At 45.0% G+C, this 144,179-nt stretch overlaps 1 protein-coding gene across 1 annotated transcript; it reads right to left on the reverse strand.

The window, feature by feature from the left end:
• Positions 1-52,450: 52,450 nt before the first annotated feature.
• LOC139831633 (uncharacterized) lies at positions 52,451-53,692 on the reverse strand. Its single transcript, XM_071820944.1, has one exon. The coding sequence runs from the start codon at positions 53,690-53,692 to the stop codon at positions 52,451-52,453; it is 1,242 nt and encodes a 413-aa protein (XP_071677045.1).
• Positions 53,693-144,179: the final 90,487 nt, after the last annotated feature.

The raw sequence follows: 144,179 nt of genomic DNA on the forward strand, positions 1-144,179 counted from the left end.
TTGCATAAGTTTGAGAAAAACTGACATAACATCAACACAAATTCTATCATATATATAGGACATTCGATCTATGTGCAAAACTGATTAAAAAATCTATCATATATGACATGCAATATTAAACGTTTATTGGGGAATATCGTAATTTACGTGCCGTGAACTGAATCTCCAAGGGAACCCAATCGCACTATCTGCGCAGATCTAATACGGAAAACAATGGGGGCATAAGATCATCACCTGCTGTGTGTTTCTGATTGCTCTTTCTACTCCTTGTATTTGTTGGGTGTAGAATGCTGGCGTTTTGCCCGCCTTGCCGCTGCGAAGAGTATCGATCATGGCGTCCGCCAGGGAGACCACAGAGCAAATGGTGGCTACTGATGGTACATACCGCTGGCGACGAGATCTGTCGCAATAAAGATGGATGAGGGCGCGAATGGTTTTACGGAGAGTAGTTGTGGAACGTAATTCATGGTGTAGTTCACTACGTTTATAATGACAGGGTACAAAATAATTTAAGGTGCGGGTTGCGGGGGAAATTTGGATGGAACGAAAATAGTAGAAGAGTGTGGATTTGTTGCCACCGGGTGGTACTGCCCCCCCATTGACTGCCGTCGGATGGGTTGTTGGAGATTCGTGCTGCAGTTCCGGACGTACAGCGCGATGCAGTTAAGGCTCCACCACTCATGCTGCAAACTGGTTAATATCCTAATTAAACGCTAAAAGTGTCAGTGATATGCAGAACCATGCAGCGGATTACCCGCTTCTATGACCGGCCGTGTAGGTGCTGCTTCGGATACATGCATGCATGCATCATGCAGCATCTAGCACAGAAACCTCTTTATGACCAGCCAAACCTCTAATAAATTCATACCGATTCTACTCTCTCTATTGTGCTGCAGTGCTTTTTTGGAGAAGCCTATGATCGTCACATACAATGCATGCCCCGCGTCTGCTCCGACTCGTCCGTGGATATTTTTAGATAAACAAATAAACCTGATTGAAGTAGATGAGATGTAATTTAAAAAGCATAGTCGTCTGAGCTGTGTATAAAAGCTCAAACTTGGCTGCTGGGATTCGAAGAATAAAGGATGAGCTCTCATTCACTGTTCTCTCTACATAGCTACAGTCCGTTTTGGTTAGGTGGTGTGTCCAGCGGCTCGACCCAAAGTGCTCTCTCCGCTCGATGTCAACGATGACGCTCTTCCTCTAATAGCGATGGTATAATAATCATCGTTGCTGGCTTCGTTAGGACGACGCCATCGGGACGACCACCACAGGGAGAACCGTCGCCGGACCGTCGCCAGACAACGCCGCCAGGAAGAAGCCATATGGGCTGCACGAACGGCCTTGGACGGGGACGACGTCGGCGATGGGGAAGAGTAGACATGTACGGCCAGCGTAGTAGCGGCCGTTTATTTTTAGTTTATGCGAGCCTTTTTGTAACTAGCTATCGGATCCCAATGAACAATTAGCTAGCATTATGTGACACTTACAAACCAATCCCAACGAAACCGATGGCAGACCACGAGCGTTGTCCGTGCAGGTCCGCGCCGATGCATCGAGTCCCCAAATTTAGTGAACAGATAGGTCACATATCGATCCGTTTGCGTCGTCCCGCTGAAACGTGTGGCGGCTCGTCTGTACGCGCGAACCATTTCAGATGAGCTCGAACCAGATGAATCACCCTGTTGGAGATACCCTTAGCGATCAGACAATAGATGAAAAACGCACATGCATTATATTACCACTCAGACGTGTGCAGTTCCTACAGGAAACAATAAATACTAATATCAGTGTGTGCTAGTGTGACGTTGATAGCTATTCTTCAGAGGTTGTATAGTGTGACTCTCGTCGTATCCCTCATCAGCTTCGCAATTTGTTTTCTTGGACTTTACTAGACGTTGTGCTTTGCATGCCCGATCATATTTGACTTGTTTGACCACTATCTGGACACCCCCTGCCGCTAGGTGTTACTTTTCAGAACCTGACGCAACTCAACACTGCACTATGCTGCAGCTGGTCAGAAGATTTGAAGTGTTCCTTCTAATTAGAGTATGCCTTTGATTCAATCTCTTGCATGCAACACGAATCACTACGCTAGATCGGACGACAGCGGCAGGGGAGGCAGTGCCACCGGGTGGCAACACCATATTTTGCAATAGTAGAAATTTGTAGAGGGGCGTCATACTCCCATGGGAAAAACAAGGCACACACTAAAAAGGAGGTATGCATGATAATTGTTTGAATTTAGGAAGGGAACTCATTTTCCCGTGAAAAATGATGTAACAAGGTATATTTAAGAAAATTTAGGTGTAATTATAATTAATTTTTCATGGATAATAGGTACGTTGCAACGAAGCAATGTGAAGGTTTTCAAAAAAAAATAGATTTTTTAATTTTCTTAAGCATTTTGCACACTTTGGTGAAATTGCATTTGATCTAGTATTTCATAACCATGAAGACATGCCTTATATCCAAGCATTCTGAAAGATCAACTGCAAGAATGCACTTGCAAAGCCATTATGCACCAAATTGCCAAATATGGTACCATTTGGACAATGGATGGCCATCACGGTGGCCATGACCGTAGCTCATATGGTTATAAACCCATGCAACTTCTTCTATGTGGTAGATTATAATCGAGCGGGGTATCCTCATGAGAGAGTGCAATATTCCAAATTTAGCATTTTTCATGTCAAATAGGTCACATTGAACGAAGCACTGTAAATATTTTCACAGTTTTTGAGTGTTTTTAAATTACTTATGAATTTTGCAAGCTTTGCTCCTTGAGTTGACCAGAGGATGGTGAGAGACCATGAGATTTTCTGATGAAACCAGACGGTTGTCTGCGGTTAGCATGTGGTGTACTATCTCATAACCACGTGGTTGACACGTTTTGAAATGGGTTACTCGTATATGCTTCCCCAAAAAAGCACTAACCATGACCACAACCATGAAAACATGCCTTATATCAAAGCATTCTGAAAGACCCAATACAAGAATGCACTTGCAAAGCCATTAATGCACCAAATTGCCAAATATGTACCATTTGGACAGTTGATGGCCATCACGGTGGCCATGAACCTAGCTCATATGTCCGAAGTACTCACTGCAGTAGAAAATTTCTTTTACGAGTCAGCGCTTTTGGTTACTGCAAGTGACCATATATCAGGGAAAATAGCTCCTTGAATCTAAAATGTTTAACATTTTTTAATTTATAGACACTATGGAAAAGCTTCATAGTTTTCATTAACAGACACATTTTAAAAAAAGTCAAACCAAGTGAAGTTTGACCAAAATTTTATAAAATCTATCAACAATTATAATATTTTGTTGATACTATACGAAAATATATTTCATTATCTATCTAATGGTATTGATTTTGTGTTTTGCATGTTAATGATTGTTGGTAAAACTTAGTTAAACTTGACAAAGTTTAGATTTCTAAAAATAATATAAAGCTTAATCTTTGGGATGGAGGTAGTATGGTATTTGTATTAGAAATCTTGGTTGTTTGTTCCACACAATCTGTTATTATATATTGGGAACAGTGTATGTAAAGATCTATTTATAATTTTTGTTACTTTTGGATATTTTTATACTATTGTTGATGATTATTAATAGATCATAATTTTCGAAAAAAAACCAGGTAGGTATTTCTAACACAAATGTAAAGATAATTATATGTGTTTTGAGTTTTGACCTAACAAATCAGGCGATAGTTTATTCCATGATATATAGACTAGCCGGTGTGTCCATCAGAAACGTACAAGATCAATCGTTTTCCATAAAAAAATAGCACGCGGTTGCTGGATCAACAGTTCCTCTTTGTGTCAATGCTGCAATTGGTGCTCCCGGTCCTTTTCTCTGCATCCGGTGCGAGTGCTCAAGAACGAAGAAACGACTGGCGGAATAAAAGTCAGCGATATATAGGGCGTACTCAAAATGAGCATGATGGATGAACTCATTGGAGGGATCTCTAATTTTGAGCTCTTTCCAACCACTGACCGAATCATAGCCTGGGTTCGTACTCCCTACTCCCTAGATCTACCTGCTAGGTGCACTGGATAGTGGATACTAATAGTTCCAAAATTGCGACAATACAGCCCAATGAGAACCTAGGATTCTTCCGCGGAAAGTCAAAAACAATTACTCCCTCCGTCCCAAATTAGTTGTCCCAAATATTTTAACAAACTTGAGACAACTAATTTGGGACGGAGGATAGTACTAGATTCTTCAACTAGGCTTTTTCTCACATGTTTATGGTTATATCATTGGTTTGGGGGTGCTGACCACGTTTGTCACACGGTGCAAGATGAACACCTTTCATAATATGAAGGCTGCTACGGCCGGCAACAGGCTATAAGCGTCCCTCAAAAAACGCCCGTCACGATGATTTAGGGCTTTTAGAGATATCGCGATATCGCTGGACAAAAAGATACCAAAAATCTATACAAAAATGAAACCATTTTCAGCCGCGTCTCTCAAACAACGTCCGGACGCATGCATTTTAATAGAGGGGACCAGCCCATGTGAAAAAAGTATGTGAGAGAAAGTGTGGAAAAATAGAATGGCATGTGGAAACTAGGGGGCTCCATGCATGCATCATGCGCTTATTTTGTGTCCGCCGTCCCCGACCCATCCCTGTGTATAGAGTTTGGGACACCGGACACAAAATGCGACGCTTTTAATTTTGGAGAACACAACTGGAGAGCTTTTTTTTTGTCCGCATTCCCCCAAATGTCATTTTGTTTTTAGGCCGCGCTAGACATTTTTTTGGCCCCAGTCGCGCGCCCAAAGGCCCCTTCCGCCTGGTGCGGCCAAATACGCCGTCCGGCGCCCCGAGCCCGTCCCCGTCCCCGCTTCACAGGGGACGCTTTGGGTGCGCCAGACAGAGCGAGAAACTAGGCGGGGAGTGTCGGGCCAGACGCGTCATTAATTAACACACGAACGATGTCCAACCGTCGCCTACCTCACGACAGAATTATTTTTGGCGCGCAGCGACAGTGCAGTTGCCGGGAAGGGGAACCGCCAGAGTGGCAACCACGTCGATCGGCGCGCGAACCATCGGAATGGAGCACGAACTCCACGGAAGAGCAAACGTAACCCTTTTCGACATATGCGCCGCCATTAATCCCCGCTCAATAAGACTACTAAGTCTGCGCATTCGGATATCCAACCGGCCGGCGCCCTTCATCTCTACGACTGAGCAACCTCTTCTCTCTGACCATGAGCAACCTCTCTTTGCCATCGGACTCCAGTAGCGAGGGGAAGCCGTTGAGATGGCGCCATTGGTTGGAAAGAACTGCCACGCCTAGCAGCTCTGGCTCCCCGCCGATGACGGCCATGAGGAGGAGGAGGAAGAGGAAGAGGATGAAGTGGAGGCAGAGGAGGCGGCGGTGGCAAAGAAGGAGGAAAGGTCCCGGGCGAAGGCGAAGGCGCAGCCGGCGTGCACCGACGATGACAAAGGTACCAAAGACTACTCGTCGGAGGAGGACACAAGCTCATCGAATGGGTCGAACGCCACTACCTCTTAGAAAGAGGTGACATGCAGGAAGCGCCTCCGTGAGGATGACAAGGCGGGGCCATCAAAAAAGAAGTAGTTTAAAAATTAATTTAAACATTTTTTTTCGCAGTTTTTTATGTTTAATTTGTTTTCAGCATGTTGCACTAGTTTCAAAATCGTGATTCTACCTACAATTTTTTTCTCTATATTGACATGAAAATGTAGAGAAACGTTATTTCAATATTTAGAGGGCGCGTTTGGGGCCACGGCTGGGCCGCGACGCTCCCCAAACACGTCAACGAGCGGAGGCGGCCCCCAAACGCTTGATTCGACATGTTTTGAAGGATACTTTGGGGAGGGTGACTGAAGATGCTTTAAGGCGGGTCGATAGAGGGTTGTGGACTGTGGGAAGGTGTGTCCTCTAGCGATCAAATGATAGCAGGTGGGTGCAGAAAAAATAAAAAGATATTCGAATATTTGGAGGTGGCTCTCACTGCTGGTGGGCCACTTGGCATTTTTGAGCTGGAGTTTGTAGCCGCTCCTAAAGGCATCTCCAACACGGCGACCCATCTCGCGCCCGCGTGTCCGGATGGGTCTAATCGGACAAATTTGCGGCCCAACACGGCCACGCATCGCAAATGTGGATGGCCGCGGGTGTTCGAGATGACCTAAACTCGGCACAAATCTGGGCCAGGTTTGCGTGGCCGCGGATGGCACGCGTCGTCCTCACGTGTCCGCCTGGTCCGCGTGGCTGGCCCACCTGTCGGTTGCCCCAGTCCTATTAAATGTGGACTAGGGAGGCGGACTGTCCCTATCCAGTCCCCACTCTCCACTCCAGCCGCACGCACGAGCTCGGCCTTCCGCGCCGCCATGGCCCCAAAGCGGGAGTTCGAGCCGTCCTCCAACGACCACGAGGCCGATAATAGCCGGCGAACCGCGCCAGCGGCGTTCGAGATGGGGCCGCCGGCTCCCATCCGCGACCGAATCTACATCACCGTAGCGGTGGCGCAGATGTTCTGGGATGCTGGCGTCCCAATGCCGTGGGGCGACGTGCACCTCCCCCACGGCTGGAACCTGTGGCCAGATCGGGTTCCGGTGCCGCCGATCTCAGGCTCCGGCCGCGCCCGCATCGAGGAGATCCAGAGACGCCGCGCGCAACTGCCAGCGAACCTCCGGGAGCACCCCGCCTACGGCGAGGTGGAGCACGAAGCGCGCCGGCGCACGTGCTTCACCTCGGCAACGGCGAGGCCTCGCGCGCAGCCGCGCACGCCTGCTAGGCGGGCTGGCCGCCGCCCGGGCGGCCTATACATCAACGAGCCCGCGGCGGTGCCAGCGCAAGTGCCACAGGCCCAGCCCCAGCCCCAGGAGGTGGAGGAGGACGACCCCAAGCTGCAGGCCGCGCTGGCGGCGTCCCGCGAGCTCAACGACCTCGAGGAGCTGGCCAAATGGCCGCACATCGCCGAGACGCTGCGCACCTCCGCGCTGGAGGAGATGGCCAGGAAGGCCTGATGACCCACAAGTATAGGGGGTGTATCGTAGTATTTTCGATAAGTAAGAATGTCGATCCCAACGAGGAGCAGAAGGTGTTGACAAGCAGTTTCGATGAAGGATTCCCTGTAAATGCTCACAGACAAGTATTCAGGTGGTTTTGATGTAACAGTTGTATAAAGTACGAGTAAGTAAAGTGCGAGAGTAACAATTGCAGCGAGTGGCCCAATCCTTTTTAGCACAAAGGACAAGCCGGTTTGTTTACTTATAATGACCAAACGTTCTCGAGGACACACGGGATTTTAGTCTAGTGCTTTCGCTACATACGGCTAAATAATCTTCATTGTTATGATAAGTGTTGTGTGGGTGAACCTATGCTAATGTACCGCCCTTCCTAGGACTAATACATACTTGTGATTATACCCCTTGCAAGCATCCGCAACTACAAGAAAGTAATTAAGAATAAATCTAACCACAGCCTTAAACTCTGAGATCCTGCTATCCCTCCTGCATCGATATACCAACGGGGGTTTAGGTTTCTGTCACTCCGGCAACCCCGCAATCGGCAAACGAGTACAAGATGCATTCCCCTAGGCCCATAAAGGTGAAGTGTCATGTAGTCGACGTTCACATGACACCACTAGAAGAATAACACCACAACTTAAATATCATACCATTGAATATTACTCAACCATAGTTCACTACTAACATTTAGACTTCACCCATGTCCTCAAGAACTAAACGAACTACTCACGAGACATCATATGGAACATGATCAGAGGTGATATGATGATGAATAACAATCTGAACATAAACCTTGGTTCAATGGTTTCACTCAATAGCATCAACAACAAGTAGAAATAGATACTGGGAGAGTTTCCCCTATCAAACAATCAAGATCAAACCCAAATTGCTACAGCGGTGACGAGGTGCTGCGGTGGAGATGGCGGTGATGATGATGAAGATGATGGTGATGGCGGTGGAGATGATGTCCAGCTCGATGATGGTGACGATGGCGTCGATTTCCCCCTCCGGGAGGGAATTTCCCCGGCGGATTCCTGCCCGCCGGAGAGCTCTTTTCTCTCTGGTGTTCTCCGCCCCGCAGAGGCGGCTGTAACTCTTCGTGAGGTACCCTCTGTGGCTTAGGTTTTCGGGACGAAGGGTTTCGCGAAGAAAAGGAGGCGAAAGGGGCTGTGGGGCCCCCACACCACATGGTGGCGCGGCCAGGCCATGGGCCGCGCCGGCCTGTGGTCTGGCCCCACCTTGGGCCCTCTCAGCTCCTCCTTCTGGCTTCCTTCGTCATCTTGAAAAATAGGATTTTTGGTATAATTTCCTTCCACAGTTGATCTTCCGAAATATTGCGTTCTGACGGTGCTTTTTCCAGCAGAATCCTGGCTCCGGTGCTTGATCCTCCAATAATGATGAAACATGCAAAATAGATGAAATAACATAAGTATTGTGCCCAAATATGAAATATATCAATGAATAACAGCAAATTATGATATAAAATAGTGATGCAAATTGGACGTATCAACTCCCCCCAAGCTTAGACTTCGCTTGTCCCCAAGCGAAACTGAACTCGGTAAACAGGACCACATGTTTATGGAGTGAAGAGTCGATAAATAAAATACGGACAAGAAGCATCATATTCATTCACACAAGACATTCTAGTAAACAACTTCCTCATATAACCCAACTTGAAACAAGTATAAAGTAATCACAAATAAAGGTGCATAAGAAATCATAGTTGGTGATGGCAAACTTCGTTCTTGGTCAGAGAACAATTAACAGATTATACTTATCTCATTGAGCAGCGCTCTCATGTTAAAGTTTATATTGCACAACTTGCATACTCAATCATAATGGTCTCCTCATGATCATTGATAACTTGCAAAGCTATATTCATTAAGATAAAACTTGTACTAAACAAGGAAGAATAAAAACATGATGAAGTAAATCACAATATAATGGTTTGATCACAACTACTCAAATGCTTGCTCAAGATGGAGGGAAATAGGTTTACTGACTCAACATAAAGTAAAAGACAGGCCCTTCGCAGAGGGAAGCAGTGATTAAATCATGTGCTAGAGCTTTTTCAGTTTTGAAATCATATAGAGATAATAAAAGTAACATTTTGAGAGGTGTTTGTTGTTGTCAACGACTGGTAGCGGGTACTCTAACCCCCTTGCCAGACAACCTTCAAAGAGCGGCTCCCATTTTATTTTTATTTTGTGTGGCACTCCTTCCAACCTTTCTTTCACAAACCATGGCTAACCGAATCCTCGGGTGCCTGCCAACAATCTCATCCCATGAAGGAGTGCCTTTTTATTTTAGTTTTATTATGATGACACTCCCCCCAACCTTTGCTTACACAAGCCATGGCTAACCGAATCCTTAGGGTGCCGTCCATCAATCACATAACATGGAGGAGTGTCTAATTAGTTTAATTAGTTTGGGACTGGGAATCCCATTGCCAGCTCTTTTTTGCAAAATTATTGGATAAGCGGATGAAGCCACTAGTCCATTGGTGAAAGTTACCCAACAAGATTGAAAGATAAAACACCACATACTTTCTCATGAGCTATAAAACATTGACACAAATAAGAGATACTAAGTTTTGAATTGTTTAAAGGTAGCACATGAAGTATTTACTTGGAATGGCAGAAAATACCATGTAGTAGGTAGGTATGGTGGACACAAATGATATAGGTTTGGGCTAAGGTTTGGACGCACGAGAAGTATTCCCTCTCAGTACAAGTTTTTGGCTAGCAAGGCTAATTAGCAAGCATAAGAGTTGAAGGAAACAAACAAATATACATGTGATAGAAACAATCATGCATCTTCCTTGTAAGCACAAACAATTTTAACTTCAGAATAATAAGCTATGAGCTAACAAGAAAGAAAGACAATGAAATAACTACATGTATTTCTCTTTTCTACTTAAACCTCAAAGTGTTGTTGCTATTGACCAATGCTAAGTTTGCCAAAACCAAATAGATTTATTCAATGCTCCCAAAGTGATACTAATACTAACAACAAGGTAAATCATATAATAGAGATTGCAAACTAAAATAAGATGTGCAATATGTAAATGATAAGACTTCTCATTAATATTCCATAACGATAACTCACACCAAAGGGATACATAGATAACCAACTAAAGGAGAGATACTTCCAAACTGCAACCCATCTTATATGATAACTTCCCTACTCATGATATGACACTACTTGACAATAAAAAGTAAAAGATAGTGATGATGTGATACCGCGGCACTCCCCCAAGCTTGGAACAAACCAAGGGGATGCCAATACCGATGATGAATTACTCCTTTGGCGATGATGGTGATGAATTCCTGACAAGCTTCTCAATAAGTTCCTGAAGCTCATCAATCTTGTATGTGAGATTGCGAATCATCTCCGAATTGTGCTCGACGCGGTTAAGAAGTCTGTCCGACGGCGAGTCCCAACTCTTGGAGTTATTTCCCCACTCTTCACCCTCAGGCTTCCTCCTTCCTGCAGTGTTAGAGCGATCTATATCCCAATTGCTAGGCAATGCTGCCTTGGGAGTCCCTTCAATTTGATTATTGAAAATTAGATTGTGGAAGGGGTGGTGAGTGCCTGATAAGGATGTCTTCGGAGCTAGGTAATGACGTGGAACTGCTCCTCCAGTGCGAATTCTTGCGCTCTTGTTTGCACTAAAAGGGTTCTCCACCACCTTGATGCTTGCGATGGTAGCACGCGGGTGTGCGCGCGAATCTTCCTCCATCTCTTCTTCATCCCCTTCCTTGACGTCCTTGTCCTCCTCTTTCCACTCAAGATCTTGATTATCTTCATCCGGAAGCTCCTTACCCTTGTTCTTGGAGACCATGGTGCTTCTAAACTGAAAACAGATCCTGGCAGAAACAGCTCGAAACAAAACACGTCGAGAAAACGTTATACGGACCTCCAGGGGTCCGGGAGATTATATAGCAAAAAAATTCGCGACATAAGGAAAGTACCAGATCGAACCAGAGTCGGAAAGGGGCGACGAGGCGGTCAAACCATAGGGCGGCGCGGGCCCAGGCCAGGCCGCGCCGGCCTATGGTGGCACGCCCTCGTGCGTCCTTTCCACTCCGTTTCGAACTCGTAATTTTTCATATTTTCCAAAAACAGCAAAAATATAGGTCGGAAAGTAAATTGCGAACTTTTCATTACCAGTACTGTTACCTATTCAAAGTCGAGTTCTGGCGGACTGTCAATTTGTCCTTTAATGAAAGCCTCCGGTGTTTTCACTTGAATAATATCAACATCAACATTATAAGAATCACCTGAGATATAATGCTTGAGTCTTTGTCCATTCACCACTTGCGTGGCATTGCCTTGGAGAGAGCTAATTTTGATTGCTCCTGAACGATACACCTCCTCAACAACATATGGTCCTTCCCATTTCGAGAGTAATTTCCCTGCAAAGAGTCTGAGACGAGACCGATACAATAGGACTTTATCCCCGACATTAAACTCTCTTTTGATGATCCTTCTATCATACCATTTTTTAACTTTCTCTTTAAAGAGTTTAGCATTTTCATAAGCTTCACTTCTCCATTCATCTAGAGAACTCAATTGCAACAACCTCTTATTACCGGCAAGTTTAGGATCTTTATTTAATTCTCTAACAGCCCAATAAGCTTTGTGCTCTTGTTCTAAAGGTAAATGACAAGCTTTTCCGTAAACCATTTTATAAGGTGACATTCCCATGGGATTTTTATAAGCAGTTCTATAAGCCCATAGTGCATCCTTCAATTTACTAGCCCAATTCTTTCTAGTTTTATTAACGGTCTTTCCCAAAATAGATTTAATCTCTCTATTTGATAATTCTACTTGACCACTAGTTTGAGGATGATAAGCGGAAGCAATTCTATGATTAATACCATACCTAGCAAGAGTTTTTCTCAAACCTCCATGAATAAAATGAGAACCTCCATCAGTCATAATATATCTAGGCACTCCAAATCTAGGAAAAATAATGTCTAAAAGCATTCTTAAAGAGGTCTCACCATCAGCACTTTTTGTAGGTATGGCTTCCACCCATTTAGTAACATAATCAACAGCAACAAGTATATGAGTGTTACCTTCTGAAGACGGAAAAGGTCCCATGAAGTCAAATCCCCAACAATCAAATGGTTCAATAACAAGAGTATAATTCATAGGCATTTCATTACGTCTGGAGATATTACCAACCCTTTGGCATTCATCACAAGATAAAATAAACTTTCTCGCATCCTTGAAGAGAGTTGGCCAATAAAAACCTGATTGTAGAACCTTTTGCACGGTTCTTTCTCCGGCGTGATGTCCTCCATAAACACTACCATGACATTTACTCAATATCTCTTGTTGTTCATATTCGGGAACACACCTTTGCAGAATACCATCCACTCCTTCTTTATATAAGTGTGGGTCATCCCAGAAATAATGCCTCAAGTCATAAAAGAATTTCCTCCTTTGCTGAGCTGAAAAGGTTGGAGGCAAGTACTTGGAAACAATAAAGTTAGCATAATCAGCATACCAAGGACCTGTCTCGCGAGCTCACCTTTATTACAGCCAATTGTTCATTTGGAAAACTATCATTAACAGAACAGGATCATAAGCAATATTTTCCAATCTAGACAAATTATCAGCAACAGGATTATCAGCACCTTTCCTATCTACAATATGTAAATCAAATTCTTGCAAAAGAAGTACCCATCTAATAAGCCTCGGCTTAGCATCTTTCTTTGTCATAAGGTATCTAATTGCAGCATGATCAGTATGAATCGTAACTTTTGAATCAACAATATAAGATCTAAATTTATCACAAGCAAAGACTACAGCTAATAATTCTTTTTCAGTTGTAGCATAATTTCTTTGAGCAGCATCAAAAGTTTTACTAGCATAATGAATAACATTCAGTTTTTTATCTACTCGTTGTCCAAGAACAGCGCCTACAGCAAAATCACTAGCATCACACATAATTTCAAAAGGCAAATTCCAATCAGGAGGTTCAACTACAGGAGCAGTTGTTAAGGCTTTCTTTAGGGTTTCAAAAGCTTCCTTACAATCATCATCAAAAACAAAAGGTACGTCTTTTTGAAGAAGATTAGTAAGAGGCTTTGAAATCTTGGAGAAATCTTTAATAAATCTCCTATAAAACCCAGCATGACCAAGAACACTACGAATACCTTTAACATCCCTCGGATAGGGCATCTTCTCAATTGCTTCAACTTTAGCTCTATCAACTTCAATACCTCTCTCAGAAATTTTATGTCCCAATACAATTCCTTCATTAACCATAAAGTGGCATTTCTCCCAATTAAGAACAAGGTTAGTTTCTTCATATCTCTGCAAAACTTTATCAAGGTTTCGCAAGCAACTATCAAAAGAATTCCCATAGACGGAAAAATCATCCATGAATACTTCCACAATACTCTCACAAAAGCCATGAAAAATAGCAGACATGCATCTTTGAAAAGTAGCAGGAGCATTACATAAACCAAAAGGCATATGCCTATAAGCATAAATTCCATAGGGACAAGTAAAAGTGGTTTTCTCTTGATCTTTAGTTTTAACAGCAATTTGTGAAAACCCAGAATAACCATGAAGAAAGCAAAAATGAGTATTTTTAGACAATCTTTCTAGCATTTGATCAATAAATGGTAAAGGGTAATGATCTTTCTTAGTAACTTTATTAACTTTTCGAAAATCAATGCACATTCTATACCCTACAACTACTCTTTGAGGGATGAGCTCATCATTATCATTAGGCACAACAGTCATTCCTCCTTTCTTGGGAACGCAATGCACTGGACTAACCCATCTACTATCAGCAATAGGATATATAATACCAGCTTCAAGAAGTTTTAATACCTCATTCCTTACCACCTCCTTCATCTTCGGAATTAGACGACGCTGATGTTCAACAACAGGCTTTGCATCATCTTCCATATTAATAGCATGTTGGCAAATAGAAGGAGAAATCCCCTTCAAATCATCAAGAGTGTAGCCAATAGCTCCTCGGTGTTTCTTCAATATTTCCAATAACCTTTCTTCCTCAATCTCTGAAAGCTTAGAACTAATAATAACAGGATATATTTTCTTATCATCAATATGAGCATATTTAAGATTATCAGGCAAAGGCTTTAAATCAAAAACAGGATCTTCCTTTGGTGGCGGTGTTGTACCCAAATCTTCCACCGGTAAATCATGCTTGAGAATAGGTTGGCGAAGAAAAATTTCCTCAAGCTCATCTCTTTCTTTCCTAAAAACTTCACTCTCGCTATTCTCCAAATGTTGCTGCAAAGGATTATTAGGAACAAGAACAATAGATGCACACTGCTCCATTTTAAAATCATCACTAGGCAAATCAGCTTTATAAGGAGTTTTGGTAAATTTAGAGAAGTTAAACTCATAAGATTCACCAGCAAATTTAGTCAAAATTTTCTCTTTCTTGCAATCTATAATAGCTCCACAAGTATTTAGAAAAGGTCTACCAAAAATGATAGGACAATAATCACTAGCAGCAGAACCAAGTACCAAAAAGTCAGCAGGATATTTAATCTTACCGCATAAAACTTCCACATCTCTAACAATACCAATTGGAGAAATAGTTTCTCTATTAGCCAGCTGAATAACCACATCAATATCTTCAAGTTCACAAGAATCAATTTCGTGCATAATCTCCGTGTAAAGCTCATAAGGAATAGCACTAACACTTGCACCAATATCACATAAACCATAATAGCAATGATCACCAATTCTAACAGATAGCATAGGAACACTAACTTGTTTGGGTTTATTAGGATGTGAAACAATATTAGATGCATCTTCACAGAAAATAATATGACCATCCTCCACATTTTCAGTCACAAGATCTTTAACTATTGCAACAGCAGGTTCAACTTTTATTTGTTCTTCAGGTTCTACAGGTTTCTTTTCACTTTTATGAACCGCACTATTTATAACAGAGTACTCCTTCATTTTAGCAGGGAAAGGAGTTTTTTCAATATAAGCTTCAGGAATAACATGATCAGCAGTTTCAACTACAACGCATTTATTAATAGATGAATCAATTTTATCTTTATACGGTTCATGATACTTATCAAAATTCTTCTTAGGCAATTCATAAGGAGAGGCAAAAACTTTATAAAGATTTGCAGCAACTTGAGAATCAAGATCATATGTAGCACTCATATTACGAAATTTATCAGTATCCATAAAAGCTTCAATGCATTTATAATCATAAATTATACCTGATTCTCTATCCTTGTCGTTCTGTAAATGATCCAGAACAAGAAGTATCCAGCAAGGTCTTGTCTTGAAAAGAAAGTCTTGCATAGAAATTATCAATAATAACATTACCAGGAAGCTCATGAATGGGGCATTTGAGCATTAAAGACTTCAATCTCCCCCAAGCTTGGGCAATACTCTCTCCATCATGAGGCCAAAAATTATATATGCGATTCCGATCCTTGTGAATTTCACTTGGAGGATAGAACTTAGAATAAAACCGGGGCACAATATCATTCCATTCAAGAGAATCCCCATTATCCAGTAATTTATACCAATGCGCCGCTTTACCAGACAGCGATATAGAGAATAGTTTCTTCCTCACTTCATCCATAGCAATACCTGCACACTTGAATAAACCGCATAATTCATGCAAGAACAATAAATGATCTCCAGGGTGGACAGTTCCATCCCCTTCATAGCGGTTATCCATAACACGTTCAATAATTTTCATAGGTATTTTATATGGTATCACTTCCTCACATGGCGCCTCATCCACTACCGTTGCAGTAGTAGTAGATTTCCCAAATAGAAATTGAAGAGAAGATCTCTCCATAATGACTTATAGCAGCAGGCAGAAATAAAATCAGCACAAACAGTAAAGGTTTTCCTTACCAATTCCACTTACCAATAGCGCTTCACTCCCCGGCAACGGCGCCAGAAAATAGTCTTGATGACCCACAAGTATAGGGGGTGTATCGTAGTATTTTCGATAAGTAAGAATGTCGATCCCAACGAGGAGCAGAAGGTGTTGACAAGCAGTTTCGATGAAGGATTCCCTGTAAATGCTCACAGACAAGTATTCAGGTGGTTTTGATGTAACAGTTGAATAAAGTACGAGTAAGTAAAGTGCGAGAGTAACAATTGCAGCGAGTGGCCCAATCCTTTTTAGCACAAAGGACAAGCCGGTTTGTTTACTTATAATGACCAAACGTTCTCGAGGACACACGGGATTTTAGTCTAGTGCTTTCGCTACATACGGCTAAATAATCTTCATTGTTATGATAAGTGTTGTGTGGGTGAACCTATGCTAATGTACCGCCCTTCCTAGGACTAATACATACTTGTGATTATACCCCTTGCAAGCATCCGCAACTACAAGAAAGTAATTAAGAATAAATCTAACCACAGCCTTAAACTCTGAGATCCTGCTATCCCTCCTGCATCGATATACCAACGGGGGTTTAGGTTTCTGTCACTCCGGCAACCCCGCAATCGGCAAACGAGTACAAGATGCATTCCCCTAGGCCCATAAAGGTGAAGTGTCATGTAGTCGACGTTCACATGACACCACTAGAAGAATAACACCACAACTTAAATATCATACCATTGAATATTACTCAACCATAGTTCACTACTAACATTTAGACTTCACCCATGTCCTCAAGAACTAAACGAACTACTCACGAGACATCATATGGAACATGATCAGAGGTGATATGATGATGAATAACAATCTGAACATAAACCTTGGTTCAATGGTTTCACTCAATAGCATCAACAACAAGTAGAAATAGATACCGGGAGAGTTTCCCCTATCAAACAATCAAGATCAAACCCAAATTGCTATAGCGGTGACGAGGTGCTGCGGTGGAGATGGCGGTGATGATGATGAAGATGATGGTGATGGCGGTGAAGATGATGTCCAGCTCGATGACGGTGACGATGGCGTCGATTTCCCCCTCCGGGAGGGAATTTCCCCGGCGGATTCCTGCCCGCCGGAGAGCTCTTTTCTCTCTGGTGTTCTCCGCCCCGCAGAGGCGGCTGTAACTCTTCGTGAGGTACCCTCTGTGGCTTAGGTTTTTGGGACGAAGGGTTTCGCGAAGAAAAGGAGGCGAAAGGGGCTGTGGGGCCCCCACACCACATGGTGGCGCGGCCAGGCCATGGGCCGCGCCGGCCTGTGGTCTGGCCCCACCTTGGGCCCTCTCAGCTCCTCCTTCTGGCTTCCTTCGTCATCTTGAAAAATAGGATTTTTGGTATAATTTCCTTCCACAGTTGATCTTCCGAAATATTGCGTTCTGACGGTGCTTTTTCCAGCAGAATCCTGGCTCCGGTGCTTGATCCTCCAATAATGATGAAACATGCAAAATAGATGAAATAACATAAGTATTGTGTCCAAATATGAAATATATCAATGAATAACAGCAAATTATGATATAAAATAGTGATGCAAATTGGACGTATCAAGGCCCAGGAGGACGCCCAGGCGGAGGCGTGGGCCTCCCTCGACATGGCGCACCGGCAGGACGAAGCCACGCGCTAGGCCGCGCTCCGGGAGGAGGAGGAGCGCTAGGCTGCAGACCGCGAGCTGCAGGACGCGGCGGCGGAGCAGCTCCGGAAGGAGGCCACGCGGCTGGCACGCCTGCGCAGGCCGGCGAGCCCTCTGGACCCGCACTTCGCCTGGGAAAGGGCGCAGTGGTCGCTCTGGCCGGAGTCCCCGGCGCCCTCCGTCGTGTCCAGCCGGAACAGCGCGTCGCTGCCGGGGGGCGTCGTCCTCATCGACGGGGACGACGACGAGTACTACTGGGAGTAGGGTGGCGCACCGGCGGCCACCGCGTCCCAAACCCTGGCCTAGGGTTTCCTCTTCTTTTTTTGTTTAAAGCCTATAAAGGACTTTCTTTTGTGTAAAATTGGCCAAAATAGGGCTAAGTTTAATGAACTCTAGTTTAAATTTACTTTATTGTTGTTTTCCTTTTTTATATTTAATTTTTTTTTTGACATTTGCGCTGTGTCCGCGCGTTGGACAGCGTGCTACCCAAACGGACACGCGGACGCGGACCGCTGTCCGGGTGTCCACGCGGCCACCCAAACGAACGGACGGTCCAGCGAGTCCGTTTGGGTCGCTGCGTTGGAAATGCCCTAATTAGCCCACTATGTACTGTGCACGGATTCAAAATGTCAGCTAGGTATATTAAGGTCTAAAATATGCCAGTATTTTTTGGAGGAAGCAAGTGGAAGCTTATTTTATGTCTGGAACCTAAATATACCTACGTGATCGCTATTGGAGACGTCAGCGGAGATGCTCTAGCTAAGCTTCAAGCTCACTTATGTCTTACAAGTTGCATCGCAGTAGGGCATGCTGTTATGTTTCCGACAAAGTTTGCATAAAATTGCATGTGTGACAAAGTGAAAACGTGACAGCTTTAGTGCTTGAATTGAACATTATTACTCCAAAAACTACTCATTTGTTATCTACCATGCGCCTTCTTCCTTTGTTCTTCGTGTGTGGTCTAACTCGTTGACCGTGTTGTTAATTTCAAGGGTTGGTAGGCGGAGGATGCATATATCATACGGTGGGTTACCGGAAGTGAACACAATACTTCAACAAAGATTCCAAGTCTTGCTAGAAAGCAAATTAATAAGGAAAAGATTAATAAACAGTGTAACACACGGCATGCATTCTCACCGAAATTGCACAGTCCACTGACTAAGAGCATGTACAACGTGGACGCTTATTTAGGGGCGCTAGGATTTTTTCCCTGCCCGATCGGTAGTTGCTAGCTACAATCCTGGGTGTTGGGCGCTTATCTATGGATGGCGACGCAAAACATTGCGCCAGGCGCTTACTTTTATTTTTCTTGCGCCACAAAGAAACGGATCACGTTAGTTTACATAGATAAGCGCCTGATAACAAGGCAAGCGTTGGAGCCCTGGGCTCTTGCGTGAACGCCGAGATTAATTGACTGGTCGCTTTTTGCTCAAGCATCTATGCAAGCGTCTCGCATTGAACGTGCCCTAAGTTGGTTGTTTTAAGTAGGTGCCGCTAAGCTAGGTCTTAACTACGACCCTTTGATCATCATTTCCTAGATATAATTATGCGCTACATATAATGTATCGTTAAAATTCGAAAAGCATGACTTGGAACAAATTTTAGTTTTGACAAAAGAGCCCTGAATGTGGTCAATCACTAGTAGAGAAACCCCCCTTCTGTACCGGTTTGAAAGGGCCTTTAGTACCGGTTTTGGAACCGGTACTAAAGATCCGGCACTAAAGGCCTCCATCCTTTAGTACCGGTTCCTTACGAACCGGTACTAAAGGTGCCCGCGGGGCTGGAGATCTTTTTTTTATTTTTTTTTCACAAAAAGGCTATTTCGTTTAATTTTTTTTATCCATTTTTTTCTAATTATTTTTCACTCCCTTTTTTTCATAATTTCTAATATTTCCGTTAGTCTCTAACTACACTTAATCTCTAGTCAATTACTTACCCTTGGTCAAACTTCCCGGTCGGTCACCCATCCTCACACTACTCCAACACTAGCACGCTTAACTTCCGGGTTCCTTTCCGTCCCACTTCCAAGTGCTTCGCGCGCATGTTGTTGATAGTAGTATCATATCAATCCTATTAACATGTTGGTCAATGTGACACTTCTTTATTATTTGTATTGCAAATAATTTCTTTAATAAACAAAAGTAATGATGTAATAATAATGTTGAATAAATAAATAAAATTAACTTTTTAATTTGTATTATTTTTATATATTTTTTAAACTTTTAATATTTTTTTGCCAAACTTTAAACCTGAAAATTTGAAAATCTTATAATTTGATAAAAGTAATAGTTATTCTGGGAATCAAAAAATCTTATAATTATTAATTTTAATTTTTAAAAAATAAAAAATATATAAAATTCTAAAGTTTTGGAAAAAACCTAAAATCTTCCTGCTTTCATATTTTGATTTGGAATTTTGAGAATCTAAAATTTGGCTAACCGGGTAAACTTTTTCCCACGATGATTTTGATATATTATACGTTTTTTTTCGACGTCGTACGCAAAAGTTCTTGCGGTTTTACCATTTTCCAAAACTTTTTTGCAAAAAAAGTGAAAATTCAAATTTGTTCACGGGGGGGGGGGGGGGGGGGGTGGAGGTGCGTGGGGAGCAGAAAAATCTTTAGTACCGGTTCGTGACACGAACCGGTACTAAAGGTACCGGTACTAATGCACCCTTTAGTACCGGTTCGTAAGGAAACCGGTACTAAAGGGTTGGACGAAAGACCCCTTTTTCTACTAGTGAATGCGAACTTATATATGATTTTTTTGTGTGTAGCTTAGCATACAAACTATTTCAAGTTGATATTTTGCACACTTACAGTATATACATCGTTAGCACATCCAAACTTTTTTCAGCATTTGTTGAAACTTTCAAATACTATTTTCGCGACTTCTGTACAACACGTTCTGATAAGTTTGAAATGATTTATCATATTCACAATTATTTTATCCGTATTTATCGTTCTGTAATCAGGCTTATCCTTAAGTACTCTATAATAGGATCTTAATTTCACTTGTTGTCTCCTAATTAATTTACTCTCTAATTTCTCAGTGTGAACATTAAACTATTGTTCTTTTTTTTCTGCCTACCTATTTTATTTTTCTCTGTGAAATTAATTTAGCAAATCCTGTGTTTTGCGTTCTTAAAAAGTATGCTAGACTGCATCTTTTTGCACCCGAAGGAAAATTGTGTTTCAAATTTGGATGTTGCATTCTGCGAATGTTAGTTTATTCCCCACACAATATATACTGCATGTGTACCATGCGTTGGACTGGCCATCTGTATACATAGCCTCGTTGGCAAAGTGTGCGACTTTTTCCTACGACTTGGCCTGTTGTAGTCGTAGAATATTGGTTCCGAAAAACCCTCGCATTCCGAATTTCCCGGAAGATGGCGTCGCCAAACAGGTAAGGGCTTTTGTTGCTTGACTTGTTCTATGAATCACCTCCACCGGTCCACCAACAACTCCTTGACCGAAGGAGCAATGTGTCAACGGCAAGGGATGATGTCATGTAAGCCGAGGCAAGTCCTCATATTTGACCACGCTATTCTCGTGAATCTACACTGTAATAAATCCACTAGAGGATCGTATCCAACCGAGCAAGCCTTGAAAGGTGTTAGGGCAATATGCTTATTGTATTACCAGGGGGCCAAAGGCCACAATATATAGTACATGTACATGTGCACATATGCAGAAAGCCCCCTAACATATGGAGAAACTACAAAATACAGATATATACATCTAACACCCCCCCTCAAATTCATGGTGGATCCACAACAGTGAGTTTGGAGAGTAAGAAATCATGCTGCGCTAGAGTCTGTGTCTTCGTAAAGAAATCCGCCAACTGCAAATCTGAAGGCACATAATGAACCGCAACAACATCATCATGTACCTGAGCACGTGTATAAAAAGCATCAACACCAATATGCTTGGTCAGCTCATGCTTGACCGGATCACGTGCAATACTGATAGCACATGTACTGTCAGACAAAAGTGAAGTGGGTGTCGTAACAGAGACCCCAAAATCTGCAAGCAACCACCGTAACCAAGTCACCTCAGCAATCAACAAAGCCATAGCCCGCAACTCAGCCTCAACACTCGAACGGGAAACTGCGACCTGTTTTTTCGTCTTCCAAGCAACAAACGAACCACCAAGAAACACACAGTAAGCAGAAAGTGAACGGCGATCCGTAGGATCACTCGCCCACGTAGCATCCGAATAGCACTGGAGCTGGAGAGAGCTGGAACGGGGAAAGAAAAGGCGACGAGTGATCGTGCCACGAAGGTAACGAAGAACACGGAGGAGATGACTATAGTGAACAGTGGTAGGAGCTGAGACAAACTGACTTAGAATATGAACAGGATAATAAATATCAGGACGAGTGACAGCAAGATAAACAAGACTCCTAACAAGATGGCGATAACGGGTGGGATCAGGAAGAGGATCACCATCAGTAGGACGAAACTTAACATTAAGCTCCATAGGAGTATCCACCATGCGCTCATCCCCAAGAACAACACGAGCAAGAAAATCCTGAATGTACTTTTCCTGAGAGATAGAAAAGCCATCTGAAGTGGATGAAACCTCAATGCCAAGAAAATAGCGAAGAGGACCAAGATCAGTCATAAGAAACTGATCGCGAAGACGAGCCTTGATGAAGGCAATATACTCAAGATCATCACCAGTAATAATCATATCATCAACATAGAGAAGAAGAAGAGTACGTCCACGAGGAGAAGTGTGAACGAAAAGTGCTGGATCATGAAGACTAGGAGAGAAACCAGCAGCAGTCACCACAGAGGCGAAGCGCTCAAACCAGGCACGAGGGGCCTGTTTGAGACCATAGAGAGAACGTCGAAGACGACAAACCATCCCATCGGGAACAGAATACCCAGGAGGAGGCTGCATGTAAACCTCCTCACTCAACTCGCCATTAAGAAAAGCATTCTGAACATCAAGCTGGGAGACAGACCAGCGGCGAACAGAAGCAACAACAAGAAGGGTACGCACAGTAGTCATATGAGCCACAGGGGCAAAAGCCTCATCATAGTCACGGCCGTGCTCCTGCTGAAAGCCACGAGCCACAAGACGCGCTTTATAGCGCTCAAGAGATCCATCAGAGCGAGTCTTAATTTTATAGACCCACGGGCGGCGCGGATCGGGGAGCGGGCGGCGCGGATCAGGAGCCGGCGGCGCAGATCGGAAGCAGAGCGGGGCAGAGAGCAGAGCAGCCCGGGCATCGGGCGTCGGGCGGGCGGAAGAAGAGCGGTCGGGGCAGAGGGCAGAGCAGCCCGGGCGGAGGGTGTCAGGCGGAGGAGAGCAGCCCGGGCGGAGTAGAGCAGAGCAGCCCTGGCGCTGCGTGGAGATCGGAAGCAGAGCGGTGGGCGGGGCAGAGAGTAAAGCGGGCGGGGCGGGCGTATCGCGCGGAGGAGCAGAGCGGAGGGCATCGGGCGGAGGGCGTCGGGCGGAGATCGAGCGAAGCAACTTGGCGGCTTTGGCGAGCCGACCAGATCGAGGACGGGGGACGGACGGGCGACGGACGGAGACGAACAAGCAACGTCGGCCGGGGAACTAGAGGATCAATTTTTGCTCTGATACCATGTTAGGGCAATATGCTTGTTGTATTACCAGGGGGCCAAAGGCCACAATATATAGTACATGTACAGGTGCACATATGCAGAAAGCCCCATAACATATGGGGAAACTACAAAATACAGATATATACATCTAACAAAGTGGTCTTTAATTTTGGACTGGCATGGCATGCATGCATGTGCAAACCCTGCTTAATTTACCAGCTGCTGCTATCTTCAGGTGTTCCTCAGCGGGGGACATGCGACGGCGGTGGCCGTCTTGCCTTCGCTTCTTATGGCCGGTTGGCGGCCCTCCTCAGCCACAATCTGGTGGCTGCTCAACCTCCAGGCCACGGGCCATTTCGGAGGATGATCAACTCCAGCCGAAGATTCACAGAGGTGTTGTCCCAAGTGGTCCGTCCCCGGTGACGGCATCGCTGCTCCGGCTGTTGAGTTCTCCATGGCGTTGCGGTGGAGAAGGATCCTAGGGACCCGATTGCTTTTTCCATTTTCTTTGCAGGGTCAAAAAAAAATTACCAGCTGCTGCTGCACATCGTGTGTCTCAAGCAATTTCTAGGACGAATGGTGGCTGCGCCGAGCAAAACGATGATTGGATGAGTTCTTGGCGACTGGGGTAGTTTGCTTTCAATGAGTGAGTGGAGAGGAAGTATTCCGTTTCATCACAAAGAAAGGGTTATCTACAGCCGCGGACACGGTCGGAGGGTAGATGAACCGCAGCCGCGGACGGACGGAGTGCGGCTGCAACCAGACAAGCTATCTACAGTGGGCGCGTGCGCGTACCTGAATGGGAGACGAGTGGTGGCTGTGCGTGTGGACGCATTCTTAAGCAGAAAGGGCAATCAGGTCCACAAGGGCGGGAGTAGTAGAAGTATCCTCTGGAAACGAGACCAATACTTTAACAATATTTGATTTTTTAGAGAAGAGACCTTAAAACGAGACCAATACTTTAACAATAGTTGAAAATCAACTTGGTTCATCAGACATGTGTGCAGTACCGGCAAACAATAGGTAAACAATTTTTTTTATTCTGCAAGCATACATGAAGTTTCGGTAAGTTTCATAGACGACCATCATGTTTCTAATTTCAACTTTTTAAAACAGTTAGAACAGATTAAAAAAAAATTCTTGTTTCAAAGTCCTCGACAACTGAAAGAAAATTTGCAATTAGAACATAAATCAGATATTTGGTTTAAACGATAAATTATGATCAAACTATGAAATTTGATGAGAAAGCATGTGTGGGTGAGATGAGGGGATTATTGTTATCGAAAAACATGACAGAAGGTAAAACTAATATGATATAAAGAAATAGAGTAAAAATAATGGAAGAGAATAGGTTGGCCATATACACGAATCATAAATCAATGTGTGGTGAATCAATGCACATTAGCTAGCACCCATGCGAGATTTGTACTACCTTCGTCCCATCTCGTAGGGCTTGCGTGTATTCTTAGGTTTTTAATTTGGCCAACATAATATCAATTGTACAACACAGAAATTATATTATTAAAAGTAAAACATCTAAAAAAATTAATGATATTTGTTTTGTCATATATACATTTCTTATCATGATTAAATTTACAATCTAAGAATACGTGCAGGCCCTATGAACCAGGACGGAGGAAGTACTTCTCACGACAATGGATTGTAGTACTTCCTCCGAATCCCGTATAGTATGTAGAGATGCAAGCGGATCCAGCCAAAATCTTACTTATAGTTTTCTTGTTTATGATTTATTGCTAACAAAATTGACCATATGCCATAAATTAGATAGGATAACATGAAATTGAACGGGGACTTTAGGATGGCCCTAATTAACATCGTATGGCTTCATATCCTGGCGACTTTGTTTTACCGTGTGGGATGACCAGGCCCTCGACACACACGCTGATGCATTTAAACAAATGATATCACAATGTATTTTGCCGAGGGTATTTACCAAAGGCCACTTTAAGCGCTAAAGAAACGATTATACCACTACTAGGAAAATCGTTGGCCCACAAGCTGGCGCGCTGGCAAATTCCCAGCAACGGGTGCTGGTGCGCCGGGATAAGAAATAGGTGCCCCGGTGGTAGGGCTTTTTCTAGTAGTGTATGCTCAACATACTATACCGTTGACAGTTTACATATGTGTACGTTATCGCCTTTACCTCTATATCGAAGGTTCGAGGCCTCGTCATAACACATGCTCATGTACCGAAGGGACCAAGGACCCAAACTCCATTGTATGCGGTCCGTGAGGTGAGGGGTCACCTTTCAAAACAAAAAAAAAGGCAAGGTATCACACGGTACTGCATAGTCTTGCTCCATTGACTTAAAAAAAATAGTACCTCCAATCCATATTATTATCTCTAATATAGATCTATATATTCATACTAGCGATAACTAATATAATCGGAGGGAGTACTATACTATTTCTAAGTACTCGTTGGACTCGGCTCCTCTACAGTTCTTTTATTACTGTACGCGTGCTGTAGCAGTTAAAATTTGCCATCCATTCTATCGTACTGTCTATAGTAGAAATTTGCTTTTACCAGCAAGCCATTTTGGTTATTAAATGCAGGTGACCATATAGTGGGGGAAATAGTTCCTTGTATTTAAACATTGTTTGACATTTTTTTAATTGAAAGACTATGGAAAAACTTCATAGCTCTATTGGAAAACTTGATTGTTTGTTTCCGCACAAATTGCATTGGAAAACAGTGTTTGTACAACAAAAACTGGTAGGTGTTTCTAAAGGAAAATGTAAAAATAAATTATTTCTGTTTTGACCCAACAAATCAAGCGATAGTTTATTACTACATGCTATATAGAATACCTCGTGTCCATCGGAAACGTACAACAACAATATCGTTTTCCATAGACGCGGTTGCTGGATCCCTCCTTGTGTCAATGCTGTAGTTGGTGCTCCCAGTCCTTTTCTATTCATCCGGTGCAACTGCTCGAGGATGAAGACACGGCTGGAATAAAAGTAAGCGACATATAGGGCATATGATGGGCGTGAAGTCATCGGAGGGATCTCTAATTTGGAGGGATACACAAACTTGGTGCACTGGATAGTATAGTGCCAAAACTGCGAGAATACAGCCGAACAAGAATATAGGCTGAGTATGTACACACCAGATTCTTTCCTTGAAAAGACGAAAATGCTTAGATTTCTCAAGTAGCCTTCTTGTTCAGGGTTAGTGCATCTCCAGCAGCTCACGCAAAACAAACGCTAAAAGTGATCACGCGTCTATTTACGTCGAGTCGAAGTCGCGAAATCGTATGAAAAAGACATGTTATCCGTTTGCGTTGGTGGGCGGTGCTCACAGCGGCTCGACACATTTGTTATCTCAATTTTATTTTCATTGATAAATCAATTTAAATAGTGTGAAAAACCATGAAAATAAAAAAAGGCCATGGCCTCCTAAAACCCTAACCCTACCATGCGTCTCGTCGTCCCTAGGCACTTGGATCAGGTTGACAAGCTCTGGGATCATCCATAGACAATCGGGGACCGACGGAGAAAATGCTGGTGCGGCAGGTGGTGCGGTGGAGGCGGCGGAGCAAATACCGATGCTGCCCACGGGTACGTGAGGGAGACGGCGGAGGAGGCGGCACCGAGGCCTGCAACGCCAGATTGAAGGTGTCTTCCTCCGACATCCTGACGACGTGAGGTTGACCGCGTACCGGGGCAGCTCCGATGTGAGGATGCCTAGCCTCGTCGCCTACTCCGCCGCTTCCGCTCACGAAGAGGCCGAAACGATGCAGCCCAAGCGATGCGGCCTTGCGGGCGCTGCCAGGCGAGTCCGTGGTGACAGGGCACGGACACGTGGTGCGTTCACGCCGTCATCGCGCAAACGCATTCGTGGCACAATTTTGAGTCGGATTTGTATCCCCGCAGAAAGGCCGATCAGTTTGGGTCAGATCGCTGGGAGAGGGTGCAGATCTATTTTTTATCCTCGCAAACACAAATAGACACAAAGCGTCAGGCCGATGGAGATGCCCTTATATCATTGGTTTGGGGGTGCTGACTACTCACCACGTTCGTCACGAGCTCACATATGCAAACATATTTGCCTCACATCCCACTAGGGGGTGCCGTTAGGTTTGCGACAACGTCTGCATTAAAATGCATGTGTGACAAAGTGAAAGCGTGACACTTTTACTCATCTTTACTATTAAATCTGAATTCGTTGGTACGTACGTCGCTCGACTCAAACGCTTACCTTCGCTCGCCTCGATCGCTAATAACTTATCGAACAGACAGGCCCACCATCTTAAGTACGTCCCACCTGTCAAACCAGCCTGCGTCCCAACTCAGTAAAATCGGCCCAGTCAGACGGCCCAAAGACGAAACCACGCGGACAGGCAAATTTTGTAAAACCGGCTCAACTTCATCGGAATAATTTTCCATGCCTTCACAGAAGGTACAGACCATCGCTTTGCTTTGCTTTGCTTTGCTCTGCAAAAAAACAGCAGAAGAAATCTGAATTCGTTGGTACGTACGTCGCTCGACTCAAACGCTTACCTTCGCTCGCCTCGATCGCTAATAACTTATCGAACAGACAGGCCCACCATCTTAAGTACGTCCCACCTGTCAAATCAGCCTGCGTCCCAACTCAGTAAAATCGGCCCAGTCAGACGGCCCAAAGACGAAACCACGCGGACAGGCAAATTTTGTAAAACCGGCTCAACTTCATCGGAATAATTTTCCACGCCTTCACAGAAGGTACAGACCATCGCTTTGCTTTGCTTTGCTCTGCTCTGCAAAAAAACAGCAGAAACTATATTAGAGGCTTTGCTCTGCAAAAAAACAGCAGAAACTATATTAGAGGTAAAGGTTTACACACAAAAACAATCTCACACCTAGATATGATTGCGGCGCTGGTGCCAGCGTTGGCCGTGCTGCGCCTGCTCCATTGTTCTGCTAGCCTCTTAGATTAAGCATACAGTCAAGATAAGAATTTGGGTAAAAGAAGTGGATCGACCTGGACTTTGACGGTGTGCTCCCACATGGTAATCTGACACATACACGCTGAATTATACGGAGTAGTCAATAGATGATATGGGGATATAGCAGCAACCTGAAAGATAAGGACGAGAAAATACTTTGGCAGGAGGGATATTGTTACTTCGATTTCACTATATAAGGTGGAAGTTCCAGAAAATATGATTCGTTCAAAAAAATACTTTGGCAGGAGGGATATTGTTACTTTGGCTTGTGATTCGCTCATTTCCTCCGCTTCAATATTTAGCATTGATTTTTATGGTTTGCCTCCTGTTGAGGTCTCGCACAAGCCCGTCAGGAAATTTACTGCTTCTTTTCATGTGTGTGCTCATCTTGGAGGCAGACATAACTCAGCTTAGCTGATCAGTTAACTATTTTTTGGTGCTAGCCATAGAAAAAAATCCATTACAGAGGATGATTTTAATTCCGTCTAGACATGAGGTGGAGGGTTCCTACAGACAGCTGGTCACTGAACTAATATACATGCCTTTATATGCACACCATGAATAATTCTCTACAAAAAAAAGGACAAAAAAGGTTACATAGAGCAGAAAAGCATTATCATCTGCAACTTTAAAAGAAAAAGGTGCCGGTGAACTTTTAAATAATGGCTCCATTATGATTTGTTGACATCACATTACACTTGATAGAAAAATATCATCTATTGGCAGGCATGTTTTATTGAGCATGTGCACTTGTAATAAATTATGTCATATTTTCAAAAAGTAATACTACTATGTCGAATTGTTTTCATAGTATTACAAATGTATTTCCGTAGCGAAAGCACGGGCACTTGTGCTAGTATATATATAGAACAAAACATATACTACTCCATAAACTACTCGTGTGTTCCTTACTTCCTTACCGCGTGCCTTCCTTGGCTGTTTGCAGGGCGGTCTAAGTCGCTGACCGTATTGTTAATTTCAAAGATTTGGTAGGCGCCGGAAGATGCATATATCATAAGGTGCTTAATAACCAGAAGCAGTCGCGGACGCCAGGAAAAAATTGGAAGGTGTGCACTTTTAGTCTCTCAAGTCTTGTAAAAGTCTAATTTTGATTCCTCAACTCTATTTTGGTCTAAATCTACCCCTAAACTCTTAGTTAAGTCAAATTTTGGTCCCTAACAGCGGTTTAATGATATTCGGCCGGTTTTTTACTCTTTTTTTGTCATTATGGAAAAAAATAGCCGGTTTTAATCTACGTGGGATCATTTGTCCTCCAAGGAATATAAGAAATCCTCTTACCCTAACACAAACATGTGTACCGCCTCCGCCTTTCTCGCTTGGTGACGCCATCCTTGCTACCAGCCGCCTCCGCCTTTCATCCCAACGCAAAAGCCCTCACATGTCCAGGGATTCTTCCTTTCTCGCTCGGCATATCCTCCCTCGTAGTGTCAGGCACTGCCGCTAGGTGTCGGGGAAGAGTTAGGGTTACTACGCCAAGCGGATAATGATAATGATCAAGATCGTGAGCTCGTTGGCAAATGTTTGTAATGCTAATTGCATAACTGATCTTGGGAGGAGATGGTCCTACGTGGTAAAAAAAGTCAAAACCGGTCAACCATCATTAAACCGCTATCAGGGACCAAATTTGGACTTAATTAAGAGTTTGAGGGCACATTTAGATCAAAACAGAGTTGAGTGACCAAAATTAGACTTCTGCAAGACATGGGGTGCCAAAAATGCACTTAACCCAATAAATATTTGTAAAAATAAATAATATATAAGACCTTGCATACATATGTTAGGGTGATGGTGGATGTGGTGTTCCATCCTCGGCTTCAATCTCACTTCCGGTATCGGATTGGACCGAAAGAATGCAGAATGAAGACATGCTAACAAAAACCCATCATCTTCTGGTCATTTATGCTCAACGGTGTTGAAGAAGATGCAATCTTCTTTACTTCATATTTCTCGAAAAGTGACACAATTTAGCTATTCCTTTTCATTTCTACATAATAGAAACATATATGTGACATATATTCTTTTTAGCTTTTGCACCATAGAATTTTTCACAAGTGTCAAACTACCAATTAAATCTATGCAAATGCCATTTTGAAGTCTTGCTAGATCAAACAATGTAACACGCGACATGCATTCTCACCGTAACATCCATAGTCACTAGTAGAAAAAAGGCCTTCCATCCCAACTCATTAGTCCCCAAATATTTTGACCCGGGACTAATGGGGTCTTTAGTCCCGGTTCTCCTAGTGAACCGAGTATGCTCCAGCCCGGGACTAAAGGGTTATGGTGGGATGCGGCCGGCGCAGGCCTCTTTAGTACCCTTTAGTCTCGGTTCGTAACACCAACCGGGACTAAAGGTTATTTTTCTGGTTTTACTCCCCATGCACCCTTCACCCCCCCCCCCCTCCCCGTGATCGCCTTTTTAACTCTGTAAAATAGAAAAGAAAATGATAGAAAATTCAAAAAAAATCTTTTGAGATTCCTATATGTTACGCAACCTACGAATTTTCACTTATTTTGCAAAAAAGGTTTGAAAAATGGTAAAACCGCATTAACTTTTGCATACGACGTCGAAAAAAAGTATAATAAATTAAAATCGTCATGGGAAAAAGTTACATCCGAATTCACCAGGGTTTTCCCGGTTAGCCAATTTTTTGATTCTCAAAATTCCAAATGAAAATACGAAAGCAGGAAGATTTTAGTTTTTGCTATAAATTACGGATTTTATTTTTTTATTTTTTTAAAAAATAAAATTATTAATTGCATTCTGCATAAAGATTACTATTAATTTTAACCAATTTTTAGATTTTCAAATTTTTAGGTTTTAGGTTTGGCAAAAAAAAAAATTAAAAATTTAAAAAATTTAAAAAAATACAAATTAAAAAGTTAATGTTTATTTATTATTCGAGTTCATTATTACATCATTACTTTTGTTTATTTAAAGAATTATTCGAAATTCAAACAATAAATAAATGTGACATCAACCAACATGTTAACATGATTCATACTACCTCCGTTTCAAGGAATAAGGCGCACGCGTATTCCAAGACGAAGTTTGACCATACAAATTGAGCAACAAAATCTTGCTTATATTATATGTAATTAGTATCGTTGGATTCGTATTGAAAAGAACTTTCTAATGATACTAATTTCATACAAACAATGTTTATCTATTTGAAGTAATTCTTGGTCAAACAAAAAGCACGTAAAACGAGGGCGTCTTATTCCTTGAAACGGAGGTAGTATGATACTAGTATCACATACATGCGTGCGAAGCACTCGGATGCGGGACGGAATGGAACTCGGAAGTTAAGCGTGCTAGTGTGGGAGGATGGGTGACCGAGCCGGAAGTGTGACCACGAGTAAGTAATTTAACTAGAGATAATTGCAGTTAGACACTAAACTATGTAAATAACTGAAATAATAGAAATTCTGAAAAATAGAAAAAAAAGGAGTGAAAAATAATTAGAAACCTAAAAAAATTAATTTTTTTTAACGAAATAGCCTTTAGTCCCGGTTCGTGTTACAAACCGGGACTAAAGGTCCTTCGCCCTGGCGCGCGCCAGCCGCCCACGTGGATGAACCTTTAGTCCCGGTTCGTAAGCAACCGGGACTAGGGGGGGGCCTTTAGTCGCGACCCTTTACTCCCGCTTGCACAACCAGGACTAAAGCCCGTTGTGAACCGGGACTAAAGCCCTTTTTCCACTAGTGAGTTGACCAACTAAGTTGGCCTATTTAAGTAGGTGCCGCTAAGCTAGGTCTTAACTACAACACTTTGATCATCATTTTCAAGATATAATATAGTGCTATACATATATTAAGTATCTTTAAAATACGAAAGGCACAACTTCGGACAATTTTTAGTTTTGAGAAAAAACCTGAATGTAGTAAACTCTATATGATTTTTTTGCGTGTGTAGCTTAGCATAGAAACTATTTCAAGTTGACATTTTGTACACTAGCAATATATACAGCGTTGACCACATCCAAACTTTTTTCCAACATTCATTTTGGAGCAACCAGCAGGAGCACTGTCTCTTCATTAAGTAAGGGGGAAATACGAAACAAACTGTACAAGAAGGTGCATATTTAGATTAAGGTGGTAACATGGTAAAACCCACCAAAAGAACAACCGAAAAGGAAACTAATCTGGCGCGGCCGGAATGGCCGGCCCAAAACTAGCAAAAGCACACTCTCGCTGACAAATGTCTTCTCTAGTAATATCCGCAACCTCGGGGTAGGTTAGACAAGACCGGTGAAGATGCGATGATTCCTTTCCTTCCACGCATTCCAAAGCACATAGAGAAAACACCCGCTGATACGTCGTTTCTCATCTCTAGGTTTGCCCGCGATCATGTCGTCCCACCATTCCGAAATGGAGATGAAGGAGGTTCTGGAGTCCAGGGATTCATCGTTGTCCCATCCTATCGCGATGCTCCAGATGGCCGCAGCGAATGGACAATCTTTGCATAGATGCACGGTCGTCTCAGGCGCATGTCGACAGAGGGAACACGTCGGGTCGTGGGACCAACCCCGAATAGCAAGCATGTCTGCAGTGAGGAGCTTTCCATGAAGCACCAGCCAGGCGAACAATTTGCACTTAGGCTCCGCATGAGCCGCCCGAATCTTATTTGCAATGAAGCTGGGGTGGCTACCGAGGAATTGGGCCTTGTAGGCCGAGCTGGCACTATAAGTCCCATCAGTGGAGAAAAAGCTAAGAGGTGGAGTCCGAACGCAGAGGGTCGAGGATGGTTGTGTGAACGATGTCCCAGATCTCAATGTATTGTGTCAGCTGGATGGGGGAGTTGATCCTAGCGACTGAACGGTTTTTCCTGGAGGCAATGGAGTAAAGATCAGGAGCCCAAGTGGCTAGTGGTCCGCGGATGCACCAGTTGTCGTGCCAGAAAGAGGCAGTTTCTCCATCACCAATGGCAATCTTTGTAGAGGCCATGAATAGGGTCATGTCCTTGTCGTCTCACGGAAGCTTGGAGCCAGCCCAGGTGCGTTCTAGATCTGTCCAGTTAAGCCACGACCACCAGAGCCGCAAGGCGCGCCCCGTTCTCTCAAGATCAGGCATCCCAAGGCCGCCCAGACCCTTAGGCCTGCAAACGGTCTTCCAGTTGACAAGCGCTTTCCCTTGTGCCGCGTGTTCGCCCTCGTCCCCAGCCAAATGAAGGTCCTAGCAATCCTGTTGATCTTATCTCTTGCCCATTTGGATAGGTAATGACGGTGGCGTGATATATACCAATTGCCATGAGGACCGACTTAGCAAGCGTGACTCGCCCCGGACGCGCGAGATTTTTCCCCATCCAAATAGGAAGTTTTCCAGCGATCTTGTTAATGAGCGGTTGTAGGTCCACTTTGCGAAGGCATCGGAAGTGAAGAGGGAGGCCTAGGTACTTCCCGGGGAAGGTTACGATCTTAGCGGGGAAATCGGCAAGGATATCGGCAAGATCAACCTCATCGTAGCGCACCGGGAAGACCTCCGTCTTGATCATGTTGGTGACGAGACCGCTCGCTTTGCCGAAGAAGTCGAGGATGGAGGAAATGGCCTGAAGTTCGTCATTGAGCGGGTTCACAAAGATGCCTGCGTCATCGGCGTAGAGCGCGATACGGCATCAGGTAATCCACGAGCGAATGGGGGCTCAGGATGCCATGAAGGGTAGCTTTGGAGAGGATGCGCTGCAGGGGGTCGATGGCGAGGATGAAGAGCATGGGCGACAAAGGGTCGCTGTCGAGGGTACTCCTCGACAATGCCCTCCGTTTGGGGCTTAGGGTAGATGGAATCCTGTAGGCTGACACGAGACATCGGTTATCAAACAAGCGGGGAAAGCGATTTACCCAGGTTCGGGGCCCTCGATGAGGTAAAACCCTTACGTCCTGCCTGTCTGATCTTGATTATGAAAATATCGGGTTACAATGGGGTGCCGAAGGTTTCGGCTGTGATCTCGTCGAGAGGCTAAGTTCTACGGGGACCTAGCTCTGGACTTATGGTGGTTAAAATTGCTAAGATTGTGTGTGTCCCTCGGCAGCCCCTCTCATGGTCCTTATATAGGGAGCCAGGTCTCAAGAGATCTGTCTGGGTACGACTAGGTTACAAAGGATCCTAGTCCTGAACTTACCTTGTATTCTTCGTTTCTTCGTCTTGTTCTTCAAGGAATCCTCTTCGGCACTGATATGTCTCAAACGTATATATAATTTCTTATGTTCCATGCTACTTTTATGATGATACTCACATGTTTTATACACACTTTATGTCATTATTATGCATTTTCTGGCACTAACCTATTGACGAGATGCCGAAGAGCCGATTCTTTGTTTTACGCTGTTTTTGGTTTCACAAATCCTACAAAGGAAATATTCTCGGAATTGGACGAAATCAACGCCCAGGGTCTTATTTTTACACGAAGCTTCCAGAAGACCGGAGGGGATACGAAGTGGGGCCACGAGGGCCCGTAACCATAGGGCGACGCGGCCAGCATGGGGCCCGCGCCGGCCTATGGTGTGGGGCCCCCGCGCCGCCTCCAACCCTACCCTTCCGCCTACTTATAGCCTTCGTCGCGAAAACCCCTGTATCGAGAGCCACGATACGGAAAACCTTCAAGAGACGCCGCCACCGCCAATCCCATCTCGGGGGATTCAGGAGATCGCCTCCGGCACCCTGCCGGAGAGGGGAATCATCTCCCGGAGGACTCTTCATCACCATGATCGCCTCCGGATTGATGTGTGAGTAGTTCACCCCTGGACTATGGGTCCATAGCAGTAGCTAGATGGTTGTCTTCTCCTCATTGTGCTATCATGTTAGATCTTGTGAGCTGCCTATCATGATCAAGATCATCTATTTGTAATGCTACATGTTGTGTTTGTTGGGATCCGATGAATATGGAATACTATGTCAAGTTGATTATCAATCTATCATATATGTGTTGTTTATGTTCTTGCATGCTCTCCGTTGCTAGTAGAGGCTCTGGCCAAGTTGATACTTGTAACTCCAAGAGGGAGTATTTATGCTCGATAGTGGGTTCATGCCTCCATTGAATCTGGGACAGTGACAGAAAGTTCTAAGGTTGTGGATGTGTGATGCGCGTGATACACACGTCCGTTGGGAACCCCAAGAGGAAGGTGTGATGTGCACAGCAGTAAGTTTTCCCTCAGAAAGAAACCAAGGTTTATCGAACCAGTAGGAGCCAAGAAGCACGTTGAAGGTTGATGGTGGCGGAGTGTAGTGCGGCGCAACACCAGGGATTCCGGCGCCAACGTGGAACCTGCACAACACAATCACAGTACTTTGCCCCAACGTAACAGTGAGGTTGTCAATCTCACCGGCTTGCTGTAAACAAAGGATTAGATGTATAGTGTGGATGATGATGATTGTTTGCGAAGAACAGTAAAGAACAATTGCAGTAGATTGTATTTCAGATGTAAAGAATAGGACCGGGGTCCACAGTTCACTAGTGGTGTCTCTCCCATAAGATAAACAGATGTTGGGTGAACAAATTACAGTTGGGCAATTGACAAATAAAGAAGGCATAACAATGCACATACATATATCATGATGAGTACTATGAGATTTAATCAGGGCATTACGACAAAGTACATAGACAGCTATCCAGCATGCATCTATGCTTAAAAAGTCCACTTTCAGGTTATCATCCGAACCCCTTCCGGTATTAAGTTGCAAGCAACAGACAATTGCATTAAGTATGGTGCGTAATGTAATCAACACAAATATCCTTAGACAAAGCATCGATGTTTTATCCCTAGTGGCAACAGCACATCCACAACCTTAGAACTTTCTCACATCGTCCTGCATTTAATGGAGGCATGAACCCACTATCGAGCATAAATACTCCCTCTTGGAGTCACAAGTATCAACTTGGCCAGAGCCTCTACTAGCAACGGAGAGCATGCAAGAACATAAATAACATATATGATAGATTGATAATCAACTTGACATAGTATTCAATATTCATCGGATCCCAACAAACACAACATGTAGCATTACAAATAGATGATCTTGATCATGATAGGCAGCTCACAAGATCTAACATGATAGCACAATGAGGAGAAGACAACCATCTAGCTACTGCTATGGACCCATAGTCCAGGGGTGGACTACTCACACATCGATCCGGAGGCGATCATGGCGATGAAGAGACCTCTGGGAGATGATTTCCCTCTCCGGCAGGGTGCCGGAGGCGATCTCCTGAATCCCCCGAGATGGGATTGGCGGCGGCTGCGTCTCTGGAAGGTTTTCCGTATCGTGGCTCTCGGTACTGGGGGTTTCGCGACGAAGACTATATGTAGGTGGAAGGGTAGGTCAGGAAGCGTCACGAGGGGCCCACACAGTAGGCCGGCGCGGCTAGGGCTTGGGCCGCGCCGCCCTGTTGTGTGGCCACCTAGTGGCCCCACTTCGTTTCCTCTTCGGACTTCTGGAAGCTTCGTGGAAAAATAGGCCCCTGGGCGTTGATTTCGTCCAATTCCGAGAATATTTCCTTACTAGAATTTCTGAAACCAAAAACAGCAGAAAACAAAGAATCGGCTCTTCGGCATCTCGTCAATAGGTTAGTGCCGGAAAATGCATAATAATGACATATAATATGTATAAAACATGTGAGTATCATCATAAAAGTAGCATGGAACATAAGAAATTATAGATACGTTTGGGACGTATCAAGCATCCCCAAGCTTAGTTCCTACTCGCCCTCGAGTAGGTAAACGATAACAAAGATAATTTGTGAAGTGACATGCTATCATAATCTTGATCATACTATTGTAAGCATATGAGATGAATGCAACGATTCGAAGCAATGATGAAGATAATGAGTAAACAAATGAATCATATAGCAAAGACTTTTCATGAATAGTACTTTCAAGACAAGCATCAATAAGACTTGCATAAGAGTTACTCATAAAGCAATAAATTCAAAGTAAAGGCATTGAAGCAACACAAAGGAAGATATAAGTTTCAGCGGTTGCTTTCAACTTCAACATGTATATCTCATGGATAATTGTCAACATAAAGTAATATAACAAGTGCAATAGGTAAACATGTAAGAATCAATGCACACAGTTTACACAAGTGTTTGCTTCTAATATAGAAAGAATAGGTAAACTGACTCAACAATAAAGTAGAAGAATGGCCCTTCGCAGAGGGAAGCATGGATTACTATTTTTGTGCTAGAGCTTTTCATTTTGAAAACAAGAAACAATTTTGTCAACGGTAGTAATAAATCATATGTGTTATGTATAAGATATCCTATAAGTTGCAAGCCTCATGCATAGTATACTAATAGTGCTCGCACCTTGTCCTAATTAGCTTGGATTAACACGGATTATCATTGCATAACATATGTTTCAACCAAGTGTCACAAAGGGGTACCTCTATGTCACTTTGTACAAGGGTCTAAGGAGAAGGTTCGCATTGGATTTCTCGCTTTTGATCATTCTCAACTTAGACACCCATACCGGGACAACATAGACAACAGATAATGGACTCCTCTTTTAATGCTTATGCATTCAACAACAGTTAATATTCTCATAAGAGATTGAGGTTTTGTGTCCAAACTGAAACTTCCACCATGATTCATGGCTTTAGTTAGCGGCCCAATGTTCTTCTCTAACAGTATGCATACTCAAACCATTTGATCATGAAAATCGCCCTTACTTCAGACAAGACGAACATGCATAGCAACTCACATGATATTCAACAAAGGTAAAAGTTGGTGGCGTCCCCAGAAACATGGTTACCGCTCAACAAGCAACTTATTAAGAAATAAGATACATAAGTACATATTCTTCACCACAATAGTTTTTAAGGCTATTTTCCCATGAGCTATGTATTGTAAAGGTAAAGAATGGAAGTTTAAAGGTAGCACTCAAGTAATGTACTTTGGAATGGCGGGGAAATACCATGTGGTAGGTAGGTATGGTGGACACAAATGGCATAGTATTTGGCACAAGGATTTGGATGCACGAGAAGAATCCCTCTCAATACAAGGCTAGGCTAGCAAGGTTGTTTGAAGCAAACTCAAGTATAAAACGGTGCAGCAAGACTCACATATAAACATATTGTAAGCATTATAAGACTTTACATCGTCTCCTTGTTGTTTAAACACATTAACTAGAAAATATCTAGACTCTAGAGATCAATCATGCAAACCAAATTTTAACAAGCTCTATGTAGTTATTCATTAATAGGTACAAGGTACATGATGCAAGAGCTTAAACATGATCTATATGAGCACAACAATTGCCAAGTATCACATTATTCAAGACATTATACCATTTACCACATGCGGCATTTTCCGTTTCCAACCATATATCAATGAACGAGGTAGTTCAACCTTCGCAATGAACATTAAAGATAAAGCTAAGAACACATGTGTTCATACGAAACAGCGGAGCGTGTCTCTCTCCCAAACAAAGAATGCTAGGATCCGATCTTATTCAAACAAAACAAAAACAAAAACAAACAGACGCTCCAAGCAAAGCACATAAGATGTGACTGAATAAAAATATAGTTTCATTAGAGGAACCTGATAAGTTGTCGATGAAGAAGGGATGCCTTGGGCATCCCCAAGCTTAGACGCTTGGGTCTTCTTAAAATATGCAGGGATGAACCACGGGGGCATCCCCAAGCTTAGACTCTTCACTCTTCTTGATCATATTGTATCATCCTCCTCTCTTGACCCTTGAAAACTTCCTCCACACCAAACTTAAAACAAACTCATTAGAGGGTCAGTGCATAATTCATATATTCAGAGGTGACATAATCATTCTTAACACTTATGGACATTGCACAAAGCTACTGAAAGTTAATGGAACAAAGAAATCCATCAAACATAGCAAAACAGGCAATGCGAAATAAAATGCAGAATCTGTTAAAACAGAACAGTCCGTAAAGACGAATTTTACAGAGGCACTTACTTGCTCAGATGAAAATGCTCAAATTGAATGAAAGTTGCGTACATATCTGAGGATCACGCACGTAAATTGGCAGATTTTTCTGAGTTACCTACAGAGAACCCTGCCCAAATTCGTGACAGCAAGAAATCTGTTTCTGCGCAGTAATCCAAATCTAGTATTGACTTTACTATCAAAGACTTTACTTGGCACAACAATGCAATAAAATAAAGATAAGGAGAGGTTGCTACAGTAGTAACAACTTCCAAGACTCAAATATAAAACAAAAGTACTGTAGTAAAAACATGGGTTGTCTCCCATAAGCGCTTTTCTTTAACGCCTTTCAGCTAGACGCAGAAAGTGTGAATCAAGTATTATCAAGGGATGAAGCATTGACATCAAAAAATTTCTCACAAACAAAACTTGTTGCAGAGGGTACCTTAGATGCTCCATTATCTAAATTTCTCATAGTGGTACTAAGGGTTTTGTCAATTTTAGGCTTATAATAATTCTTTGGCTTTGGCACCTTAGAGACATACATGAATTTTTGCTCCTTTCCCACATAAGCTTTCTCCTTAAATTAAAGAGAAGAAAAGGTTGAACCCAATGTTCCCATAGCTTCTTCAAGTTTACCAATTCTATGGGTTTGATTATCATGGATAGCACAAGTTTCTAAAGTAGCAATTCTTTCATTAATTCCTCCTAGGGATTTATCAAGTTTATCAGTATTATCAAGTAATACCCCCAGTTTAGTCTCAACACTTGGAAGATTTTTCTCTATGGCTTCCAACTTTTTCATGACATCCTCAAGAGAGATTTCAATTTTAGTTTCATTAACAGGTGGTATTCCAACTAGACTCTCAATGATGCAACTAGCTTCTAAAGCAGGAGTACCTAGGAAATTACCCCCCGAAAGAGTATCAAGAACATACCTATTCCAGCTAGATATACCAACATAAAAGTTCCTAAGTAGGATAATAGTGGAGTGTTTCTTAGTGCACCTATGATGAGCATCACTAATTCTATACCAAGCATCTTTAAAACTTTCTCCACCTTGTTGCTTAAAAGAACGAACTTCAACTTCAGGATTACTCATTTTAGCAATAGTAAATAAAGCAAACTAGATAAAGTAAATGCGAGTAACTATTTTTTTGTGTTTTTGATATGGAGAACAAGACAGTAAATAAAGTAAAACTAGCAACTAATTTTTTTGTGTTTTTTTTAGTGCAGCAAACAAAGTAGTAAATAAAATAAAGCAAGACAAAAACAAAGTAAAGAGATTGGAAGTGGAGACTCCCCTTGCAGCGTGTCTTGATCTCCCCGGCAACGGCGCCAGAAAACAGTCTTGATGCGCGTGATACACACGTCCGTTGGGAACCCCAAGAGGAAGTTGTGATGTGCACAGCAGTAAGTTTTCCCTCAGAAAGAAACCAAGGTTTATCGAACCAGTAGGAGCCAAGAAGCACGTTGAAGGTTGATGGTGGCGGAGTGTAGTGCGGCGCAACACCAGGGATTCCGGCGCCAACGTGGAACCTGCACAACACAATCACAGTACTTTGCCCCAACATAACAGTGAGGTTGTCAATCTCACCGGCTTGCTGTAAACAAAGGATTAGATGTATAGTGTGGATGATGATGATTGTTTGCGAAGAACAGTAAAGAACAATTGCAGTAGATTGTATTTCAGATGTAAAGAATAGGACTGGGGTCCACAGTTCACTAGTGGTGTCTCTCCCATAAGATAAACAGATGTTGGATGAACAAATTACAGTTGGGCAATTGACAAATAAAGAAGGCATAATAATGCACATACATATATCATGATGAGTACTATGAGATTTAATCAGGGCATTACGACAAAGTACATAGACCGCTATCCAGCATGCATCTATGAGAATATTTCCTTTGCAAGCAACAGACAATTGCATTAATTATGGTGCGTAATGTAATCAACACAAATATCCTTAGACAAAGCATCGATGTTTTATCCCTAGTGGCAACAGCACATCCACAACCTTAGAACTTTCTGTCACTGTCCCAGATTTAATGGAGGCATGAACCCACTATCGAGCATAAATACTCCCTCTTGGAGTCACAAGTATCAACTTGGCCAGAGCCTCTACTAGCAACGGAGAGCATGCAAGAACATAAATAACATATATGATAGATTGATAATCAACTTGACATAGTATTCAATATTCATTGGATCCCAACAAACACAACATGTAGCATTACAAATAGATGATCTTGATCATGATAGGCAGCTCACAAGATCTAACATGATAGCACAATGAGGAGAAGACAACCATCTAGCTACTGCTATGGACCCATAGTCCAGGGGTGGACTACTCACACATCGATGCGGAGGCGATCATGGCGATGAAGAGACCTCCGGGAGATGATTCCCCTCTCCGGCAGGGTGTCGGAGGCGATCTCCTGAATCCCCCGAGATGGGATTGGCGGCGGCTGCGTCTCTGGAAGGTTTTCAGTATCGTGGCTCTCGGTACTGGGGGTTTCGCGACGAAGACTATATGTAGGCGGAAGGGTAGGTCAGGAAGCGTCACGAGGGGCCCACACAGTAGGCCGGCGCGGCCAGGGCTTGGGCCGTGCCGCCCTGTTGTGTGGCCACCTCGTGGCCCCACTTCGTTTCCTCTTCGGACTTCTGGAAGCTTCGTGGAAAAATAGGCCCCTGGGCGTTGATTTCATCCAATTCCGAGAAAATTTCCTTACTAGAATTTCTGAAACCAAAAATAGCAGAAAACAGCAACTGGCTCTTCGGCATCTCGTCAATAGGTTAGTGCCGGAAAATGCATAATAATGACATATAATATGTATAAAACATGTGAGTATCATCATAAAATTAGCATGGAACATAAGAAATTATAGATACGTTTGGGGCGTATCAATATGTTGTTGCCACTAGGGATAAAACATCAATGCTTTGTCTAAGGATATTTGTGTTGATTACATTACGCACCATACTTAATGCAATTGTCTGTTGTTTGCAACTTAATACTGGAAGGGGTGCGGATGCTAACCTGAAGGTGGACTTTTTAGGCATAGATGCATGCTGGATAGCGGTCTATGTACTTTGTCGTAATGCCCTGATTAAATCTCATAGTAGTCATCGTGATATGTATGTGCATTGTTATGCCCTCTCTATTTGTCAATTGCCCAACTGTAATTTGTTCACCCAACATGCTATTTATCTTATGGGAGAGACACCACTACTGAACTGTGGACCCCGGTCTATTCTTTTACATCTGAAATACAATCTACTGCAAACTCTGTTCTTTACTGTTCTTCGCAAACAAACATCATTTTCCACACCATACGTTTAATCCTTTGTTTACAGCAAGCCGGTGAGATTGACAACCTCACTGTTTCGTTGGGGCAAAGTATTTTGATTGTGTTGTGCAGGTTCCACGTTGGCGCCGGAATCCCTGGTGTTGCGCCGCAGTACACTCCGTCACCAACAACCTTCACGTGTTCCTTGACTCCTACTGGTTCGATAACCTTGGTTTCATACTGAGGTAAAACTCACTGCTGTATGCATCACACCTTCCTCTTGGGGTTCCCAACGGACGTGTGTTAACTACCACGCCAACAGCTAGGATTTTTCTGGCGCCGTTGCCGGGGAGATCAAGACAGGCTGCAAGGGGAGTCTCCCACATCCAATCTCTTTACTTTGTTTTTGTCTTGCTTTACTTTATTTCATTTACTGCTTTGTTTGTTCTCTATATCAAAAATACAAAAAAATTAGTTACTAGTTTTACTTTATTTACTGTCTTGTTTGCGTTCTCTATATTAAAAACACAAAAAAATTAGTTACTTGCATTTACTTTATTTAGTTTGCTTTATTTACTAATGTTAAAATGAATACTCCTGAAAACACTAAGTTGTGTGACTTCACTAGCACAAATAATAATGATTTCCTATGCACAGTTATTGCTCCACCTGCTACTACAGCAGAATTTTTTGAAATTAAACCTGCTTTACTAAATCTTGTTATGAGAGAGTTTCTGGTGTTAGTTCTGATGATGCTGCTGCCCATCTTAATAATTTTGTTGAACTTTGTGAAATGCAAAAGTATAAGGATGTAGATGGTGACATTATAAAATTGAAATTGTTTCCTTTCTCCTTAAGAGGAAGAGCTAAAGATTGGTTGCTATCTTTGCCTAAGAATAGTATTGATTCATGGACTAAATGTAAAGATGCTTTCATTGGTAGATATTATCCTCCTGCTAAAATTATATCTTTGAGAAGTAGCATAATGAATTTTAAGCAATTGGATAATGAACATGTTGCCCAAGCATGGGAAAGAATGAAATCTTTGGTAAAGAATTGCCCTACCCATGGACTAACTACTTGGATGATCATCCAAACCTTCTATGCAGGATTAAATTTTTCTTCGCGGAACCTATTGGATTCAGCTGCTGGAGGTACTTTTATGTCCATCACCTTAGGCGCCGCAACAAAGCTCCTTGATAATATGATGATCAACTACTCTGAATGGCACACTGAAAGGGCTCCACAAGGTAAGAAGGTAAATTCTGTTGAAGAAACCTCCTCCTTGAGTGATAAGATTGATGTGATTATGTCTATGCTTGTGAATGGTAGATGTAATGTTGATCCTAATAATGTTCCTTTAGCTTCATTGGTTGCTCAAGAAGAGCATGTTGATGAGAATTTCATTAAAAGTAATAATTTCAACAACAATGCTTATAGGAATAATTCTGGTAACAACTATAGGCCATATCCTTCTAATAATGGTAATGGTTATGGTAATTCTTACAACAATAATAGGAGTGTACCCTCTGGTCTTGAAGCCATGCTTAAAGAATTTATTAGTACACAAACTGCTTTTAACAAATCTGTTGAGGAAAAGCTTGGTAAAATTGATATTCTTGCTTCTAAGGTTGATAGTCTTGCTGCTGATGTTGATCTTTTAAAATTGAAAGTTATGCCTAATGAAGATAAAGATATTAAGTCATTTGCTACAGCAAACTCCATACAAGTTCGAATTAATGAAAATATTAGATTGATGGCTGAATTGCATGCTAGGTGGGAAAGAGAAGAAAACGAAAAACTTGCTAAAGAGAATAATGTAGCTAAAGTTTGGACTATTACCACCACTAGTAATGTTGATGCTTCACATGTTGCTACACCTCCTACTATCAATGGTAAAATAATTGGTGTTGGCAATGTTTCTACTCCTAATGCAAAGCGTACAAAACTGCTTGAAACTGCTAAAACTGCTAAAACTGTTTGTGATAAAACTGCTAAAAAATTTCAAAATATTGGGGACAATGATCCCATTGCTGTAGATCATAATGGTTTAGATTTTGATGATTGTCACATCTCTGAAGTTATAAAGTTCTTAAAAAAACTTGCTAGAAGTCCTAATGCTAGTGCTATAAATTTGGTCTTTACAAAACATATTATAAATGCTCTCATAAAAGCTAGAGAAGATAAACTAAAACTTGAAACTTGTATTCCTAGGAAGTTAGAAGATGGTTGGGAGCCCATCATTAAAATGAGGGTCAATGATTTTGATTGTAATGCTTTATGTGATCTTGGTGCAAGTATTTCTGTTATGCCTAAGAAAATCTATGATATGCTTGACTTGCCACCATTGAAAAATTGTTATTTGGATGTTAATCTAGCTGATAATGCTATAAAGAAACCTTTGGGGAGGATTGATAATGTTCACATTATGGTTAAAAATAACCTTGTCCCCGTTGATTTTGTTGTCTTGGATATTGAATGCAATGCATCTTGTATTTCACTATCTCTTCGCCGAACTAGTGCACCTATACATCTGACAAGTGTATTAGGTTTGTTGGGGACACAAGAGACTTCTTGTATCGTGATTGCAAGGTTGCTTGAGAGGGATATCTTTGACCTCTTCCTCCCTGAGTTCGATAAACCTTGGGTGATCCTCTTAAGGGAAACTTGCTGCTGTTCTACAAACCTCTGCTCTTGGAGGCCCAACACTGTCTACAAGAATAGAAGCACACGTAGACATCAGGTGCCTTTAAGACCTCAGCTCTTAAGTGTGCTCGCCAGCTTCTTGAGTTGGTCTTGGCAAAGAATCGTCCATTGGACCAAGCTTGTCAAACCAAACCCAAGCCCCTCGATTTAATTTTTGTAATCTTGCTCGGTTGAAACAATTTCCTGTCATAAGACTTCTGTTATTGTAACAAATTCCGTACTGGCAATGTTGCCAATATCCTCTTGTTATAACACTTTTATTTGCATGCTCCCGATGGGAGTAATTTCCAGAGTTGAACTCATATAATCCATCATGCCTTTTAATAACTTTTTGCAGGTTTTTCATGTGCCTTCGTTTACCGATGATTCTTCGGGTGCTTGTTCTGAGAATGATCGACTCCAACGCATGAAGGATCGAATTGCTCAGATGGAAAAGGATATGCACAGTACTTATGCTTTGGCTGCTATTATCAGGAAGAAGAACGAACTTGCGGTTGACGTAGAACGCTATGCTCTTGCTGAGTTGCATAGAGCCACAGAAAGTTTGAACTGTAAGCACCCTTGTCCTCTTGCTCCTTACTTTTCCTAAAAAGGTATCTTCTTATCTTTCTTCGTTTCTCTTTCTAGTCATAGCTCTGAACCCAGCTGAAGAGAACAAGCGTATTCATGAACGCGTGAATGCATTGGCTCAACTATCATTTTTAGATGAGGTTTCCTGGAAAGATCAATCAAAGGCTTCCAGTGTCGCGAAGTTCCAAGATCGGGTCTAGCAGGTCCACCGTTTCTTCGACAAGTGCTATAAAGGACTGAGAATAATCTGGAAGACAATGTTCCCTTTGAACGGGGTCCCTCCCACGTTGTTGACTTTAATGTCAGAATTCAGTAACGACAGGAAGATTCGAAGCTTGGTTCGAGCACAACTTATCGCAGGAGCTAAAGCTGCGTTTTCCCTTGTTCTCGTATGTCATCCCTCAGCAGACTTGATGGCAATTGCCAATGCTGTAGGTGAATTAGAGCCGTTTTACCCGAAGGTGGAGCTTCCCGCCGCCATCGTTATCAAAAGGCTTGAAGGAGCCTCATCGGCAGCCGAAGAAATAGAGGTTCCATAGGAGTAGTCCAACAATATGCTCCTATTGTAAGGAGAATGCCCCGATACTTGCTGCATCCGAATGTTCGGATGATTATGGTTAAACTATTTTATCGGCAGGTGTATATATATGTACCTCCTTTGTGGTGATGCCGTTGGCAAATTTTGAAGGAGTAAATCTTAATTACTCGTTTTTACGTATGTTTGTCGGTAGCAAACTATTTGAGTGATCAGCTCGTGTTGCGGGTCTTGCTAAACCCGTTGTATGTGCAACTTTGGTTTCAACCGATGCGTGACTTGACAGCAGCTTCCGAATAAATCGGTAGAACTAGATCTGCCGATGACTCCGTCGCTCTCTAATACTTTTGTAGTTTAAAGTACCGAACATGGGTCGTTTTCGTGTGTGTTTCATGATCCTTGCTATCTGCGGCACTCTTTAAGGCATCTATAGCGAAGGAAAAAGATCAAGATCCCCATTGATTTTGCATCATAGCACTCGTAATTTCAGAGGCTTTTTTAGAGTGCAATCTCTGGGCTATTTTCAATTAGACCGATGTTCGCTGTACTATACGAACAAAGTTCCTGATGATATAGTTCGGGTGTCCCGAATTACTGCAATACTTCAGAGAAACAAAACTTGAATCTTCATTAATAAAGTAAGCAAAAAACTAAAGGGCTAAAAAGAGCCCTGCTGAAAAGAGAAAAAACTAATATAATGCTACCAATCTTTTAAACAAGAGGAGGGTTCTTCTTATCTTCGAGCTTGTCCGACGTGTCGATGGCTTTAGAAGCGTCACTGGTTTCATCAGGAGTTCTTGCGGTGATTGCCGGAGTTTTGTTTTCTTCTATAATGGTCTTGCCGTCATCTGCCGAGGTTTTTACTATCGAAGCTTCCAGGGCAAGATCGGCTGGTTTCTTCTTTATTTTCTTGACGCGTTCATCTTCCTTACTATCGAGTGTTGATGATTTTGAAGGGAAGTCGTCAGTTTCCTGCTTTAGCCCGATCTTGGCAGCAATCCTCTGAAACTCGCGATCACAATTATCTGAGCGTGAAAAACTTCCATAGACTGTGATGTTTGTTCCATTGTTCCCAGGCATCTTCAGCTTGAGGTACGCGTAATACGGCACAGCCATGAACTTGGCATAGGCTGATCTCCCGAGTATAGTGTGGTACTGTGATTCCCAGTTTACTACTTCAAACTCGATCTTTTCCTTCCTGAAGTTGTCGGGTTTCCCAAAGACAACGTTCAAGTAAACTTTGCCAAGAGAGTACGCCGGTAAGGTGGGGAGAATCCCGTGGAAACAAGTATCTGTTTCTTCCAGCATCCTCATAGTAATTCCCATGTCTTTGATTGTGTCGAGGAATATCAGATTTAATCCGCTTCCACCGTCCGTGAAGACCTTGCTCATTTTAAACCCTCCAATTTGCGCTTCGACTACTAAGGTAGCGTGCCCTGGCTTTGGAATCGTCATCGGGTGATCTACTCTGCTGAACAGAATGCTCTGAGATGACCAGTCGATGTATTCAGGAATATTAGCCATGATACTTTCTGCCAGGTTGATTTCTTGGGTGAGCTTCTTCATCTCCCTTCTCGAAACACCGGTTCGATGAATCATACTCATTTGTCCACGTGGTGGCGGAAAAGGCTCGTTACAGTTGTGAGGCTGGACCTGCTGAACCTGGTGTTGAGGTGGCGGTGGTGGTGGAATTGGCTGCTGCTGCTGCTGGATGAGCTTCTGCATCTCGATGAACTGTCGACAGTCTCTGAGGAGATGACTTGATTTCTTCTTGTTGTCTTTAGAATCGATGTACGCGTGCAGGTAGCAAGGGGCGTTTATCTGCTCAGCGAAGGGTAACTCGGGGGTCCTCTGAGGCCGTGGTTTATAGTTGCCACGGTTCCCAGAATTACTTCGATTGCCGTCCTATCGATCGTCTTGCCTGTCGTCATACCGATCATCTCGTCGATCAGAATATCCTGCGGCTACCAAGTTGCTGTCATCGTAACTGCGGTCTTTCCTTTTCTTACGACGATCTCTTCGACCACCCGAATCATGCCTCGGCTGATCATCGTCTTCATCGTCACTGCGTGGTCGAGGCCTTCGCACGTTGTCTTCGCCATCAGCCCAGCTGTTGGCAATTTCCATTAACTTGGTTATGGTCTTCGGTTTCTTGCGTCCAAGTTCCTCTATGTAGGTTTCACGTCGAATACCATCGCTAAAGGCATCGATTGCTCTGTCGACGGAAACATCTTCGGCAGCGTTCAGGAGCTTAGTGAACCTTCCAATGTATGCACGCATCGACTCCTTCGGCTTCTGCTGGCAATGCCGTAATTCTTCGATCCCAATAGGCCTTTTGTATTTGCTTGGAAGTTTTTGAGGAAAGCGTCTACCAGATCGTCCCATGACTTGATGGAGCCCTTTGGCAGGCCTCTCAACCATGCCCGTGCCGAATCCTTCAGGTAAAGTTGCAAGCACTGCATTGCTGCTATCTGATTTCCTTTGTGTAGGATCACAGTCTGCAGATAATCATCTATCCAACACCTCGGCTCCTGCTGCCCGTCATACTTATCGGCATCAGTAGGAGTAGGTTTGAACCTTTTGGGTGTCATTGTCTCGCGGATCTTGTAACTTAAACAATCAGCTCCCCTCATCTCGCCATCGTACTCCTGGCTTTCTTCCGAGGCGTCACTATCGTACTCCTCCCTTGCGGCTCGCCGTCGCCTGGTGATACGTCTCCAACGTATCTATAATTTATGATGTTCCATGCTAGTTTTATGACAATACCTACATGTTTTTTTTCACACTTTATATCATTTTTATGCATTTTCTGGAACTAACCTATTAACAAGATGCCGAAGCGCCAGTTCCTGTTTTCTGCTGTTTTTGGTTTCAGAAATCTTACACAGGAAATATTCTCGGAATTGGACGAAACAAAAGCCCACGGTCTTATTTTCCACGGAGGCTTCCAGAACACCGAAGAGGAGACGAAGAGGAGCCACGAGGGGGCCACCCCACCTGGCGGCGCGGCCAAGGAGGGGGCGCGCCCCACTATGGTGTGGGCCCCTCGGGACTCCACCGACATCGCCCCTTCGCCTATATATACTCTCCGTCGCGAAAACCCTAAAATATCCAGTCATATTCCACGAAGAGTTCCGTAGCCGCCGCCATCGCGAAGACAAGTTTCGGGGGACAGAATCTCTGTTCCGGCACGCCGCCTGGACGGGGAATTGCCCCCGGAGTCATCTCCATCGACACCACCGCCATCTTCATCGCCGTTGTTGTCTCCCATGATGAGGAGGGAGTAGTTCTCCCCCGAGGCTGAGGGCTCTACCGGTAGCTATGTGGTTCATCTCTCTCTCCCATGGTGTGATCTTTATGAATATGTAGATGTTACTCTTGTCTATTATGCACTCTAGAGGTTACTTTAATATGAACTCCGGATGTTGTGGAGCTTGTTTACTCTGGCTTGAGGTGTGCTCTTGTAGCCCTTCACAATGAATGGTGTTTGTTATCCAACAAGAGAGTGTTTGAGAGTAGCACTTATGTGTTCATCTATGTGATCGTAGGCTTTGCAATCTAGATGTCATATGCTATTCAAGTGTTTTATTATGTGAACTTTGGAGTTACTGTGATCTCGGTGTAATGGTCACAGTGTGTGCGCCGTGTGTAACTCCCTTATGAATTGTGGTGTGTTAGTACCTCCTATGAATGCTCACGGTGACAGTGTGGGGTGTTTATTAGTACTTGGGAATACGCCTTTGAGGTGTGCTTTTGCACACTTGCCCAATGAATTTGAGTTCTTTATTCAAATAGGAGAGTAGTATGATGAAGTGCTTATATTTATATTCAATTATGATTGCAATGTTGAGAGTATCCACTAGTGAAAGTAGGATCCCTAGGCCTTGTTTCCAAATACTGAAAACATCGCTTATTTACTGTTTTACTGCATCTTTACTTCCTGCAATATTTACTTCAGATCGCAATTACCGTTTACCACCATCTATACCACCTGCATTTTAATATCTCTTCGCCGAACTAGTGCACCTATACATCTGACAAGTGTATTAGGTGTGTTGGGGACACAAGAGACTTCTTGTATCTTAATTGCAGGATTGCTTGAGAGGAATATCTTTGACCTCTACCTCCCCGAGTTCGATAAACCTTGGGTGATCCACTTAAGGGAAACTTGCTGCTGTTCTACAAACCTCTTCTCTTGGAGGCCCAACACTGTCTACAGGAATAGAAGCGTGCGTAGACATCACCTGGCTTTGTCGATTCTACTCTGGGTGATTTCGTCTCGGGCGTCCCTTGAATGGTGCTTCGAGCCGCTGGCTTGAAGCGTGGATTTTTCTTTTCGTGGAGCCAGACTGTCTCCCAGGATTGCCAGGCTTTCCAATGCACCCCGATGGGCTTGAGCCATAGAACCTTCGGGTCGTTGGTTAATGAGGTATGCCGCGAGGTTAGCGGTTGCTTCTTCAATGGTTTTTGGTCTCAACATACCCGCAGTGTTCGTGGTCATGAAGAACTTGGATAGGTTTGATGTTATTTCTCTAGCATCATACTTCGAAAGTCGAGACAGTCTTGATCGATGCTTTCCTGCGCCTTGGCTGCTTCGGGACGCGCTTCCTCGTGAGCCCCTCCGTCGTTCACTAGATTGGTCTGCTGCTATCAGACGTCGTTCGAGGGTGGCTTGTTCGTTCGATAGTCGCTCCCGATTTTTCTCCAAGATAGAGCGATAGGCATTAAGGGTTCCAACCGAAGTTCCGGCGGGAAGTGGCATGTTGTTGAATACGGCTGCCCGAGCTGCCGCCCATTCTTCCTCCGCGATGGTGTAATCGTTGTTGTTGTTACTGGCACTATTCTCAAAGTTGCGTCGCCTGCTGGAGCGGGGGGTGCGATCTCCTTCGACTCCTCCGTTCCCCGTGTTTCCTACGTTGTTGGTAGCATAGATTTGATGACGCGCTATCTTCCAGGTGGTTGCCGTGACAACGCTGTCGACGCTATCCTCTCCCGACGAATATCTGGTGCTGCAGATGAATGGTGTGTCACTTGATCCCAATCCGTGCCTGGTGTCGCAGTTCAGACAGTAGTACGAGGTCATATCCGATGATATGGGATCATCGGATCCAACCGACATTGAAGACACCGACCGAGGGTCGATGGTGGAGACGACGAGTCTGTTAGGCCAGCCGAAAGATCAATCGACGATGACATGATCGATCCTGTGGCCGGTGAAGACAATTTCCTTGCTGATCTAGGAACGAACGGCTCCAGCAGCCGAAGAACTCCCTCTGCATTGAAGTTACAGTGGACGCTCCCGAACGTCATACCCAGGTTTCCCTGCAGACCCGAGAAAGTTGATCGAGAAGAGTCGCTGTGCGGGGTGAACTCGTAGGAACCGAATCAGACCGGACTCCCCAAGCTTGGTGATGCCGACGGCGTTGACGAAGCTGTCGACGACATCGCTGGATCTGCTGATGATGGATCTTGTGCAAACAGGCTTCCCACAGACGGCGCCAATTGTCGAGGGTACACCTCGGCAATGCCCTCTGTTTGGGGTTTAGGGTAGATGGAATCCTGTAGGCTGACACGAGACATCGGTTATCAAACAAGCGGGGAAAGCGATTTACCCAGGTTCGGGGCCCTCGATGAGGTAAAACCCTTATGTCCTGCCTGTCTGATCTTGATTATGAAAATATCGGGTTACAATGGGGTGCCGAAGGTTTCGGCTGTGATCTCGTCGAGAGGCTAAGTTCTACGGGGACCTAGCTCTGGACTTACGGTGGCTAAAATTGCTAAGATTGCATGTGTCCCTCGGCAGCCCCTCTCCTGGCCCTTATATAGGGAGCCAGGTCTCAAAAGATCTGTCCGGGTACGACTAGGTTACAAAGGATCCTAGTCCTAAACTTTCCTTGTATTCTTCGTTTCTTCGTCTTGTTCTTCAAGGAATCCTCTTTGGCACCGACCTAGTAGCCCACCTTGCCATCGAGTGTCTTCATGGGCCTCTAGTTGGGCCGTATAGGGTAGCGCAATAACAGTTACACGAAGAGTAATGCCCACGTCAGTCGCCTTGGCGTAGACCCCTCTTGTGGCAGAATGGGCGGCCGGTGTCACCATTTAAAAGCACCCTTGACGTGGCAGAAGCCAGCGAGAGACAGATCCAGTCTCTCCAAGGTTGCCCAATGCCCAAAGCCGTAAGAACTTCAAGGAGATAGGGCCATCCCACCGAGTCGAAGGCCTTGGAGATGTCAAGCTTGAGGAAAAGGCAAGGGGGTTCTCGAGGAATGTAGCTCCATGATGAGGTTCTGGACGTGTAAGAAGTTCTCATGAATGCTCCTTTTCTTCACGAAAGCGCTCTAGCATTTGGATACAATGTCGGGCAGGATGGGCGCAAGGCAGTTGTCCAGAAGCTTGGAGAAAATCTTTGACAGACTATGTATGAGGCTGATCGGTCGATAGTCCTCCACAGATGAGGCGTCTGCCTTCTTGGGGATGAGGACGATGTTTGCCGAATTGACAAGGCTAGCACACCCCTCACGCAGATGGGACATGTAGATGATCGCAGCCGTGATGTCCGCTTTAATAATCTCCCAACAGGACTTGAAAAAGGCTCCTATGAAGCCATCTGGCCCCGGAGCCTTGACGGAGGGTAGCGAGAAAACCGCGTCCCAAATTTCTCGAGTACTGAAGGGCGCATCGAGGTCAGATAGGTCATGAGGAGTATAATCAAGGCTCGCCCAGTCAAGACTGCAGTGCCTGGTAGCCTTAGTGCCCAGAAGCCCCTTGAAGTGTTGGAGGAGGACCTCCGCTTTGTCATCGTTTGTGATCACCGTGCCCGTTGCCGTGGTCCGGGACTGTATATGGACCTTTCTTCTGCGCCCATTGGCCCGAGAGTGAAAGAGCTTTGTGTTAGCGTCCCCCAATCGGATCCAAGTGAGCCTGGATCGTTGAAGTAATTTTATCTTCTGAATGGAGAGGAGGCCTAGGTAGGAGCTCTTTATCTGTCGACGCATGTCCCGTTCTTCATCAGAGAGAGGCCGAGCCTCCTCAGCTTGATCCAAACGAAGGATGATTTCCTTAGCGGTGGCTATCTGCATTCTTAGATCCCCAATACAAAGTCTTTGCCACTTGCGTAGAGCCTTGGCGGTGCGCGAGAGCTTGAGGTGAACACGATGAATGGGGCCGATGGCCAAGGTCGCCTTGTTCCAGGCCTCAGTGACAGTCTCCTTGAACCCCTGGATGCGAAGCCAAAAAAATTCGAACTTGAAAGAAGGCTTTCTATTCATGTCCACAGATCCTTGTAGGAACATGGGTACGTGGTCCGAACAGGCCGAGGTGATCGCCTGAAGGTAAGCGTCAGGGAATAGGGCGTCCCAGTCATCAGTATAGAAGACATGATCGATCTTGGTGAGCACGGGTCTTGTTGGGTGTTGGACCAGGTGAAACGCCTTCCATTCATCCTCATATCTTTTAGGAGAAGGAAATCTCGCGCTGCCCGGAATTTGCCAACGAGGCGCCCGATTGATGTTGAGATTGTTCTTGTCCGAGGCCTTGGTAATGAGGTTGAAATCCCCTAGTAGCAGCCATGCCGGAAGCATCCGAGGTTTAAGCTCGCGAAGTTCATCGATGAAAAGCAGCTTGTCACTGTCTCCCTGGGCCCATAGACACAAGTGATCGACCACACGGAGCCATCATAAAGGACATTGGCGGATGCCGAGACTATGTTCGTAGTGATGTGGACATCGGAGATTGAGAAGTAAGGGTCGGAGACCGCAAGTAAAATTCACCTGGACGTGCCGTTGGCAGGGAGGAAGGCGTAGTTAGCAGTGAAGTTGCGACCTAACATGGCGGAGATGAGTGAATCATCGATGACGGCCAGCTTTGTTTCTTGCAAGCAGATAATGGAGGCGTGGGTGTCTCTAATCAGGTCACGGATCGCGTCGCGACGAGCAATGTTTTTGAGTCTGCGGGGATTCCAGTCGAGGATGTTGGTGCATTTTTGCGACATTATGAAAAGACGAAGATCACGTAGATGAAGCAGATGAGGCTTGGATGATCGAAGACGTAGAGCGCAGCATGCATGGGAGCAACAGTAGCTGTCGAGTTCAGGCGATGCCAAACAGATGGCTTACAACTAATAAGAGACGTGAATGAAATCTGGCCGTCGCAGCGGCAAATAACGGGGATGATACAGTTTCGAAGACGGGGCACATGCCCAGGGATTCTAGCTTTGACATGGCCTCTACACGTCTGGAACGGAGGTCACGGTGGGAGGCACAGCTGCAGCAGGCCCCTTTTTCTTCAGCTTCTTGATGTGCTTCACGAGAGCTTCCATGGCCTGAATTGCCAATGACGCGAGCAGAGCGTGCTGGAAAACCTGCTGGTAGGCGTCCCAGGAGGCGTCGTCGAAGGAGGCCGACGGTGCCAGGATGCCAACGACCCTGGCGATCAACTCCTGCACCGCCAGGGTACCGTCGGGGGCGAGGCGTGTCTTCCTCTTGATGGCGAGACGTCCGCTGCGTCTTGGGGAGGGCATAGGCTTGGCAAGCCTCCCCTTCTTCTTGGTCGGTGGCGTGGTAGCGAGCGGCGGCTGTATCAGGACACCGATATCACCCAGGAAGTCGACGAGGTCAGAGGAGGCATAGTTGTTGCCGCAATTCGTGGCTAGCGAGACCGGCGGGTGGGGACGAACCTGTGGATCCGCAGGGCTGATGGCGAGGGTTTCTTCTTCAGGGGCGTCCGTGGGATCGTGCCAGGCTTCATTTCCCATCCCAAGCTGCAGCAGCTCCAGTCGAGCCGTGGTGCCATCCAGGGAATCATCGGAGCGGCGAGCGTCTGCCGGCCCGTCGAGGGGGCCAAGAAAGACAGGCGTTGGTGTCATGTGCCTGTCCAGCGCCGGAGGCATCAGCTGCGTGGGTGAAGACGGTGTGGAGAAGACCTTGGTAGCTGGAGGCTGCTGGGAAGCCTCAAGCCTCTCCAGGATGGCCATGGCACGGGTATTCCAGTCATGACTCGGCGAGGACGGGGCGAGCGATGTCGTCGACATACGCATGCAGCTCGACGCGGAGCAGGGCAGCTTGCTCAGCCAGCAGGGCCCTCAGCTCCACAGCAGAGAGGCCGGGCGGCGCCAGCAGGTCGCTTGGCAGCGTGGAGTCAACTGCAGGCTCCTCCATGACCACGTCGTGGCGGCATCTGTGGCCGTCATCTGTGGCCGTCATCGTAGGCATAGCGACGACGCGGTGACCGCGTGCGCTCGCGGTGCACCGAGCTAGAAGCGGGCCAGCGCGAGCCATGAGCACGGGCATCATGCCGCGCGGCGTCGTCTCATCGTTGTCATCGTCCTTGTCACTACGGCGGCTGTGGAGAGGCCGTGGATGGTCGTTGTTGTTTCCCCATCGATCACAGCGAGCAATACCTCCTCGTCGTCTTCGTTCTGGAGAGGAACATGTGGCATCCCATCGACGGTAAGGTAGTGCCAGTCGAAAGATACCGGCGTGGGCTTGAAGGCGCAGGCGTCATTGCTTGAACCGAAGAAGTCCAGAGGAGCCATGGAACAGTCTTCCATCTGGTCGAGGTGGACGAGCACCCGGAAGGTGGTGTCGCGCTTGCTGCTGGTTGGCCTGACTTCGTGGACGAACACCTCTGATGCAGGGTCGCCGCTGCCCCGGCTGGTGAAGGTGAGCCACACCACCTTTGGGATGGAACTGGGATTGGCCTTCCAAGCCCAGCAATCAAGCGAGCGAGCGCTCGTCAGCAGGGCGGAGCTGTCCGCCAGACGATGGAAGGAGCAGCGCCGAGCGATGATTCGCTCGGCGACTTACGGCGTGTAGCCGTAGGCCGAAACCCCTTCCAAGCAAAGGCGCACGCGGTAGGAGATGGAGGCGCCGAACGCGTGCTCGAGGGGCTGCCATGGCCTGAACTGCAGAAGCGCTTCGTCAACCTTGATGCGTCCGTGCTGCAGGACCTCGGAGCAATGGGCCTTGCGTACAAAATTGAGGAGGAACTGCACCGGCTGGTGCGGGCAGATGGCGACGTCGTTGTGGTTGAGGCGGAATTTCTTCCGGATGGCGCGGTCGATGGCGAGCGCCTGGACCTTCTGGTTGCCGTTGATGACCCAGGCGATGGTTGCGGTCTCCTTCCAGTCCTTCATATCCTTGTCGAGCTCGAACGAGGTGGCGATGACGATGGTGTCTTCCTCGGCGGCAGCACCAATCCCCGTCGTGGCCATGGGAGTCGGCGGAGGGAGAAGCGGCCGGAGGGGCGGGTCGTGGACAGCAGCAGGAGCGGCGACGCCGCGGCCCAGGATCTAGCACCAGGGGCAGCGGGGGAAGAGGAAGGAGGCCTTGGCAGTGGACGAGAACGAGGATTCTTGGTGGCCCGGTGAGCTTGACGAAGGGGGCAGTGGCGTTCCTTGTGCCCCGAGAGGTTGCAGGAGAGGCACCTAATCTTGTCTCTGCAGCTTGAGGAGAGGTGGTGATGAGTAGAGGCCAGGCAACGGGCTCAGAGGCCTTCCGTGCGCCTTTTGAAGCGGAGCGCCGTGGCCGCGGCCTGGGAGCTGCGCGTATGGTGGGTGAGGGGCCGCTTGAATGCTCGTCGCGTCGTGGACGGCGCCGGTCCGGAACAGTGACCTAGCCCGTCGCGTCGGGGAGCAGGGGCGCCGCGCGGGGAGGGGAGGGGACGTGCCATGAAGAGCAGCAGTACTTGAGTAGGTCGGGGAAGTTACGATGATGGAGCGGAGCAGCGGACTATTAATGGCAGCCATCGGGGCGGAGGGGATGAGCGTGTCGGGCCCGCCCAGCCCCGCAGACGTGTCGATGCTTGAAGGAGAGGCCTTGGCGGAGCACGGGGCAAAGTCTGGGACCTCCTCGCAGAGGGAGGAGGCGGAGGCCGGCGAGCGTGGAGGCGTGGAGCTCGGCGGCGACGGCACCAGATCTCGATCTGGATCGGAGACGAGGGCAGATGCGTGGAGGAGGCGACGCCTCTCCTCCGAGAGGAACCAGGGCGCTTGGGGAGCGAAGCGGGGTGCTCCAGCGGTCGGGGAGGTCGGGGCGGTGGTGGGAGGAGGCGAGGGAGATGCCGGTGGCGCGGGGGGCGTGGGGGTCGGCTCAGTCGCCTTACCTGGTGGAGACATCGCGGTACAGCTCACACGATTAGTCAACATTCAATTATCTTTTTCCCAGCATTCAATTATCTTTTTCCAGCATTCATTGAAACTTACGAATATTGTTTTCACGGGCTTCCGTACAACACTTTTGTTCCGACAAGTTTGAATTGTTTTATCGTATTCACAATTGTTTTATCTGCATTTCCTTCTTTAATTAAGGATATCTTTAAATACTCTATAATAAAATTTTAGTTTCACTTGTTGTCTCCTACTAAATTTACTCTGTAATTTCACTGTGTGCACATGAAACTATTGTTCTTTTTTTTCCTGCCTACTTATTTTATTTTTCTCTGTGACTCTTCTTTAGAAAATTCATGTGCTCTGCATTCGTAAAAAGTGTGCTGGACTGCATATTTTTGCACCTGAAGGGAAATCGTTTTTAAAATTTGGATGCATGGGAGCATATGCTCCCTCTATTTTGAAATTCATCTTACACACATTTTGAATTTTAAAAAAATTGAAAGGAAAAATTTGCATGTACATCTTCACGTGCTACACGCTCAGAAAGTTGTTTCATAAAAAATGAACTTGTTATGTGACATGTGTAAAAAAGACAAAATTAAGTGCTAAAAATAATGCTTTTTACAAGATAAATTTTCTCTTTTTTACATAGACCATAAAAAATATTATTTTTTCATGAAACTTGCCGAATTCACATATATTATAGAGATGTACATGTAGAATTTTTTTCCAAATTTTTTTGACAACTCAAAATATAATTTTTTGATATAGGGAGCATACGCACCCGGGAGCCGAATTGAATTTCTGTGTTCTAGATATGTTTTGGTTATTCCCCATGCAATATGTATTGCATGCTCCATGCATTGGATTGGCCATTTCCCAAGAGATGAGCATGGTCAAAGAGACGTGAGCCGGCTTTTGTAGATTGACTTGTTCTATGAATTACCTCCACCGGTCCACCAACCACTGGTTAACCGAAGGAGCAATGTGTCAATGGGAAATGATGATGACATGTACAAGTCTTCATATTTGACCACCCTCTTGTCGTGAATCAACACTGTAATAAATCCACTAGAGGCTCGTATCCAACCGAGCAAGCCTTGAAGGGGTCTCTGATTTTGGACTGGCATGGCATGCACGTGCAAACCCAGCTTAATTGACCAGCTGCTGCTGTAGATCTTGTGTGTCAAAGCAAATTTTAGGACGAATGGCGGCTGCGGGGTAGCGGGCTGATTGGATGAGTTCTCGTCGTTAGTAGGCTTTGGCGACTGAGGTAGTTCGCTTTCAGTGCGTGGAGAGGAGTTATTCCATATAATTTCATCGATCACAAAGAAAGAGTCGAAGAAGATGGGCAAAGTAAGGGTGGACACGGTCGGATTGTAGGTGAACCGAAGCTCCACGGACGGCAGTGGCAGGCCAGACGGGCGGTGCCAGCGACGTCGAGTGAATGTATTCTTCATAGCCCATGGTGCAAGATGGCTGGGCAAGGAAAAGACCATATGGGCGGCTCGACAATATGATCGAGTGCGACCTGAATGAGGGGCGAACAGCTCCTATATATGCGATGGTTATCCATCTATAGCTCTTTTTCTAGTAGTGTATGATTCAGCTCAGCTCACATAATTCAAATGGATAACAAGGGGCAGGGGTTGGGGGCGGTCCATATGGTCTTTTCGTGGTCCCTAAAAAAGGGCAGGCCACTAGTACGACCCTACCGTGGCGCAATGTGATGCCGCACACGACTAAACGTGGCCAAAATTGGCCGGTGTGCACCCGTGTAATAGAGGCACACAGTAATTCGCACGCCACGGGAAAGACACTTGGGCAAAACTTACCAAAGTGTGGTGCGTCACGGGGAACCACGTGCACGCGCAAGAGCGAGGCGACCAATTAAGTTTGTATCGCGAGCGCGCGAGGACCGACGAAAGCCTTGTTCCCGCACTAGCGAAAGGTTGCACGTTGGCGCCCGGGTCATCAATGTCAACACTAGACGCGGCCTGGCTATCTGCGGGGGCAGTGACCAGCCCACAGCGCGCGCGCATGGCCTGATGCGCTAACCTGTAGAAGGCTGACCGGCGGAGCGCGCAGCACCCTCCAGCAATGCCCCCGTCGCTTAGGCTTCTCCATGCACCATTTTTGCGGAAGGCACGCGAGGGACATTAATGGCAGGGCCATGTATAAACCAGCGAGGAACCTGCCGCCACCTTTAAACGCGGAACTTCGTCGGCCCGGAGGCCGCTACACAGGCGTCGGTGCTCCGCAAGTTCGAAAAGCGGGAGAGGCACCAGTGATACTTCATAGTGGGGGAGTACCATCATCGGTGGCACGAGGCCAACCCCATTCTCTACAACGATGTCTCCCTACTGGGAGTCTGGCGGCTCAACCGGTCTAGCGTGTCGGTGTCGCCGCCGCATCCAACACCTCCTGCCAATGTTCCGCCACGACCACGCCTACCACCGCGGCGACTTCTAGCGTGCTATCTTCAAGTGGGAGCATGAGGCTTGCCACGCGCCGAATGAAGTCAAGGACTTCTAGCCCGGCGAGGACTATGGCGACCTCGCCACGGCCGCCGACGACGATGACTCCAACGAGGGTGAGGGTGAGGACACCATGCCTCTAGTGGGGAAGCTGGAGGTGCTCGTGCTAGAAGGCTACGACAAGGATGAGGCCACCCTCTGCTCTCGCCCTATCGAAGGGGGAGGAGGAGGCGTGGTGGATCTTGGAACCGACGATGGATGACGTCCTCTGGCTCAGCGTTATGGTGTTGCAGCACCAAAGTGAGCTGTCGCCGCTTCCGGCGCAGGCGCAGTAGCCCGTCATGGCCGCAGCACGGGCTGCCAGCGTGGCATCCACCAGCGCTGCAGTACCCGGAGTACCCTGCATGGCCCCAACAGGGCCCGTGGACACCGCCGACACTCTTCGACCTCATCTACGCGCCAACTCCGTAGTTTATTTTGGGTTTTTTCTATTCCCCTATGTAAATTATGGTTGAATGAATGAAAAATTTGAAATTTCCTACATTTAAATATTTTTATTTCTAGTTATGTTTTCGGTCCTCGCGCACAACAGGCCCACCAGCCATAGTGGCGCACAGTTGGGTTACGTCACTAGTCCGTGCACATGCCCCTGACGCAAAAGCCTAGTGCGTCACAAGTTAGGTACTACAAGTGGCATGATTCCGGTGGCACATGGCCCTGCGCCACAAGTAGGCCTTTTCCTACTAGTGATAACTTATCCACTTCACCGCTAGACCCACACATTGTCCACTGAAAATGGGATCGACGTCATTTCCACCTTATCGTGGGGCCCACAACTTGTCAAGTTCAGTTTAGTACAAGATGGGAGCCCACCCCTTATTCTTCTTCTTCTCCAACGAAGCGTTGCGATGCCGGCTGGCATACCAGATATAGCAAGCTCCAGTTCATCTTCCCGCCCCCCTTGGTCGTGGTATAGCACACTTTCGATGACCAGAAGCCATGTCTGCCCACACATCGAGTCCCTGAAGCAGTCGATCAAGAATGTCAATAATATGCTTGAATGCCAACAAGGTTATATCTGAGTTCTCCATTAGCCCCTTTCTCTGATATCTCCCAATTTCGTTTTTCCTTAGATTTAGGATTTAGGGTTCATCTTTCTGATTTCAGAATCTGAAGAAATGCAACCATTTTGACTGGTTGGATGACTACATTTAGAGGGTTCAACTAGAGGGCGTAGTTGATTTAAGGGGGGGGGGGGGGCATCCAGGGAGCTCAATTTACAATCGGATGTGGAGAAATTATGGTCTGACATTGTTCCTGAGATGGTGATGCTGAAGTGAAGGGAGAATTGAAGAAGATCAACACGCACTTAAGTCAACTTATCCAACTGAAGAAGTGTACACAAACCGGGGGGGGGGGGGGGGGGGTGGGGCATCCAGGGAGCTCAATTTACAATCGGATGTGGAGAAATTATGGTCTGACATTGTTCCTGAGATGGTGATGCTGAAGTGAAGGGAGAATTGAAGAAGATCAACACGCACTTAAGTCAACTTATCCAACTGAAGAAGTGTACACAAACCGGATGGCGGTAGTTTTTTATATGTTTGTGTAGTTTCTCTCAGCTTTGTCTGTTTTCTGATCCTTAGTTGTTAAACATTCTAAAAAGTGTTTCACGAAGCTTTGTAACCCTGATGAAATGTATGACATGTTATCTAGCTAGCCCTGAATAGAAGGCAACATGAATTCGGCTAAATATTTGATGGGTTCGTTGCATGGAAAACAAAAAAATTCTACCGTGAATATGAGCAAAAACCAAGATCCAATCTAGGAAGAAGCAAGATCTAATCTACCAAGATCGAAGCAATGAGAATATTGCAAGACTAACCCTCGAAGATTCCAAAGCCTACGAGATTAGATCTCGTTGTTGATGTAGTCGATCGTCCGTGCTGCAATCCGCAGCACTTCCCTACTCGGTCGTGCGTACGGTGTCGATGAAGCCCGTCCTCTCCCCGTTCCAGCGGGCAGCGGAGGTGTGGTAGATATCCTCGGAATCCAAGCAGCACGACGGCGTGGTGGTGGTGGTAGAGGAGAAAAGTTGTAGGGCTTCGCCAAGCCGGAACAGCAATATGGTGGAGGAAGAGAGGGGGGGGCGGCCAGGGTTTGGTCAAGGGGTGAAGTGGCCGGCCACCCCCTCCCCTCTTTACATAGGGGGAGGGGTCGGCCTAGGGTTTCCCCCTGGCCCCACCTCTTCCTTGGCCGGCGCATGGGGGGGGGGGGGAATTTCTTCCCCCCACGCCTTCCCCTTTATCTCTTCATTTAAACACTTTAATTTGGAGATAGATTTTATCTCTAGATTTAAACCATTTAAAATAGAGATAGATCTTATCTCTAGGGGTGGGCCGGCCTGGGCCCACATGTCATAGTGGGCAGGACCCACCATTCCATGTGGCGCCTATGTGGCCCCTCCCGGGGTGATGGGCCCACTGGTGACCCTCTAGAACCTTCTAGAAGCTCTGGTCAAAACACCGGAACTTTCCTGAACCCCGGAAAGTGACTTCCCATATATGAATCTTATTCTCCGGACCATTCCGGACCTCCTCGTGATGTCCTGGATCCCATCCGAGACTCCGAACAAACTTCGGTCTCCATCTCATATTCCGAATCTACTTATGCGACATCGAACCTTAAGCGCGTCACCCTACGGTTCGTGAACTATGCAGACTTGGTCGAGACTTCTCTCCAACCAATAACCAATAGCGGGACCTGGAGATCCATAATGGCTCCCACACATTCAACGATAACTTAGTGATCGATTGAACAATTTACATACGATACCGATTCCCTTTGTCACGCGATACTTTACTTGTCCGAGGTTCGATCATCGGTATCTCCATACCTAGTTCAACCTCGTTACCGACAAGTACTCTTTACTCGTACCGTGGTATGTCATCTCTTGTGACCTAGTCACATGCTTGCCAGCTAATCAGACGACATTCCACCGAGAGGGCCCAGAGTATATCTATCCGTCATCGGGATGGACAAATCCCACTCTTAATGCATATGCCTCAACTCACACTTTCCGAATACTTAATCCCATATTTATAACCACCCATTTACGCAGTGGCGTTTGATGTAATCAAAGCACCCTTCTGGTGTAAGTGATTTACATGATCTCATGGTCGAAGGACTAGGTAACTATGTATCAAAAGCTTATAGCAAGTTGAACTTAATGACTTGATCTTATGCTACGCTCATATGGGTGTGTGTCCATTATATCATTCAACCAATGACATAACCTTGTTATTAATAACATCCAATGTTCATGATCATGAAACCATAATCATCTATTAATCAACAAGCTAGTTATACAAGAGGCTTACTAGGGACTTGTCGAGGGTGCTCCTCGGCAATGCCCTCCGATAGGGGATTAGGGTTGATGGAATCCTGTAAGCTGACACAAGAGATCGATTCACAGACAAGCGGGGAGAGCGATTTACCCAGGTTCGGGGCCCTCGATGAGTTAAAACCCTTACGTCCTGCCTGTCTGATCTTGATTATGAGAATATTGGGTTACAATGGGGTGCCGAAGGGTTCGGCTGAGATCTCGTCGAGAGGCTAAGTGCTGCGGCGACCTAGCTCTAGACTTCTGGTGGCAAAGATTGCTAAGATTGTACGTGTCCCTCGGCAGCCCCTCTTCTGGCCTTTATATAGGAGGCCAGGTCTCAAGAGATCTAACCGAGTACGACTAGGTTTACAGTAGTTTTACCTCTAAACTTTCCTTGCTCGGCTCCTTCCTTGTCTTGCCTGCCAAGGAATCTTCTGCTGCACCATCCAAGTGGCCCGTCTCGTCATTGAGTACCTTCATGGGCCTCTAGCAAGATCGTACAGGGTAGGGCGATGTCGGTTACCCGAAGGGTAATGCCCACGTCAGTAGCCCCCGAGTGTCTAGCCGAAGATAGTTCGGGTAGAGACTAAAGCATGCCTCCACCTAATGTTCTTCTCCTTGATTGTTTTTGTCCATCTTGTATCAGCATCATCTTCTTCTATCGGGTGCGCGTCCAGCGCTCCCGATGGGAGTAGCCCCCGAGTCTAGGTACGGATGCTTGCAATCCGTGCATAGACTCAAGTTGTGCCACTCGAACGTTTTCCTCTGCCGAAGTTTTGCTGCAAGTCTTCATGGGTCACCCGATACATTTGTACCAAGGCTTGTTTTCTTCGATAAGTTTTCCGTGCGTAAGGGATAATGAGTAACGTGCCCAACTTTTGCTGGTTAACTGCCGATGGCAAAACAACGTCACCCTACACAGAATCAAGTCCCCGGGAATGATCCTGGAGTGCAAAAAGATATGTCGGGTGCGCGTCCAGCGCTCCCGATGGGAGTAGCCCCCGAGTCTGGACACGGGCGCTTGTAACCGGGTGCAGACTCGAGTTGAGCATTTCATCCTCTTCTCTAAATATTTCTTCGCAGGAATATCTTCGAGTGCTCATTTTATCGGGTGCGCGTCCAGCGCTCCCGATGGGAGTAGCCCCCCGAGTCTAGGTGCGGATGCTCGCGATCCGTACATAGACTCAAGTTCACCATCCGATACCTTTTACATTTCTTTGAATGCTTCGAGCGTTCCTCATGACGTCACTGATGACGTTATTGTCACTTTGATCTTAACAGATAGGACGCGACCCGCTGGGCCCGTTCTACCTCTGCCTGGCTCTGTTTTTAAGTAATATCCGCTTTTCTCGTACAGTTACCAAGGTGCCTCCTCAATTTCCGCAATCGATGGAGAAAGGGTCCTTTTAATAAACTGGCAGTAATGACACGTGTCCATGCAATCCTCAAGTTTTCCTCTTCTTAAGATCTCTTAGGAAAAAATCCTTAGCATTCTCTCATATTCATCGCAGCTTCCTCTGTTCTTCTTCTACCTTTCTCTTTCACAACCGCCGCGCCGCCGCCATCGTTTTTAGATCTTCTCCAGATCTTGCGATGGTGAAGAAGAAGAACCTCGCCGCCACCACCAGCTCCACGAGCGGTGGCGCCGCCGCCAAGGCCTCCTCGAACCTTCCGAAGAGAAGCGCGCCAGATGCTCCTCCCCTATCTCCGACGCCGTCGGCGCCGCCAAGTTCGGTAGCCGCGGCCAAACCCGGAGACTGGCTAGCGTCCTCCATCACAAAGCGTGATGAGAAGAGGGCTCGAAGCCTTGGGCTAATCTCCTCCGATGAGGAGAATGTGATTCTCCCATGTGCGATCTCTCGGCCCAATCCTCCTGCTGGTTTTATCGTGATGTTCCTGTCGTTCTTGTATCGGGGTCTTTCACTTCCTGCTCACGAGTTCCTCCATCGTCTTCTGCGGACTTACGAAATCCAACTGTGGCAACTTACTCCTAACTCAATCCTCCACGTTGTTGTGTTCATCACCCTTTGTGAAGCGTTTTTGGGCATCGAGCCTCACTTTGGGTTGTGGAAGAAAATATTCTTCGTAAAGAGATACAGTAGTAGCAATGGACCCTTTGTCATTGGGGGAGTGGGGTTTGTTGTTCGTTCAGAGGTCAACTATTTCAGTTTCCCAATGAGAGAATCCATGCAAGGATGGAGACTGAAATGGTTTTATGTCAAGGATTCCTCAACAACCGAGTCCCAGCTTCCTCGTTTTGCCGACGTCCTTGAAGCCAAGCCTAGGCATTCTTGGAAGAATATTCTTTCTCCTGACAAAAAGACAATAGCCGATGAATTATTTGCCAAATTTCTTCGGATTAAAGAAACCGACGGCCAAACCATGATTGGTACAGAGGTGGCTGCGGTTTTCTTGAAACGTCGAGTCCAGCCAATCATGGCCAGGGTTCGTCCGATGTGGTTATATTCAGGTCCAAAGGATGAGTCCAGGATAAACATTGCTGAACTATCGGAAAAGGAGCTGCTTGATGAAGTTCGTCGCCTCACTCTCTTTAGCCAGGAAGACTCGATTCCGTTGATATCTTCCTATTCTCCTCTTGATGCCGATCATAAGTTGACAGAGGTAAATTTTTCTTCTCATATTCTTATGACCCTGTTCCACTTTGCAATCACAACTACTATTGTTCTCATTTACTCCTTTCTTTGCCAGATTCCCATAGTTTCTGAAAACTTGCATGATTTACCAAACGACACTTCCAAAGGAAGGGGTTCCTCAACTCCTGTCGATTTTCATACTGCCGAACATGATGATCCAACAGATTCTGAAGCTGTCTTTGCCAATCCTCCTCCCCCAGCCAACGATACTTGCGACACAGCGGGATCAGTGCGCGATGACAACGCTAATCATGATGCCTTTATTAATGCAGCTATGGAGGAGGTCAGAGCTCCGCCTGTGAAGAGGTCAACCGGCGGCTTTGCCGATGAAGACGATCTCTTCGACCTGTAAGTGCCTTTTTCCTAGAGTTCGTATTTTGCCTTCATCATTCGTATTTCTCTCATTATTTTTTCTAACCATTTCCTTTCGCAGTGACGAAGGTCTCATCGAGCCCCCGCCTAAGAAGGCCAAATCTGACGCCGCTCTGCCAGACATCGCAGCTTCCGAAGCTTCGGCTCCTACTGCAACCCCCGCGGCTCAAATATCGAATGCCTCCTCCCTTTCTAAGGGGAAGGATATTCCTTCGACTGTCGCCGCCGCAACTCCTCCTTCAGGAAAAACTGTAAGTCGTTCTCGATCGTACCGCAAATTTTCCTGAATGTGCCTTGATTAATGATTCTTCGTCAAACATTTATTTTCCCCTTTCCTTAAGGATCTGCGAGGCGTTATATCTTCCTTGGAGGCCTTCGCCTCCCAATTTACTTCTCTGGAAGCGGACAAAGTTCGGCTGCAAAGGGAAGTTAACTCCTCTTCCTTGAAGTTGGAAGGCGCAAACAAAATAGCCGCCGCTGCTCGCCATGAGGTCGACTCCCTGAAAGAGGAACTCAGCAGGCTGAAGGAGAAGCTGAAGGAAGAGGAGGCGTCTATGCTGGTCGCCGAAGCTCGGGTGACTGAAAAGGATGAACTTCTTCACCAATCTTCCTTAGCTTTGCTTGGTAATTCTTTTTATTCTTCCCTGTCGATTATCACTTTGGAAATTCAACCCTTTGATAGTAACTTTTCCCATTTCATTCCCTTGCAGAAGCCGCTGACATCCCTGCCGATGCCTTGGATAAAGTCCCAAACAACTCTCTGACAAACAGTGTGTCAATAACTCTTGCCGCACACCAGCTTAGACGGGAGATCCTTGTTAAGGGTAAAGGTGCCATGGCGCGGATGCACTCGATGATTTTTCCCAAGATCAGTCAAGACAAGACTCTGGGGCAGTTGATCGATGCCTTCGCAGTCGACACCAAGGAGGTTATCGAGGTATTCAAACGTACTTCACGTACTTATGGTGCTCTCCTAGCCTTCTAACTTATGATGGGTCATGGCTTCAAGGCCGATATTGAGGAGATGTCTAGGGAACTTCCGAAAGACCAAGATGGGCAGTTCATTGATTAAGCACCTTCAAAACGTCTGCCCTTACGTGTGCACGTCAGCTCCTTGAACTGGTTTCATCAAAGAGAACATCGGCTGGCCCAAGTTTATCGACCCAGACTCAAGCCCCTTGATTGTTGTAACAAACTTCTTTTTGAATTGATGTGAAACACTGTTCTGTCGCAAAACTTATGATTGTAATAAATTCCGCGCTAGCAATGTTGCTAATGTACCTTTGTTATGACATTTATGCTTGCATTCTCCCGATCGGAGTTACTTCTGATGCTGAAGCGATGCGATCCATCATGTTTTTGACACTGATTTTTGCAGGTTTTCCCAGTGCCTGCGTTTGTCGATGATTCTTCGGGTGCTCTTTCTGAAGATGATCGAATCCAGCGTATGAAGGATCGGATTGTGTAGATGGAAAAAGATCTGCGCAATACCTATGCCTTGGACGCCATTGTCAGGAAGAAGGGCGAAATTGCAGCCGACGTAGAGCGCTACGCTCTTACTGAACTGCATAAGGCCACTGAAAGTTTGAATTGTAAGTTTCCTGGCCCTCGTGCTTATTATTCTTTGTCAAAAACATATTGCCTGATCTTTCGTCAATTCCTTTGCTAGTCATAGCCTTGAACCGTGCTGAGGAGAACAAGCGCATTCACGAGCGTGTGAGCGCATTGACTCAGCTGTCGTCAGCCGAGGAAATTTTCTGGAGGGAGCACTCGAAAGCTTCGGCTGTCGCACAATTCCAAGATCGGGTCCAGCAGGTCCACCATTTCTTCGACAAGTGCTACAAGGCCCTGAGGGTAATTTGGAAGACGATGTTCCCCTTGAACGCGGTCCCTCCTACGCTGTTGACTCTAATGTCTGAATTTGGGAACACCAAGAAAATTCGAGACTTGGTGCGAGCTCAGGTTTTTGCGGGGGCCAGGTTTACACTTGCCCTTGTCCTTGCACGTTATCCTTCGGCGAATCTGCTGACTATCGCCAACGCAGTTGGCGATTTGAAGACGCTGTACCCGAAGGTAGTGTTGCCCGCTAATATAATTGTTGACAAGCTTGAAGAGGATTCGAAGATACCTGATGAAAGAGAAACTCCGCAAGAGTAATTCAGGGTTAAGTTCTTATTGTAAATAGGTAATTTGGATATTTCATCCGAGCGTTTGAATTGCATAGTTGAAACTTTATGTTCGGTAGATACATGTATATGTACTTTTACCGTGTCAATGCCGTTGGCAAATTTTGGGGGAGCAAATCTTAATTGCCCGTTTAAACGTATGTGTACTCGTTGGTCAACAAATTGTTTGAGTGATCAGCTCGTGTTGCAGGTCTTGCTAAACCCGTTGTATGCGCAACTTTGGTTTCAACCGATGCATGTTCTGGCAGGAGCTCCCGAACATATCGGGAGCATCAACTCTGCCGATGAGCCCGTTGTTCTTTGATATTTCCATAAGTAAAATATCGAACGTGGGTTGTATTATACGTATTTCCAAACTCTTGCTATTTACGGCGCTCGTACAGGCATCTATAGCAGAGGGAAAGGTCGTTGTCCTTGTTTGTTTTTGCATCCTTTAGCACTCGTAGAGGCTTTTTTCGGAGCGCAATCTTTTGCCGCGTACTACGTTGCACCATCGTTCACCGAGGGGTGTAAGCAAGGTTTACGATGATGCGGGTTAGATGCTCCGAATTACTGCAATGCTTACCAAGGAATCAAAACTTAAGTTCTCATTAATAAAGCAAGCACGGGACTAAAGGGCGAGAAAAAAAGAAGGGGGGGCCTGTTGAAAATAAAGAAAGAGCTAAACATTATTCGTCTACTTTAAGCAAGGAAAAGTTTCTTCTTATCTTCTGGCTTGTCCACCACGTTAGCGGTTTTCGAAGCGTCGTTGATTTCATTAGGGGTCTCGACAGCGATCGCCAGTGTCTTGTTGTCTCCTAAGACTGTTGTGCCATCAACTGCCGAAGCTTTTGCTGCCGAAGATTCTGGAGCAAGGTCGGATGGCTTCTTCTTGATTTCCCTGACGTGTTTTTCTTCCTTAATATCGCGTAATGATGACTTGGACGGAAGATCGGAAATTTCTTGTTTTGACCCAAACTTCGCAGCAATCCGCTGAAAGTCGCGATCACAATTGTCCGAGCGTGAAAAACTTCCATAGACTGTGATGTTTGTCCCGTTGTTCCCAGGCATTTTCAGCTTGAGGTATGCGTAGTGCGGTACAGCCATGAACTTGGCATAAGCTGGTCTCCCGAGTATAGCGTGATACTGTGATTCCCAGTTCACTACTTCAAACTCGATCTTTTCCTTCCTGAAGTTGTCGGTTTTGCCAAAGACGACGTTCATGTAAACTTTGCCAAGAGAGTACGCCGGTGAAGTTGGGAGAATCCCATAAAAGCAGGTGTCTGTTTCTTCTAGCATCCTCATGGTGATCCCCATACTTTTGATTGTGTCGACGAATATAAGGTTTAGTCCGCTTCCACCATCCATGAAGACTTTGCTCATCTTGAACCCCCCGACTTGTGCCTCGACTACTAAGGCAGCGTGTCCTGGTTTTGGTATGGTCATCGGGTGATCTGCTCGGCTGAACGTAATGTTCTGAGACGACCACTCGACATACTCAGGGATGTTCGCCATGACACTTTCTGCCAGATTAATTTCTCGGGTGAGCTTCTTCATTTCTCTTCTTGAAACACCTGTCCTGTGGATCATGCTCATCTACCCACGTGGTGGTGGAAACGTCTCATTGGGTTGATGAGGCTGAGCCTGCTGGACCTGGTGCTGTGGTGGTGGTGGTGGTGGTTGTTGTTGTTGCTTCTGCCGGATGAGTTTCTCATGTCAAGGAACTGCCTACAATCTCTGAGCAGGTGGCATGACTTCGTTTTGTTGTCCTTAGAATCAATGTACGAGTGCAAGTAGCAAGGAGCGTTGATCTGCTCGGCGAAGGGTAGCTCGGGAGTCCTCTGTGGTCGCGGTTTGTAGTTGCCGCGGTTTCCAGAGTTGTTCCGGTTGCCATCCTACCGATCGTCTCGTCTGTCGTCATCCCGATCGTCCTGCCGATCGGAGTATCCTGCGGCTACCAGGTTACTATCGTCATAACTGCGGTTTTTTCCTTTTTCTTGTGACGATCCCTTCGTCCACCCGAATCGTGCTTCGGCTGGTCGTCATCTTCGTCATCACTGCGCTGTCGTGGCCTTCGTACGTTGTCCTCGCCATCAGCCCAGCTGTTGGCGATTTCCATTAACTTGGTTATAGTTTTTGGTTTTTTGCGCCCGAGTTCCTCTATGTAGCTTTCACGTCGGATGCCATCGCTGAAGGCATCGATTGCTCTGTCGACAGAAACATCTTCAACAGCGTTTAAGAGCTTGGTGAATCTCCCGATGTATGCGCGCATCGATTCCTTCTGCTTTTGCTGGCAATGCCGTAATTCCTCAATCCCGACGGGTCTTTTGTATGTTGCTTGGAAATTGGCAACGAAAGCGTCTACTAGGTCGTCCCATCATTTGATGGAACCCTTCGGCAGACCTCTTAACCAAGCTCGTGCTGAGTCCTTCAGGTAAAGCTGCAAGCATTGCATTGCTGCTATCTGATTTCCTTTGTGCAGAATCACAGTCTGCAAGTAGTCGTCTATCCAGGACCTCGGCTCCTGCTGTCCATCGTATTTGGCGGTGTCAGTAGGAGTAGGTTTAAACTTTCTGGGTGGCATCGCCTCACGGATTTTGTAGCTTAAGCAATCGGCCCCCTTAAGCAATCGTTCTCCTGGCTTTCATCCGAAGAATCACTGTCATATTCCTCCCTAGCGGCACGTCGTCGCCTTGCTTTGTCGATTCTGCTTTGAGTGATTTCATCTCGAGCATCTCTCGCATGATGCTTTGAGCCACTGGCCTGTAGCGTGGTCTTTTCCTTCCGCGGGACCAGGTTGTCCCACTACTAGGAAAAGGCTTATAGCCGCACTCCTTACCGCCGGCGAGTACAATTTGAAGTGGCCGGCGGTAAGGCATTTTAGGTCCTCCTCGCGTTACCGCCGGCGGTTTGGTTTTGAAGATGCCAGGGGTAATCTAATTACCGCCGGCGAAATCAATTCGCATGGGCCGGGGGGTAAAGTGAGGTCCTGTGGGCCATGATGTGTGTAGTTGACACGTCCATTGGGAACCCCAAGAGGAAGGTGTGATGCGCACAGCGGCAAGTTTCCCTCAGTAAGAAACCAAGGTTTAATCGAACCAGTAGGAGTCAAGAAGCACGTTGAAGGTTGATGGCGGCGGGATGTAGTGCGGCGCAACACCAGAGATTCCGGTGCCAACGTGGAACCTGCACAACACAACCAAAGTACTTTGCCCCAACGAAACAGTGAGGTTGTCAATCTCACCGGCTTGCTGTAACAAAGGATTAGATGTATAGTGTGGATGATGATTGTTTGCAGAAAACAGTAGAACAGTATTGCAGTTGATTGTATTTCAGTATAGAGAATTGGACCGGGGTCCACAGTTCACTAGAGGTGTCTCTCCCATAAGATAAACCGCATGTTGGGTGAACAAATTACAGTTGGGCAATTGACAAATAAAGAGGGCATGACCATGCACATACATATTATGATGAGTATTGTGAGATTTAATTGGGCATTACGACAAAGTACATAGACCGCTATCCAGCATGCATCTATGCCTAAAAAGTCCACCTTCAGGTTATCATCCGAACCCCCTCCAGTATTAAGTTGCTAACAACAGACAATTGCATTAAGTATTGCGCGTAATGTAATCAGTAACTACATCCTTGAACATAGCACCAATGTTTTATCCCTAGTGGCAATAGCACATCCATAATCTTAGAGATTTCTGTCACTTCCCCAGATTCACGGAGACATGAACCCACTATCGAGCATAAATACTCCCTCTTGGAGTTACAAGCATCTACTTGGCCAGAGCATCTACTAGTAACGGAGAGCATGCAAGATCATAAACAACACATAGACAATAATTTGATAATCAACATAACAAGTATTCTCTATTCATCGGATCCCAACAAACACAACATATAGAATTACAGATAGATGATCTTGATCATGTTCGGCAGCTCACAAGATCCGACAATTAAGCACAATGGGGAGAAGACAACCATCTAGCTACTGCTATGGACCCATAGTCCAGGGGTAGACTACTCACACATCACTCCGGAGGCGACCATGGCGGCGTAGAGTCCTCCGGGAGATGATTCCCCTCTCCGGCAGGGTGCCGGAGGCGATCTCCTGACTCCCCCGAGATGGGATTGGCGGCGGCGGCGTCTCAGTAAGGTTTTCCGTATCGTGGCTCTCGGTACTGGGGGTTTCGCGACGGAGGCTTTAAGTAGGCGGAAGGGCAGGTCAAGAGGCGGCACGAGGGCCCCACACCATAGGTCGGCGCGGCCAAGGGCCAGGCCGCGCCGCCCTAGGGTTTGGCCACCTCGTGGCCCCACTTCGTCTCCTCTTCGGTCTTCTGGAAGCTTCGTGGCAAAATAGGACCCTGGGCGTTGATTTCGTCCAATTCCGAGAATATTTCGTTACTAGGATTTCTGAAACCAAAAACAGCAGAAACAAAGAATCGGCACTTCGGCATCTTGTTAATAGGTTAGTTCCAGAAAATGCACGAATATGACATAAAGTGTGCATAAATCATGTAGATAACATCAATAATGTGGCATGGAACATAAGAAATTATCGATACGTCGGAGACGTATCAGCATCCCCAAGCTTAGTTCTGCTCGTCCCGAGCAGGTAAAACGATAACAAAGATAATTTCTGGAGTGACATGCCATCATAACCTTGATCATACTATTTGTAAAGCATATGTAGTGAATGCAGCGATCAAAACAATGTATATGACATGAGTAAACAAGTGAATCATAAAGCAAAGACTTTTCATGAATAGTACTTCAAGACAAGCATCAATAAGTCTTGCATAAGAGTTAACTCATAAAGCAATAATTCAAAGTAAAGGCATTGAAGCAACACAAAGGAAGATTAAGTTTCAGCGGTTGCTTTCAACTTATAACATGTATATCTCATGTATAATTATCAACATAGAGTAATATAATAAGTGCAATATGCAAGTATGTAGGAATCAATGCACAGTTCACACAAGTGTTTGCTTCTTGAGGTGGAGAGAAATAGGTGAACTGACTCAACAATAAAAGTAAAAGAATGGTCCTTCAAAGAGGAAAGCATCGATTGCTATATTTGTGCTAGAGCTTTTATTTTGAAAACATGAAACAATTTTGTCAACGGTAGTAATAAAGCATATGAGTTATGTAAATTATATCTTACAAGTTGCAAGCCTCATGCATAGTATACTAATAGTGCCCGCACCTTGTCCTAATTAGCTTGGACTACCGGATCATCGCAATACACATGTTTTAACCAAGTGTCACAATGGGGTACCTCCATGCCGCCTGTACAAAGGTCTAAGGAGAAAGCTCGCATTTTGGATTTCTCGCTTTTGATTATTCTCAACTTAGACATCCATACCGGGACAACATGGACAATAGATAATGGACTCCTCTTTAATGCATAAGCATGTGGCAACAATTATTATTCTCATATGAGATTGAGGATTTATGTCCAAAACTGAAACTTCCACCATGAATCATGGCTTTAGTTAGCGGCCCAATGTTCTTCTCTAACAATATGCATGCTTAACCATAAGGTGGTAGATCTCCCTTACTTCAGACAAGACGAACATGCATAGCAACTCACATGATATTCAACAAAGAATAGTTGATGGCGTCCCCAGAAACATGGTTATCGCACAACAAGCAACTTAATAAGAGATAAAGTGCATATGTACATATTCAATACCACAATAGTTTTTAAGCTATTTGTCCCATGAGCTATATATTGCAAAGGTGAATGATGGAATTTTAAAGGTAGCACTCAAGCAATTTACTTTGGAATGGCGGAGAAATACCATGTAGTAGGTAGGTATGGTGGACACAAATGGCATAGTGGTTGGCTCATGGATTTTGGATGCATGAGAAGTATTCCCTCTCGATACAAGGTTTAGGCTAGCAAGGCTTATTTGAAACAAACACAAGGATGAACCGGTGCAGCAAAACTCACATAAAAGACACATTGTAAACATTATAAGAATCTACACCGTCTTCCTTGTTGTTCAAACTCAATACTAGAAATTATCTAGACTTTAGAGAGACCAAATATGCAAACCAAATTTTAGCATGCTCTATGTATTTCTTCATTAATGGGTGCAAAGCATATGATGCAAGAGCTTAAACATGAGCACAACAGTTGCCAAGTATCACATTATCCAAGACATTATAGCAATTTACTACATGTATCATTTTCCAATTCCAACCATATAACAATTTAACGAAGAAGAAACTTCGCCATGAATATTATGAGTAAAGCCTAAGGACATACTTGTCCATATGCTACAGCGGAGCGTGTCTCTCTCCCATACAGTGAATGCTAGGATCCATTTTATTCAAACAAAACAAAAACAAAAACAAACCGACGCTCCAAGCAAAGCACATAAGATGTGATGGAATAAAAATATAGTTTCAGGGGAGGAACCTGATGTTGTCGATGAAGAAGGGGATGCCTTGGGCATCCCCAAGCTTAGATGCTTGAGTCTTCTTAGAATATGCAGGGGTGAACCACCGGGGCATCCCCAAGCTTAGAGCTTTCACTCTCCTTGATCATATTGCATCATACTCCTCTCTTGATCCTTGAAAACTTCCTCCACACCAAACTTAGAACAACTCATTAGAGGGTTAGTGCACAATAAAAATTAACATGTTCAGAGGTGACACAATCATTCTTAACACTTTTGGACATTGCATAAAGCTACTGGACATTAATGGATCAAAGAAATTCATCCAACATAGCAAAAGAGGCAATGCGAAATAAAAGGCAGAATCTGTCAAAACAGAACAGTTCGTAAAGACGAATTTTAAAATGGCACCAGACTTGCTCAAATGAAAATGCTCAAATTGAATGAAAGTTGCGTACATATCTGAGGATCACTCACGTAAATTGGCATAATTTTCTGTGTTACCAACAGAGAATTTTTCCCAGATTCGTGAAAGCAAAGAAATCTGAAACTGCGCAGTAATCCAAATCTAGTATGAACTTTTCTATCAACGACTTTACTTGGCACAATAAAACACTAAACTAAGATAAGGAGAGGTTGCTACAGTAGTAAACAACTTCCAAGACACAAAATAAAAACCAAGTACTGTAGTAAAAACATGGGTTGTCTCCCATAAGCGCTTTTCTTTAACGCCTTTCAGCTAGGCGCAGAAAGTGTGTATCAAGTATTATCGAAGGGTGGTACTTCTACAGCGGGGTGTGGATTTTTCTCAACCAAGCATAGTATATTGGATACATAAGTTTTAGCGTCTCCCTTTTCATTAGTCTTGGGCTTGCTACTCTCATCAAACAAATTTTTGGGAACAAGCCAAGCATAGTTATTTTCTAGTGCATCATTCATAGCTAGGAGTTTACATGGTATTGGTGCTTTGATCTCCCCTCCATCATCAATATTATTAGTGTATCTTATTCTATCCATGTCCATCTTTTCAAGGAGACTAACAAAATTAGTATGAGAACCAAGCATATTAAATTTAGCAAAGACCTTTCTAGCTTCTCTTGCTAGACCACCAAATTCTCTAAGAAGGGTTTCTAAAACAAAATCTTTCTTTTCCCCCTCTTCCATATCACCAAGTGTAAGGAACATGTGTTGGATTATAGGATTGAGATTTACAAATTTAGTTTCCAACAGGCGAACTAAATGCGCAGCAGCAATTTCATAAGTAGGAGCAAGGTCTACCAAGTGTCTATCTTCAAAATCTTCAATGGTACTAACATGATTGAAAAATTCTTCTATATTATTTCTCCCAACTATAGACCCACGTCCTACCGGTATATCTTTTGTGGTAAAATTAAAAGGAAACATGATGAATCAAGTAAAGTAAATGCAAGTAACTAATTTTTTTTTTTTGGGTTTTTGATATAGCAAACAAGATAGCAAATAAAGTAAAACTAGCAACTAATTTTTTTGTATTTTGATTTCGTGCAGCAAACAAAGTAGTAAATAAAATAAAGCAAGACAAAAACAAAGTAAAGAGATTGGGAAGTGGAGACTCCCCTTGCAGCGTGTCTTGATCTCCCCGGCAACAGCGCCAGAAATTTGCTTGATGTGTGTAGTTGACACGTCCGTTGGGAACCCCAAGAGGAAGGTGTGATGCGCACAGCGGCAAGTTTCCCTCAGTAAGAAACCAAGGTTTAATCGAACCAGTAGGAGTCAAGAAGCACGTTGAAGGTTGATGGCGGCGGGATGTAGTGCGGCGCAACACCAGAGATTCCGGCGCCAACGTGGAACCTGCACAACACAACCAAAGTACTTTGCCCCAACGAAACAGTGAGGTTGTCAATCTCACCGGCTTGCTGTAACAAAGGATTAGATGTATAGTGTGGATGATGATTGTTTGCAGAAAACAGTAGAACAGTATTGCAGTTGATTGTATTTCAGTATAGAGAATTGGACCGGGGTCCACAGTTCACTAGAGGTGTCTCTCCCATAAGATAAACAGCATGTTGGGTGAACAAATTACAGTTGGGCAATTGACAAATAAAGAGGGCATGACCATGCACATACATATTATGATGAGTATTGTGAGATTTAATTGGGCATTACGACAAAGTACATAGACCGCTATCCAGCATGCATCTATGCCTAAAAAGTCCACCTTCAGGTTATCATCCGAACCCCCTCCAGTATTAAGTTGCTAACAACAGACAATTGCATTAAGTATTGCGCGTAATGTAATCAGTAACTACATCCTTGAACATAGCACCAATGTTTTATCCCTAGTGGCAACAGCACATCCATAATCTTAGAGATTTCTGTCACTTCCCCAGATTCACGGAGACATGAACCCACTATCGAGCATAAATACTCCCTCTTGGAGTTACAAGCATCTACTTGGCCAGAGCATCTACTAGTAACGGAGAGCATGCAAGATCATAAACAACACATAGACAATAATTTGATAATCAACATAACAAGTATTCTCTATTCATCGTATCCCAACAAACACAACATATAGAATTACAGATAGATGATCTTGATCATGTTCGGCAGCTCACAAGATCCGACAATTAAGCACAATGGGGAGAAGACAACCATCTAGCTACTGCTATGGACCCATAGTCCAGGGGTAGACTACTCACACATCACTCCGGAGGCGACCATGGCGGCGTAGAGTCCTCCGGGAGATGATTCCCCTCTCCGGCAGGGTGCCGGAGGCGATCTCCTGAATCCCCCGAGATGGGATTGGCGGCGGCGGCGTCTCAGTAAGGTTTTCCGTATCGTGGCTCTCGGTACTGGGGGTTTCGCGACGGAGGCTTTAAGTAGGCGGAAGGGCAGGTCAAGAGGCGGCACGAGGGCCCCACACCACAGGTCGGCGCGGCCAAGGGCCAGGCCACGCCGCCCTAGGGTTTGGCCACCTCGTGGCCCCACTTCGTCTCCTCTTCGGTCTTCTGGAAGCTTCGTGGCAAAATAGGACCCTGGGCGTTGATTTCGTCCAATTCCGAGAATATTTCGTTACTAGGATTTCTGAAACCAAAAACAGCAGAAAACAGCAACTGGCACTTCGGCATCTTGTTAATAGGTTAGTTCCAGAAAATGCACGAATATGACATAAAGTGTGCATAAAACATGTAGATAACATCAATAATGTGGCATGGAACATAAGAAATTATCGATACGTCGGAGACGTATCAGGCCATTTGGGCCAAAATTATCGCCGGCGTCTATGATTCATTTTCGCCTGGGATAAAGGAGACCATGACCCAGGGGAAAAAGAGACCAACCGAGTCAGCCCCGTCTCATCCTCCTCCTTCCCCACACGGACACGCTCCCTCCCCGCCCGCTCTCCTTCGCCCGCCCGAATCCGTCCCGATTCGCCGCCGTTCCGGCCGATTCCGCCGCGCCAAGGGCCGATTCCCCTCACCCAACTCCCAGCGCCGCCTCCCCTCCTCCCGCACCCAACCCCGCCCTGCGCCGCCTCCTTCGATCTCTTTTCCTCCCCGCCGTCGACCTCTCTCCCTTGGCCGCAGAGCTCTGACTAAGGTCCGGAGCAGCAAGGCAAAGGACGGGCGTGTCCAAGCGCGGCCCGCGGCCGCTGATGGCCAAGCTCACTGCAAGGCGGGCCGGCGACGCCCCCCCTCCTCCCGTCCCCGGCGACCGCGGTCTTCACCGTCCGTCGGCTGGGCCTCTAGATCCGGCGACGGCGGCCTCTATCAGCCACCTGCTTGCGCGCTCGGAGCTGGGGACGAAGGTGACGGTGGCCGTCGCGGTTCCGCCGGGTCGGCGCCTACCGCATCAGCGCCAAGCCGCGGAAGGGGAGCCACCAGGAGCTCGGCAACTTTGCTCGCTGCTTCCCCACGACCTAGGTCAGACTTTCCTCCTATCATCTTCTTGCTTCTCTGATGCAAGAATGCATCGCTGCACTGGCTCATGCCGTTTCTCTTCTGTGTTGTGCTGTGTCGAGAGTTGAGACAAGGCTGTGATGGGCTGCTGCGACCTACCGGAGCTACTGCCAGCCATCGTCGTCGTCGAGCGCGGGATGGTGGGATGCGGCCGCGGGATCCAGATCGGGAGCCAGGAGATGGGACTTGATCGCTTTCGCTTTTATTTTCAGGGTCCTTGATGTAAACTTGTAGTTCCTGGTTGTACTATTTTTATGTCTGGACTTTTCTGTAACTTGTACACAGCCTGGCGCTGCAGATGCGCCGCTCGACATGCTTTTTTTTTAATTTGCAAAAACTGACACCGCCGGTGAATAGCTAAGGGAGTAGGGAAAACGCCGGGGGTAACGGCCAGTTACCACTGGCGAGTTCGAGAACGCCGGCGATAAGGGGTTACCACCGGCGAGGTGATCGCTGGCGAATGCAAAAACGCCGGCGGTAAGCCATTTGAGATCGCCGGCGGTAAGGCATTCCCTAGTAGTGTCCCCCAGTATCGCGAGACTTTCTAGGGCACCTCGATGGGCTTGGGCCATAGAACCTTCGGGCGCTGATTGATGAGGTATGCCGCGAGATTGGCGGTTGCTCCCGCGACGGTTTTTGGCCGTGGCATGCCCGCGGTGTCCGTGGTCATAAAAGACTTGGTCAGGTTCGACGTTATTTCCCTGGCGTCATCTTCCGAGAGTCTGGATAATCTTGATCGGTGCTTGCCTGCCCCTTGAGTGCTTCGAGAGGCGCTTCCTCGCGAACCTCTCCTAGATTGTTCTGCAGCAGTTAGGCATCTCTCGAGGGCGGCTTGCTCTTTCGATAGGTGCTCCCGGTTTTTTTGTAATATAGAGCGATAAGCGTTGAGGGTTCCAACCGAGGTTCCTGCGGGGAGCGGCGTGTTGTTAAGCACGGCTGCCTTGGCTGCTGCCCACTCCTCGTCTGCGATGGTGTAATCGCTGTTGTTGTTACTGGCGCTGTTTTCGAAACTTGCTCGTCTGCTGGAGCGGGGGTGTGGTCCCCGTCTCCCATATGCCTTGTGTTTCCCGTGTTATTGGCGACATAAACCTGGTGGTGTGCCGTTCTCCGGGTGGTACCTTGGACGATGTTGTCGACACTGTCCTCTCCCGATGAGTACTGGGCATTGCAGATGAACGGTGTGTCGCTTGATCCTAGCCCGTGCCTGGTATCGCAGTGCAAGCAGTAGTATGAGGTTATCTCCGAAGATGCGGGATTGTCAGATCCAACCGACATGGAAGACGTTGAACGAGGAGTCGATGACGCGGGCGAGTTCGTTGAGTCCGTCAGGCCAGCCGAAAGGTCGATTGATGACGACGTGCTCGGATCTGTCGATCCGGAGGCGAGTGGCTCCAGCAGTTGAAGGATTCCTTCCGAGTTGACGTTGTAGTGGACGCTGCCGAAGGTAATCTCCATGTTTCCTTGTAGTTCTGAAAAAGTCGAGCGAGACGAGTCGCTGTGCGGGGTGAATTCATAGGAGCCGAATCGAATCGGGCTTCCCAGACTTGGCGATGATGGTGTCGATGAAGCTGCCGATGACATGACTGGATCTGCCAATGACCGATCTTGTGCCGACAGGGTTCCCACAGACGGCGCCAATTGTCGAGGGATAGGGGCTTAGGGTTGATGGAATCCTATAAGCTGACACGAGACATCGGTTCACAGACAAGCGGGGAGAGCGATTTACCCAGGTTCGGGGCCCTCGATGAGGTAAAACCCTTACGTCCTGCCTGTCTGATCTTGATTATGAGAATATTGGGTTACAATGGGGTGCCGAAGGGTTCGGCTGAGATCTCGTCGAGAGGCTAAGTGCTGCGGCGACCTAGCTCTAGACTTCTGGTGGCTAAGATTGCTAAGATTGTACGTGTCTCTCGGCAGCCCCTCTCCTGGCCTTTATATAGGAGGCCAGGTCTCAAGAGATCTAACCGAGTACGACTAGGTTTACAGTAGTTCTACCTCTAAACTTTCCTTGCTCGGCTCCTTCCTTGTCTTGCCTGCCAAGGAATCTTCTGCTGCGCCATCCAAGTGGCCCGTCTCGTCATTGAGTACCTTCATGGGCCTCCAGCTAGATCGTACAGGGTAGGGCGATGTCGGTTACCCGAAGGGTAATGCCCACGTCAGGACTCCTTGTTGTTTACATAACACACATGTATCAATGTTTCGGTTAATACAATTATAGTATGGTATGCAAACATTTATCATAAACACAAAGATATTATAATAACTGTTGTGAAGTGTACAAGTAGATTGCCTAGCCCTTTCCATCAGTTCGGAATTTTGGTTCAAGTGGCTAGTGCATGAAGCTTAACATGGTATCAGAGCCCCAGGTCTCGAGTTCAAATCCTGTTGCCCCGGTTTTCGCAATTAAGCCTAAAAATTGCTGTTGCCCCCTCTTTAGCCACCGCTGATGCCCTGTTTCGGTGTGCTCTTCTTCTTTCACGTGTTGACTTTCTCTTCTCTCGTCACACGCGAGTGGGGGTGTTGTGAAGTGTACAAGTAGATTGCCTAGCCCTTTCCATCAGTTCGGACTTTTGGTTCAAGTGGCTAGTGCATGAAGCTTAACAATAACCACTTTATTATTACCTCTTGGGTATATCTCCAACAATATTATCCGATTAGTTTCGTTTATTCAGTTCGTCAGTTAAAACATAGTGCAATGCATGGTTCAATGTTAGGTAAAAGAAAAAGTTGTTGTTGGGCCCTGACACGATGACAAGTGGTCGAATAGGCCAGCCTCAGATAAAAATGAAGTGTGTTATAAACATCGATAAATCAAGCCGGCATTAGTTTGGGCACTTGTTCAGCTTCGGCTTAAAAACAATGTGCACACGATGGACACCACGTGAATAACTCAATTTTTGAGTTGGATTATTTTTGTCCAATGTTTATTTTCAGTTAATAACTAATACCTTATTTTATTTCACTACTTTTGATCATGTTTATTTTCTTGTGTACTATCTCTTTTCATGTGGAAAAGGCGTCAATGACACGATGGTTGTTTAGTCTAGTGTGATCCAAGCACATATTTTGTGTAGCTTCTTTTTAAGATATGTATTTTTCTGTTCTGAAAGCTTTTTGAGCTTTTCTCATGCACATTTAGTGTGATCCACCATTCTTTCCGAGCTTTTCTCATGCATATATTTTTGTGTAATTTTTTCCCAATTAATATTTAGCTTTTTGCTGCAAATGTGAATTTTTTTTAATGCAAATATGCACATTTTTTGTGTAGTTTCTTTTTGCCTATTCTTTCGGAGCTTTCTAATTTCCATTATTCTTTTTGAGTTTTTTTATGCAAATATGAATAAGACAAAATCCAGTACTTAAGATAAGCAACATTACATAGATAAAAGTCGATTAACACAACATTACAGTTGTACAAACTTTCACCAAAAAGGTGTGTATGAAACACACTATTAATAGGTAAGCTAATTCAATAACTTCTTCTAATTTGTGATCACTACACTTCTATCTTTGATAGCAGCGTGATGGGATAGGCAAGAGAATCAACAGTACACCATAAAATCCAAGCGCTTCAAAATTATGGTTTTACTAGTACATGTCTCTATGTTGAAAAATGAAGTGCGAAAAGATACACAAGCTTCATATTCTGAGGAAGTCATCTTCAAGGCCAAGGGACGAACTCTTTACCACGGGCAAAGCACAAGAAGCACTAAAGTTCTGTCGTTGTTTATAAACTCACGCACCTAGATTATTAGCTTTAGTGCAAGTGGAGACTGATGAAGTTATGTCTTAAGAGGCAATAATAAGTGTTGTTATCCTACTCCGAGTTTTATAATTTAACTTTATTTTTTATGATATGTGTCTTGAAATAAGCAAGTACTAGTAAAACTTAACCACCTATAAGCCGTCCGATGCCATTTCCGAACGTCCCAGATTTCCTGCCGTCTTACCAAGGACGTTGTTTCTTTTCAGTTTTCACAGCCCACCAACGGACTTCACGGCCAGCCCGACAATCCGCTGGGCTGCTACTCCGAAAATGGACCTAAACGTCTTGGGATCAACCGGGCCGACGCAATGTGCAGTACCGGCCCGCAATGAGGCCTCCGTTTCAGCACAAGTTCTTTGCGTCCTCTGTCCTCTGTTCTCGTTGGGAGCGTCTATTGCCCGCCTTAAGCGGAGCGGAAGGTTGCCTCCGCTTAGGCCGACGCGATTGAAAAGCATGTATGGGCTCGGCCCGTTTAAGACTTTCCTTTTCTTTTTCGTTCAATTCAGATTTTAAAATCTGAACAAAATTTTAAACGGAACAAAATTCAAAATCAAACAAATAAAAAATCAAAAATAAATAAAAAATAAAGAATTTATGTCGAACAAAAATTATAAGTGAACACAATTTATATCTGAACAAAATTCATATTTGAACAAATTTTGAATTTGAACAAATTTTGAATTTGAACAAATTTCAAATACGAACAAAATTCAAATTCGAACAAATTTCAAATATGAATATTTTTTAAATCAGAACAAAAAATAAATCTGAACAAATTTCGGAACCAGTAAAACCAACATAACAAAAAAACCATAAAAAGAAACAATCCAAAACCGAAAAAACCTGAGAAACCCTGAAAAAAACGAAAAAATAAAGGAAAACCCGTACGTCTAAGAGCTAAATGGGCCGGCCCACCCCATCCGCCGCTTGAGCGGGAGCGAATCGCTCCCGCGATAGGCGGCGAATAGGGATTGCGGTTCTCGTTCCCGACCCCTCCGTTCTCGGAAGAAAAAAAGACTAAATACTTCGATCTTCTGAGACCTTGACCTGTAGGAGCGCCGCCGCCGGCTGCGTAATCACAACTGTGCTAGAGGTATCAGCAGCTGAGGGCTCCTCACCGGCGCTAGAGGATGAGGTAAGGGCGACCACTGGACGGTCTGTCAACACCCGAATTTTAAGTCCAGATGCCTATTATGCTATACTTCGCAATCCCAAGAATATTGTTTTTGCGAGACATAATAGATTGATATCACAGAACATCATTCATTACAAGCCATAATAATCTTACATCAAAGGATCACATGATCCCGTCTTAATACAACAGTTGATCTAATGATCAATTACATAGCACATAGCGGAAGAAACGTAGTAGCGGTCCATCTGTTCCACAGGCAACGCTTGATGTCAGGAGTAGTCCTAGTTATCATAGACGTCTTGATGTCCATCATCCTGGTGCTGGTTCTCCTCTTCATAGTCTGACCATTTGAATAGTCAGGGACAAAGTCATGAGTACTTTTAAAGTACTCGCAAACTAATACTAGTGTAAGCACTATCAACTATAGTAAGGGGGTTCTAACCTCTAGGTTCATTTGCATAAAGCCAGTTTTATTTCATAAGCACCTAGTAGTAAAAGACTCTTTATTTGCCTAACTAACTAAAGTGGGAACATTAGTGTCATTCCCACGACTCTGTTGTGATCAAGTCAAATTCACCTTTCCAGCTCAAGTCACCAGTCACAAGTCATTTGTCACATTTTAAAAATGGTCTGATAACGTAACAGTATGGCCTTTCCAATCGTCCATAACCGTGGACACGGCTATTCAAATAGTTTTACACTATGCAGAGGTCGCACACTTTTGCCATAACATTTGCAATAATCCGTCAGGGTTAACTGGCCCTGATTTATCACACTCCGTGTGCGGACTACCAACTATAACCTTTCACTTACATATCCTAGTACAGGCACCTCTCCCCATGAGCTTGGCCTCCCAGCCATGGCAAATCGCCATCCTGGGAACTGCACAGGGCTTGGGTAGGACATTCAGCTCATTTCACGTCATTTCACGTTCAACGGAGGCAGCCTCGACATAACCCCTATGAGTTGATATTCCAATTTTCTTTTCTTTTCATTTGTTTCTCTTTGATTCACTTAGGCATGGTTTAGGGTTCATTTAATGTTAGATTGGGTTTAGTAATGGTTGCAAATCATTTAGCTAAAATAAAAATGGCATAAGCCAAGATTTGCAAATATGGCTATATGCCCACGTATGCCTTTTCTTTTATTTTGTTTTCTTTTTTATTTTGTTTCTTTTTGACTTCAATGAGCAAGGTTTAGGGTTTAGGAGCATTTCCAACACTTCAACAAACAATCATGGGAAAGATCATCACATACATGCATGAGCACTATGCACCTAACTTATTGTAATTAAAGTTTTTGTTAGCTCCAAAATTTGAAATAAGTGAAATTCATTTTCTTCTTTATTTTAAAATTTGGGATGTTACACGGTCCAAACTCTCTCACGTATTCGCCTCTCTCCGAGTCTCCGGCCGGTTCTTATTGTAGGGCACTATGAGTGTCAGGGCGAGGACCCAAGGTAGGACGAACATGAGATGGAGCAACCCGCTCCTGCATGGTTCCAGAGGTGAGCGAACATGTCCTGGGCCGCAGCACCGCAGCAGTTCCACTACCTTTGGATTTTGGTAGTGTCTGCTCGTATCCCTTTCTTAGGACCCATGCTCTTCCAAAACGCACATTCACCATGATGTTGCTGATCTGTTTTGTTACTTTGCTAATTGGTCTTTCTGCTTGGTTTATATCTGGTACAGATTGTAAAAGTTTGTTCTTTGGCAGAAGGATTAGAACAGACTGAAACCAAGTTATTGTGGAACTGATGCATTATTTCTGGCCTTTCCACTTATATATTAGCGAGGATAGCTACGGAAATGTTTGAACAAATGGAAGATGCTATTTCTTATTCTCCTTCCGCATTAGTTAGTTTCCACCAAACGTAGATCGCAACCATGAAATCGAGGGCAATGTATTGGATGCTTTTGGCAGTCCGGCGCCCTGCACGATGGCAGGACAGGCACCTCCAGCAACGCAGTGATTGCTAGATGGGAACCACTGGCAACGGCGTCTGGCGGCCTTGGTGACAGTGGAGCGCCATGGCCGCGACACGTGCAATCACGTGAACCTAGGACTGGTTGTGGGCTTGTGGCTGAGACGATGAAGGCGATGTCAGAAGTTGGTGCTTTGTGTACATTTTACATATAATAAGGATGAAACATATTGAAGAATCAATACCTTTGTTCTAATTTAAGTGTGCCTTCGCTTGGTGACTATCCAGTAGTAAGTTAACATTATTTTTCTGAAATATTTTTGAACCTAACTCAACCAATCATGTTCCTCTGGCACATCGTGGGAGAGATCCACCGCATCCAACTATTTATCAGTGTTGAATTGTTTTATGTGGATTTCTTGCAAATGTCAGTGAATTATGCAACTGTTTCTGTTGTACTATTTAGGTTTAGATGATGCTTCGATTATATGTGATCATTGTCCTCTTCAGCCAGGATCTTTTCCCTGCTCTCCACAAAATACAACACTGCCACCGTAATAGCCATCACCCTCTCCTTCTAGATCAGGTACGTGGCGCGCACAACTTTAATCAATTTAGACTTTTGCTGGTACAATGGATGTTCTATAGTTTTGTCATCTCTGCTCCCGTTCAAAAATTTACTCGCCATTTACTTTGTTCTTGATTCTCTACAACAATTGGCCTTGTATGTATGCCAAACAATAAGTATTACTTGATCGGTTTGTTTTTCTTTTAAGTCTTCTGAACTTTAGATATCCATGTTATCCTTTATTAGGCAGAGACTCTCTGAACGAATTAAATGTTATTTTATATGTTGACTATAAGCTTTATTTAAATTGGCTTACAACAATATATTTTCGAATATTTTTCTTAGTTGTTCGATGACGAGTGGGGTCACACGCGTAAATGATTACCCTATGAGTAGCAACATCAACTAGATTTAGATATTGACTTGCAACAGCCGTAGAGGTTTAAATATTAGACAAAACCAAATTCACTACACACTGCCAAATAGATTTTTTTTTTTTTTTGCGGGTACTGCCAAATAGATTTGACATAGAGTCCCAACATATTGGCAGAAACTCGTATCATACTATTGGAAAAAGGAGGGACGCGGCACCGCGCGAGATCATGGTCTAATATGAGACTAAATGAAAAACCCACTAGAACATGTAGATAAATGAACAAACAAGTGTGTTCCTACTCCTACCTCTAGAACTAGCCCGTGTATTGTTTGATAATTCTGAATGTTTTCTTGATCACTGGTATGGTTAGTGTAACAAAGATACCAACAACAGTGAGAATACATTGTTAGGAAAAACAATGGTACTTAAACGACTCGGTTATTATAGATATACTATGAGACGTTATTCTTAGTTAATAATTATATCTTACTCGTATGTGTTATCTTATGAAACGAATCCTTAGGCTATAAGAGTATCAAGGAATCTCATTTCGAAAGTAGCGGCCATTACAACTCTACCATAACTCAAGATGAGAAAGGTGGCAGCCATATATGTTGGAAACAATGTTTGAAGACTTGATAATTCAAGAGTGGGAATTCCTCCTCCAGAATAAGGAGAGATATACTTAGGTACCATCTTGGTATAATGATGTCATCGTATAGTCTGACAAATACTTTGTAATGTTAATTATAATGACATACCATATGCGAAAGAGAAAGAGACCAGACCGAAGTTATCAAATATAGTGATCAACTTCTACTGGCCGCTAATGCATATCTTTCGAAATGAGATTCCTTGATACTCTTATAGTCTAAGGATTCGGCTCACCTCTACTCGCGTCGTTCCCTAGGGCAAAACCCTAGCACCGCTACCCGCCACATCTCCCTTGCATCTCTTCCTCCGCCACTGCCGTTGACGCCCACAATGGTGGCGGTGGGCCCCGGCGCCAAAGGTGCTCGGGTGGTGGTGGTGGCAGTGACCCGTGGTGGCGGCTGGGGCGGTGGCTACGGGGTAGGCGCGTACGGCGTTCAGGACGGAGGTCCCTGGATGTGCGGCAGCGGCTGCTCCCTCCATAGCTTGCTCCGACGATGGGTGGTGGTGGTGGTGGATGCGGGTCTATTTCCCGCCTAGACCCGTCGTCGGTTTTCAGCTGACGGCGTGAGGAGTGGCGGTGACCTTGCGAGGCATGGATGGTGTGGTACCGGCGTCGAAGACCGTGTGGCGTGGCAGGCCCGGTCAGAGATCTGGGTCGCGTGGGTCTCGGATGTTGCGTCCACCGATTCCTCCTTCGTTGTCGCTGGCTATACTACTAGGAAAAGGGCAATCAGTGGCGCATCACTTATACCCATCAGTGGCGCACTAGTGGTGCGCCACTGATATCACGCCACTGCTAACTCCTAGTAGTGGCGCACTAGGGGTGCGCCACTACTACCATGAATAACAGTGGCGCACTGAGTGGTGCGCCATTGACATGTCCTGCGGTGCGCAACTATTTCTCCAACGTGGTGCGCCACTGTTGGTCAGCTGCAGTGCGCCACTACTTTGTAGACTTGGTGCACCACTGCTGCAATTTGGGGTGCGCCACTATTTCAGCGAGGTGGTGCGCCATTGCTGCGTGTCGACGTGCGCCACTGCTGTCTCCAGGACGTGCGCCATTGCTGATATGTGTGGTGCGCCAGTGCTACATTCGGAGGGTATCATAGGGTAGTGTGCCACTGGGTCCAGAGCAGTGCGTCACTGCTATTTAGTGGCCGTGCGCCACTGATGTACCACTGGTGCGCCACTGCTACTATTTCGAATATTTTTTTTGTATTCTGGCAGGTATTTATACAAGTTGTATAGCACAGTACAATACCACAATACAGGATATATAACACATATAAACAACATCACAACATATCAATACATAGTTCTTCACATTAGCCTCCATAATTCACAAGATTCCAAATATTAGACAAGTTACGGGGTTACAAAGTCTCAAATGAGCTAGTGTGGTTACACAAGGTCGATCATCTAAACTACGATCACATAGAAGAGAGCTAGAGTGACTACTAGCACCATCCCGATGAAAGTGGTATTCATCCGGTTCCTTCTCCGCTCCCTCCTCTCTCCCGCCAGATAGCGTGCGTATTTGTCTTCGGCCTCCGCTCTAGTGGTGTACCCTTTGTAGCTGTTACCGCTAAAACGGTGAACTTGTCTCCGACACTCCTCCCAGTCGTTGTAGACTCCGGGAACCTTGCCCTTGTACACGACATACCACATCATATCTGCACATATGCACAAGCCAAAGAAACATTAGTGCACACTCATAGTTGTTTGCAACGAATAAGAGAAAACTCAAAAACGATCCAAGTAGTATGAACTAAAAGCAAATGGAATGACAAGGGCCTCATACATTGTTGGTCGGAATAAATATTAACATTCCGAGAAGGGGTAAGTGAAACCAAGTAGGATGCACAAGAGATTGATACTTGTGTCATCGCACCAGGTTCACTTGCCCCTCCCCGGAGTTTAGTGACCGAACATTCTAATCATCGGCATTTGAAATATCAAAGCAAATGCAATGAGAAGGGCCTCATACATTGTTGGTCGGAACAAATATTTACATTCAGGGAAGGGGTTAGTGAAACCAAGTAGGATGCACAAGAGATTGATATTTGTGTCATCGCACCAGGTTCACTAGCCCCTCCCCCGAGTGTACAGGTGACCAAACATTCTAATCATCGGCATTTTGAAATACCAAAGCAAATGGAATAACAAGGGCCCCATACATTGTTGGTCCAAACAAATATTAACATTTAGGGAAGGCGTTAGCGAGGCCAAGTAGGATGCACAAGAGATTGATATTTGTGCCATCGCACCAGGCTCGCTAGCGCCTCCCCAAAGTGTAGTGACCACAAAATTTAATCATCGGCACTAAAATGGAAGAAAGGCCAATGCAATTAAGAAGTGCCAACTCAAATAAGAGATAAGTAGCTAGTATGAACTAAATGGAATGCCTCATACTTTGTTGGTCGAAACAAATATTAACATTCAGGGATGGGGTCAGCGAGGCCAGGTAGGATGCACAAGAGATTGATATTTGTGCCATCACACTAGGCTCGCTGGCCCCACCCGAGAGTGTACAAGTGACCAGACATTCTAATCATCGGCCAATGCAATTAAGAAGTGCCAACTCAAATAAGAGACAAGTAGCTAGTATGAACTAAATGGAATGCCTCATACATTGTTGGTCGAAACAAATATGAACATTCCGGGATGACGTCAGTGAGGCCAGGTAGGATGCACAAGAGATTGATATTTGTGCCATCACACCAGGCTCACTGGCGTCACCCCGGAGTGTACAGTTGACCGAACATTCTAATCATCGGCACTAAAATGGAAGAAAGAGCCAATTGGTATCAACTAAATAGCATATGCCTCATACATTGTTGGTCGAAACAAATATTAACATTCCGCGAAGGAGTCAGCGAGACCAGGTAGGATGCACAAGAGATTGATATTTGTGCCATCACATCAGGCTCGCTGATGCCTTCGCGGAGTGTACAGGTGACCAACCATTCTAATCATCGGCATATGCAAACAAAATTAACGACCAAATCAAGTGCGGAAAACGACAGAGCCATATATATAAGTTCACAAACATAGCCGAACTAGTAATTAATAGCATCGATTACATATAAGTTCAACGACCGTCGAAACTAATTAAACAGACATGCAAGTAAAGTGCTGGATAAAGTTTATTACAACACAAGCTCGTCTTTAGTTCACAACTACATAACTAGGCTCGCACATCAATACTTTCTACTCGGGGTGTGGATAAAACCGCCGCCTTTCTTCAAGCACATCCATGAGCGGTAGTCGTCACCCTGCATTTGGAGCATTGTGTCTATGTCACTGTTTGACGACTGATAGCCGGCGTAGAACTCCCCCGCGCTTCTAATGAAATCTTGATAGATGATTTCACAAAACTCTACTTGGATGCGGAAGAAGTCTTGCTTGATGCCGTCGTCACGGACCCGCGACAATTTGTTGGCCCAGTCTCTGAGAGGCTCAGGTAGTGTAAGCTGCTGCTGGTCCCGTATGAACTTATCCATGTGATAGAGGGCGTAGTAGGCATCCTTCTTACTAGAAGGCGGCTTCTAGACGCAGGGGAACTTTGTTTGGTGCTTGAACACATGCTTCCCGTACCTAGCATTTGGCCTCTCCATGTGGCCTTTCGCTTTGACGTAGCCATTGAGAGCATCATCAAGTACGGCCTTGACATTCATGTAGTCCGTGCTTGACTTACCGTCCGCATCGAAGTATGTGGCCATGGAATGTTTCGGGGTTACGGAGATGAGTGTGCAGGTATTGTCTCTGCGTATAACACATAATGTTTAAGAACAAGCCGATTGAAATCTAAAAAAATCACGAGTTAAGACCGGTACGGTGAGGGGGTGACTTACTCAGGAAATACAGGCAGGAGGAGGTTATACTTCTTCTGGTTCGCTAGAAAGAAGCCTTTGAGGTATTCACTCGCGACTGCCCGGTCTCCGGTGGTGGCCAAGTGGACGGCACGCATGTAGAAGGGGTCGGCTATCGCGATGCCCGGGGTGTTGTCTCTAATGATCCGCAACACCTTGCTGAGCGAGTATAGGCGAATGAAGGTGTAGTGCAGCGGATAACTGTTCAACATGGCGAAGATGTCATCATACCGCAGGAAGATCTGCTCCGCGAAGCCACTATCGACAAAGCCATGGCCCGAGGGCACCTTGGCAATATACACTGGGTATCTATTATCTTTCTCCCTGATACGCCGCTCCTCCATAAACTGAATACCGTGAACCAGAAATCGCATAGGACCGGGTGCAGCATCGTACAATCTTTTAATTAGCATCCGCTCACCCGACACATGCACCCTCGACTCGATATTCTTGAGCACTGGTGGCCCGTCCTGAGCACGAATAGGTGCCGGCTGGCTGGCAGACTTGTCGTCCTTCTTCTTTCTTTTCCGTCCCTTCGGCTTCGTATTTAGTGGGACTGCATTCTCCTCTTCGCAAGCCTTCTTCAGTGTGTTAGGACTGATAACACTTCTCACCTCGGCTATCGGCTGAGTCTCGGTGAAGTCGGTAGCTGGAGGTGTCTCCTGCGAACAGAATAGGCGCCGCTTGTTGCAATAGGTTTTCCCCTCGGCGGCAGCTTGAGAGGGTTGGCTAGTGAGATCATATTCCATCGCAAAATCGAAGTTGCAGTCAAGGTTGGCAAACGTATTGTCCTCGTCCGGACCATCGCTTGGATCCTGTTCCATCTGCATGTCCTCGTCGGCTGATGGCGGCACCGTTGGGGTGGTCTTGCCATGGCTTGGTGCCGGCACGGCTGGGGGTGCTGTCTGTGGGGTGGTGTCCCTCGCCCCCAAACAAATCTGGCTCTTTGGCCAAACCATGGACCAATTGAAGCATTGGTGGAGGGTAAGGACCTCATCTTCGTCGGCACCATGGGGTTGAAAGGGAGGTAGCACATCATCGTATCCACTAAGCACCCGAACCAGTTGAATCCTATACACGTTGGGTGCCATGGGTACACCGTGTAACTGGCGGTTGCTCGGTTGAACAATTTTGGCCTTGGCAACATCGATCAACTCGCCGTTCACAAACTGCAGGAGAGTGCATGGGACGTCGGCGGCGGCGCCCTGTGGAAAACATCTAGGGCGTTAGGGATGGGTAGCTAGTCAAAGGCAAGGATATGGAAGTCATCAGCCGAGGGTTGGTTACCGTGATGGCGTCCAGCTCGGCTAAGGTCGAGGCACCGCCGGCGGCGGGCGTGCAACTGATAGAGTGGCCGCTTGTTGGCGCGGTGCCGAGCAGCGTATTATCCGCAGCGATGGGTGCATTGAGCTGAAGTAATGGCGCCGCGGGAGACACCAAGGTTGGCACCGCCGAAGCCACCAAGGTTGGCGCTGCCGGAGCCACCAATGTTGGCGCCGCCGGAGACACCATTGTTGCTGCCTGCGAACTCATCGTTGGCTCCACGTTGTGCGAGTTGCTGCCCGTGAAACTGGGAACCGGGGGAGGCCCCTTTTTTTCCTCCCCTATACCACGCGTCCAGACCGGCAACCAAGGTAGGGATTTTGGAGCTAAGCGTCGTGCCCACTTGGTCCTCCACTTGCTGTCGTTGCGTCCTCTGTTGGGTCTCCACGATATGTTGCACTTGTTGCCGCACTTGCTCCTCGACCAATGTCGGGATCTGTGGAACTTGTGCCTTGAGATGTGCGACGTCCTTCTCATCAATGGTGGCCTTTTTCTCCTTTTTCCCCGAATTATAGTAATCCGACCATTTCATAGAGCATCCTTCGCCGACCACACACCAGCCAACGTCGGCTTACGCAATGATCCCTCTTCTTGTGGGCATTCAACGCCCTATTTAAAGGGTTGTCCCAAGGGGCACACTGCGAGGAGCTCGTGGACCCCGCGCCGCTACTGATGTCAGCTTCCTTTTCACTTTCCGCAGCAACCTCCTTAGCCTACGGGAGGAACATGCATGAACCATTTAGAAATTTGGATTCATCAATTAGAATGCAACCATAAAGGAGCTAATTAAGCGGGTGCATTCCTTACCAGAAGAGCCTCAAACTGCTTCACCTCCGGAGTGGTGGTGAGCTCCTTTGTTTCCAGGTCAATACGGTACCAGGCCAGGAGAAAGTTCCTGGTTTGCTTGTTTTTGTATTGCGAGAAGAGGGGCTCGAGGCCGTTCTTCACACGCTCCTCATCCGCGGCGTCCCATTTCGGTTGCGCCACCCTAAAACCGCCAGGACCAAGTTTGTGGGTGCCTAAGTTCAGTTTTCGCATGTCCTTCCCCCACTGACTAGAATCCGACGTTGACTCGCTCTCGCACTTGATCTTGAAATCAACGTAGTCTTTCTCGGTGATCGAAGGATTTGACTCCTTGATCTTCTCGTAACTCTCACCATTCTGAATCATTTTCTTCACTCGGTTCCTCCAACTAGCGAGGGCGGTGCTCATCTTCGTGAGGGCGGCATTGTGCACTTTGTTCCGCATGAGACACTTTTCTGAGCAGTCCACCGGGAACTCGTATCGTTCGTGCAGCTTCGGGAAGAGGACGAAGCGCAAATTCGCTCGGTCAGGATGCCTGAGGTTCTCGGTGTTGATCGAGACCGTGCTCCGGAGAATGCACCCGAGTTGGGCTGCGTACCCTTTGACTAATTCAGGGGGCACCGTTGGATGCCCACTGGCGTACACTTCGGTGAATGCCTGCTTCACGGTGCTGAGCACATTCGGGCGACGCTCCCTCCGTTGCTTCTTCGGTTCGCCGACGTCCATGTGTTCGCCGCCATCCGTGTTGTCATCCTCCGCGGCACCATCAGTGGTGTCATCCTCGGCGGCATCATCCGCTCGGTAAATCTGGATCGGTGCCATCATCCTCGCCGTCGTCGCGGTGACTCCATCACCTCCATTTCATCGGTTAGCATCCAGAATGGCTTGCTGCCGCTGCCGCCGGCCTCTTCGTTGTTGGCCATGTTCGAACTAAGTAGGAAAAAAATGCATAAAGTTAGCACAAAATTTCACGAAAAAATTGGGCATGACCTATGCTTATTTATGGACATAGGAGTGCCCCATTTTCGCCGAAACGGAAATAAATCAACATTTCGGCGATAATGGGCAACTCAGTTGATCCCTGCACAAGAATATGACAATATATAGGTGCACGACAGAAATGTTGATACCACCACATTCACACCAGCAAGCAGTACCAGCTAGCAGCAGTAGCAACAACAAAATGCTAGCAGCACCAGCTAGCAGCAGCATCATTAGCTAGCAATAGAAACAGCTAGCAGTAGCATCCTCATCCATCCACGAAGAAATTATTCAACAACAATACATCATCAACAACAAAATGCACTAAGTGCTTCTCCAGGTGCTGCTCCACAAAAACAATGGATAAATATATCACTCAGCTGAGCACTCAACAGCATGCATCAGCTAACCATGGGCATACATCAAGCAGCAAGCAGCAACAAGCAGCAAGCAGCAGCAAGCAGCAACTAGCAGCAGCAGCAAGCAGCTACCAAGAAGCAGCAGCTACAGCTAGCAGCAGCAATTAAGCAGCAACTAGCAGCAGCATGCAGCTAGGAAGCAGCAGCAGCTACAGCTAGCAGCAGCAGCAAGCAGGTAGTAGCTAGCAAGCAGCATCAGTTAGCAGCTAGCAGCAGCAGCAAGCTCACCGTGAGTTGCCGAGAGGTGAGCTGTTGCTCTGGGTCGAGGAATATGCGGCAGCGACGGTCAGGTGCTCTTGTTCCAGGGCTATGAAAGAATGACAATATGGTAAGAAAATGAATGACAATATGGTAAGTTCCAGGGCTGTGAAAGAATGACAATATGGCAGCTACCTGTCTGCAAGTGCGGCGGCGGTCAGCGGTCGAGGGCGGCGCGGCGTGCTTCTCCAGCTGCTGCTCCAAGGTGCGCGTGGCGGTCAGGGCGGCGCGGCGTGCAATAACTAGTGTTGTAAACATCAAAATGAACACTGTGAGCAACCATACTATTTATAAAAACAAAGTACCAGTACTGTAAACTATTAAATTAATGGAAAAATCAGTAACAAATCAGTATAAAATGTGAATTTTAAGAACCTAGCAGCAGCAACAATCAACCTAGCAACTAACAACCTAGCAACTAACAGCAACCTAACAACCTAGCAGCAGCAAGCAAGCTAACAACCTAGCAGCAGCAACAAGCAAAAAATACCCAGTTTTACAGCCCTAGCAGCAGCAGCAGCAAGCAAGCAAGCAACCTAGTAGCAGCAAGCAAGCAACCTAGCTCTGATCTCTCGCTCTCTACATACATCATACCCAATGAATGATTTTACAATGCATTTCTTCTAAAAAAATAATATACTAGCTTAACAGCAGTAGGAGTGCTCATGCTCATAGTGCCATGCTTCTTCTTCATTACTAGTTCTTTTGTAGTTAAATCAGGAGTAGTATGTTGTATCTTTTAGTTTCCCTGCTATTTTCCAAATAGCATAGTAACTACTAATTCTTTTTTAGTTTCCATGTTATTTTCCAAATAGAGTATGCAATATCAGATATACATAATAGTCAGTAGCTTAAAATCACTAGATATCTACTAGAGCAGCCAAATCCAGACACATCACCAACTACATATTTACCATTAAGTTCTTTGATCAGCCAAATGAAGCAAGTGTGCTATTTGTATGAACAGAACCACAGAACTGGATATGAACATGCCCACATTCAAGTATGGTTTCACCTTTTCCTCTTATTTTCTTATAGTGGAATACAAGTTCAATAATCATTAGCTATTTAGGATTTTCCTAATGTAATGTTATTTATTACACAACAGAGTCATATATTCACTCAATACTGCTTTATATATCAATGTAAAATACCTTAAACAGAGAAATATATTGACCATCTTTCTCCTCATCTTGAATTTTTGGGTAAATTGGTTGGTGCATTCAATCTAACATGCTACTGAGGAGGCAGGTGCTAGGTGCATGTATCAATACTAGCAGCAGAGGAGGGGGAGCAGCAGCAAGAAACCTACCTTGGAAGGATGCGGCGGCGGCGTCAGCGGTCGAGGGCGGCGCGGCTTGCTTCTCCAACTGCTGCTCCACGACGCGCGCGTGGCGTGCTGCTCCTCCGCGATGAGGTTGGGGACGAGGTCGCAGACGAGGTGCTGCTCCTCCACGGCGAGGTCGAGGACGAGGTTGCATACGAGGTGGGAGAGGCGGTCGCCGGCGTTAAATCGAGGGGGAGAGGCCACACACCGGTGGGAGGAGGGGGATCGAGGTCAAGCGGATCTGGCCGCCGGGGTCTATGGTCGCTCGCATGAGAGGAGGGGTGGCGTCGCTCAGGGGAGGGGTGGCGGTCGCCGGTGGGAGGTGGCGTCGCTCAGGGGAGGGGTGGCACCGCGAGGCAGATCGAGGGATGGTGGCCGGCAGAGAGGAGGGGTGGCACCGGGAGGCAGATCATTGATGTCGTTCCCTGGTTGTTTCGGCCCTTCAATTAGCATACTCATTTGAATGTACTTCCTCTTCATGCACAACCAGGGGGGAGGTTGTACATCCACACAAACACGGGCCAGGTGCTATGCGTGCTGCTCTGGCTGCCAAACGGATTGACTCCATCGGTGCTCGCGCCCAGCCTGATGTTCCTAGGATCGTCCCCAAATTCTTGGTACTCGAGGTTCAACGCATTCCACTGGCTAGCATCAGAAGGGTGTCTCAACATCCTATCCTTTTTCTTTTTCTTCGGATCATCTGCGTCATCTTCTCCCTTCCTCATCTCTGCGTGCCAGCGCATTAGCTTTGCTTGCTTAGGATCCGTGAAATACTGATGCGTGCAATTAACACACGTCCGTTGGGAACCCCAAGAGGAAGGTGTGATGCAGACAGTAGCAAGTTTTCCCTCAGAAAGAAACCAAGGTTTATCGAACCAGGAGGAGCCAAGAAGCACGTTGAAGGTTGATGGCGGCGAAGTGTAGTGCGGCGCAACACCAGGGATTCCGGCGCCAACGTGGAACCTGCACAACACAACCAAAGTACTTTGCCCCAACGTAACAGTGAGGTTGTCAATCTCACCGGCTTGCTGTGAACAAAGGATCAACCGTATTGTGTGGAAGATGATTGTTTGCGAAGAACAGTAAAGAACAAGTATTGCAGTAGATTGTATTTCAGATGTAAAGAATAGACCGGGGTCCACAGTTCACTAGCGGTGTCTCTCCCATAAGATAAATAGCATGTTGGGTGAACAAATTACAGTTGGGCAATTGACAAATAAAGAAGGCATAACAATGCACATACATATATTACGATGAGTACTATGAGATTTAATCAGGGCATTACGACAAAGTACATAGACCGCCATCCAGCATGCATCTATGCCTAAAAAGTCCACTTTCAGGTTATCATCTTAACCCCTTCCGGTATTAAGTTGCAAGCAACAGACAATTGCATTAAGTATGGTGCGTAATGTAATCAACACAAATATCCTTAGACAAAGCATCGATGTTTTATCCCTAGTGGCAACAGCACATCCACAACCTTAGAACTTTCTCATCCTTGTCCCAGATTTAATGGAGGCATGAACCCACTATCGAGCATAAATACTCCCTCTTGGAGTCACAAGTATCAACTTGGCCAGAGCCTCTACTAGCAACGGAGAGCATGCAAGAACATAAACAACATATATGATAGATTGATAATCAACTTGACATAGTATTCAATATCCATCGGATCCCAAAAACACAACATGTAGGATTACAAAGAAACGATCTTGATCATGATAGGCAGCTCACAAGATCGAGCATGATAGCACAATTAGGAGAAGACGACCATCTAGCTACTGCTATGGACCCATGGTCCAGGGGTGAACTACTCACACATCAATCCGGAGGCGATCATGGCGATGAAGAGACCTCCGGGAGATGATTCCCCTCTCCGGCAGGGTGCCGGAGGCGATCTCCTGAATCCCCCGAGATGGGATTGGTGGCGGCGGCGTCTCTGTAAGGTTTTCCGTATCGTGGCTCTCGGTACTGGGGGTTTCGCGACGGAGGCTTTAAGTAGGCGGAAGGGCAGGTCAGGAGGCGCCACGGGGGCCCCACACAACAGGGCCGCGCGGGCCCCTTGCTGGCCGCGCCGCCCTATTGTGGCGGCGCCTCGTGGCCCCACTTCTTATCCTCTTCGGTCTTCTGGAAGCTTCGTGTGAAAATTGGACCCTGGGCGTTGATTTCGTCCAATTCCGAGAATATTTCCTTACTAGGATTTCTGAAACCAAAAATAGCAGAAAACAGCAACTGGCTCTTCGGCATCTCGTCAATAGGTTAGTGCCGGAAAATGCATAATAATGACATATAATGTGTATAAAACATGTGAGTATCATCATAAAAGTAGCATGGAACATAAGAAATTATAGATACGTTTGGGACGTATCAAATACCGCTGCAGACGAGCAGTGATCGGAAAGTACCACACCACCTTCCGAGGAGCTTTCTTCCCCTTCTTGTACCGACTGACGCCGTACTACGGACATATGGTACACTCCGCGTGCTCGTTGACATAGGCATCCCCAATGGGCCTGCCGAAGATGGTACCCGGGGTTTACTGAAGGCCCACAAGTCGAAGAATATGAAGTTCGGAAGCCCAGTTATTATTAAGGAAAGTTAGAGTTGTATTAGGAAATATAGAGACTTGTAATTTTACGGGACGGGTTAGAAACCCTCCCGGACTCTGTAACTTGTGTATTACGAATCCCTCGGCTCCGCCTCCTATATAAAGGGGAGTCGAGGGACAAAGAGAGGATCGAATCCATTGTCAACATAACCCTAGTTTCTTAATCGTCGAGTACTTTTCGGCTGAAACCTTCGAGATCTACTTGCCCTCTACTTCCAACGAAACCCTAGTCTACAATACGTAGGCATTGATAAGTTGATACCTTGTCAATTGGCGCCGACCGTGGGGATTAGAGGCGACAAGGAGCTGATCTCGATGGCACGTTCAAGATCGTCGACTTCGTCGGTAGCAAGCAACGCCATGGATCGAGGTAAACAGATCGAAACTGGTCTCGTTGATTTTGTTCCTCACCCGCCCTCCCGTTTGGATGCATATGCGTATCTGGAGGAGCCCATGGAGATGACGTTCGGAAAGTTCCGATTCTGTGTCGAGAAAGAAGGATCGTATCGTCTCGAAGTTCCGATTTCGTCGGGATTATCAGCGGTCGATTCCGACTATTCGTCAGGCGAAGAGGAGATTTCGTCGCCACGCTTCGTCAGCACCAGGGCAAGTGAAAAACTCGCCAAGATCTTCAGCGACATGTCTTTCGAGTCATCTGCGGACTCCGATATAAGCGATGACTCAAGCAACATCGACAGCTTCAACTTCATCGACAGAGCCACTACTGTTGGAAAGGTCTTCACCAATCTCAATGATGGTGTCACCAAACCCGACAAAGTTCAGAATCCAAAATACCATCAGATCTATGTAATTGGAGAACCAAGTCGCCCAGGGGAGGAGACGTCCGAAAACTTCGACGATGCGGGAAATCCGTATGTCGATCCTGCAGATCTCACGTGAGGTTTGGGAACAAAATATATCGGACCAGGAACACGAGAGATGGTGCAATTTCCACAGGCAGTATGGGATCGAGTTGTAAGAGCTATTGATGGTACAGAACCAATGACCATTATGGCGACACCTGAGGAGTTACAAGTGTATCAATATAAGCTTGCACGTACCAGGAGGGAGCTCGAGAAGCAGAAAATCGAGTTGGACAGGAGGCAGGAAGTAGCTTCCGCGTCCAGCAGGCGAAGGGCAGATCTAAGCCGAAATTCAAGAACTTCGGGAGATAGTCATAGAGAAGCTCGAAGGAGAGCAAGATCTCGGCTGCAAAATATACCTGAAGCAGAGAGAGAGAGAATTTAATTCAAAACCTCGATATGTCTTTTATGTCAATCGACACGAGGGGAAATATTATTCCCAAAACACCGGAAGCGGGATCCATGGCAACACAAGCTTTTATCCTAGCGTCAAAGCCACCACCCGGAGATCCAAGAGAAGCGTTGTATAACATGGCCATGGCAGGGTGTGGAGCCATGGGAGCAGCATTCGCAACTACACCTCCCGAAGGAGCTGCAAGGCAAAATAATCCACGACCTACTGTAGCAGTGCAGGATCCCCGGAGAGCGAGCGGGGTCAGAGATACAGCGACTCAGGCCAGGGTGGATAGAGCACGACAGGACAGAAGGGAACATCGGCATTCACCAGAAGTTGATGAAGAAGATATGTGTGGACTCCCGTGCTTCACGAGACGAGTTCGAAAAACTCGAGTCCCGCCAGGATTTAAGTTACCAGACAATTTCAAGAAATTCGATGGCGTGCAAGATCCCGAGGATTGGCTAGTCGATTACCTTGAGACGGTGAAACTGATAGGTGGAACCAGAGCAACAGCCATGCAGAGCATTCAAGTACACCTGAGTGGAGCCGCAAGATCTTGGATAAAGAAGCTTCCCCCAGGTTCCATCAACAGCTGGGATAGTTTTGAGGATGTATTTGTCAAGAACTTCCGATCAACCTGCAAAAAACCTGCATCACTAGAAGAGTTGAGATCATGTCGACAAAAGCATGATGAATCAATGAGAAAATACATCCAAAGGTGGAACATAATTAAAAACTCGGCAGAGAATATATCTGACGAGAGAGCAATAGATGCGTTTGTGGCAGGAATTCGACGAGGAGATTTTGTCGAATACTTGGGGAGAACCAACCCAAGGACAGTGTCAGCATTGATCGAGATAGCAAACAGATGGGCAGATGGAGAAGATGCTGTTCACAATAAATGACACAGGTCACCGGAGGAGTATGATACGTCTCAAACGTATCTATAATTTCTTGTGTTCCATGCTTATTTTATGACAATACCTACATGTTTTGTGCACACTTTATATCGTTTTGATGCGTTTTCCGGAACTAACCTATTGACGAGATGCCGAAGTGCCAGTTCCTGTTTTCTGCTGTTTTTGGTTTCAGAAATCCTAGTAAGGAAATATTCTCGGAATTGGACGAAATCAACGCCCAGCATCTTAGAATCACACGAAGCTTCCAGAACACCCGAGAGCCGCCAGAGGAGGGCCCTGTGGGCCTCAGATGATAGGCTGGCGCGGCCAGGGGGTGGGCCGCGCCCCCCTACTGTGTCACCGCCTCGTCAGCCTTCCGACTCCGCCTCTTCGCCTATATAAAGGTCCCTGACCTAAATCTTCGAGACGGAAAAGCCACGGTACGAGAAACCTTCCAGAGCCGCCGCCATCGCGAAGCCAAGATCTGGGGGACAGGAGTCTCTGTTCCGGCACGCCGCCGGGACGGGGAAGTGCCCCCGGAAGGCTCCTCCATCGACACCACCGCCATCTTCATCAACGCTGCTGTCTCCCATGAGGAGGGAGTAGTTCTCCATCGAGGCTAAGGGCTGTACCGGTAGCTATGTGGTTAATCTCTCTCCTATGTACTTCAATACAATGATCTCATGAGCTGCCTTACATGATTGAGATTCATATGAGCTTTGTATCACTATTAGTCTATGTGCTACTCTTGTGATGTTATTAAAGTAGTCTATTCCTCCTGCACGGTGTAATGGTGACAGTGTGTGCATCGTGTAGTACTTGGCGTAGGCTATGATCATAATCTCTTGTAGGTTATGGAGTTAATTATTACTATGATAGTATTGATGTGATCTATTCCCCCTTCATAGTGTAAAGGTGACAGTGTGTATGCTATGTTAGTACTCGGTTTAAATTGCAAATATCTATTATGCTCTAAAGGTTACTTAAATATGAATGCCGAATGTTGTGGAGCTTGTTAACTCCGGCTTGAGGGAGCTCTTGTAGCCCTACACAACGAATGGTGTTCATTATCAAACAAGAGTATATGTAGCACAAAGGAAGAGAACTTATTTATTTATGTGATCAATGTTGAGAGTGTCCACTAGTGAAAGTATGAACCCTAGGCCTTGTTTCCAAATACGCAATCATCGCTTGTTTCTTGTTTCTGCATCTTTACTTCCTGCAATATTACTACCATCAATCGCACGCCAGACAAGCACTTTTTGGCGCCGTTACTACTGCTCATATTCATTCATACTACTTGTATTTCACTATCTCTTCGCCGAACTAGTGCACCTATACATCTGACAAGTGTATTAGGTGTGTTGGGGACACAAGAGACTTCTTGTATCGTGATTGCAGGGTTGCTTGAGAGGGATATCTTTGACCTCTTCCTCCCTGAGTTCGATAAACCTTGGGTGATCCACTTAAGGGAAACTTGCTGCTGTTCTACAAACCTCTGCTCTTGGAGGCCCAACACTGTCTACAAGAATAGAAGCACCCGTAGACATCAAGCACTTTTAAGCGCCGTTCTTTGGGAGGAAAGGTAAAAGGCACTCATACTCCGGTCCCCGGGTAACTAAGTACTTTTCATTGCCGTTGTGTGTGTGCTCGAAGCTATTTCCTTTAGATCATGCAATTGCATCTTTTTGTTTCTTGTTAAACACTAGTAAGGCATAATGGAAAACATCTGTGAGCTTTTTAAACTATTTCCTGAGTCAAGACATGAATGGTTTAATGCGAAAATTAAAAATCCTATGGAACCTTATTTGCATGCTAGTAGCAATGATATTAGTATGAACGCTTTGAACACCATTGTTGATAATGATATAGAAAATTCTAAGCTTGGGGAGGTCGGTTTTGATGAAAATGATCTCTTTAGCCCTCCGGGTATTGAGGAGAAAGTGTATGTTGATTATGATATGCCTCCCATATATGATGATTATAATGATAGTGGTCTTTTGGTGCCGCCTACTATGGAGGATAAGTTTAATTATGATTACAATATGCCTCCTATATTTGATGATGAGAATAATAATGATAGCTACTTTGTTGAATTTGCTCCCACTACAACTAATAAAATTGATTATGCTTATGTGGAGAGTAATGATACTTTTATGCATATAGCTCATGATAAGAATGCTTTATGTGATACTTATATTGTTGAGTTTGTTCATGATGCCTCTGAAAGTTATTATGAGAGAGGAAAATATGGTTGTAGAAATTTTCATGTTACTAAAACACCTCTCTATATGCTGAAATTTTTGAAGTTACACTGGTTTTATCTTCCTATGCTTGTTACTTTGCTCTTCATGAACTTGTTTATTTACAAGATTCCTATGCATAGGAAGCATGTTAGACTTAAATGTGTTTTGAATTTGCTTTTTGATGCTCTCTTTTGCTTCAACTCTTATTTCTTGGGAGTGCATCATTAAAACTGCTGAGCCCATCTTAATGGCTATAAAGAAAGCACTTCTTGGGAGATAACCCATGTGTTTATTTTACTACAGTACTTTTGTTTTATATTTGAGTCTTGGAAGTTGTTACTACTGTAGCAACCTATCCTTATCTTATTTTATTGCATTGTTGTGCCAAGTAAAGTCTTTGATAGCAAGGTTCATACTAGATTTGGATTACTGCGCAGAAACAGATTTCTGTCTGTCACGATTCTGGGCATAATTCTCTGTAGGTAACTCAAAAAAATCTGCCAATTTACGTGCGTGATCCTCAGATATGTACGCAACTTTCATTAAATTAGGGCATTTTAATCTGAGCAAGTCTGGTGCCACTTTAAAATTCGTCTTTACGAACTGTTCTGTTTTGACAGATTCTGCCTTTTATTTCGCATTGCCTGTTTTGCTATGTTGGATGGATTTCTTTGTTCCATTGACTTCCAGTAGCTTTGGGCAATGTCCAGAAGTGTTAAGAATGATTGTGTCACCTCTTAACATGTGAAATTTTTGATTATGCACTAACCCTCTAATGAGTTTGTTTCGAGTTTGGTGTGGAGGAAGTTTTCAAGGGTCAAGAGAGGAGGATGATATACTATGATCAAGAAGAGTGAAGAGTCTAAGCTTGGGGATGCCCCCGTGGTTCATCCCTGCATATTTCAAGAAGACCCAAGCATCTAAGCTTGGGGATGCCCAAGGCATCCCCTTCTTCATCAACAATTTATCAGGTTTCTTCTCTTGAAACTATATTTTTATTCGGTCACATCTTATGTAATTTACTTGGAGCGTCTGTTTGTTTTTGTTTTTTTGAATAAATTCATGCTTGTGTGGGAGAGAGACACGCTCCGCTGTTGCGTATGAACACATGTGTTCTTAGTTCTATCTTTAATGTTCATGGCGGAGTTGAAAACCGCTTCGTTAATTGCTATTTGGTTGGAAACATGAAATGCTTCATGTGGTAATTGGTATATGGACTTGAATAATTTGATACTTGGCAATTGTGGTGCTCGTATAGATCATGTTTAAGCTCTTGCATCATGTACTTTGTACCCATTAATGAAGAACTACATAGAGCTTGTTAAAATTTGGTTTGCATGATTGTTCTCTAGAGTCTAGATATTTTCTGGTTAAAGGTGTTTGAACAACAAGGAAGATGATGTAAAGTCTTATAATGCTTACAATATGTTCATATGTGAGTCTTGCTGCACCGTTTTATACTTGAGTTTGCTTCAAACAACCTTGCTAGCCTAGCCTTGTATTGAGAGGAATTCTTCTCGTGCATCCAAATCCTTGAGCCAAAAACTATGCCATTTGTGTCCACCATACCTACCTACTACATGGTATTTCTCTGCCATTCCAAGCAAATACTTCATGTGCTACCTTTAAACAATTCAAAAGCTATTATCTCTTATTTGTGTCAATGTTTTATAGCTCATGAGGAAGTATGTGGTGTTTTATCTTTTGATCTTGTCATTTACTTTTGACAGACTTTCACAATGGACTAGTGGCTTCATCCGCTTATCCAATAATTTTGCAAAAAGAGCTGGCAATGGGGTTCCCAGCCCCAATTAATTAACTTGCATTAATAATTCTCTTCACATGCTTTGCCCTGATCTATCAGTAAGCAACTTAATTTTGCAAATAGACACTCCTCCATGGTATGTGAATGTTGGAAGGCACCCGAGGATTTGGTTAGCCATGGCTTGTGTAAGCAAAAGGTTGGGAGGAGTGTCATCCATAAATAATGAAACTAAAGTACATGTGTAAACAAAAGAGAAGAGGGATGATCTACCTTGCTGGTAGAGATAACGTCCTTCATGGGAGCCGCTCTTGAAAGTCTGGTTGATAAGGTAGTTAGAGTACCCATTACCATTCGTTGACAACAACAAACACCTCTCAAAACTTTACTTTTATGCTCTCTATATGATTTCAAAACTTAAAAAGCTCTAGCACATGATTTAATCCCTGCTTCCCTCTGCGAAGGGCCATTCTTCTACTTTATTGTTGAGTCAGTTTACCCACTTCTTTCTATCTTAGAAGCAAACACTAGTGTCAACTGTGCATTAATTCTTACATGTTTACTTATTGCACTTGTTATATTGCTTTATGTTGACAACTATCCATGAGATATACATGTTACAAGTTGAAAGCAATTGCTGAAACTTATATCTTCCTTTGTGTTGCTTCAGTGATTTCTACTAAGAATTTATTGCTAATGAGTTAACTGTTATGCAAGTCTTATTGATGCTTGTCTTGAAAGTACTATTCATGAAAAGTCTTTGCTATATGATTCAGTTGTTTACTCATTGTCTTCATCATTGCTTTGAATCGCTGCATTCATCTCATATGCTTTACAATAATGTTGATCAAGATTATGTTGGTAGCATGTCACTTAAGAAATTATCATTGTTATCGTTTACCTACTCGAGGGCGAGTAGGAACTAAGCTTGGGGATGCTTGATACGTCTGAAACGTATCTATAATTTCTTATGTTCCATGCTTGTTTTATGACAATACCTACATGTTTTGTGCACACTTTATATCGTTTTGATGCGTTTTCCGGAACTAACCTATTGACGAGATGCCGAAGTGCCAGTTCCTGTTTTCTGCTGTTTTTGGTTTCAGAAATCCTAGTAAGGAAATATTCTCTGAATTGGACGAAATCAACGCCCAGCATCTTAGAATCACACGAAGCTTCCAGAACACCCGAGAGCCGCCAGAGGAGGGCCCTGTGGGCCCCAGATGATAGGCTAGCGCGGCCAGGGGGTGGGCCGCGCCCCCCTACTGTGTCACCGCCTCGTCAGCCTTCTGACTCCGCTTCTTCGCCTATATAAAGGTCCCTGACCTAAATCTTCGAGACGGAAAAGCCACGGTACGAGAAACCTTCCAGAGCCGCCGCCATCGCGAAGCCAAGATCTGGGGGACAGGAGTCTCTGTTCCGGCACGCCGCCGGGACGGGGAAGTGTCCCCGGAAGGCTCCTCCATCGACACCACCGCCATCTTCATCAACGCTGCTGTCTCCCATGAGGAGGGAGTAGTTCTCCATCGAGGCTAAGGGCTGTACCGGTAGCTATGTGGTTAATCTCTCTCCTATGTACTTCAATACAATGATCTCATGAGCTGCCTTACATGATTGAGATTCATATGAGCTTTGTATCACTATTAGTCTATGTGCTACTCTTGTGATGTTATTAAAGTAGTCTATTCCTCCTTCACGGTGTAATGGTGACAGTGTGTGCATCGTGTAGTACTTGGCGTAGGCTATGATCATAATCTCTTGTAGGTTATGGAGTTAATTATTACTATGATAGTATTGATGTGATCTATTCCCCCTTCATAGTGTAAAGGTGACAGTGTGTATGCTATGTTAGTACTCGGTTTAAATTGCAAATATCTATTATGCTCTAAAGGTTACTTAAATATGAATGCCGAATGTTGTGGAGCTTGTTAACTCCGGCTTGAGGGAGCTCTTGTAGCCCTACACAACGAATGGTGTTCATTATCAAACAAGAGTATATGTAGCACAAAGGAAGAGAACTTATTTATTTATGTGATCAATGTTGAGAGTGTCCACTAGTGAAAGTATGAACCCTAGGCCTTGTTTCCAAATACTGCAATCATCGCTTGTTTACTGTTTTACTGCATCTTTACTTCCTGCAATATTACTACCATCAACTGCACGCCAGCAAGCACTTTTTTGGCGCCGTTACTACTGCTCATATTCATTCATACTACTTGTATTTCACTATCTCTTCGCCGAACTAGTGCACCTATACATCTGACAAGTGTATTAGGTGTGTTGGGGACACAAGAGACTTCTTGTATCGTGATTGCAGGGTTGCTTGAGAGGGATATCTTTGACCTCTTCCTCCCTGAGTTCGATAAACCTTGGGTGATCCACTTAAGGGAAACTTGCTGCTGTTCTACAAACCTCTGCTCTTGGAGGCCCAACACTGTCTACAAGAATAGAAGCACCCGTAGACATCAAGCACTTTTCTGGCGCCGTTGCCGGGGAGGAAAGGTAAAAGGCACTCATACTCCGGTCCCAGGTAACTAAGTACTTTTTCTGTTGCCGTTGTGTGTGTGCTCGAAGCTATTTCCTTTAGATCCTGCAATTGCATCTTTTTGTTTCTTGTTAAACACTAGTAAGGCATAATGGAAAACATCTGTGAGCTTTTTAAACTATTTCCTGAGTCAAGACATGAATGGTTTAATGCGAAAATTAAAAATCCTATGGAACCTTATTTGCATGCTAGTAGCAATGATATTAGTATGAATGCTTTGAACACCATTGTTGATAATGATATAGAAAATTCTAAGCTTGGGGAGGTCGGTTTTGATGAAAATGATCTCTTTAGCCCTCCGGGTATTGAGGAGAAAGTTTATGTTGATTATGATATGCCTCCCATATATGATGATTATAATGATAGTGGTCTTTTGGTGCCGCCTACTATGGAGGATAAGTTTAATTATGATTACAATATGCCTCCTATATTTGATGATGAGAATAATAATGATAGCTACTTTGTTGAATTTGCTCCCACTACAACTAATAAAATTGATTATGCTTATGTGGAGAGTAATGATACTTTTATGCATATAGCTCATGATAAGAATGCTTTATGTGATACTTATATTGTTGAGTTTGTTCATGATGCCTCTGAAAGTTATTATGAGAGAGGAAAATATGGTTGTAGAAATTTTCATGTTACTAAAACACCTCTCTATATGCTGAAATTTTTGAAGTTACACTGGTTTTATCTTCCTATGCTTGTTACTTTGCTCTTCATGAACTTGTTTATTTACAAGATTCCTATGCATAGGAAGCATGTTAGACTTAAATGTGTTTTGAATTTGCTTTTTGATGCTCTCTTTTGCTTCAACTCTTATTTCTTGGGAGTGCATCATTAAAACTGCTGAGCCCATCTTAATGGCTATAAAGAAAGCACTTCTTGGGAGATAACCCATGTGTTTATTTTACTACAGTACTTTTGTTTTATATTTGAGTCTTGGAAGTTGTTACTACTGTAGCAACCTATCCTTATCTTATTTTATTGCATTGTTGTGCCAAGTAAAGTCTTTGATAGCAAGGTTCATACTAGATTTGGATTACTGCACAGAAACAGATTTCTATCTGTCACGATTCTGGGCATAATTCTCTGTAGGTAACTCAAAAAAATCTGCCAATTTACGTGTGTGATCCTCAGATATGTACGCAACTTTCATTCAATTAGGGCATTTTAATCTGAGCAAGTCTGGTGCCACTTTAAAATTCGTCTTTACGAACTGTTCTGTTTTGACAGATTCTGCCTTTTATTTCGCATTGCCTGTTTTGCTATGTTGGATGGATTTCTTTGTTCCATTGACTTCCAGTAGCTTTGGGCAATGTCCAGAAGTGTTAAGAATGATTGTGTCACCTCTTAACATGTGAAATTTTTGATTATGCACTAACCCTCTAATGAGTTTGTTTCGAGTTTGGTGTGGAGGAAGTTTTCAAGGGTCAAGAGAGGAGGATGATATACTATGATCAAGAAGAGTGAAGAGTCTAAGCTTGGGGATGCCCCCGTGGTTCATCCCTGCATATTTCAAGAAGACCCAAGCATCTAAGCTTGGGGATGCCCAAGGCATCCCCTTCTTCATCAACAATTTATCAGGTTTCTTCTCTTGAAACTATATTTTTATTCGGTCACATCTTATGTAATTTACTTGGAGCGTCTGTTTGTTTTTGTTTTGTTTGAATAAATTCATGCTTGTGTGGGAGAGAGACACGCTCCGCTGTTGTGTATGAACACATGTGTTCTTAGTTCTATCTTTAATGTTCATGGCGGAGTTGAAAACCGCTTCGTTAATTGCTATTTGGTTGGAAACAGGAAATGCTTCATGTGGTAATTGGTATATGGACTTGAATAATTTGATACTTGGCAATTGTGGTGCTCGTATAGATCATGTTTAAGCTCTTGCATCATGTACTTTGTACCCATTAATGAAGAACTACATAGAGCTTGTTAAAATTTGGTTTGCATGATTGTTCTCTAGAGTCTAGATATTTTCTGGTTAAAGGTGTTTGAACAACAAGGAAGATGATGTAAAGTCTTATAATGCTTACAATATGTTCATATGTGAGTCTTGCTGCACCGTTTTATACTTGAGTTTGCTTCAAACAACCTTGCTAGCCTAGCCTTGTATTGAGAGGAATTCTTCTCGTGCATCCAAATCCTTGAGCCAAAAACTATGCCATTTGTGTCCACCATACCTACCTACTACATGGTATTTCTCTGCCATTCCAAGCAAATACTTCATGTGCTACCTTTAAACAATTCAAAAGCTATTATCTCTTATTTGTGTCAATGTTTTATAGCTCATGAGGAAGTATGTGGTGTTTTATCTTTTGATCTTGTCATTTACTTTTGACAGACTTTCACAATGGACTAGTGGCTTCATCCGCTTATCCAATAATTTTGCAAAAAGAGCTGGCAATGGGGTTCCCAGCCCCAATTAATTAACTTGCATTAATAATTCTCTTCACATGCTTTGCCCTGATCTATCAGTAAGCAACTTAATTTTGCAAATAGACACTCCTCCATGGTATGTGAATGTTGGAAGGCACCCGAGGATTTGGTTAGCCATGGCTTGTGTAAGCAAAAGGTTGGGAGGAGTGTCATCCATAAATAATGAAACTAAAGTACATGTGTAAACAAAAGAGAAGAGGGATGATCTACCTTGCTGGTAGAGATAACGTCCTTCATGGGAGCCGCTCTTGAAAGTCTGGTTGATAAGGTAGTTAGAGTACCCATTACCATTCGTTGACAACAACAAACACCTCTCAAAACTTTACTTTTATGCTCTCTATATGATTTCAAAACTTAAAAAGCTCTAGCACATGATTTAATCCCTGCTTCCCTCTGCGAAGGGCCATTCTTCTACTTTATTGTTGAGTCAGTTTACCCACTTCTTTCTATCTTAGAAGCAAACACTAGTGTCAACTGTGCATTAATTCTTACATGTTTACTTATTGCACTTGTTATATTGCTTTATGTTGACAACTATCCATGAGATATACATGTTACAAGTTGAAAGCAATTGCTGAAACTTATATCTTCCTTTGTGTTGCTTCAATGATTTCTACTAAGAATTTATTGCTAATGAGTTAACTGTTATGCAAGTCTTATTGATGCTTGTCTTGAAAGTACTATTCATGAAAAGTCTTTGCTATATGATTCAGTTGTTTACTCATTGTCTTCATCATTGCTTTGAATCGCTGCATTCATCTCATATGCTTTACAATAATGTTGATCAAGATTATGTTGGTAGCATGTCACTTAAGAAATTATCATTGTTATCGTTTACCTACTCGAGGGCGAGTAGGAACTAAGCTTGGGGATGCTTGATACGTCTGAAACGTATCTATAATTTCTTATGTTCCATGCTTGTTTTATGACAATACCTACATGTTTTGTGCACACTTTATATCGTTTTGATGCGTTTTCCGGAACTAACCTATTGACGAGATGCCGAAGTGCCAGTTCCTGTTTTCTGCTGTTTTTGGTTTCAGAAATCCTAGTAAGGAAATATTCTCGGAATTGGACGAAATCAACGCCCATCATCTTAGAATCACACGAAGCTTCCAGAACACCCGAGAGCCGCCAGAGGAGGGCCCTGTGGGCCCCAGATGATAGGCTGGCGCGGCCAGGGGGTGGGCCGCGCCCCCCTACTGTGTCACCGCCTCGTCAGCCTTCTGACTCCGCCTCTTCGCCTATATAAAGGTCCCTGACCTAAATCTTCGAGACGGAAAAGCCACGGTACGAGAAACCTTCCAGAGCCGCCGCCATCGCGAAGCCAAGATCTGGGGGACAGGAGTCTCTGTTCCGGCACGCCGCCGGGTGTTATCACCAGATTTTGGCCAAATCAGGAGATGGGCCGTAATTGAGATGGGCTTGAAGAAGATGCACGTGGAGAATATCTGAAGCGGCCTCGCACGAGAGTTTGGGCTAAATTGCCCGTGTATCTGTATATTATTAGATCGTATTTAGAATTAGAAGATAGAGTTTGGCTCGTACACGGTCAGGTGTACTTCTGAATTAGAAAGTCCCTCGGACTATAAATATGTATCTAGGGTTATTGAGAAAGGAGGACAATCATGTTCACAACAAACACAAACCAGGCGCATCGCCACCCCTTATTTCGAGGGTTTCTTCCGGGTAAGCATCATGCTGCCTAGATCGCATCTTGCGATCTAGGCAGTACACGTTTATTCGATTACCTTGTGTTACTCGTGCTGAAGCGTTGTTGATGGCGAGTAGCACTATTTATCGTAGATGTCTTGGGGCTTGCATTGATGCTTTTCTTATGCATAGATGTCCCTCGATATCTAGCTGTCCTTACACCTGGGCAGCACCTTGCTTATTCGTTACTTAGTAGATCCAATCTGTTATAGTTGCTCCTTGTTTCAAGGATTAGTTTAATATCTGCATGATTAGGCCTTATGCTGGGGTTGGATGATCCGGTAGTGCGTGAGGTGTTGTTTTACCGTTCCTATAAGGGACGTTCCGGGAATTGACTTAACGTTGGTTTTTAGGCCTCTTTTAGGGATAGTTTCCATCATCTTTCGTATCTGCTAGGCCCAACTACGCGTAGGATGTTCCGATTATGCGGTGAAAACCCTAAACTGTCGTAGATTGGTTTAGCTTTGTTTTGATCAAGCAGGATCCCCATGTCATCGTAAATCCAACGTGAACCATGGGGCGATCGGCTCTTTGAGCCGATCCACAGGGCAACCTGAGAGCCGATCGGGCTCGTATTTAATGTTTACGTGTCTACCATGCAGGAGACTAGTTGAAGCAATCCAACACCTTCCTGATCAGGTATAGGTCAGGTGGCACGCCTTGCAACCGCCAGGACGTGTGCTGGGACTTTGCGGGACGACGCGAGGCGCCAGGGCCCACTAAGCTGTCTTGGGAGTCTCCCGGCTCTTCGTGTTGCTTAACCACTGCTCGCCGGTGAGTTTTGGCAGGCAACACATTCTGGCACGCCCGGTGGGACACTTTCTACAACAACAACGTCAACATCGGCAGCCAAGATGTCGGACGAACTGATCAAGTACGAGGATCTACCTGCAGAGCATAAGAAGAAATACGATGAGCTGAAGGCCATCTTTGAAGCTGATCTCATCGGCTCTTTTGAGAAGACCCGTTCGCACGGCATCAGGTTCAAAGGATTCACACCCGAAGGCGCGTTCGAGGGATCAGATCTGTCTCTCCCTTCGGAGGAACGTACCAGAGCCCTGCGCCAAGAAATTAATTATGCTGTGGCTCATTCTCTACATCGGCATTCTGAGAGCCTGGTGAATACGCTTGAGCGAGTTGCGCTTCATGTGGTGCAAGAAATCATGAAACATCAGTATTCTCCGTCAGGACCTGCTTTAGGGACTTATCAGGGAGAGATACCATTCCACACCAGGCCACCACTGCCATTCGCGATGGCAGCTCCACAGCAACAAGGTTCACCGGCATACGTTGTCTACAAGGTTGGAGGTGATCCTGGCGACTACCAATTCTTGTATGAGCCGCCCAAGGAGATCCCATATGGATACGTGTGCACATACGTGCCGGACTGCAACAACTGGACGCGCGCGATCCAAACTTCGGCAGGAGGAATTGCCGGAGCAGGTGCGATGGTTAGGGCAGGAGGGGTTGCTGGAGCAACGGGGAGTTCTGGAGCAGATGCTGAGAAACAGGCGTGGCTAACTAAATATGCCACTACAACGAGTCCGGACAGCTCAACCTCTACAGCTCCTACTGTGGATCAGATCAGCGCAATCTTGAGAGATCAGTTCGGTATCCTGCCGAAGAAGAAAACAATCGGCTATTCCAAGCCGTATCCCAATGAGTATGACCTGATCCCGCTGCCACCTAAGTATCGGCTCCCTGACTTCACAAAATTCAGTGGATCAGAAGGATCTAGCTCCATCGAGCACGTGAGCCGATACTTGGCACAGTTGGGCATGGTTTCAGCATCAGAACCGCTACGTGTGAGGTTCTTTGCCCAATCTCTCACAGGTCCAGCCTTTGGGTGGTACACCTCGCTACCCCCAGATTCAGTTCGGACATGGAAGCAGCTGGAAGAGCAGTTTCACATACAATATCATTCAGAAGCTACCGAAGCGGGCATTGCCGATCTGACGCAGGTTCGGCAAAGGCGAGGAGAGATGGTGTCTGAATACATTCAACGTTTCAGAACTGTCAAGAACCGATGTTATTCGGTTCATTTATCTGAGAAAGAAGCAGTCGAGCTGGCCGTGGCAGGCCTCGCAGCGCCACTCAAGGATCTGACGTTCCAAGTGGAGTACAATTCGTTGGCGCACATGGTCCAGAGACTAACTTCGTATGAACAGCGCCACCCAGAATTGTACCAAGACAAGTTCAAGCGCACGATAGGCCTGGTCGACGCTGAGGAGGATGAAGACCCTGCGGAAGATCAGGAAGTCGCTGTGGCGGAATGGACTCGGACGGCAGTTCCCGTGTCCTGCAAATGGGTGAAACAACCAGGGCCTCCAAAAGGGTTTGACTTCGATTTAAGCAAAACTGAGCAAATTTTTGATTTGCTGCTGAAGGAGAAACAGCTGAAGTTACCCGAAGGCCACAAAATTCCTACGTCACAAGAGATGAACGGTAGGCCATACTGCAAATGGCATCACATGTTCACCCACGCCACCAACGACTTCAAAGTGTTGCGCGCACAGATTCAAATGGCGATAGAGTCAGGCCGATTAATCTTCGGACAATTTGCCATGAAAGTAGACACACATCCGTTTCCTGGCGTCAACATGGTGGATCTCAGTCACTCCCTAAGACGCGAGCCAGGTTTCTCTTTTGGTGTCAACATGGCAGGGCTTGGGACTCGCCATGGCAAAGATAAAGCAGAAAGCAGCCACTCCCGTGGCAAGGAGAAAGAGGAGGCCGATCCACGCGACCGGCCCCAATATGATAACAGACGGTACCTGACAGAAGAAGAAGTGAGAAGCGTGCGGTATCAACGACCACTCTCCGCACATCTCCTTAACAAATATGAGCAGCAGTATGACCGACGTCAGCGCTACGACGTGGATGACGAAAGATATCGTCGGTCTGATGCAGATGACAGGAGGTATCGTCGATATGATAGAGACGATGAAGGGTACGAGCGTCACGCTAGAGGGAAATCAAGAGAGCAAGAAGACTTGGATAGGCATTGGAACTGTCCTTTCTTTAAACACTGCTGGGACTCAGGAATGAGCCGATTACCTACAATCGAGAACTGCCCAGAATGTAGCCAGCAGAGGAAGGGAACAAATGAGGTTTCAGTGTTCAAGCGTCTAGGGCCTCTCCCACCTCAGGACAAACGAGCTGAGTCGTCTCAAGATGAAGACTTCGAGGAGTCAGATGAAGAGGATAGGTACCACCGGCCAAGGTGGTGCCCTGATGGACTCAGCCATTCTCAGAAGCGTAGGGTGCAGCGGCTACGAAACCTGGAGGAAGCCGAAGCACAGTACCTGTACACGTTGAGGAAGGCACGGCCCGATCTGGCCGTGAAAATTCAGCAAACGCTGGAGACATAGATGCGCCCGCCAAAGAAGGTGTGGCGCCCTAAACAGACAAAAGCCGATGCAGAGGCATCGACTGATACAAACATGGTGTTAATACTCCCGTCAGAGTTTTGTGCTCCAAAAGACGAGGAAGTATCGGTGGCTCAATTCGACTGCGGTCCACGGCCAGTGATCTTTGAGAAGCCACGAGAGAGGAGCTACAGGCACTTGAAAGCTCTATACCTAAAAGGTTATATCGATGGGCAGCCTGTCAGCAAGATGTTGGTTGACACGGGAGCGGCAGTCAACATATTGCCGTATTCCATGCTACGACGTTTGGGACACTCCAATGACGATCTGATCAAGACCAACGTCACGTTAAGCGATTTCAACGGCCAAGCATCAGAAGCAAAAAGTGTTCTGAATGTAGATTTGACCGTAGGCCGAAAAACCATACCTACCTCGTTCTTCATCATCGACAGCAAAAGCAATTACGCTGTCCTGCTAGGAAGGGATTGGATTCACGCTAACTGTTGCATCCCATCCACAATGCACCAATGCATCATACAGTGGGATGGAGATGAAGTGGAGGTTGTTCAGGCAGATGACTCAATCGAGATCTCACTAGCTGCCATGAATATTTGGGATGCAGACGACCAAGAGCCGCTCTCTGGAATCAGTTTGGACGGCTGTGAGCGCATCGAAGCTTCAAAAAATGGGGTGAGGCTGGTCTTATCCACCGGCCTGACAGAGTAGCAAGATCCAAATCAGTAGGTGTACGTGGCAAGGCCGATCCCTGCGATCGGCCCCAAAAAATAAAAAGCACGAGTCTCATCTCAAGCATGTCACGTAGCCATAGTGAAGCACCAAGAAGTTGTAAACCCTCATCAAGCATTGCAATGAAAAAGGGGGCCGATTCTAGCAATCGGCCAAAATTATCCTCAACATACACTTTGCCTGTGTTCAGCATTGATCTAGCAGGCGATGGAAAGCTGGGGTATGGGTTTACATCAGCTGATGAGCTGGAAGAGATTGACATTGGTCCTGGGGATAAGCCACGACCAACATTTATCAGCAAAAAGTTAGATCCACATCTCAGGGGCCTGATGATAGCCTTGTTAAAAGAGTACCCAGATTGTTTTGCATGGGATTATACAGAGATGCCTGGGTTAGACAGGAGCATCATTGAGCATCGGCTCCCCCTGAAGAAAGGATTTTGGCCGTTCCAGCAGCGAGCACGACGGATGAAGGCCGAAATCTTGGTGGAAGTCAAGAAGGAGATCCAGAAGATGTTGGACGCCGGGTTCATCAGGACATGCAGGTACGCTGAATGGATTTCCAATGTTGTACCTGTGGAGAAAAAGGATGGCCGATGGCGCGTCGCCATAGATTTTCGGAACCTCAACAGTGCCACTCCAAAGGATGAATATCCAATGCCAGTAGCGGAGACATTGATCAATGCAGTTGCTGGTCATAAAATTTTAAGTTTCATGGATGGCAATGCCGGCTACAACCAAATTTTTATGGCTCCAGAAGATATACACAAGACTGCATTCAGAGTGCCAGGCTCGGTGGGCTTGTTTGAATATGTAGTCATGACTTTTGGACTGAAGAATGCTGGCGCAACATACCAAAGAGCCATGAATTACATCTTTCATGATTTAATCGGCAAATTGGTGGAAATTTACATCGATGACGTGATGGTCAAGTCTGTTTCGATGGATGGACACTTGGAAGATTTGCGACACGTCCTGGACCGAACTAGGAAGTTCGGATTAAGAATGAATCCAAAGAAGTGTGCCTTTGGTGTGACGGCCGGTCAGTTCCTGGGTTTCTTGGTTCATGAACGTGGAATTGAGATCGGCCTGAAAAGTCAAGAGGCAGTGCGAACGATGAAGCCACCCACCACGAAGAAGGAGCTCCAATGTCTCATCGGCAAAATTAATTTCGTCAGAAGGTTTATCTCCAACTTGTCAGGACGAATCGAGCCGTTCATGGGATTGGTTAAAATCAAGTCTGATGAGGAGTTTCACTGGGGGGCAGAGCAACAACAGGCATTTGACGATATTAAGGAGTACCTAACGAAGCCACCTGTGTTAGTTCCACCACAGCAAGACAGGCCGTTCTACATTTACCTATCAGTGGCTGACACCTCCATCGCATCAGTGGTGGTGCAGGTTTATGATGGTCTGGAAAAAGTGGTTTTCTACCTCAGCAGAAGGATGTTGGATGCAGAAACAAGGTACCCTGAAATTGAGAAGTTGTGCCTCTGTCTATTTTTTACCTGCACCAAGATCCAGCACATCTTGCTGTCAGCAGAAATCATCGTCATATGCAAATCGGATGTCATCAAGCACATGCTGTCGGCTCCTGTACTGAAAGGCCGACTCGGCAAATGGATGTTTGCGTTATCGGAATTTGATATCCGGTATCAACCTGCGAAAGCAGTCAAGGGACAAGCGTTGGCCGATCTCATCGCTGAACGAATAAACACGGACGTAGCCGCACTATCTGTGCGTGCATGGGCCATGTTCTTCGATGGATCAGTCTGTGAGGATGGTTGCGGCATCGGCGTGCTACTCGTGTCGCCTCGGGGGGCAAAATTTTCCTTCTCCATTAGGATAGCTACCCCTTGCACCAACAATGTTGCTGAGTATGAAGCGATGTGTAAGGGAATGGAGTTGCTATTGGACGCTGGGGCGGAAGCAGTTGAGATCTTTGGAGACTCCAAGTTGGTGATTTCTCAACTCACGGAAGAGTACAAGTGTGAGAGCGAGTCGCTCTTTCCATTATGGATGCAATGCCGTGAGCTGATGACACGGTTCAGATATATAAACTTCCATTGGATCCCAAGATCGCAAAATACCGAGGCGAACGATCTCGCACAAACGGTGTCAGGATACAAGGACGTAGCCGATGGAGCCGATTTTCAGGTGCAGTTCATGGAACCAGATGATTGGAGAGCCGATATCTTCAATTATTTGAAAGATTCGGCTCGGGGGGCACCTAAACGGATAAGATATAGGGCCATGAAGTACGTACTGATTGGCAATGACATGTTCTACAGGACATTGGAAGGATTACTTCTCAAATGTTTGGGACCAGCCGAGTCCAATCGGCTCTTGCATGAGGTGCATGAAGGTGCCTGTGGAACTCACCAATCGGCTCATAAGATGAAGTGGCTGATCAGGCGATCGGGATTTTATTGGCCCACCATGCTTGAAGATTGTTTCCAGTATTATAAAGGGTGTCAAGCATGTCAGAAGTTTGGGAGCATTCAGATGGTACCCGCATCAGCAATGAATCCTATCATCAAACCTTGGCCATTCCGAGGTTGGGGCATGGATATGATCGGCAAAATTCATCCTGCATCGAGCAAAGGCCATGAATGGGTTCTGGCCATTACAGATTACTTCACTAAATGGGTGGAGGCCGTCCCTATGAAGTCAGTAGCATCGAAAGATGTTATCAGTTTCATGTTGGAACATGTTATTCATAGATTCGGGATTCCCCAGACTATCACGACCGATGGAGGTTCGATCTTCGTTTCTAAGGAGTTTAGAAAATTCTGCGAGGATATGGGAATCAAGCTGATCCAATCGTCTCCATACTATGCTCAAGCAAATGGACAGGCTGAAGCATCCAACAAAAGTCTGATCAAGCTGATTAAGAGGAAAATCGACGAGCATCCTAGACGTTGGCACGAGGTATTGTCAGAAGCACTGTGGGCTTATCGCATGTCGTGTCACGGAGCAATAAAAACCTTGCCATATCAGCTGGTCTATGGACAAGAAGCTGTGTTACCTTGGGAAATCAAGGCTGGGTCGAGACGGATTACATTTCAGAATGATTTAACTGCTGAAGAATACGCAGCCCTAATGAGCGACAGCATTGAGGATGCAACGGAACTCAGACTATGGTCACTTGAGAAAATCAAGGAGAATAAAGCTAAGGTGGCTCGCGCATATAATAAGAAGGTGAAGCCAAAGGAGTTCCAGGTTGGTGATCTGGTATGGGAAGCTGTATTGCCGTTGGGGACTAAGGACAAAGTGTATGGTAAATGGTCTCCAAATTGGCACGGTCCTTACAAAGTCATCCAGGTTTTGAAGGGCAATGCCTACATGCTTGAACAGTTGGATGGTGTGAAGTTCCCAGTGGCCGTCAATGGCCAGCATCTCAAGAGGTATTTCCCAAGCATGTGGGATGATGGGCAGTGAGGTATGGGGGCCGATTTTAAATCGACCAGTAAAAAAAACTATGTGTACATACAAATCACAGCCGATGCACAGACATCGACTTGAGAAAATATGCGAAGACAACAGTATACTAGTACAGCCGATGCACGGACATCGACTTCAGAATAATAAAAGCCGATACATTGCTATCGACTCTAGAGGAACGAGCTCAATTGAGCAGGTTAACAGATCAGTTTCAGACCAGATATCATGATATCTGAGATGAATCTCCCAGTGGATTTGCTGAGGATTTGAATCTGCGCGTTTAAGGTTGGAGGATAGTTTGGACATGGACTGGACCTGTTTGACCGTGTGAATAGGCAACTGTTTGGCCTCAAATCGCGTTTGTAGTGCAGGCCGATGCCTTGCCATCGGCTCTTTGTACAGCGACTTCGTTTGACAATCGGCAAAATTGACAGGAAAGCGAAATTAATTGGGGAATATTTTCTTCATTAATAATAGGATTTTTACAAAGAGAGAGCCGATTGCTCAAGGGAGGAAGAACAAAAGGAGGACAGATTGCTGATGTCTACGTTCCCCCTCCTTTCCTGTAGACAGTGTTGGGCCTCCAAGAGCAGAGGTTTGTAGAACAGCAGCAAGTTTTCCCTTAAGTGGATCACCCAAGGTTTATCGAACTCAGGGAGGAAGAGGTCAAAGATATCCCTCTCATGCAACCCTGCAACCACAAAGCAAGAAGTCTCTTGTGTCCCCAACACACCTAATAGGTGCACTAGTTCGGCGAAGAGATAGTGAAATACAGGTGGTATGAATAAGTATGAGCAAAGAGCAACGGTGCGAGAAAATAGCTTGCCGGCGTGTAGTTGATGGTGGTAGTATTGCAGCAGTAGTAACACGTTGAAACAAGAAACAAGCGTAGTAACTCAAAGATTTAGGAACAAGGCCTAGGGATTACACTTTCACTAGTGGACACTCTCAACATTGATCACATAACAGAATAGATAAATGCATACTCTACACTCTTGTTGGATGATGAACGCATTGCGTAGGATTACACGAACCCTCAATGCCGGAGTTAACAAGCTCCATAATTTGTTCATATTTAAGTAACCTTATAGTGTAAGATAGATCAATACAACTAAACCAAGTACTAACATAGCATGCACACTGTCACCTTCATGCATATGTAGGAGGAATAGATCACATCAATATTATCATAGCAATAGTTAACTTCGCAATCTACAAGAGATCATGATCATAGCATAAACCAAGTACTAACACGGTGCACACACTGTCACCTTTACACACGTGCAGGAGGAATAGAACTACTTTAATAACTTTGCTAGAGTAGCACATAGATAAATTGTGATACAAACTCATATGAATCTCAATCATGTAAAGCAGCTCATGAGATTATTGTATTGAGGTACATGGGAGAGAGATGAACCACATAGCTACCGGTACAGCCCCGAGCCTCGATGGAGAACTACTCCCTCCTCATGGGAGCAGCAGCGGTGATGAAGATGGCGGTGGAGATGGCAGCGGTGTCGATGGAGAAGCCTTCCGGGGGCACTTCCCCGCTCCGGCAGCGTGCCGGAACAGAGACTCTGTCCCCCAGATCTTGGCCTCGCGATGGCGGCGGCTCTCGGGAAGGTTTCTGTGGTTTCGTCGATCGTCTCAGGGTTTTCGATCCAGGGGCTTTATATAGGCGAAGAGGCGGCGCAGAGGGTCGAAGGGCGACGAAACCATAGGGCGGCGCGGCCAGGGCCTGGGCCGCGCCGGCCTATGGTCCTGGGGCCCAGTGCCCCCCCTCTGGGCCGTCCCGGGTGTTCTGGATGCTTCCGGTGAAAATAGGAACTTGGGCGTTGATTTCGTCCGATTCCGAGAATATTTCGTTACTAGGATTTCTGAAACCAAAAACAGCAGAAAACAGGAACTGGCACTTCGGCATCTTGTTAATAGGTTAGTTCCAGAAAATGCACGAATATGACATAAAGTGTGCATAAAACATGTAGATAACATCAATAATGTGGCATGGAACATAAGAAATTATCGATACGTCAGAGACGTATCAGCATCCCTGCTTAGTTACGCTCGTCCCGAGGTAAAACAATAACACAGATAATTTCTGGAGTGACATGCCATCATAATCTTGATCATACTATTTGTAAAGCATATGTAGTGAATGCAGTGATCAAAACAATGTATATGACATGAGTAAACAAGTGAATCATAAAGCAAAGACTTTTCATGAATAGCACTTCAAGACAAGCATCAATAAGTCTTGCATAAGAGTTAACTCATAAAGCAATAATTCAAAGTAAAGGTATTGAAGCAACACAAAAGAAGATTAAGTTTCAGCGGTTGCTTTCAACTTGTAACATGTATATCTCATGGATATTGTCAACATAGAGTAATATAATAAGTGCAATAAGCAAATATGTAGGAATCAATGCACAGTTCACACAAGTGTTTGCTTCTTGAGGTGGAGAGAAATAGGTGAACTGACTCAACAATGAAAGTAAAAGAATGGTCCTCCATAGAGGAAAAGCATCGATTGCTATATTTGTGCTAGAGCTTTGATTTTGAAAACATGAAACAATTTTGTCAACGGTAGTAATAAAGCATATGTATCATGTAAATTATATCTTATAAGTTGCAAGCCTCATGCATAGTGTACTAATAGTGCCCGCACCTTGTCCTAATTAGCTTGGACTACCGGATCATCACAATGCACATGTTTTTACCAAGTGTCACAAAGGGGTACCTCTATGCCGCCTGTACAAAGGTCTAAGGAGAAAGCTCGCATTGGATTTCTCGCTATTGATTATTCTTCAACTTAGACATCCATACCGGGACAACATAGACAACAGATAATGGACTCCTCTTTTATGCATAAGCATGTGACAACAATTAATAATTTTCTCATATGAGATTGAGGATATATGTCCAAAACTGAAACTTCCACCATGGATCATGGCTTTAGTTAGCGGCCCAATGTTCTTCTCTAACAATATGCATGCTTAACCATAAGGTGGTAGATCTCTCTTACTTCAGACAAGACGGACATGCATAGCAACTCACATGAAATTCAACAAAGAGTAGTTGATGGCGTCCCCAGTGAACATGGTTATCGCACAACAAGCAACTTAATAAGAGATAAAGTGCATAATTACATATTCAATACCACAATAGTTTTTAAGCTATTTATCCCATGAGCTATATATTGCAAAGGTGAATGATGGAATTTTAAAGGTAGCACTCAAGCAATTTACTTTGGAATGGCGGAAAATACCATGTAGTAGGTAGGTATGGTGGACACAAATGGCATAGTGGTTGGCTCAAGTATTTTGGATGTATGAGAAGTATTCCCTCTCGATACAAGGTTTAGGCTAGCAAGGCTTATTTGAAACAAACACAAGGATGAACCGGTGCAGCAAAACTCACATAAAAGACATATTGAAAACATTATAAGACTCTATACCGTCTTCCTTGTTGTTCAAACTCAATACTAGAAATTATCTAGACCTTAGAGAGACCAATTATGCAAACCAAATTTTAGCATGCTCTATGTATTTCTTCATTAATGGGTGCAAAGTATATGATGCAAGAGCTTAAACATGAGCACAACAATTGCCAAGTATCACATTACCCAAGACATTAATAGCAATTACTACATGTATCATTTTCCAATTCCAACCATATAACAATTTAACGAAGAAGAAACTTCGCCATGAATACTAAAAGCTAAGAACACATGTGTTCATATGCAACAGCGGAGCGTGTCTCTCTCCCACACAAGCATGATGTAATCCAATTTATTCAAACACAAACAAAAATAAGAAACATACAGACGCTCCAAGCAAAGCACATAAGATGTGACCGAATAAAAATATAGTTTCAAGAGAAGGAACCTGATAAGTTGTCGATGAAGAAGGGGATGCCTTGGGCATCCCCAAGCTTAGACGCTTGAGTCTTCTTTATATATGCAGGGGTGAACCACCGGGGCATCCCCAAGCTTAGAGCTTTCACTCTTCTTGATCATAGTATATCATCCTCCTCTCTTGACCCTTGAAAACTTCCTTCACACCAAACTTCTCATAAACTTCATTAGAGGGGTTAGTACATAATCAAAAACTCACATGTTCAGAGGTGACACAATCATTCTTAACACTTCTGGACATTGCCCAAAGCTACTGGAGTTTAATGGAACAAAGAAATCCATCCCACATAGCAAAAGAGGCAATGCGAAATAAAAGGCAGAATCTGTCAAAACAGAACAGTCCGTAAAGACGAATTTCTAATAAATACTTCCATTGCTCAGATCATAAAACTCAAAACTAATGAAAGTTGCGTACATATCTGAGGAACACGCACGTAAATTGGCATATTTTTCTGATTTTTCTACAGAGAGAAAATCCCAGATTCGTGACAGATAGAAATCTGTTTCTGCGCAGAAATCCAAATCTAGTATCAACCTTCGATTAGAGGCTTCACTTGGCACAACAAAACACAAAACTAAGATAAGGAGAGGTTGCTACAGTAGTAAACAACTTCCAAGACACAAATATAAAACAAAGTACTGTAGCAAAATAACACAGGGGTTATCTCCCAAGAAGTTCTTTCTTTATAGCCATTAAGATGGGCTCAGCAGTTTTAATGATCCACTCGCAGGAAATAGTATTCGAAGCAAAAGAGAGCTTCAAGAGGCAAATTCAAAACAAATTTAAGTCTAACATGCTTCCTATGAAGAGGAATCTTGTACACAAATGAATTCATGAAGAACAAAGTGACAAGCATAAGAGGATAAAACACGAGTAACTTCAAGATTCTCAACATAAAGAGGGGAAACTTAATATTATTAAGATGCATATAACCATATTTCCCTCTCTCATAATAACTTTCAGTAGCATCATTGATGAAATCCACAATATACCCATCACTTAAAACATTCTTATCATGGTTCATATGCATAGAAGTATCATTAATTTTGGCATAAGAAGAGTTATTCTCATTAATAGTAATTGGAGCAAGATTATTATCAAGAATTTGAACATGGTAAACAAATTGCATATTAAGGGAATTGTTTTTGGTAATCCAATCATGACTATGAAAAGTTTCATAAGGATAGTTAGAACCTATATCATAGCATTCTTTATAATAATCATCAAAGATCGGAGGCACAGTGTCATCATAAGAAATAGAATAGTTATCTTTCACAGTCGGTTTATCTATGACCATACCATCGTTGTTATTAGAAGGAGATGTATCAAACATATAATGATCAGTAGCAAAAGGATTTTCAAACACCTCTTCCCCAAGCTTAGAGCTTTCTATATCATTATGGGAGGAAGCATGGATAGCACTGACACTATGGCAATTATTATCATCATCATTTTCAGAATTAGTTTCCCAGAGATTTGCAATATCAAAAGTAGTGTGCTCATTCAAATCATGATCTCTAATGTATGTAAAGGGCATAGGAAGATCATCATATTTAGATTCATTATCACAATAATCATTAGGAGCAACATACTTACGGTTACTTAGCGTTATCTCATTCACGCGGGGATACGCCGTTACCTCTTTCTTTTTATTCTCCTTCTTCTTCCTCTTCTTCTTCTTCGTTCCCTTCTTCTTCTTCTTCTCTTCCTTCTCTTCATTTCCTTCTTTAGGAGGAAGAGGCTTGAAGGGTGGCTTGTCCGCATAACCTGATTTACTTTTAGAAACAATAGAAGAAACTTGGGAGGATTCCTCCTTTTCATTAATTAGTTCAAAACACATGGCGGTCCTATCATATTTTGGCAAGGTGTCGTCTTCTAAAATATTTTGTATGTAAGTATTTGTATGGCTATTATCAATGCAATAAGAAAAACACCCATGCAGGACATCATCAATATCAAGATCACTCATATGTAACAAAGAGATTTTTCTCGACAGTTCTTCACACCCCAAAAATAAAGTAAGTTCATCATGCTGATTAGGAGTAATTTCATCATCACAATACAAATTTGCAGCACTCATTGGGTTCAAATTATCATCTGAGGAGCATTGAAAATTAAAATGACCCACTTCATGGCAAACTTCACAAATAAAAGGATAGAGGGCACAAACCTTTTTACCAAGATCATCTAGAGCCCTAAACCACTTTCTAGTTTTTTCATTAATATGATGGATGCAATATTCATCTTTGACTTGATTAATTCCACAAGGTCTATGCATTCCACAAAAATTAACATGCTTATAAGAAATAGCATTCTTAGGAGTTTGAGCATGCTTATTGCAATAATTAACAACAATTTGATTCTTCATGCAAGCCTCTTTAAAAGGTTCATGATACTTATCAAAATTCTTCTTAGGCAATTCAAAATGAGAAGCAAAGGATTTATAAAGATTTGCAGCAACTTGAGAGTCAAGGCCATAAGTAGCACTCATATTTCGAAATTTATCGGTATCCATAAAAGCTTCAATGCATTCATAATCATAATTTATACCTGACTCTTTACCTTCATTGTTCTCCCATCCTTCAGCGTTCTCCTTAATCCGATCAAGAAGATGCCACCTAGCTTCAACCTCCTTGCTTGTGAAAGATCCCTCCGAACAGGCATCCAAATAGTCCTTGTGTTGTCCTGAAAGTCTCGCATAAAAATTGTTAACAATAACATTACGGGGGAGCTCATGAATGGGACATTTGAGCATTAGCGACTTTAGTCTCCCCCACGCTTGAGAAATACTCTCTCCATCACGAGGATAAAAGTTATAAATATAATTCCTATCAATATGCACTTCATGAGGAGGATAAAATTTAGAATAAAAGAGAGATGCAATTTTCTCCCAACCAAGAGAATGTCTATTCTCCAACAATTTATACCAATGCGCCGCTTTACTGCAGACAATAAACAGAGAATAGCTTCTTCCTCACTTCATCCATAGAGATACCTGCACACTTGAATAACCCGCATAATTCGTGCAAAAACAGTAAATGATCTCTAGGATGGACAGTTCCATCCCCTTTATAATGGTTGTCCATAACACATTCAATAATTTTCATAGGTATTTTATACGGAATACTTTTAGCAGGTGGATATAAAATATCAGAAGCATCATTAGAGTTATCGCACATGGGAGATAAAGCATTATCAGAGCAAAATATTTCTTCCAAAGCTGAGGAGCAAAAAAGATTATTTTTATATAAACTAGCTTCCCCAAGCTTAGACTTTTCCATAGTATTAGCAGTAATTGCATTCATACTAATAACATCGCTACTAGCATGCAAATAAGGTTCCATAGGTTTTTTAATTTTCGCATCAAACAATTCTAAATCAGGAAAAAGATTAAAAAGCTCACCAATTTTTTTGTTGTTTTCCATTATGCCTAACTAGTGTAAACAAGAAACAAAAAGATGCAATTGTAGAATCTAAAGGAAATAGCTTCGAGTACTTACAACGGCGGAAAATAGCTTGGTAGCCGAGGTCCGGAGTGTGAGTACCTTTTACCTTTCCTCCCCGGCAACGGCGCCAGAAAAGTGCTTGATGTCTACGTTCCCCCTCCTTTCCTGTAGACAGTGTTGGGCCTCCAAGAGCAGAGGTTTGTAGAACAGCAGCAAGTTTTCCCTTAAGTGGATCACCCAAGGTTTATCGAACTCAGGGAGGAAGAGGTCAAAGATATCCCTCTCATGCAACCCTGCAACCACAAAGCAAGAAGTCTCTTGTGTCCCCAACACACCTAATAGGTGCACTAGTTCGGCGAAGAGATAGTGAAATACAGGTGGTATGAATAAGTATGAGCAGTAGCAACGGTGCCAGAAAATAGCTTGCCGGCGTGTAGTTGATGGTGGTAGTATTGCAGCAGTAGTAACACAGTGAAACAGTAAACAAGCAGTAGTAACTCAGCAGTATTTAGGAACAAGGCCTAGGGATTACACTTTCACTAGTGGACACTCTCAACATTGATCACATAAAAGAATAGATAAATGCATACTCTACACTCTTGTTGGATGATGAACGCATTGCGTAGGATTACACGAACCCTCAATGCCGGAGTTAACAAGCTCCACAATTTGTTCATATTTAAGTAACCTTATAGTGTAAGATAGATCAATACAACTAAACCAAGTACTAACATAGCATGCACACTGTCACCTTCATGCATATGTAGGAGGAATAGATCACATCAATATTATCATAGCAATAGTTAACTTCGCAATCTACAAGAGATCATGATCATAGCATAAACCAAGTACTAACACGGTGCACACACTGTCACCTTTACACACGTGCAGGAGGAATAGAACTACTTTAATAACTTTGCTAGAGTAGCACATAGATAAATTGTGATACAAACTCATATGAATCTCAATCATGTAAAGCAGCTCATGAGATTATTGTATTGAGGTACATGGGAGAGAGATGAACCACATAGCTACCGGTACAGCCCCGAGCCTCGATGGAGAACTACTCCCTCCTCATGGGAGCAGCAGCGGTGATGAAGATGGCGGTGGAGATGGCAGCGGTGTCGATGGAGAAGCCTTCCGGGGGCACTTCCCCACTCCGGCAGCATGCCGGAACAGAGACTCCTGTCCCCCAGATCTTGGCCTCGCGATGGCGGCAGCTCTGGAAGGTTTCTGTGGTTTTCGTCGATCATCTCAGGGTTTTCGATCCAGGGGCTTTATATAGGCGAAGAGGCGGCGCAGGAGGGTCGAAGGGGCGACGAAACCATAGGGCGGCACGGCCAGGGCCTGGGCCGCGCCGGCCTATGGTCTGGGGGCCCAGTGCCCCCCCTCTGGTCCTTCCCGGGTGTTCTGGATGCTTCCGGTGAAAATAGGAACTTGGGCGTTGATTTCGTCCGATTCCGAGAATATTTCGTTACTAGGATTTCTGAAACCAAAAACAGCAGAAAACAGGAACTGGCACTTCGGTATCTTGTTAATAGGTTAGTTCCAGAAAATGCACGAATATGACATAAAGTGTGCATAAAACATGTAGATAACATCAATAATGTGGCATGGAACATAAGAAATTATCGATACGTCGGAGACGTATCAATTGCTACCACTAGTCCTATGCTAAATGGTCCCTACTCTAAGGACCGTCGCTGTCCTCGTCATCGCCGCTGTAGCCGCCGCCGGTGCTGCTGCTGGTGAGCTCCTCGTCGCTACTGCCGTAGCCCTCAATGGGGGCTTCTTCCTCCTCATCATCGTCATCTTCGTCGTCATCCGACCAGGCCCAGCCGCGGAAGCGCTTTGCTGGCGGCTCGTCGGAGGAGGTGTCGCCATCCTCTTCCTCCTCGTTGGAAGAGGCATCATCCTCCTCATCCTCTTCTTCTTCGTCTTCGTCGGAGGGGGCGAAGCTACCCCAGGAGAGGAGGTCATCCTCGCTCTCCGCCACCAGTTCCCCATCGATGAGGAATTGGAGGTCGTCCTCCCCATCGGTCAGGGGCAGGTCGCCATCTGACCCGACGAGGGCCTCGGGTGGGCCATCTGGCACATAGTCGAAGTCCCACTCCGGCTCATCCCATTGGTCGGGCCCTGGCATCGGCTCATCTGAGGAGGAAGATTGGAAGGAGAGAGCCGATGCAGCGGAGGAGGAGGATGAGTCCATGGTGGAGGAGGGTTTTTTGCAGATGGCAAGTATGGAGCAGGGGAATGAAGAGATGAACTGCTCGATGTGGTTAAATAGAAGGGGACATAGTGGAGATTTAATGCTTGAGCAGTTTTCGAGGATGCGGTGCCAAAACTGTCAAACGTACAGAAGGTGAGAAGACAGGGTATCATGATGGAAGGATACTAAAGCGGTTCTGCTCTGCCACAACATGACCCTACGAAGGAGGAACAGAGTGGTTTTGAAATTATCATTACCAAAACCAGGGGGGCATGTGTTATCACCAGATTTTGGCCAAATCAGGAGATGGGCCGTAATTGAGATGGGCTTGAAGAAGATGCACGTGGAGAATATCTGAAGCGGCCTCGCACGAGAGTTTGGGCTAAATTGCCCGTGTATCTGTATATTATTAAATTGTATTTAGAATTAGAAGATAGAGTTTGGCTCGTACACGGTCAGGTGTACTTCCGAATTAGAAAGTCCCTCGGACTATAAATATGTATCTAGGGTTATTGAGAAAGGAGGACAATCACGTTCACAACAAACACAAACCAGGCGCATCGCCACCCCTTATTTCGAGGGTTTCTTCCGGGTAAGCATCATGCTGCCTAGATCGCATCTTGCGATCTAGGCAGTACACGTTTATTCGATTACCTTGTGTTACTCGTGCTGAAGCGTTGTTGATGGCGAGTAGCACTATTTATCGTAGATGTCTTGGGGCTTGCATTGATGCTTTTCTTATGCATATTTGCTTAGCAATGCCATCCCTCGATATCTAGCTGTCCTTACACCTGAATAGGTGTAAGGGCAGCACCTTGCTTATTCGTTACTTAGTAGATCCAATCTGTTATAGTTGCTCCTTGTTTCAAGGATTAGTTTAATATCTGCATGATTAGGCCTTATGCTGGGGTTGGATGATCCGGTAGTGCGTGAGGTGTTGTTTTACCGTTCCTATAAGGGATGTTCCGGGAATTGACTTAACGTTGGTTTTTAGGCCTCTTTTAGGGATAGTTTCCATCATCTTTCGTATCTGCTAGGCCCAACTACGCGTAGGATGTTCCGATTATGCGGTGAAAACCCTAAACTGTCGTAGATTGGTTTAGCTTTGTTTTGATCAAGCAGGATCCCCATGTCATCGTAAATCCAACATGAACCATGGGGCGATCGGCTCTTTGAGCCGATCCACAGGGCAACCTGAGAGCCGATCGGGCTCGTATTTAATATTTACGTGTCTACCATGCAGGAGACTAGTTGAAGCAATCCAACACCTTCCTGATCAGGTATAGGTCAGGTGGCACGCCCTTGCAACCGCCAGGACATGTGCTGGGACTTTGCGGGACGACGCGAGGCGCCAGGGCCCACTAAGCGGTCTTGGGAGTCTCCCGGCTCTTCGTGTTGCTTAACCACTGCTCGCCGGTGAGTTTTGGCAGGCAACACCTGGACGGGGAAGTGCCCCCGGAAGGCTCCTCCATCGACACCACCGCCATCTTCATCAACGCTGCTGTCTCCCATGAGGAGGGAGTAGTTCTCCATCGAGGCTAAGGGCTGTACCGGTAGCTATCACTACAAGGAAAAGGCCTATTGCCGGCGCACCTATTTGGGCTACTGCCGGCGCACCAGAGCCCGCCGGTGCGAACGGGCCGGTGATAAAGGCTTATTGCCGGCGCACCATCTAGTTCGTCGGCGGTAACTCGATTTATCACCGGCGCACCAGCCTAGTGCGCCGGCGCTATGTTTTCCAGGATTCAAAAAAAAGCAGATCTAGATCTAGATCTAGATCTAGATCTAGGTCGGTCGTGTTCTAGGTCGTCGGTCAAGTTCTAGGTCGTGCCTTGGAGATGTACCACCGCTACGGTGGTCATCTCCTTAGAAACAGGAGGTGGTTGCCGGTGTGGTCGTCGGTGATTGTGGGGGTGAGAGGAGGTGATGCTTGAGGAGGTGCTCGCCGGCGAGATGCTTGAGGAGGTGCTCGCCGGTGAGTAGCTTGAGGAGGTGCTCCGATGAGATAGCTTGAGGAGGTGGTCGCCGGTGAGTAGCTTGAGGAGGTGCTCCGGTGAGTAGCTTGAGGAGGTGCTCCGGTGAGTAGCTTGAGGAGGTGCTCGCTGGAGGGAGGGATTAGAGGGGTAAGAAGGTAGAAGAGGGGGAAAAGTGGAGGAGAAGAGAAGGTGGCCGGAGGGAGGAAGAGAGGAGGAGGAGAAGTGAAAAAGAAGATGGGGGGAAATGGAAGAGAGAGAAGGTGCGCCGGGCGGGTTTAGCATATATAGCCCCTGTTACTGCCGGCGCACCTATATGGCGGTGCGCCGGGGGTATTTTTTAAATTTTTTTCATCAAAATCTAAAACCTGAAAAAAGTCCTGTTTCTGTTTTCCAATTGACGAATCCATTTTTTGTCCAAACGGCCGTTGGCCGTTGAATTCGAGTAGGAAATTTCGCGTAGATCAATTTTGATATAAAAAAGTTTTTCATCGGAGGTCGTATGCAACCAGAAATCCCGTTTTACCGAAAGATGACGCCATTTTGTATAATACATCGAAATTCAAATTTTTTATTTTTCACTAAAACTAGATCACATATTACATGGGCATTTCAAAGGATTTTATTTTTTGAATTTTCTATCATTTTCTATTATTTTTTCCGAAAATTGAAAAGGCGATTCCCGGGGGGGGGGGGGGGTGGAGAGAAAAATCTAGGCAACTTACCCCCGGCGCACCTCTATGGTGCTGCGCTGGTGGTAAATTGTCTACCACCGGCGCACCACCATAGAGGTGCGCCGGGGGTAAGGTGCCCATATTTTCTGTTTCCGGCCAGAACTCTTCGAATTTTATTCCCGGCGCACTAAATTTTCTTGTGCGCCGGCAGTATAGGTTCTTCGCCGGCGCGGCCTTACATGGCTCGCCGGCGGTATTTTGCCACCGGCGCGCGTCAATGATGGTGCGCCGGCACCCTTCCGTGCAGCTATAGCCCTTTTCCTAGTAGTGTATGTGGTTAATCTCTCTCCTATATACTTCAATACAATGATCTCATGAGCTGCCTTACATGATTGAGATTCATATGAGCTTTGTATCACTATTAGTCTATGTGCTACTCTTGTGATGTTATTAAAGTAGTCTATTCCTCCTTCACGGTGTAATGGTGACAGTGTGTGCATCGTGTAGTACTTGGCGTAGGCTATGATCATAATCTCTTGTAGGTTATGGAGTTAATTATTACTATGATAGTATTGATGTGATCTATTCCCCCTTCATAGTGTAAAGGTGACAGTGTGTATGCTATGTTAGTACTCGGTTTAAATTGCAAATATCTATTATGCTCTAAAGGTTACTTAAATATGAATGCCGAATGTTGTGGAGCTTGTTAACTCCGGATTGAGGGAGCTCTTGTAGCCCTACACAACGAATGGTGTTCATTATCAAACAAGAGTATATGTAGCACAAAGGAAGAGAACTTATTTATTTATGTGATCAATGTTGAGAGTGTCCACTAGTGAAAGTATGAACCCTAGGCCTTGTTTCCAAATACTGCAATCATCGCTTGTTTACTGTTTTACTGCATCTTTACTTCCTGCAATATTACTACCATCAACTGCACGCCAGCAAGCACTTTTTTGGCGCCGTTACTACTGCTCATATTCATTCATACTACTTGTATTTCACTATCTCTTCGCCGAACTAGTGCACCTATACATCTGACAAGTGTATTAGGTGTGTTGGGGACACAAGAGACTTCTTGTATCGTGATTGCAGGGTTGCTTGAGAGGGATATCTTTGACCTCTTCCTCCTTGAGTTCGATAAACCTTGGGTGATCCACTTAAGGGAAACTTGCTGCTGTTCTACAAACCTCTGCTCTTGGAGGCCCAACACTGTCTACAAGAATAGAAGCACCCGTAGACATCAGAGGACCGTAGTCGAAATTTTCAAAATAGACGACGATTTCCTCGACAATTCTCGAGTTACGATGCTCCTGGCCAAATATCGGCTGGGTTTCGGTGAAGCACAGGAGGAAACAACAGAGATGAATATCAAAGGAGTAACGAGCAGCGAGGCGAAAATAGAGATGACTCTCGGAATAACAGGCAAAATAGTGGACCAAGGTTTCAGAGACCTTTTGTATCTCCCGAGGATATGATGAACGGACCATGTCAGATGCATTTCTATCTCGACAATAATGGGAAGAGGCAGTCAGGACATCTGCAGAAGGACTGTCGCAATTTTCAAGCAATGTTGAGGGTCGCAGGGCTAGCCAATGCTCAAGCAACAAATAGAAACCCCCAAGGGCCCAGGAGTGAGATCCACCTGCCACCTCCTCCCGCAATTACGGACGAAAATCGGCACCAGCTCAGAATAGCGGCAGCACCACACCCACCTCCATATGTTGATCCTAACTCCAACGGCGTGGTCTTGATGATTCAGAAAGCTAGGCTGTCTAATAGGGCTCAGAATGTAATCTCACGACAAGTGTTCATGGCAGAGAAGATGCCTCCACCAACGATTGAGTACCTAAATTGGTCGGGACAGGACTCGGTCCTATATGTCATTGGAAGTAGTATCAACTATTTTCTGGTGCCATTGCTCTCATATTACTGCTACTGCTGCTGTGTTACTGTTACTACTGCTCTCATATTACTGCTGCTTTCACATCACCCCTGTTACTAGTGCTTTTCCAGGTGCAGCTGAATTGACAACTCAGTTGTTAAGGATTATAAGTATTCTTTACCTCCCCTTGTGTCGAATCAATAAATTTGGGTTTTACTTCCCTCGAAGACTGTTGCGATCCCCTATACTTATGGGTTATCAAGACTATTTTCTGGCGCCGTTGCCGGGGAGGCATAGCTCTACTCATAAGTTCACCTGGGGAGTACACTCTACCTCTCTCTCTGTTTTTATTTTATTTTGTTTTGCTTAGTTTATTTCTGTCTAGTATTATTTTGCCTAGTTTACTTTTGTTTAGTTTGTTTTTGTTTTGTTTTACTTTTCTCATATACCCAAAAATCCATAAAAATTTGAAAAACCGAAAAATTAAAAACTGTTGTTATGGAAGAACCCACAACCTATTTGGAGCTTATAGAATTATATAATAATTATAGAGAATCAAGAACAGGAAAAGTTATGAGTGCTGTGATAGAAAAATTGAATACAATTGCTAAAATCTTGCTTAAACGCCATGATATAAATTATTGCTCTAAACAGGATACTAAACATCTTAAATTTCAATGTGGCTTTAGTGAGGAAGTTTTAATTAAGAACTATAATTGGAATAGCTATATTCATTTTGGGTTCGAAGAAGTAGAACAATTTGTTTTGTTTATGGGAGCTTCTGAGATAGAATCCTTCATGGCTAAAAAGTATGAAACTTGTGTTGTTTGTAAGGACCTTAAAGATTATGTCTCTTCTATCCTTAATTTTTGCATAGAAAGTTACAGTGATAATCCTTATATCATTGATTATAAAGAGAGACTCATTAATGCACAAGAATGCAGTCACAATTTGCAGGAACCTGTGGAAGAAGAAATTGATGAACCTGAAAGCTCATTGGATGAAAAAGAAGAGGAGAGTGATGAACAAAAGGAGGAAGAATGGATTAGCTACCCATGCCAACCTTCTAATGAGAGTAACTCTTTATCTCCTACACTATTTGACTGTCCTCCATGCTTACCAAAGGAGGATGAATGTTATGTTCCTGTGGATTCTCTTGAAATATTCCATATGAGTAAAACTTGTGAAAATAATTATGCTACTGTTATTTATGATAATCCATGCTATTTTGATAAATCTTATGATAATGCTTTGTTTGTGCCTGATATCGAAATGCATGGTACTAAAGAGTTTTGCTTGGCAAATGTTTATGATAAATCTCTAGATGATGGTCTTATGTTACTTGATAATATTAATTGTACTACTAATGAAAATGGGATTGGAGAGGTCTTGACTTTATCTAGGAGTCCCATATCTTTTGAGATTGATCAATCATCTTGTTATATTATTGATAAAAGTGGTTTAGAAAGTTTTGATCCTATTATTTTTGAACTTGATAAAAATTATGTATTTGTGGATCATGAAAAGCATGCTTTATGTGATAGTTATATTGTTGAGTTTATCCATTAAGCTACTGAAAATTATTATGAGAGAGGAAAATATGGTTGTAGAAATTTGCATGGTACTAAAACACCTCTCTATATGCTGAAAATTTTGAAGTTGCTCTTGTTTTATCTTGCTATGTGACAAGGTATCAACTTGTCAATGCCTATGGATTGTAGGCTAGGGTTTAGTTGGTAGTAGAGGGCAAGTAGATCTCGAAGGTTTCAGCCGAAAAGTACTCGACGATTATAAAAACTAGGGTTTGTAAACAATGATTTGATGATTTCTGTGTCCCTCGACTCCCCCTTATATAGGAGGCGGAGCCGAGGGATTCGTGCCGTACAAGTTACAGAGTCCGGGAAGGTTTCTAACTCATCCCGCAAGATTACAAATAAGACTTTCTATTACAACTCTAGCTTTCCTTAATAATATCTTGGGCTTCCGAATCTTCTTATTCTTCTGGTAGTGGGCCTTTAGTAAACCCCGGGTACTATCTTCGGCAAGCCCATTTGGGATGCCTATGTAAGTAGCCCCCGAGATTTTGCTTGAATCGCAGAGTTAAGGAAAATCTCCACTGTTTATTTTTATTCGACAACTTCAACTTCTCTATATTTCTTCTCATAAACTTCTATATTGTACAGGGATAATGGTAGTTGGGGCTAGTTCATCTGACGGATCAGGTACTAGTTAACTGCTCTCGTGGCAATCCGCAAAAACCTACTTCAAGATCACGTCCCTGGACATGACCTCGGGATACTGGTGTAAACTTCGACAGGCGCCGCTTAAGGTCTTACCATTCTGTTGAGTCCCAGTAAAATTTATCGGGTACCTAACGCGTCCGTTAGGATTTTTCTTCGTATCTGTTGATACGGATAAAAGTAGCAGAGCGCAGTCTTCGGCGATGCCACGCCCAGCAGAACGGATCTGGGGTCTTACCTTCGCAAATTTGCGGCATTCAGAAATTGATCGCAACTTTGGCGTTCTGAGAATATATTGTCGAGTGCTTTTTCGGCTGTTGGAATGGCACATTTTATCGAGTCAAAGATGACTTATATTGCTCTCCCGATGGGAGTATATGCAGAGTTATTTATAACTCGAAATATACTCTTTTGCTCTGCTATCTTTCTTTTTGCTCTTTCATTCTTTTCTCGTCTTCTTTCTTCTCTCTTTTTTTATGATTTCATCGGGCACGCGAGCAGCGTTCCCGATGGGAGTAGCCCCCGAGTCTACAGCCAAGGACTTGTACTTGGTTGTAGGCTCCACGCCTTATGCCACTATATTTTCTTTTTATCTCCCGAAGTTTTATAATTCCTCGGGTGCGCGAACAGCGCTCCCGATGGGAGTAGCCCCCGAGGCTATGAGCAAATATTTTGTATTTGATCATAGGCTCACGCCATTTCTATTTTGTCTTTCTGGATCTTTTTTCTTTTTTCCAAAGTAGCCCCCGAGCATTTGATCAAAAACTTGTATTTGATCAAAGGCCCAGCATTATTTTTCCATGTCACCTTTTATGAAATTGTAGAGTCGAATTTTCTTCCTCTGCCAAGGTGACGCTATTGCTGACGATAGCCACGATTGCGATCCGAAAATCGCGAGAAGCCTTCTCCCACTGCCTTGCGGGCCCAATTGATCCACTATCTTGACACGTCGTGCAAGTGGGGGACACACGTCCTCCGCTTTTTCTGGCGCACGTACCGTAACTTCCCCAACGTTGAATTACTTTTTTACCCTCGTTGCCACGTGGCTATCATCTGCCACACACTTTCCTTATCCAACGGTCCGCTGGTTCACCGCACCCCTATATAAGATCGTCTTCTTCCTCCTCGAGCACTTCCGCTCGTCCCGTCCTCCTTCTCTCATCCGCAAATTTCCTCCTGCGATCCATATCCTCCTAAGCTCCTCACCTCCAAACTGCAAACCCTGCGCCATTGTTGATGCCACCGCGTCGATTGACAAGGCACAGGACGCCGGAATCCTCCATGGCCGCCATGGATCTTGGGGCGGCGGAGTGGGAAAGATCGAAAATTTCCACTCAAGACATCAACATGCTGAAGAAGCTGGGGATCAACAAGAAACCCAAGGCATTGTGCTTCCCCAAGGAGGAGAGCTACCCAACCCCTCCAATGGGGTACCGGGTAAGTTTTGTCGATCACCTCATCCGTGGTCTATCCGCCCCCATTCATCCTTTTCTCCGTGGACTGCTTTTTATCTACGGTCTGCAACTCCACCACCTCACGCCAAACTCCATTCTTCACATCTCCATTTTCATCACTCTTTGCGAGGCCTTCCTTGGCGTCCAGCCTAACTGGGCGCTATGGAAGCGCATTTTCTTCTATCGCCGTAATGGCTCTCCCAATGTCGCCTATAATATAGGCGGCGTTGTAATTTCTGTCCGGTCCACTGTCGACTACTTCGATGTTAAACTCCCTGACTCAGTTCAAGGATGGCGCAAGAAGTGGTTGTACATTCAGGAGGAAAACCACGGATGTGCTGAGGACAACATCCCTCCTTTTGATGGTGCCGAGAAAATCTTTCGCCGCCACTCCTGGGACGCAGAGGCTACCGATGAAGAAAAGGCGTCGACAGAAGCCTTGATGGCTCGCATCCACGAGTTACAAAATACTCGCTGCAAAGAATTATCGGGTATCCAAATCACTGCATACTTTCTTAGGACTAGAGTGCAGCCACTTCAAGCTCGCAAGTATCCTCTCTGGAAATATGCTGGCGAGAAGGATGAAGATCGGCTGTCGGTGGATTTGGAGGTCAAAGACTTGGAAAAGCTTGTCCGAAAAATCTCGTCTCTCAGCAAAAAAGATCCAGTCCCTACTTCTTGTCGTGTAAAACCATTCAGCGCCGCCAATCCACTCCCCAAGGTAATCTTTGTCTATTGTCTTGTTGTTACTTTGCTATCATTTTTGTAACTTCTTTTCTGACGTCTCTCCCTGTTTTATTTTGCACAGAATCATCCAAACCTTGTCTCGCTTCCTCCTCTTCCTGAAGGTGGAGAAGTCGAAGAAAGGGCCATTGTTACTGATGACAATCAAGAAGCTCCGTCTTTTGTGAACGAACCCGTGGATTCTCGAAAATCTGCGGGATCTTCTGAAGGCACTGCGTCGTCACAATCTCCTCCTCCTGCTGTTTCTCCAAAGAACAAAAGGAAAAGGAATGATGTCGAAGATTTCGGCACCTCCAAAGCCGAAGAAGTTGATCCTTCTTGACAGAAGGCAACTTATGATCCATATCTCGAATCCCTCGTCAGCTCGTGAGTCACTTTTATTTCCCCTTATTTCTGTACTCGAAGTTTTTTGTCTTATCTCGTTTTTTATACTGTCGATTTTTAATCATAGTGATGATGAGGAAGAAACACCAATTGTTGACGTGGCTCCTCGAACGAGCACGTCACATACTTTAACTGTTTCGGAAACGCCAGTTGAGGGAGAAGAATCCTCGCCTCCTCAACAAAACGTCGTCACCACCACTCCTCCTTCAAGCCCTCTTGCTCCTTCACCCAAAAGGACAAGGGTTGAAACGATGATGGAGCCTGCCCCTCAGTTGAGCAGCTCTTCTAATCCGCTCTTAGATGATGTAAGTTTTTTAATTTTCTTGCCAATATCTATATTTCCTCTATTTGCTTTTTTACGCCTTCATTCTTTTTCCATACCGATGTTTCTCTTTCTTTGTTCTTCTTTGACAGCCCATGATCAAAGAGCTTATTCGCATCGGATCCCAATTCATTGGGTACCGTGAGTATGCCAGCAGAACTGAAGGTAATAACTTTTTTGCTGTCGTTGTTTCTGACTTCTTGCTCCTGTTTTTTGTCGCAATTTTGACCTTTCTTTTCTATTTCGACAGAGAAACTTGCAGAGGCCAACAAGCTTGCCAACACTCTTGCTCAAAAACTGGAGCAAAGTGAAGCGGCCCGCAAGAAAGCCGAACTTGTTGCTAGCGAAGCCAAAGCAGAGGCTAATGAAGCCAAGGCAAAAGCTGCTAGTGTCGAGGAACTGCAGAAGAGACTTGAAGATGCTGAAACTGCTTTAAACGAGCACAAAGCCGCACAGGCTACTCGTGAACAGGGGATCCTCAAGCGCCTGAAATCGCAAAATCGGCGCTTTCAAGGTAATGTTATCGATCCCTTCTATTTTTTATAGGACCTGCTTTTTTCTTGCTTTTGACCGATGTTTATTTCCTGTTGCAGGCCAAACAAACCAAGAGTTTGATCTGGAGAATCCCGACAATGATCCTCTCCTGGACACACTTTCTTATTTGGAGCTTCATGGATCCGAAATTCGTGAAGGCGTGGTGAATGCTGACGCAGGATTGTCAAAGCTATTCCCCTACTTCTTCCCGAAGAAAGAGGAGCCCAAAACTTTCCTTGCCCTTGCCCAGAGCTTCAATCCATCAGAGGACCTTGGGCTGAAAATGCGCCAGGAGAACATGAAGATTGCTGTCGAGAGCACTGTTGCCTTGGTCGCTGACAGCCAACAAACTGTTGACTGGATGAAGGTTGGCGACACCGAGCAGATAGAGCAAACAAAATGGCGGTCTTTGATCAAGGCAGCCAAGCCCAATACGAAGAAAATTCTGGCCTATCTCGGGATCAAGCCATCTTCAACTCCTAGCTCATCGAGGCCGGAGGTCTAGTTGCATGCCTCTTTGTTTTTTGCTTTCTCTATCTCTTTTGCCCTTGTCGCCAATTTAGCTGTGGCGACAATTATCCTGGTAGTCCTTTTGGAGAAACTTCTTTTGTAATGTCTATGTAAATTTTTCTAGAAATTAATGAAATTCCTTCTGGCACTATCATTGATCCTGGCGCTTTCTTTTCCAGTTAATATTTGATAACTATTCGACCAATCCTTGCTCTGCCGATGCTTCACCTGCTTCTTCCTTCTCGAAGAAAATGATAGTTGATAACGACCCCCTTGAAGGTTTTTCGAGCAAACATTTCTGGGAGGATTTGCAAGAACTTCGACAACAACTTCAATCCATGAAGAAACAAACTCTGGCAATGATGGAACAGTCTCGAAAAGCATCCGAACAAGAAAAACTTGCTCTCCAACAAGCCAAAGAGGCTATGGCTGCCAAGGATACTGCTGTATTGGAAGCAAAGGAAGCCACTACCCGAGAAAATAGCATGCTCGGGCTAATGTTGGAGGCTAGCACAGATATGTTAGGTATGTTTTTCCAACCTCATAATGCCTCCTCTTTATTTTGCTGTGCCCCCTTTCAAATTTCTTGCCTTGTCGCTTAATAGGCTCGGTTCTTGATGCTGCCGCCGAAGATCGAAGAGTAAACGAGAGAACAAATCTTCTTGTCAATCTTTCCCTTAACCATGGCTGTTTGTTCTGGGCCACCCCTGAACGAACCCAGCAAATTGTCAGGTTCCAAGATCGTGCTTGCCAAGTGCGCGAATTTCTCAATTTTTGCACGACAACGTTAACCCTTGTTTACAAGACTTTGTTTCCTCGGAATGAAGTTCCCAAAACTCTTCCTGAATTGCTGGAGGTATTCAGAGATGCTCCCCGCATTCATAATTTTGTACGAGCTCAATTGACTGCTGGAGCAAGGTTCGCCATGATTATGATAAATATTTGCCATCCGAAATTAGACCTGACGAAGATTGTTGCTGATTGCCTGGCCAAGAAATCGCGGCGAAAAAATGATATTGACACAATCAATGAGATGGTAACTCCTGTGGCCGAGTCGATGATAGATGAGCTTCTTCGGATGGACTCAGAATTCTTCGTCAAGGGGTCCTATGCTGAACATAAAACAACCAGAGGCTTGTCCATAGATAGTATTTTAGGCTTTGACTGATTTGTACCATATTGGAAAACATTATGTCTGTATCTTTATTGATTTCCGAAAAAATTTATTGTATATTGTAAAGTGCTCTATATTGTTGGAGCCCCCGAGCCTTCTGGCTAGAGTTTGTACTGTTTTTTCCATCTCAAATATTTTTCCTCTTGCCGTAAGAAGATATCTTTTTCCACCAAAGGTTGCAAGTATCCGAGTATCTTAATGTCGAATTTCTATATTTTTGTTGCGAGGTCCTTAGACCAAAGCAATAAGATTTTTGACGTGTAGACTATATTTATAATTGTTAGCTTCCGATTTTTATATTTGGCGAGGTATAAGTGTACCAAGGCGAAATATTTCGGTAAGTCTAGTTTGTCTATATTGTACGTATTTTGAGACTTGAAGGCGTTGAGCCCCCGAGCGTGTCGAAGAATAAGAAGTATATCTCCACTATCTTTATTATATTGCAGCACCACGAGCCCGCCTCATTAAAAACCTTTCCGGCCCCACTCGGTGCCCCGTAAAGGAAAAGAGTGCGTCTGAAAACTCGCGGGCGTTTCAGTACATTGTATTTTTACAGAGAAGGACTATATTTCAACTCTAGGCGTAGAACCGCCTGAGCTGCGCTACGTTCCAGGGGTTTTTCTCGGGAGCCCCTGTCTTCTTGTCCTTGATCCTGTATGCGCCTCCGTCGATGACTTCTGTGACAACGTAAGGCCCCAACCATGGTGATTCGAGCTTCTCAGTACTTTTTTGATTTAACCGCAAGACCAAATCCCCAACTTGAAAAGATCTTGGTCTTAACCGTCGACTGTGGTAGTTTTTGAGGTCTTGCTGATATTTGGTGACTCATGAAAGTACTTCATCGCGAGCTTCGTCGAGTGCATCCATATCATCCTCCCGAGCTTTTTGTGATGTTTCTTCGTCATACTCTGTTACCCTTGGAGAATCATGCTCTATTTCAATTGGTAGTACTGCTTCGGCTCCGTGGACGAGAAAAAACGGAGTTTCTTGTGTCGCCGTGTTTGGTGTTGTTCGGATGCTCCACAAAACACTTGGCAATTCCTCTGGCCAAGTATGTCGAGCTTTTTCAAGTGGCCCTAGCAGGCGCTTCTTGAGGCCGTTGCAGATGATACCATTGGCTTTCTCGACTTGTCCGTTAGTTTGCGGGTGCCCAACTGACGCAAAGTGCAATTTAATGCCTACTTCTGCGCAGTATTCCTTGAATTCCTTGGATGTGAAGTTTGAACCGTTGTCTGTAACAATGCTATGAGGCACGCCAAACCGAAAAACGAGGCCTTTCACAAACTTTATTGCCGACGCTGCATCTGGTGAATTTATTGGCTTCGCTTCTACCCACTTGGTGAATTTGTCGATAGCGACCAACAAGTACTCATATCCTCCAGGCGAAGCTTTGTGCAACTTGCCCACCATATCGAGTCCCCATTGGGCAAAGGGCCATGACAATGGTATTGGTGTAAGTTCTGCCGCTGGAGAGTGAGGTTTTGCGGCAAACCTTTGACACGCGTCGTAGGTTCGTACTATTTCCTTGGCATCCTCGATTGCTGTCAACCAATAGAATCCTGCCCGAAAAACCTTGGCTGCAATAGCTCGACTACTTGCGTGGTGGCCACATATTCCTTCATGTACATCCTTCGGAATTATTCTTCCTTCTTCGGGTGTGACACACCTTTGCAGGACGCCTAAAATACTTCGCTTGTATAATTCCCCTTTGATCACTGTGAAAGCTTTGGATCGTCGAATAACTCGCCTTGCCTCAACTGGATCATCGGGTATTTCTTTCCTGAGGATATATGATATATATGCTTGCATCCAAGGAATTTCTACCATCATCACAAGCTCTTGGTCCTCTTCGTCCTCCGTGGTTTCTTTGAGGGGCGCCGAAGTTTTCTCTTCCTTTGCTTTTTTCTGCACCTTTTTTGGCTTCGTGGATCTCTCCGCTATTTCTTCCCAAAATACTCCTGGCGGGATTGGGAGGCACTGCGATCCGATGTTTGCGAGAATGTCGGCTTCATCATTGCTCAATCTACTAATGTGATTTACCTCGCATCCATCAAACAGCTTCTCGAGCTCATTGTAAACCTCCTTGTATGCCATCATGCTATCATTGACTGCGTCACATTGGTTCATAACTTGCTGAGCCACCAATTGTGAGTCGCCAAAGATTTTTAGTCGGGTTGCACCGCAAGCTTTCGCCATCTTCATCCCGTGTATGAGGGCTTCATATTCTGCTTCATTGTTGGATGCGTTAGGGAACGTCATCCGAAGGACGTATTTCAACTTGTCGCCTTCAGGTGATATAAGTACTACTCCTGCGCCAGCTCCTTCTGCTCTCTTGGACCCATCGAAGTTCATGGTCCAAGTTCTCGACAAATCTGGGGGTCCCGTGTTTTGTAGCTCCATCCACTCTGCAATGAAATCGCGAACTTGCGACTTGATTGCCTTTCTTTTTTCATACGTGATGTCCCGAGGGGAAAGTTCTATTCCCCAAAGGGAGACACGCCCTGTAGCTTCTGGATTGTTCAGTATATTTGAAAGAGGTGCTTCGTTGACTACTATTATCGGGTGTGCCGAAAAATAGTGGCGCAACTTCCTTGCCATTGCAATTACTCCATATGCTAGTTTCTGGTATTGCGGGTACCGCTGTTTGGAAGGCGATAAAACTTCACTGATGAAATATACTGGCCTTTGCACTCCATGGAGTTTTCCTTCTTCTTCTCTTTCAACAACTAGCACCGTGCTAACCACTTGGGGCGTGGCTGCAATATACAGCAGGAGAGGTTCCTTTTCCTTCGGCGCCACCAAGATTGGTGGTGTCGAGATTGTGCGCTTCAAATCCTCGAAAGCTCTGTCGGCCTCTTCGTTCCACTGGAATTTCTCTCCTTGCTTTATCAGAGCGTAAAATGGTAACGCTTTTTCTCCCAGCCTGGCGACGAATCTGCTCAAAGCTGCGACTCGCCTAGTTAGCTGCTGTATTTCTTTCAACTTTGTTGGCTTCCTCATTGTTACGATAGCTTGTATTTTATCGGGATTTGCTTCAATTCCTCTTGCTGAAACTAGAAACCCCAGAAGTTCTCCTGCTGGAACGCCAAAAGAACACTTCGTCGGGTTCAGCTTGAGGCAGAATTTGTCAAGTTTGTCAAAGGTTTCCTTGAGATCCTCGATCAGCGTTGCCCCCTTTTTTGACGTTATGACGACATCGTCGATGTATACTTGCACGTTTTTCCCAATCTGTGTCGCCAAACACTTCTGCATCATCCTCTGATATGTTGCTCCCGCGTTTTTTAGACCAAAGGGCATTGTTCTGTAGCAAAACACGCCGTAAGGTGTTATGAACGCTGTTTTGGCCTCATCATCTTCTTTCAGTCTGATCTGGTTATAACCAGAGTATGCATCCAAGAAGGAAAGACGTTCACATCCTGCCGTGGAGTCGATGATTTGATCGATCCTTGGGAGGGGAAAGTGATCCTTAGGACAATGTTTATTGAGACATGTAAAGTCGACGCACATGCGAAGGACTTTCGTGTGTTTCTTCGGCACCATCACTGGGTTAGCTACCCATGTGGCTTCTGTAGATATCTCTTTGATAAAACCAGCTTCTCGTAGTCGATCGATTTCTGACAGCATGGCCTTGCGGTTTG

This window comes from Lolium perenne, chromosome 5 (assembly GCF_019359855.2).
Source record: "Lolium perenne isolate Kyuss_39 chromosome 5, Kyuss_2.0, whole genome shotgun sequence".
Lineage (NCBI taxonomy): Eukaryota > Viridiplantae > Streptophyta > Magnoliopsida > Poales > Poaceae > Lolium > Lolium perenne.

What these genes read in the sequence shown, in the direction of transcription:
- LOC139831633 (XM_071820944.1), bottom strand. Translation starts at nt 53,692, where the DNA reads ATGCTTCCGGCATGGCTGCTACTAGGGGATTTCAACCTCATTACCAAG.